We start from the raw sequence: 144,179 nt of genomic DNA, 5'->3' as shown, positions 1-144,179 counted from the left end.
GAGGAGAGAGTATTATTCATTCCAAACTAGAGAGGTATGGAAATGGAACAAATTCACACCATCCAGCTGGGACTAGGCTTCTTCATTTTCTCTCAAAGGTTCACTGATAGCATAAGTAGCATGGAAGGATCCAAGGTACTTCTGATTATATATTTTCCCACCCAACTGTCTCTTCATTTTGGTTGTGCTTATTGAAGAAACATGCCTTCTGTCAAATTGCTCTGAGGTTAGACCAGTACAGATTTCCATTTGGATATAGTGCTGGAGTTCAGTGGGGAAGATAGGTATGTGACAGAACGATTTGTGTCTGCATAAGCCAGTAAGATTCAAATTCCATGTGAGAGTAAGACAGTTGAAAAATGGCAGTTGGACTGTGGAGTGAGGAAGGAACAATTAACAAGCTCAAATGATACTTCCTAAATTAGATTTTTTTCCCCCTTCATTTCCCATGAAGGGAAAGGGTTGAAGAAATAGGCAAAGTTGTTACTGTGTGCTCAGCTAGGGGCTAATTTTGGACTGAGGTATTTTGTTTCTGTTCAGTAACTGCATCAGCCTGCCAGGATTCAATCCATAGAACAAAAAGGGCACCCCCAGGAAAGAAGGACGATTCAAAGGACAAGAATCCGGGAAACTATAACAGTAAACTATCAAGAACAATTAATATATATATTTTTACATGTGCAAAGTGCTAAAGTGCAAGTGTATACAGAATCAATACAAAGTGCATGAGTTACAAGCATTCAGGGGTAGTCTGTCAATAAATAATTAGTCACAACAATTCAATATATAGTCTAAACTGGTGGACAGAGAGTACGCAGAGGTGAAAGAAAAGCGTCCTGCTTGAGCTGGAAATCAGTCCATTAGTCCATAGGTCTGCAGATAGGATAGGACGGGCCCTAAGGCACTGCTAGCCGACGGGCTTCTGTGCAATTTTCCGTTCCCGTTTCGGTGTTTCTTCTTCTAGGGCTAGTTTTAATGGACTGTGATGAAAATTATCATATAAAAATTAAAAATGTATATATTCCAATAAATTGCTTACTATGCCTGATGTAATGTGTAGTCATTTTACTTACACTCTGCAGGCGTCTCTCCTCATACCACACTCAGTTGAAAGCACAATGAAGCCGACAGACACAGCAAATCAAAGACACACCCCACATTTAAAGTAACTTGCCTTGGGTCACCTCATTAACACAATTTAGAGCTGCTAGTTCCAATGGGGGGTCGAGGCTACCATTCTGTAAGTAACAAAGCAAGGTTATATGCTCATAAACAGAGCCACATACAAGAAATATTCACTGAAAATCTGTAGGTCCAAAAAGGATTCTCAAGAGGAGCCAAAACACTGACATCTCAAGAGTAAAAATATTTACTCTTGTCCCAGGAAACAGGAGTAATCTATGGAAAGATTCAAACCACCTGGTGTCAAACTGCCTAGCGTGAAAATCCATTTTGTTTCTAGTTGTAATAATTTTTTAGTCTGATCTAAGTTGGAACATGTCTCCCCCACTTCCAAAACAGACACCCGCAGTTGTGGGTGGTTAGGAAATGCTCAACTAAAGGTGCCTCTCTGATGTTATTTCTAACACGCGAAAGGTGCTCCTGTATACGCACTCGTAATTGTCGGGTCGTGCTCCCTACATAATTAAAGCGGCAGCTGCATTGTATTATGTAAACCACATTGGAAGACTTGCAAGTGGGAAAAGGAGGGGAAGGGCCACTTCTTGATGGTAAAAGAATATCTAATTTATCCATCAGGTGGCATATGGAACAATCTCCACAGGAGGAGTGTCCCACTGGCAAAGACCGCACAGGAGCCTGCTGCTGGTATTCAGATCTCACAAGAATATCTTTTAGGCTCCTAGTGCGTCTGTATCCTATTGTAGGGTGATTTTCACACCCAGCGATACCGCTCACTAGGTGCCAATGCTTCTTGATGATTTTATTGATGGAGCCCGCCATGGGGGTATATTCCAATGCCCATTTGATTCTAGAATCTGTCTGGCGGGTCCTAGGTTGGAGAAGTGTCTCCCGGGGTGCACACTCTGCCCTCCTAATAGCTAGTAATCTCACACCTTCAGGGTATCCCCTGGAGGCAAGGGCTGAGTCCAGAAGCCGGCTATGCTGTCTAAAGTCATCATTATTTGTAGAGTTGCACTTAATTCTTAAAAATTGCCCGACGGGTATATTGCTTTTTAAATGTTTAGGGTGGAATGATTTGAAGTGCAGGTAAGAACATCGATCAGTGGATTTCCTGAATGGATGTACTCCCAAGCTACAGGCTGTGCGTTTGTATATGGTAACGTCTAGGTAGTTGACACACTCCAGACTCCCTTGCCAGGAGAACTGTATGTCTGTATCTATGTTGTTAAGCCAATTGGCAAATTCCTATGCTGGCGTAATTGAGCTCAAAATGACGATGACATCATCAATGAATCTTTTGTAAAAAACAATAGACTCTCTAAAGGGGTTGTCCTCCGCCAAGATGTATAGCTGCTCAATCCGAGACATAAAGAGGTTGGCAATGCTGGGGGCAGCAGCGCACCCCATTGCCACCCCTTTAGTCTGGTAAAAGTATTCATTATTGAATTTGAAATAATTCCGTTCCAAAACTATATCCAGGATGTTTAATAGTAACGGAGTTGAAGGGATCTGTGAACTCCGTTGTAGCAAGGCATTTTCTACTACGGCTCTAGCACCTTCGTGTGGTATCGAAGTGTACAATGACTTAACATCTAATGTCATTAAATATGCTGTACTAGAGGAGGGTTTACTCGCTAATGAAATTGATCAAAAAACTTATAACGCTCTCATAAATAAACAACCCCGTACACCTGTTTTTATATACTGCCTAAAATTCATTAACAGGGTTTTCCCCCGCCCGGTAGACCAATCATTTCTGGCTCGAATTCCGTGCTAGAACCTCTCTGGATTTTCATTGACTTTTTCCTCCAGCCCTTAGTGACCCGTACTGAAGCATACCTTAAAGATACAACGTATTTAATATCTTTGGTAGAAACTTTAGTTATACCTAGTACAGCATATTTAATGACATTAGATGTTAAGTCATTGTACACTTCGATACCACACAAAGGTGCTAGAGCCGTAGTAAATATTTTTACTCTTGAGATGTCAGTGTTTTGGCTCCTCTTGAGAATCCTCCTTGGACCTACAGATTTTCAGTGAATATTTCTTGTATGTGGCTCTGTTTATGAGCATATAACCTTGCTTTGTTACTTACAGAATGGTAGCCTCGACCCCCCCCCATAGGAACTAGCAGCTCTAAATTGTGTTAATGAGGTGACCCAAGGCAAGTTACTTTAAATGTGGGGTGTGTCTTTGATTTGCTGTGTCTGTCGGCTCCATTGTGCTTTCAACTGAGTGTGGTGTGAGGAGAGACGCCTGCGGAGTGTAAGTAAAATGACCACACATTACATCAGACATAGTAAGCAATTTATTGGAAAATATACATTTTTAATTTTTATATGATAATTTTCATCACAGTCCATTAAAACTAGCCCTAGAAGAAGAAACACCGAAACGGGAACGGAAAATTGCGCAGAAGCCCGTCGGCTAGCAGTGCCTTAGGGCCCGTCCTATCCTATCTGTGGACCTATGGACTAATGGACTGATTTCCAGCTCAAGCAGGATGCTTTTCTTCCACCTCTGCGTACTCTCTGTGTATCAGTTGAGACTATATATTGAATTGTTGTGACTAATTATTTATTGACAGACTACCCCTGAATGCTTGTAACTCATGCACTTTGTATTGATTCTGTATACACTTGCACTTTAGCACTTTGCACATGTAAAAATATATATATTAATTGTTCTTGATAGTTTACTGTTATAGTTCCCCGGATTCTTGTCCTTTGAAAGGATTCAATCCATGGCAAGTGTCATAAAAACCAATTTCTAAAAACCTTTTCCTGAAGTTTTGCATGTTTATTATATACTTTGTGTGGCTCTAAATAAACTTCACCTCACAGGGTGATTGTCATGGGGATAATAATACACTTTGTAAACCACTCTGAGTGGGCATTAAGTTGTCCTGAAGGGCGGTATATAAATTGAATGTTATTATTAGTTCAAAAGGATAGACAGATATCAGAAACCAAAGAGAAAGATATAATAGACAAGAAACCAGGAAAAAAAGATGGAGAGCCAGTTTGGTGTAGTGGTTAAAAGCGGTGGGACTCTAATCTGGAGACCCAGGTTTGATTCCCCTCTCCTCCATTTGAAGTATACTGGGTGAACTTGGGTCAGTCACAGCTCTCTCAGAGCTCTTTCAGCCCCATCCACAGCATGGATCACAGTGTGAATCCACAGCGCACATCACAGCATGATTGTTGTGGGGATAATGATGGCATACTTTGTAAACCACTCTGAGTGGGTATTCAGTTGTCCTGAAGGGCAGTATATAAATCAAATGTTATTATAATTATTATCTATCAAAACGTTATCCAAGACATTAACTACTACTAGATGGATATAAAACATTCTATTAAAACACCCAGCTATAACTTCAAATGAAAGCATAAAGAAAACCCTCAGCTGAAAATGCAGATACATATAAATGCAAGTATTCTGCAAGTATTCTGTATTAATGCAAGTATTCTGTAAAGGAGCAGGTGATAACTAGGGGTGTGCAATTCGGTATTCTGATTAGGTTAAAAATACATCACCGTTTTTGACAGCAATTGTGTTTGGTTGATTCTCTGATGTGAAGTGAGTTGTGTTATTTTTGTGTAGTAGACTGCTTTTATGCCCTGTTGTGCCCTCCTACTGTGTAACCTAAAGCAGTTAAAGAAATAAAGTGTTTTTGACAGCGATTGTGTTTTGGGTGATTCTTTAATGTGAAGTGAGTTGTGTTATTTTTGTGTAAGATACTGTTGGCATGCCCTTTGGTGTGCCCCCCTGCTGTGTTACCTAAAGCTGTTCAAGAAATAAAGTGTTTTTGACAGGAATTGTGTTTTTGTGATTCTCTGATGTTAAGTGAGTTGTTATTTTTCTGTGTGGGGGACTGCTGGTGTAAAGTGTCACAATGCTTTGCCTACTTGTACTTTGAAATTGAGAAAATATTTTTTTAAAAAACATATTCAGTGTGTGCTTGTGTTTTATTCTTTGTTGTGCAGTTGGTTCCCATCATAGGGAACAATGGGACTGGCTGGCCAGCCATCTCTGTAGGTGGTGGGGGAATTTGGGGGAGGGTGTCTGTGGTTTAGGTGCTCTTTCACAGGGACAAGCTCACACTCAAGAGTGTGCCCACCATTGTGGCGCCCCTGGGCTGTGCATAATTGCCCTGGGAAAGAGAGTTTAAAAGTTCTCATCACAGGGAACAATGGGGGACGGCTGGCCAGCCTGCTCCTGGGGTAGTGGCCAGTGTGGGAATGTTGGGAAGGGTGTCTTTGGGTCAGTGTGGGGCTGTGGTGGGGGTGGATTTAAAAGGGGGACTGATGCCACATTCCGTGGGTTCCTGCTGTGGGAGATTTTCCCATGACAGGAATCAATAGAAAGTGGCTGGCCACAGGACAGGGGAGGTTAGGTTTTGGGGAGGGTGTGTGTGGTATTTGGCAGTTTGGGTGCAGGTGGACTGTGGCTGTGGCCATTGGCAGCCCCAATCCCATGTGTTTCTACGGTGTGGAAGTCTTCCCCACAGTAGAAAGACAAAGTGGTGTGGCAGGAGAACCACCTTTGGGGGGCATAAAATGCCCCCCCAAAGTCAGATCAGTTTAGGCCTTGGTGGAGGGTGTGAGGACAGGTAGGAGATGGGCCCCTGAAGGTTGGGGGCATTTTGCATGCAAAATGCCACCCCTAGCCAGACAAGCCTCTCTTATTTCCCCCATAGAAAATAATGGAGAAAGGGGAGGCTAAGAGCAGCATCTTTGGGAGGTCATAAAATGGCCCCCCAAAGTGGAATCAGCTTGGGCCTTGGTAGGGGGTGGGAGGACAGGTGGGAGATGGGCCTCTGAAGTTTGGGGGCATTTTTCATGCAAAATGCCACCCCTAGCCAGACAAGCCTCTCTTATTTCCCCCATAGGGAATAGTGGAGTGGAGGTGGATAGGGGCACCTTCTTTGGGAGGCTGTAAAATGGCCCCCCCAAAGTGGAATCTTCCTGAAACTTGGTGGAGGGTGGGAGCAAGTCCCCTGAAAGTTGGTTGCATTTTGCTTGCAAAATGCCACCCCAAGCCACCTAGAAAGATGACTTGTTTTTCCCCATAGAGAACCATGGAGAGTGTAGGAGGATGGGGGCACCTTATTTGGGGAGGCATAACTTGGCCCCCCCAAAGTCTAATCTTTCTGAAACTTGGGGGGTAGTTAGAGTAGAGTTAGAAGAAGGTCTCCACCAAGTTTGGTGTGATTTAGACAGAAAATGCCTCCCCAGACTCCCAGAAAGCCGGGGGAAGGTTTTCTCATTGAAAACAATGGCCGAATCAAGCCGAAACATGAATACCGAATCGGCTTGCTGTTTAGGTATTCCCTTAATACCTAAACGGTTTCCAGTTTCAGTTAAAACTGAACCTCCACTCCACTATTCCCTATGGGGGAAATAAGAGAGGCTTGTCTGGCTAGGGGTGGCATTTTGCATGCAAACTGAATCAGGTTTAACAAAACAGGCAGGCCTTGCACACCCCTAGTGATAACTTGGGAGTAGGCACTGAAGTCCTACTTAGACATGGGCACGAACAGAAAAAAAATGAACATGGTGTTCGTTGTTCATTGCCATCCATGAACAACGAACAATGAACACTGATGAACATGTCCATCGACCTAAGCCTTCCAGATTCCTTTCTTCAACTGTGCAAAGGGAGGGCGGGGTTTCTAGCTCTAAGTCACCAGGCACAGAGAACTTTTCCCAGTTGGCTGGTTTTATTAGTAATGGATGTGTTATTCTCGATGAGAACAATTCTTTAGGTCAATTTGTTGAGATGGACTGATGCCCAGAGAAACCTTCACCCATGCCAATTAAATTTGTCTCCTGGAATATAGCAGGGTGGAAGAATAAAGCCAAAGACCATGACTTCATAGAATATTTTAAAACCTTTGATATTGCCCTTCTCCATGAGACTTGGGCCCAAACTCCTTTATTTCTTGAGGGATTTAGATCCTACTCCCTTCCAGCATCTAGGGCTAGTAGTAGAGCATGCCCTCATGCAGGCTTAACCATCCTTGTCTGGTCTTGATTTAAATTCTACTAATCTCCCAGGCTGCCCTCCTATTGCTCAAGCCATTACAATAAATTGTGGAAGTTCTTCTTTAATAATATTAAATATTTATATTCCACCTTCCTCTGATAGATCTATTTTGTCCTCCTATTGGAGCAGTCTGGCTGCCTATCTTGAACAGCTAGAATAAGAATTCCCCTGTGTAGAAATAATCTTAGCTGGAGATTTTAATGCAAGAGTTGGTAATGATTAGAGATGGGCACGATCACCATTACGATTGAAAAATACCCACGATAATGGCAATTGCACAATCAGGACCCAGCAAATTGGTTCCGCCCATGGCGACTGATCCAGCATTCGGGGGGGGGGGTTGATTGGGGGGGCCATCGGGATCTGGTTGGAGAGCCAGACACTCAGGCGCCAATAATCTATTCCCCTAGCAATGGAGCCAGGGGAATGCCTGAGCTGTAATTGCCCTCCTTCTGTCACCCTGGAAAACCGAATGGAAGACCAGCTTTCCTTGATTAGCAGGCTTTCTTCTAACCACGGAGCAGCAACCCAGGGGAGGGAGGGGGAAGGGGTTGTTCTGAAGCCATGGGCACTCCACATTTTTTGCTGTTTAAAAAAACGGGGCTTTGTAGGAGGAATGGGTGTTTTTCTGTCTGTCACTCTCTGTTTTTAATCTGCTTTTAAAACACTGTATTTTGTGGGAAAACCTCATTCATGTTTCTGTGTGTGTGTTTAAAATATGCTTTTGGAAGACTGGCTGCTTGCTTTTAAAATCGGGTGGGGAAGAATGGATCAGGATTCTGTCCCTGCTTTTTTTAAAAAGTTGGCTGAAACATGTTGACGGGGTGTCTCTCTCTCTCTCTATTTGGAGAGGCAGGGACGGGTTAAAAACTCCCCCCCCCTCTGCTCTAAGTGTATGTGTGTGTGTGAATCAGGGCCAGATCAACACGGGAGCAGGGGGGGTAGTCTGCCCCCAGCACCGCCAAAGAGGGGGCGTCGGGTGCAGTTGCCAGCCCCAGGAGTGCGCCTGGGGAAAGTCGAATGGCACGGGCGGCCTCACAGCCACCCGTGCTGCCTTCTGTCTTTCCCGTAGGACAAGGGCTGGCCAGCTTGCGGGAAAAGCAAAAGGCAGCATGGGTGGCTGGGATGCAGCCCACGCCATTCATCTTTCCCTAGGACAAGGGGCGCGAGGGCAAGCCAGCCACCCCTTGTCCTGGGGAAAGGCAAAAGGCAGCGTGGGTGGTTGGGAGGCCACCCACGCCATTCGTCTTTCCCTAGGACAAGGGCCACGCGGGCAAGCCAGCCGCCCCTTGTCCTGGGGAAAGGCAAAAGGCAGCGCGGGTGGCTGGGAAGCTGCCCGCGCCATTCATCTTTCCTTAGGACAAGGGGTGCGCGAGCAAGCCAGCCTCCCCTTGTCCTGGGGAAAAGGCAAAAGGCAGCACAGGTGGCTGGGAGGCCACCCGCGCCATTCACCTTTCCCCAGGACAAGGGGCGTGCGGGCAAGCCGGCCGCCCCTTGTCTTGCAGGGCAGGTGAACGGTGCGGGCAGCCTCCGAGCCACTCGCGCTGCCACCAGCTCCGCAGCACGCCGGGACAGCCAGCTTGCTGCGTGGGCAAGGGGGGTGACCCAGGAGCGTGCATGCGCAACAGCCTGACTACAGTTGCCCTGGGCACTGGAAACCGTAGATTTGGCCCTAGTGTGAATGTCCCCTCCCTGAGGGGAGGCGGCTCATTGCTGGGTTAAAAACTCCCCCCCCTCTGCTCTAAGTGTGTGTGTGTGTGTGTGTGTGTGTGTGTGTGTGTGTGTGTGTGTGTGTGTGTGTGTGTGTGTGTGTGAACGTCCCTTCCCTCATCACCGTCTCCCCATGCCAGCCGGGCCCGGCATCCGCCGCCACCACCCACCTTCCCACATAGCTGGGAATAGCAGCACGCCCCGCTTTGGCCTCCCCGATCCCCGAACCACGGATCGGAAACGGGAGATGACAGGTGTGCATCGGTGATTTGGGGTCATCGCTGGTGCGGATCCACGAACAGCTTGATTGGCAATTTTTTTGGGATCGTGCCCACCTCTAGTAATGATATTTTGTCTCTTTTTAGTAATTTGGGTCTTGATCAGGATGCCTTGTTGTTTTTATTTACTCCCTCAATGAGATGCTCTAAGGACACATGGTCAAATCCTGCAGGCTTGAAGCTAGCAGAGTTTTGCATCCAATTCTGTAAAATTTGTCTGAATAGTCTGACAAGCTTTGACAATTCATACGAGTATGCATATATTTCTACTAGGGGCTGTAGTGTTATTGATTATATTTTAGTCTCCCCTTCTTTTAGGTCACATGTCTCTGGCTTTAAAGTTGGAGATCAGATTCTTAGTGATCATTTACCCTTGATTTGTGTCTTTGACATTAAAAGGAATTTCCTCATCAGCTTTGACTCAGGATGTGGAATGTCTGTCAAGGATTCCATGATCTCCAGATCTTGGACATAAAATTCTAAAAGTACTGATATCAAACATTAGTTTAGACCTTAAATCTGCATTAATAAATGCTTCTGATCCCTTAGAGGTGACACAAATTTATGGGAACCTATTAAATTTCATTACTGAATCCTTAAAACAGGATTCCAGTAGGGCTATACCAAAGCAAGTAGCGAGTTCTCAGATGGCTGTGTGGTTTGATGGAGAATGCAGGAATATAAAAGCCCATCTACATACTATTTATCATAATTTTCGTGATTCTGCAGCTACCTGCTTGCCAGTGGAGTATCAGATAATTAAAAATCATTTATATCATCTTATAAGGATTAAGAGGCTGACCTTTATTAATAAACAATAGGAACAACTTTTATGCGCCATTACCCTGAAAGATTCCATGCAATTCTAGACCATAATTAATGGTGCTATTCACTCTGAGATCCCTTATTTATCAGCCATTTCCCCCAATACATGGTTTCAGTATTTTTCGGACCTATTTTGTGAGGATCTCCCTAATGGAATGCAACTGGTTTATTCTCTCCTGGATGGTCTCCCAGAGTGGCCTCCTGTCACTCCGGTGGATATAATAACTCTTATAGATCAACTAAAATCAGGTAAAGCTCCTGGTCCAGATGTGATAATCCCAGAGGTGCTGAAAGCTGATCCAGAGTGGTGGGCCCCTCTGCTTGCTTCTCTCTTCACTATGGTAAAAAGACTGGCCAGCTGCCAGCTGCCTGGACCAATGTGATAATTGTTCCCATTTATAAAAAGGGTTGTCATCTTGACCCCTCTAACTTCAGACCAATCAGCCTTCTATCTGTTATTGGGAAACTAAACACTAAATTCTTACAAATTAAGCTCAGCACTTAGATGTCATCTAGCAAAATATTAGGTCCAGAACAGGTGGGGTTTTGTCAGGGGAAGTCAGCTTTGGATAATTGTTTAGTCCTCTCTCATTTGATAAATAAATACATGAATAGGAAAAGATCTAAACTGTACATTTCCTTTCTGGACCTTAAGGGAGCCTTTGATTCTTTCTCTGGGCAAAGCTCGAGGGGATGTCACTAGATAAGAGGTTATTATCTCTCATCAAAAGACTTTATTCATCAACGTCTTGCCAGGTCAGGTGTTCTTCCTTTGGGAGACTCTCACCCAGGATCTTTATTAAGAAGGGAGTTAAGCAGGGGTTCATTTTAGCCCCCCATTTGTTTAATCTTTTTTAAAAATGACCTTGCCCCTTTTTTGTCACTGGTTGATGGTCACAGTCCTAGACTTGGCTCCGTTTCTATCCCTTTGTTATTATATGCGGATGATGCAGTTCTTCTGTCTTCTTCCCATGTTGGATTGAATCGTTTATTGAACAGGTGCCTTGAATACTGTGTGACCAACAGACTGGAGTTGAACTATGAAAAATCTAAGGTATTGGTTCTTCCCAATTCCTGGAAACTGTATAACTGTATTGTCAATGGTAATAGACTTGAACAAGTTAAGCACTTTAAATACTTGGGTGCCTATTTCCAATCTAATGCTGCTTGGACCTTCCACCATAGGATGGCTATTAATGCAGCCAAAGTTAATGCTGCAGCAATATCTCACTTATATTTTTCTGATCGAGGTAACCAATATGTGCCTGCTGCTCTTAAAGCCTTCAATGCTAAAATTAGAGCTCAGTTATTGTACAGGGCCCCGCTCTGAATTAATGCTATTGACAATTCAGTAGAAAGTGTTAACTCTAACTTTCGGTGTAAGATCATGGGGGTTCCTACGTGTGTTCCATATGCTGCCTTATGCTTAGAGTGCGGTCAGAATCTGTTGGCCACCAAGGCATGGCTTCACACTATCAAATATTGGTTGAGACTCCATTTTAATTCTGATCCCCCTAGTTTATTTATTATCTGAATTTGCCAACTCGAGTTGGTCAGCCTGTATTGAATCTAAAATAAGTTCCTTGAACTTATCTGTAGAATCTTTATCTATGCCATCTGAGTCTGAGGCCTTCTCAAAAATAAAATCCAGTCTTTTGGGATTAGAGTTACAAAAAATATAGTTCTGCTAATAGAACTTGTTCTCCCCTAAATTTGGGGATTGTCCCTAATGTAAGTCTCCCAGCAGTATACCTTTACCAACTCTTGGCTTCCAATTTACATAGAGCCTTTTCTCTGGCCATACTTAATGTTCTTCCTTCAGCCATTTTATCTGGTAGATTTCATGGGATTCCTTATTATAGTAGGTGTTGTCCTTGTTTGATGGACTGTGTTGAAACTGTTTCCCATGTTCTTTTCCAGTGCTCTTTTTATCTGGTGCCACGCCAGGATCTTCTACATCCTATATTAGCCCAACTTTCACAGTTTTCTGATGATTTTAAGGTTCAGTTTCTGCTTGACAACTCAGATGGGGAAATAACTGAAATAGTAGCAAAGTTTCTCTACAGTGCCATGGCTATACACCCTGACAAGTAATAGTCTATACTGGTTTTGCTGCACTGTTGCTCTGTTCCTATCTGTAATTTTAATCTCATTCTGTATGGACTCGTTTCTGTATTTAATATTTTATATTTTGTATATGCCAATAAAGGCTTGCTTGCTGCTGCTTGCTGCTGCATTGACGAACATGAACTGTTCATGAACATGTTCATTGTTTGTTGTTTGTGGGGGCCAGCAGGCTCTCCTCCAGCCATGAAGATCCCTACCGCACCACTCCCAGAAACCTTACCTGAGCAGGCAGCAGGAAAGGTACCAGTTATAAATAATAGCTTGGCCCAGAGCCTGGCAGCAGCCCTGGAACTTGAAGAGGTAGATCCCTATCCCACCACACACAAAGAAAATTCAAGCTCCAATGCACTCTCCCTGACTTTGTCTCAAAATGCCAGCAGCAACTGTCTCTCCCTCACTGTCTGCAAAACCAGAGCTGGGAGCCCTCCTCCCCCCTGCTCTTTGCTTCCTTGAAACAAATTTGGAGCTCCACACTTGAAAGGAAGACCTGCCTATCAAGCTAAATTGGGCTTAGATTGTGGTTTCCAGGGCAACAGCAGGAGTTCAGACAGAGTTCAGGCAGTCTCTGCCTCTGATTGCCAAGGGAATTGATTGTGGGTGCCAGATTGTCTGGCTTGACAGCAGCAACGAACAGCAATGAACGTGGCTTGCAACAACCACCTGTTTGTTTAGAATGGGGCCTCGCGAACAGCTTATTGGGCTGTTTGTGCTTTTTTTTAGTTGTATTGCTGTCCGTGTCCATCTCTAGTCCTACTATGTATGGGGGAGGGAAGAAAGGAAAGTTAATGAATTATTCCAGGTAGGCTGATTAGATCAAATCAACCTTCTTGTTGTCCTGCCATCCTTTTATGTACACATTTTTAAAAAGCTGTAAAATGTTTCATTCCAGCCACATGCTAGTCTATCATGCACTTATCCCATGGTAACTACAGCCAATCAGGAAGCAATATTTTCCTGTAGGCAATACATTGCTATTTCTTGTTGCAGCCTCAGGAATTTGGAAATGAAAAAGTCAAAACATAATATTTGCATTTTTAGAAAGGACATTTTATTTCAACTTTTGAAGGAAAAACGAAATAAGGAAACTGAGCAGACATTTTGGTAGTAAATGCAGACTTATTTTGGAATGAGACTTTTTTAAAAAAAAATTGTTCATCCTGTCCTAGCATTGAACTTCAAAACAAATAATGTAAACTATTAAATGTATTTTCTCTAGGTCTATATAATATAATTAACTGGCTCCTTGGTATTTATTATGTTTTTATTTTGGTACTTATTTTTAAACGTTTTTTAAAAATTATTTCTGTGAAATTAAAATAAAGAAAAAAGTATGAAATCTGAGTAACAACATCTTTCTTCGAACATATGTTTTTCACTGATACTCTACAGGGAGTGCTCTTCAGAGAATGTAGGAACATGTGCATGTAGCTATAATTTCAAAGGCAACATTGAAAGTTCCTTTCTGTTTTGCTAAGAAGATAACTACCCAAGAGACTTGGGGATCTAAATTCAAGACTAACTGACTTTATTTTGACTGTAGCTGTATTACCTCAAGACAAGTGTCAAGGCAGAGCCACATATCTTCATTTGCAGGGCATTTCTATCTAACCAAGTAAGAATCAAGTAGCAATAATCAATTTATATTCTTCAGTGAAGGCTCAAAATAACCATTGGGTATACTATGGTATTTGGAGACTGAAGTCCAGTTCAACATCTAAGTACACGGAAGTAAAACCATACATATTTTTGGGCTGACTTTGATTGCACCCACTGAACTGTTGAACCACAGAATGGCAGCATGAGTCAGCTTTTCCAGTGTCCTGTTCTAAAGCATCCTCAACACATTTATGTAAAGCCTTTCAGAAAATCTGATGCCATGCTAAGTGATCATGTAGACAAATGGACTACATTATAATAAGTTTGTTTCTTACTGAATAATTCTATCCTTTGACCTAGATGAATGATATTTATAGTCTATAAAATAAAATCATGCTTGGAAGAGGAAGTTTTGGATTTTGAATGTTATAGTGAGAATGTCACTTATTCAATATGCAGTTCAAAGGATCATATCATTTTTAGAAAGACATGAAGTAATTTTTCACACATGCCACCACACATGACTGTTTTTTCACTGCATCCAGAGTCTATCAAACTTAAGCAAAGGTCAGCCTTCAGACAAATACCCCCCCCCCCACACACACACACAACATCATGATTGGCTTACCTCTTGTGGAAGAGGTATGAAAATCTAAAATGCTAAGATGCATGAAGGTATACAGAAATTATCGGGAACCAAAGGAAATAGGGAATAGTGAGGGAGAAGCTGCAACCAGAAAAAAGATTTCGAGAGCTGACACAACAACCACAAGGTAAAATATGCTTCATACTCAGGGCATAGTGGAGAAATCAAATCCCACAAAGCACTCATATTGAGGAAAACAAACAATGATAAATGGCATTCAAGAAACTCTGTCAAATGTATATTGATAGGCTGATTTCTTTCCAGGCTCTGCTGTGAGCTCAGTCCTCTGTTGGAAGAGACCCCTGTAAAGAAAATAGCTTGACAGGCATATCCATAGGGTAGCTTCTCATTCTTTAACAGCAAACAGGAAGTATAGGAAATAGGCCAAGTGGTGTCTTGGGTGGTTTACACATGTAAATAGGCTTGTGTAGTTTCCTTATTGTTAGTGTGATTTTTCTGGAAGCAGCTGGGAAAGATGCTGGCTTCCAGATAGCTCTAACATGCAGCCTCTTTCAACCCAGATTTAAAGGAATCCTTACTTACAGTTAGAGCCAGTGAACGAGACATGGTTCAATCAGAAGCAAGATACATCTTTATTGGTCCAGATGTATTTGTAGACTAGTGGTAAATTCATTATAGCCGTTGCATCCTTGCTTGAGGGAAAGGGTCCAAACAAAGGGAGGAAGAGGACCATAAACTTTTAACACCTTCACAGGAAGCCTACAATAAACGTCTGTATTGGAGGGGGGACTACAATTCCCATGAGTACCAATTGTTAAAGGGACAGGACATAGTTCTGACTACACAGATACGAGGCTTTCTAAGCTGTGGTTACAGTACACTCCCCGCCTGGGATCCTATGGATTCCACCCCAACATGCAAGCTAGTGGAGTATCCTAACAAGTCTAAGCATATATGTCATGCTACACTATTCTCATAACTAGGCAAATAAAGGCTGAATATAGCATATAGCAACAAAATGGCATGCAAAGCTTGAGCTTCAGTCTTCAAGATCAGTCTTCCGAACAAGCAGGATCACTTCGGTGACTGGTCTGGTGAAAATCTTCGGGCCATCGTGTCTGGCTACATGAACATCAGTCTTGCAGACCAACCCGTCCGCGCTGGGTAGAACTCGATCTATAAGTCCCATGGGCCACGAGTTCCTAGGAGCGTCCTTCTCTTTCAGGAGGACGACATCACCTTCTCGTAGGCTGGGCTCAGACTTCTCCCATTTGCGTCGGCGTTGTAGAGTTGGAAGGTACTCTTGTTTCCATCGCTTCCAAAAGGTGTTAGCGAGGAGTTGAACTTGCCTCCATTGCTGCTTGAACATGTCCTTAGAGATGAAGTCTCCTTGAGGTGCAGGCCAGGTGCCTGTCTTCTGTGTCAGCAAGGTGGCTGGTGTTAAGATGGTAGGGTTCTCAGGATCAGAGGATACTGGAACTAAAGGTCTGGCATTGATGATAGCAGACACCTCTGCCAGGAGGGCAGCCAAGGTCTCATGAGTGAGAGAAGGTTTTGCTGCTAGCATAGAGTCTAATATTCTGCGCGCAATGCCAATCATTTGTTCCCACACTCCTCCCATATGAGAGGCATGGGGAGGATTGAAGATCCATTTACAATTCTGGTCGCTCAGGTAGCTGCTGAGGGTTGGATCCAGATCTGTGCTTCCATTGATTCCCAGCTCCTTGCAAGTGCCAATGAAGTTCGTGCCATGGTCAGACCTCAGTAGCTTGACAGGTCCCCGTATGGCAAGGAATCTTCTTAGGGCATTTATGAAGCTGGAGGCATCCATGGATTCAATTACTTCGTTATGTACCGCTCAGATGCTCAGACATGTGATCAGCACTGCCCATCTCTTGCTGTTGGCTTGTCCTCCACTGGTCTTGCGTGTCACTACATTCCAGGGGCCAAATACATCAAGCCCAACATTAGTGAAAGGGGGCTCAGTGCTGAGTTGATCTGGTGGCAGGTCAGCCATCTTCTGCTGCTGATGGGGACCTTTGAGCTTCCGGCATTGTACACAGGTCTGTAGGACCGCAGCGATGCATCTTTTCGCTCCCACAATCCATAGGCCCGCTGCTCTGTGAAGTGACGTCCTTGATGATGAACCCGCTCATGGTGGTGGGGCACCAACAGGACAGTCATGTGATGTTGAGCTGGAAGGAGGATAGGGTTTGCTACTGTTAAGCTTACATCAGCTGCCTTGAGACGCCCACCTACGCGAAGTAAGCCATCATCATCGAGGTAGGGGTTCAGCTTAAGTAGCGGACTGTTCTTGGGTATAGGCAACCCTTTCTTGGCGTTTTCGAGTTCTTCTATGTAGAACTCATGTTGTAGTCTCTGGAAAATCAGTAGCTCCGCCCTGCGTCGTACTTCTGATGAGGTTGGTTCTGTATTTCGGTGGTGAGCAAAGTGGATGAGGCGTGCCATCCCTAGAACAAGTGGCATCCATTTGGAGAATCATTCGAATCTCTTTGCTTCTAGATGGCGGTCGGTCTCAATTCCCACTTTCATGCAGGTGACTTGAGGCCGAACTTCGTTGTCCTGGTCTGGGTCTAGGAGCTCGTAGTATTCCTCCTCGTGCTGTACTGGATTGACCGAACGCAGGAGGAAGTCAGGTCCTTTCAGCCAGGAGGACTCAGCCAGCTGTGAGGCAGCGATGGACCGTGTTGCACGGTCTGCCGGATTCTGATCCATAGGGACATGTTGCCACTGATTAGGGCATGTGGATCATCAAATACGCTCTACTTGGTTGCTGACATACACATAGAACCGACGACTTTGATTGTGTATGTATCCAAGCACTACTTTGCTGTCTGTGTAAAAGGTAGTGGCATCAAAGGTAAGGTCCATCTCTCTATTATCTCTGCAACCTCCACAGCAAGCACAGCACTACATAGTTCCAGACATGGGATGGTGTGTCCCTGTAGCGGGGCTAACTTAGCTTTCCCCAGGATGAAGCCCACGTGGACTTGGTTCTCCCCACCAACGACCTGCAGATATGCTACGGCTGCAATCGCTTTCGTTGATGCATCTGAGAAGACGTGTAGCTCTCTGAGGGAGGCGGCGGCAGGTAAGGCTGGTACATAGGTGTGTGGGATCTGGACGGCTTGCAGGCGGTTGAGCGAACCTTTCCAGGCCTCCCATTCCTTTCTTTGGTCGGGGGGAAGAGGCTCATCCCAGTCTTTGGTGCCTAAGGAGAGAGTGCATAGGAGGTGTTTTCCTTGGATAGTCACTGGTGCAGCAAACCCCCAGGGATCAAACAAGCTGTTCACTGCTGACAGGACTCCTCGTCGTGTGAACTGTTTCTCTTGGGCTGGTGCTCGGAAGATGAAGGTGTCCCTCTTCAGGTCCCAACTCAGTCCAAGGCTGCGTTGGAGGAGGGGGGTGTCCACAGGACCTAGACCACCCAAGTCTAGGTCCTGTAGTCCTTTGGCATGGTCTTCTGGAGCAAATGCTTCCAACACCTTAGTGCTGTTGGATGCAATTTTGTGCAGCCTAAGATTAGCTGCAGCCAGCATTTGTTGTGTTCTCTTTAGCAGGTCCACAATGTCAGACTGTGGCTTGCTAAAAGTTGCAACTCAGCCTGCCTCTTGCAATAAGACAAAGGTCCTTTGGTTTCAAAAGGCTTTACTGGAGATAAACAACCATTAGAGTACACATTCCAAGATACACAGATCTTAGCTGAACTAGGTAATTGTTATGAATGCCAAGCAAAGGGCGAGGTACAGAATAAGCAGTTCCCTGCAGGCCCCAGCCTCCCCCACAGTTCTCAAAACAAACGGCCCGAGGGTGAGAAAGTGAAAGTTTCTCAAGGGTGTCAGGAAGGCAAAGGTATGTAGACACAACAATCCTCCTCTCTCTGTAAAGCTTTCAGCCGTAGGCTTCCCACCTGCAAAAGAAACACTTAATACACTGACAAGATTAAAATGGAGTCTCTTTGGCTTAAACACAATCAGAACCTGACATTCTGCCCCGTCTAAAATGCTCCCCCCCCCCCGAGGTTTATGAGGATATTGAGTATGGAAGGCTTTCAGTAATTTGGGGGCACGGATATGGATAGATTCTACCCATTCGTTATGTCCAGGTTCAAAGTCCTTCGATCTGATAAGGTAAAACAACTTATTGTGCCGGATCTTGGAATCCAGAATTTCTTCCACTTCATAATGAATCTGGTCATCAATTAGAGTAGGTATTGGTGGATTTGTGGCATGCCATTGATTTGGAGGGGGAACCTTTTTTAATAAGCTAATGTGGAATGTAGGATGGACTTGACGTAAATTTTTTGGTAAGTCAAGTGCTACAGTCACTTTCTTGATTACTTTACGGACAGGAAAAGGTCCCAGAAATTTGAGAGCCAGATTACGGCTTGTTTGAGCGACTCTCAGGTTTTTTGTTGAAAGATAAACAAGATCTCCTGGATGCAATTCCCATTCGGCCACACGATGGTGATCGGCATATTTTTTATAATCCTGTTTGGCTTTTTCGAGATTTGCTTGAATTAGAGCCCACTGCTGTGCAGCATCTCCCCACCATTTTGCTACATCTTTGGGCACTGCTGGAGGGGGGAGAGCTTCAAAAGGAAAAGGTTTAAAGTCATAACCATATACTACTTTGAAGGGTGTTTCCCCTGTAGAGGCATGCACACTGTTGTTATAGGAAAATTCTGCTAAAGGTAAAAGATCAGCCCAGTTATCTTGTTGAAAATTAATATAACAACGGAGGAATTGTTCTAATATTTGATTAGTTTTTTCCGATTGTCCTTCGGTTTGTGGATGGTGGGCGGAGCCAAGTCCTTGTTCCACTCCCATAAGCTGGAGAAGCTCCCGCCAGAAGTTGGCAACGAACTGTCCGCCGCGATCAGAGATCACCTTTGATGGAAAAGAGTGCAATTTTACAATACGCTTCATGAAAATGTCCACCAATGTCTTTGCAGAAGGTATGGTGGTACAAGGGATGAAATGGGCTTGTTTTGAGAATAAATCCACCACGACTAGTATATAGGTGTGGTTCTTTGAGGGAGGGAGGTCAGTGATAAAGTCCATTGAAATGATTTCCCAAGGTCTGCTTGGGGTTTCAAGGGGTTGTAATAGTCCTGGAGGCTTTCCTTTTCTAGTTTTGGCGTTTAGACAAGTTGGGCAGGAAGCAACATACTGAGAAACATCTTTGCGTAAACCTGGCCACCAAAATTGTCTTTGTAACAAATGAAGTGTTTTTAAATAACCATAGTGGCCAGCAGTTGGAGCATCATGACAACGCTGTAACACTTCTTTTCTCAGGCTAGTCAGTACATAGAAACGATCGTTCCATAGCCATTCCCCTTGTTCAGATTGAGATAGTTTTTCTTTGGGTATATCCTCCCCCTCCTTCTCCACTTCGCTTTTCAGTTTTTGTCTCCACCCCTGATCCGCCTGAGTATGCTGTGCCGCACGACTGCGCGTCGTAACCATGCTTCCGAGTTGCATCGGCGAAAATACTGTGTCTATTGTTTCCTCCCGCTTGCTTTTTAGTTGGGGCATGCGCGACAGAGCATCAGCTAAAAAGTTAGTTTTGCCGGGCAAAAACTTTAAGGTGAAATTGAATTTGGAGAAAAATTCGGCCCATCTTAATTGTTTGGCATTTAATCTTCTGGGGCTACGCAGTGCTTCTAAATTTTTGTGGTCTGTCCATACTTCGAAAGGATGACGGGCCCCTTCTAGCCAATGTCTCCAAGAGGAAAGAGCTGCTTTGACTGCAAAGGCTTCCTTTTCCCAGACATTCCAATTTCTCTCTGATTCTGAGAATTTGCGTGAAAGATAGGCACAAGGTTTAAGGCTATTGTCTTCCCCCTTTTGCAGGAGGACTCCACCTATCGCTGTATCGCTGGCGTCTACCTGCACAATAAATGGGCGATTTTCATCGGGGTGTTGCAATACTGGTTCCGACACAAATTGCTGCTTCAAAAGATTAAAAGCAAATTGGCATTCTGGAGTCCACATTAATTTGGATGTGGGTTTCTTGGCTTGTTCCCCTTTATTCTTTGTTTTTAGTAATTCTGTGAGGGGGAGAGTTATCTGGGCAAAGTTTTCTATAAATTGATGTATTGTCGAAGGCTTTCACGGCTGGAGAACGATGGTTGTTGTGGGTTTTCCAGGCTGTATTGCCGTGTTCTTGGCATTGTAGTTCCTGACGTTTCTCCAGCAGCTGTGGCTGGCATCTTCAGAGGTGTAGCACCAAAAGACAGAGATCTTGAGAGATGCCTGAAGATGCCAGCCACAGCTGCTGGAGAAACGTCAGGAACTACAATGCCAAGACCACGGCAATACAGCCTGGATAACCCACAACAACCATTGTTTTCTATAAATTCTCGATAGAAGTTGGCAAACCCCAGGAAGGATTGCAGTTCTTTACGGGTAGTGGAGGGTTGCCATTCCTGTACAGCTTTAATTTTGCCTGGATCCATTTTCAACCCATCTTTGGAGATGCAGTATCTTAAATAACTGAGTTCTGATTTGTAAAATTCACATTTGGATAATTTGATGGGTAGCTTATTGTGCATGAGGGTGGTTAATACTTGTTGTACTAATTTCACATGTTCCTCTTTAATTTCTGAATAAATTAATACATCATCTAGATAAACGACCACCCCTTTATATAGGAAATCATGTAAAACTTCATTGATCATGGACATGAAAACCAAAGGTGCTCCAGACAGGCCAAAGGGCATGACCAAATATTCATACTGACCTAGGGGCGTATTGAACGTGGTTTTCCACTCATCCCCTTGTTTTATACGAATGTGGAAGTAAGCATCTTTTAAGTCCAATTTTGTAAAGATCGTACCTTGGGCCACGACATTGAGCAGATCTCTGATGAGAGGAATTGGGTAAGCGTTCATGGAGGAGACAGCATTGAGTCCTCTAAAATCAGTACACAGTCTTAGTCCTCCATCTTTCTTCTTTACAAAAAGTACTGGGGCTGCATGAGGACTATTAGCAGGTCGGATAAATCCTCTTTCCAAGTTGGTATCAATACATTTGCGTAGTTCCTCCCTTTCTATGGGACTCATTGGATATAATCTGCCTTTGGGCAGAGTGGCTCCTGGAAGGATTTCTACTGCACAATCTGTCCTCCTATGAGGAGATAAAGCGTTTGCTTCTTCTTCAGTGAAGGCTTGTACATATGCCCGGTATTCTTTTGGTATTTGGTTGATTTCTTCTTTGGTTAACAGGGCTTCCTCCATCCGGGTAGGATCGGTACCCCCAATTTTGGTTCCAACGGGGACTTCTGCAGCCGTCTTGCTGAAATGTAATACTCCCGACCGGCCAGTCAATGTCTGGGTTGTGATCCCACAACCATCGGCTACCTAAAATTAGAGGGTATTTGGCGGTAGGGCTGATCACGAAAGATCTCATCTCCCAATGCTGTCCTAATCCAGTGATTACAGGTTTAGTTTCAGTGGTTACTGGGTTCATGTTGGAGCCATCCATTTGTTTGAAGATGACAGGTGTTTCTAGTTCTTTCACTGGAAGTGCTAGTCCATTGACTAGAGTGGGTGCAATAATATCTCTGGAGCATCCGGAATCAATGAGTGCTTGTACACGAATATGTGTTTTTCGCTCTGGGTTGACTAAGGTAACTGGCATGAATAAAATGGACCCTCGTGGTCTTTCCACCATGGGAACGGACTGGTTTTTGATCTGCCGTTTGGGTCCGTTTACGACAGATCCATCTCGTTTCCCGAATTCAGGCTCTCTGGTTCTTCCTCTCCAATTAAAGCGGTTGAGTCTAAGTCCATGACTTCTTCTAATTCTAACCCCTTCTCTGGAGGGTTTCTGCGGGTTGCACCGTGTCCTCTAGTAGTTCGGGGAGCGGGCATTGGGCGGTACGGTGGGGGAAGGTCGGTAGAGGTTGTACGTACTGGCTGGAGCGGAGCTCGTTGCACAGGCCTGAGTGGACATTGCACTGCGTAATGGCCGCTTTGGCCACAATGTAAGCACAGTCCTTGTCGCCATCTAGCTTCCCTTGCTCCTCTAGCCGCATATCCTGCTCCTCTTCCCCCTCGAACAATCACCGATGTTCTTCGGTGCCCCGTTGCTTGCTGTTGTTCTACAAGACGTACTTCCTGCATACGGTTTTCCACCTCACATGCCAATTGTATCCAACCCAATAAGGTTGGGGGATTGTCTTGCATGAGTGCCCGATCCAGCAGTTTAGGATTCATGCCTTGTTTAAACAAAATTATTTTTGTGGATTTTTCACATCTCGGGCATTTGGCCGCTAGTTGCCGGAATTTAGTAACATAGTCTCTGGCTGACAGATTGCCTTGCCTAATTGTTTGCAATTCTGTTCGGGCTCTATCTTCTTCTAATGGGTCCTCATATTGCGCTCGGAGAGCCGCTACCAAGCCTTGCAAGGTATCTAACTCCAGGCCCCCCAATTCACACAAAGTTACATACCATTCTGCCGCTTTTCCTGGCAGTCGGGATCCTAGGTGTTCGATTTGACTAGCTTCATCTTCGAACAAGTTTCCCCAACGGTTGAAAAACTGAAGAGCTTGTACTAAGAAGAATCCTAGTTTTGAAGGATCTCCGTCGAACGTAGCTTCCAACTTTAACCACCCCATTGGTAACTCCTGAGGTCTAGCGACTGGGGCTGGTGCTGGTAACGGGTAGTACTGTAAGAGCACTGGCCTCGGTCTGGGCTGTGCATCCTGTTGCCTCGGGATAGGTTGTGCTGGCGGTTGTTGGGGTCTCGGCTGCGGAGGATGTAATGGACCCGGAGGTACTTGTCGCGGACGGAATGGTTGCAGTGCTGGACCTCTTGGGAGGGGATGACGAGGCTGTTGCTCTCGCGGTGGTGGGAGTCTCGGAGGTTTCTCTTGTGGTTGAGGTTGTAAGGGAGGAGGCTGCTCTTGAGGCCTCTCCTGGTCCCTGTCTCCCGGGGGTCCTGGCGGGTGACGATTATCATCCTGAGGAGGTGGAGGAGGCCCCTGCAGGAGGTCATCTGGCAATATGTCCGGTGGTCCTTGTGGACGGTCGGGCGTCGTCGTCGCTGGTCTTTGTTGATCATCCTCCGGTGCTATTGGTAGTTCTATGATTTGTGGGGGGACCTGACCCTGTGCTGGCGTTATAACTGGGAGATCCCTCTGGATGGGCACCAACTGTTGTTGCATTAACTGCTGTAGGGCTGCTACACCTCGGCTCATTGAAGCTCTAGGATGCTCCCCAGTCCCTTGTTGCGGCCCCTCACCTCTCCTTTCCATAACTAGCACTGATAGCAGATGCACTGCATGGGCCAAGCTCTCCTCCATGGTACCAATCCTATCCTCCAGTCTCTGTATGTGAGTTGGCACCGAGGTATCGACATCCTCATATGGCATTTCCCGGGGCATTTCAGTCGGGAATTGTACTGTATCCACATAATCCTCAGAGGAGGTGGTAGCACGGGACCAAGGTCGAATTTCACCCATTCCGGTGGCCCCGGTTGTCTCACCTTCCTCCGATATTCCAGCAAGGATTCCTTTTGCTAGTCCCGTTACTGCTGAAATTCCTGCATCTACAGCTTGAGTTCGGCCCTGTAGTTGCTGCCAGCTTTGATTAGTTGACTCGCGCTGCCCCATCCACATAGCCACTTCGGCATAATCCCAGCTCATTAAGTCATGACGGGTGGTCTCCCAGTCCTGGGTATTCTCGGTACCCCTAGGATCCCACTCCTCCAGTTGATCGGATTCTTTATTCCACATAAACCATGGTTGGTTACTAGCCTGCACCTCGATCGGCGTTCGGGATTGTTTGGGTAGCTCCCAAATGATGCTAGGTCCTTCTTCCATTGACGAACCGACCGTCTGTCTCATGTCGATGAGCGACCTGGAGAACATCATGCTTGCTCTCCTCTCCCTCGTTTCTCTAGGCCTGGAGCCCCACTGCCTCGGTGTAGGCAGAGATATCAGGGGTTCCACCACCGCCCGCAGTTGAGCTCCCAAGTCCCTCTGGATGTCCTGGGTGCCAGCTCTCTCAGGTACGAGGGGATACACTGTAGCAGGACTAGACTCTGTTCCCCCCGGAATGGGTTGATTTGTTGTAGTAGGTTCCACTCCTTCCGTGCTGGAGACATATGGATCAAACAAAGGGTCCCTGTCGGGCTCGGCCTTGGTATCCGTCTCCCCCAGCCAAGGCATTGGAACAGAGGTGATTCATAACAAAATGTCAGACTGTGGCTTGCTAAAAGTTGCAACTCAGCCTGCCTCTTGCAATAAGACAAAGGTCCTTTGGTTTCAAAAGGCTTTATTGGAGATAAACAACCATTAGAGTACACATTCCAAGATACATGGATCTTAGCTGAACTAGGAAATTGTTACAAATGCCAAGCAAAGGACGAGGTACAGAATAAGCAGTTCCTTGCAGGCCCCAGCCTCCCCCACAGTTCTCAAAACAAACAGCCCAAGGGTGAGAAAGTGAGTTTCTCAAGGGTGTCAGGAAGGCAAATGTATGTAGACACAACAATCCTCCTCTCTCTGTAAAGCTTCCAGCCGTAGGCTTCCCACCTGCAAAAGAAACACTTAATACACTGACAAGATTAAAATGGAGTCTCTTTGGCTTAAACACAATCAGAACCTGACACACAGCTTCTTCTGGAGTGGGTAAGGACTTCAGTCCATCGTCCACATAGAAGTCCCGTTCCACAAATTGCCTTGCATCCAGGCCATACTTCCCTTCTCCTATCGGTACAGTTTGATGCAACCCATAGTTGGCAATTGCTGGGGACGGTCCATTGCCGAACACGTGGACTCGCATGCGATACTCAGTAATCTTCTGGCTATGTAGTTCATCACTGAACCATAAGAAGCATAGGTAGTTGCGGTGATCATCTCTGATGAGGAAGGAATGGAACATCTGCTGGATGTCTGTCATGACGGCTACGGCTTCCTTTCTAAAGCGGATGAATCCACCAAGTAGGCTGTTGGTCAGGTCCAGTCCAGGTAGGAGGGCCTTGTTCTATGAGAATCCTTGAAATTGGGCACTGGAATCGAAGACCACTCTGATGTGGCCGGGCTTTTGGGGGTGGTATACCCCAAAGAATGGCAGGTACCAGCATCCTTCTCCCTCTCGCAGTGGAGGTGCAAGTTCTGCATGCTTATTCTGCAGCATCTTGTCCATAAATTCCACAAAGTGGGCCTTCATCTTAGGCTTCCTTGCCAGGGTTCTGTGCAAGGTGTTGAGTCGAGATAGGGCTTGTTTACAGTTGTTGGGCAATTGCTGCCTAGGTGTGCGGAAAGGAAGTGGAGCAATCCAACTTCCAGAGTCATCTTGCTGAAGTTCCTTTCCCATTAGTTGTAGGAATTGCTTGTCTTCCATAGATGGGGCGAGCATGTTATCATCTTTGGTCGTTCGGAACACTGTAGTTCCAAGGCCATAGTCCTCCTCTGTTAGTGTGAAGTGTTCTGGACATGGCTTCAAGTGTGAGGCTCGTCCGTTATCCATAATGGTTGTGGTGAAGATGCTCATCTGGTTTGGCATCTGTAAGCGATCTACACACACGTTCCCCACTATGACCCATCCTAGGTCATACCTCTGGGCATTTGGGGTGCCAGGAGGTCCAACGATCACCTCATGGCAAACTAGCAGATCGGTAGCATCTATCCCTAGCAGAAGCATCTGGATCCAGGGCAGGAAGGTGATCTGCTATTGATTGTAGGTGAGGATTCCAACTACATCTGGTGTTGGAATCTGGTCGCGATCATCTGGTATGGCATCGCATTCCAACAGTGGAGGTAGAGAGAACTGGATACTGCCATCGAGAGATTCAATTTGGAACCCGGCGGCTCTTCTCCCCACCGTGCGCTGGACCCCAGCACATGTTCTGAGGGTGTATGGCAGTTCATCCCCTGATATGATGAAGAGTTCAAAGAATATTGGGTTGACCAGGGACTGGGTACTGTGGCTATCTAGGATGACGTACATCTTGATGGCCTGTTCAAGTTGGCCATCCGGAAAGACTTTGGCGAGACACATCTGATGGCAGGACCAGTTGTTGCTTCCAGCGCCACACACTTGAGTGCAGTGGGCTGAAACAGGCTTCTCCCCTTGGGAGACAGGGTCGTCAGGCACAACTGGCTGTGTTGGTGTGGCATCCGTGTGCATGGCAGTTGAATGTGTGTCACTGTTGCACTCATGGCATTTTATATGGGTCTTGCAATCAGTTGATGCATGTTCTCAAGATTGGCAACAATGGGAACACATCTTGAGCTCTGAAATCATGAACTTCCTCACTGTCAGTGGCAGCTTTCTGAAAAGTGGGCACCTATTTGCATAGTGTCCATCCTTGTGGAGTGGACAGAAATACGTAGGTCTTGCCGTCGACTTCTGTGCTGATGGCTGCACTGGCAACTTCGATGTTGAAGGTTTACTTACAGTGGCTTCAGCAGGCGCCATGGAGACCCCTGTTTTTAGCACCAAAGCAGTTGTCTTGGCTCTGGAGTCCCGTGGAGGCTTGTGCCTGGTATCCCATGAAGACACAGTCCTGATGTCCTGAGAATGAGTCTTCTCATCACGAGGCTCATTGGGATGCACGTAATATCCGCATTGGGAATCATTACATGTCTCCGCCAGCGAGGCGATGAAACTCACGAGGGTTGAGAAAGGAAGGTATGCTCCATGATGTGTACTTTTGTAGGAGCTCAACGTGTCACCCCACTTATCTTGAAGTGGGCGTGGCAGTTTCTCTGTGATGCTCCTCTGTGTGTAGTACTGATCGAGGCAAGCCAACCCTGGTAGTGCTGGATTCTTCTTAGCAGCCTGCAACTCAGTAAGAAGATTAGCCAAGTCCCAAAGTTTACGTGGTTCGTTGTAGGGTATCCTGGGAAACTTGTTCAGGCGCCTCATGAGTGAGACCTCAAGCTCCGATGAGTCGCCATAACGTTTGTCGAGCCGGTCCCATGCTAGTGGCAAGGCTGTTTCGGGATCCTCGACATTATCTGCATGAATGCGGTCCACCTGGGCTGCAGACTCAGGTCCCAGCCATGCAGCTAGAAGTGTGAGTTCTTCATTTGCCTGTAGTCCCATGTCTTTAGTAGCATTATGGAACTTCGATTTCCAAAGTAAGTAGTCCTCTGGGCGGTCTGAAAACTTCTGCATGCCTCTTTCAGCGAGGTCCCGCTTTGTCCACCAAGGCGCATACACAGGCATAAGGACAGGAGCAGTGGGCTGTGAGGCTGGGCCACCAGGAGCAGATGGCTGCGGCAATGGGGGTGCAGCAATAGCAGTTGGAGCCCGGGGCGAAACACCTGAATCCAGGGTATCCAGAGGCTCCCCAAGCCCGGGTGAGGTCTGGGCTGGCATGGAAGGCACAGGCTGGGTAGGCTCTGCTGGTTTAAACTCTGGAGCTGTGGGGTCAAGCGCTAGTGTGGTGAGGCCTTTTGTGAAGGCTCTTTGTTCTTCTACATAGGTCAATACCCGTAGAGTTGGATCCAGCTCCTCCAGCTGTGGTAGGCTGTGATCTGAATCCAAATCCTGGAGGCCGTCCTCTAGGGCCTTCGCCTTGGCGCATAACTCCGCTGCTTCTGCTTCCTTTTGGAGTGTCCATAGCTGGACATCCCTGTCAGTAGCTTCCTTCCGTAGCTGAGCTTCCCTGATGGCAGCTTCCTTCTGTAGCTGAGCTTCCGTGTTGGCAGCTTCCTTCCGTAGCTGGGCTTCCCTGTTGGCAGCTTCTTTCATCAGTTCTTCTTCCTTCTTGGCAAATTCAGCCCTCTTGGTTGCCGCAGCAGCTTCTGCCTTTGCTTTGGCCACCTCCAAGGCAAGCAAGGAGGTATTAGAACGATGAGAACAGCTACTGCATTTTGAGGCTGATTTACTGTGCTTGGACGATGAAGTTGTGGAGGACGGATGTCTGGACTTGCCTGAAGAACCGGCTTTAGAACGTGGTTCACCACTGGTAGAATCAAGAAGTTTTGCAGTCTCTTCCTTGATGCGCCTATCCAAATTGCACACCACGTCATCAACGAGCTTTTCCTGTGCATCATTCACCTCTTGAAGCTGTCACTGTTCAGCCAATGCTTCATCCGTGTCCAGCTGATCCAAGATGCTATGCATGCGTTCCATATGAGCCTTCCAGTGCACAAACTCGCTAGCCAGAAGTCTTCCCAAATCGTGCAGATCGTCCACATCAGCCGCCTTATCCAGTTTGTCCAAATACTCTTGTATCCATATCCAATGTTTTTCAGACTCCTTGAGCCTTTCTGCTTTCTTGGCAGATAACGAATCTCGCATCTTGCGAGACAGTGTTCTTTTCCATGGTGGACGTTTGGACTCAGCTTCATTGTTGCCATTGGAGGGAGTAGTGGGTGTATTGGTAGGATCAGTGATGTCCTCTTCACCTGCCGGATTTCCCACAGTTGTTTCCATTGCGGCAAAAAAAAATTTTTTTGAAGCTGCAGTACTACTTCAGACCACTAGGGTGGTGCTGTTGTGGTGGCACTGTTGTGGTAGTGCAAGCACATGACTTCTGTATAGCTTGAACAGAATTGTTGGCTGCACTTCCGAGGTTGGCCACCAGGATGCAGTGATGAAGTGGCAGTACTACTTCAGCCCACTAGGATGGCACTGTTGTGATGGCACTGTTGTGGTAGCGCAAGCACGTGACTTCTGTATAGCTTGAACAGAATTGTTGGCTGCACTTCCGAGGTTGGCCACCGGGATGCAGTGATGAAGTGGCAGTACTACTACAGCCTACTAGAATGGCGCTGTTGCAGTGGCACTGTTGTGGTAGCGCAAGCACGTGACTTCTGTATAGCTTGAACAGAATTGTTGGCTGCACTTCTGAGGTTGGCCACCGGGGGCGCAGTGAGTGAGCTTTATGAGAGTTCAGTTGTAGTTGCTCTAAGTGACCACTAGGGGTGTGGGTATGCTCCTTAGCCATGCCTACTCTTCTTATGCTGAATGCCTTACAGGTTCCCCTTGGTAGCTTTTGCAAATCAGGATTCTGTGTTGAAGCGTTGTTTGCGCTCAGCAACTTTTCCCATCTTAGGGCTGGGTTCTGGAGATGCTTTTCAAACGCATGTGCTCTTCAGAGGTCAAATCTCTTTGTGTGCTCAGCATTTGGGGGTTGTGGAGAAAGCGTTCTGGATTACAAGAGCAGGCTGGCATGAAGCATAGCCCTGAGCAATATTGCTGTTTTGCAATTCAAAGGCATGAGGTACATTCAAAGCAGTGTGAGAGAGGTGATCCGTACTGGAGCTCTCCTCCACTTTGAGTTAAGACGCATTCAAATCACAAACAACAGGTTGAAAGGCATGAAACATTTTCTCTGCTTGAGAATAAAGCATGCAGGCGGCTGAAACATTCTTATTTAAGTTGCTAGTCTCCTTCTCCGGCTAGCGAAGGTGAGCTCCCAGGCTGATCAGTCAATTAGCAACTGAAAGGCTCCAGTAGCAGCATTTACAGGAAAAAGGGGAAGCTTTTGCAGCCAGGAGAAGAGGGAGCTGAGACTTTTGTTGTCTTTCCTGTCTTCATGCAGACATGCACACATGTTATTTTTTATCTTTGCAAGAGCAAAACATGCTGTAGTTATGAATTTACTTTTGTGAAGGAGCAAAACAAGCCTTTTAATGAATTTACTATTCTGGAAGCAGCTGGGAAAGATGCTGGCTTCCAGATAGCTCTAACATGCAGCCTCTTTCAACCCAGATTTAAAGGAATCCTTACTTACAGTTAGAGCCAGTGAACGAGACATGGTTCAATCAGAAGCAAGATACATCTTTATTGGTCCAGATTTATTTGTAGACTAGCGGTAAATTCATTATAGCTGTTGCATCCTTGCTTGAGGGAAAGGGACAGCACATCATTCTGACTACACAGATACGAGGCTTTCTAAGCTGTGGTTACAGTACAGTGATTGCTAATACAGCACAGCAGCAACAGAGCTTTCACACTGAAAGTTTCCACACAGTTTCCCTACCCCCAGTTCCCCAGCAGCAGCAATTCCCCTCCCCTGGGCCACTGTGGCTTTTTTAAAATTGGCAATTTCATATTCTTATACTGACATACTGTTATAACAGTAAGTGTAACAGATTCTTTGGATTATCAGCTTCCTTTAAAAAAAGACTCAATCTGGCTCCTTCAGTTGCAGAAATATGCCTTTCCCCTTATATCTCTGCAATGGAATAGGCTAGAAACTTGCTTTTTAAAAATGAAAGCTGGGAATTCACAGGGCCTCTTACATATATCGTTGTAACAAGATATTGATATAACAATATATATCAGCAATTGCTAGGCTTGCACAGGGTTGCTAGCCTCCAGGTGGCAAAGTATCCCTATGAATCAAGGAAGACAAAAGGGCTCCTCCAAGTTGGAAATATTCCAATATCAAAGAAAAAACCTCGAAGGTCCACAAGAGTTGAATTAATATTTTTAAATTTATATATTTTTAAATTTTTATATTTATAAGTTTAGTTTTTCATATATTCCATACAAAGTGCTAAAGTGTCAATATACAATCTCCAATAAACATTACATATAAATATCCAATAAATATCTAAAACATACAATTGTATATAAAGTCAATGAAAATTGCTGCCATGTGGGAAGGAAATTTTTTTTTGAGTTAGAATTTTCTTTAGTTAAACTATAAACTATAAACAATAATATAATAACTATAAACAATAAACATAGAGAATAAGAAAAAACACAACATTCTAAACAGAAGATACACTAACAATACATAAACAAGTGTGTGTGTGTGCGTGTGTGTGTATATATATATATATATATATATATAGTTAAAAAGACCCTAAAATTACACTACAAGTCGAGTTCCAATTGTCTCTGCAACAAATACGTACCATTTCTAGAGTCTCACTTATTCTAAGTTAATCATAAGAGCCCTCTTTTTTCTATTATTCATGTTTCTTAATCCGCATGAATCCAGATGTCATTAAATCCTTGTTATCCTTTTCATGTAAAAAGTCTACAAACAGTTTCCATTCAGTCAAGAAGTTAACTAATGTCCTTTCTCTAATCAAGTAAGTTTTGTCATTGATGCAAACTCCAAAACTTTGGTCCACCATTCCTCCACTGTAGGTAATGTTGAAGTTTTCCAGTTTTGTGCTTAAAGTACTCTTGCTGCTGTAATTAAGTATAAAAACAAAATTCCAAAGCTTTTCTCCAACTTGCTGTCCATTATTCCCAACAGAAAAATCTCTGGTTTCAACTGAATTTTAATCTTCTGAATCAAAGGAAGGAATTTCTGAACTTTCCTACCATATGGCAGCTGTCCCAGTTTTAGCGTGATCTTTCCCAAAACTTCAGAGCAAAGGTGGTTTAAGAAAGATTGGAGAAAAGCTGTGGAACTCCCAAGAGATGCACATATGCACCATGATGCTGTGAAGAAAAAAACTGCTTCCCAACAATATTGAACCCTGGCCAGATAAACCCATGAGGAAATGGTCTTGAAAAGGCAAGTACCCATTTTTTTCAGGAATGAAAAACAAGCCCTATCATCCCAATTTTTCAGCATACGCTGATCCTGTATTTGCTATTGCTATGAGCCTGGGCCTACACAGTGAGGACTAGTGGCTCCAAGGAAGCCTGCACTAGAGTGACTACAGGGTCTACATTTCCCAGGTCCCCTTAGGGCCCTGTGATTGGTCAACAGGGGAATTGGAGGGAAAAACTGAACCAATAGAAAAGTAGGGGGGGTGCCTGAGAAGAAGGGATAGAAGGCCTTGCCCACACTGGGTGGGTGTTCACCCTTAGGGAGCAGAGCTGAGAAGAGGCTGCTGCAGACAGAGGAATCTTTCATCCAGAAGGAGTGAGTCAGCTTGAAGCTAGTCACCAGAAGACAGCCTAAACAGATGTGTTAGGATGTTTTATTTTGTTGTTTGCCTACCTTTACTATTATCTTTATTCTACAAAGTTATGAAAACCAGTTATTACTAAATCTCTTAAATAAAATTGTTTATTATTCTGCCAGAGGTCCTCATGCCTCATTAAGCTACATAGAAAGTAAAATCTACGGGGAAAGAGTGGATAAAAGGGGTCAGTTGAGTGCTCTGGGCCCTTCCAAGGAAACCTGTACCAGACAGGTGGCAGCCTACAAAGAGTTTCCCTGGTCCCTTGCCTGTGACAGCTATAATTCAGACAGCAAAGCAGTATGAAATTGTAGCAGCAGGCCATAGCCATGATGGAACCTGTGAGTTAGGGTTTTTAAGACAAATTCTCTTAATCCCTCCCTACCCAGAGGCTGTTGGATTTAGTTAAGGATGGCTGGACTAGTCAGATGGCCCTTTGTATTGGTGTTTAACTATGTGGTACCTCAGGTCAATATGCTTCGAAAATGTACTGATGTCTTCAGTTTGTGACATACACACATATATGTTTTATCATCTTTATATGTGATGCTGGGTGTAGGTATGTTTAAGCCTACATCTTTAGTTATTTTGAGTAGCCACTGAATTTCTCTGCATCCTAATGCTGCTGAAACATTCAGCTTCTGCAGTGGATCCAGCAGTGATAGTCTATTTCTTACTTGCCAAGCTTATGGCTCCACCACCATAGAAGACTACATTGCCGCTTGTGGACTTCCTATCAGATTTGTCCCCAGTGTGATCTGCATCCAGGTAAAGTGTCAATTTAGGCATGTCATCTGCTGGTAGCCTGAGTTTAAGGCTTGCAGTTTGCTTTAAATACCTTATAAAGTCATTAGGGCTTTCCAGTCATTCTTTGTGGGTTTGATAAACTTTCTGCACAATAGTCCCATGGCTGAACTAATGTCTGGTCATGTCAGGGTTGAAATGTATAAGATCTTACCCAAGATCTCAAGATATCTGTTCTCTTTCCGTAGTTCTTCAGATGCCTCATTTTGTTTGATATAGTTAGGCTCCTTTGGAATGTATTTGGGAGCACTGTCTTCCAGTTCCAGGTCCTTCATTAAATCTCTGAACTTTTGTTCTTTGATGAGAAGGAATCTTCCATAAGCTTCCTTCTGTATTTGAATGCCTAAATAGTTAGTCATGTTTCCAAGCTGATTGTTACTTCCTTGCTCAGATGATCTACAACTTCTTAGCCATCACTTGAGTTCTCATAGGCCAAAATTAGGTCATCAACAAGCTAGAATGTTCCCTCTGGTCTTCAGGTACTGTTTGTACAATTGGTGGAATGTCTCTGCTTTCCCCCTCTGGTTCAAGTGCTGCTTGTTGGGCAGCTTCATCCACCAGGATCACATCAGGATTACTGTATCTAGGACATTAGGAATGGCAGGATATTGGAGCTGCTTCTTGGCTTCGTCTGGAATTGCCCCCTCTGAACCTGTAGGTTCTGCGTTCTCCTCGAAATGAACTGATCTGCTTACTATTACTTCTTTGTACTGAGGATTCAGGATTTTGTAACCCTTGCAGCTGGCATCATAACCTATGAATATGTCGGCTACTGCTTTATCATCTAGCTTGTGCCTATTTTCTTTTGGGACATGTGCATAGGCTCTGTATCCAAAAACTCTTAAGTGCTTAACTGATGGCTTGTAGCCAAACAAAAGTTAGTATGGTGTAACACCTGGGGCTTTAGAGGGTAGCCTATTTTGTGTGTAATTAGCTGCAAGGGCAGCCTCACCCCCAAAGATGTGTGATATGCATAGGTGTAAACTACGGGGGGGGGGGGGGGGCTGAAGGGCTTGAGCCCCCCCAGATTTGGCCAGGGGGGCTGAGACCCCTCCGGGCAGCCAGTGAACAACATGGGGGCTAAGGGGCTAAAGTCCCCTCAGATCTCACATGAGGGTCTCAGTTACAATAGCCAATGAAGCACAGGATTGTCCACCCTTCCTGTTATATCATATTATAATTTCTATGATTCTTTGGGGCTTTGTTCCTGTTTTTTGCTTGTATGTATTAGTGTGTTTATTAAGAATTTATCATTTTTAAAGGTATTGCGGTTTGTATAAACAATTTACAAATAAATGTTATAGAAGAATTAAGAGAGACTGATAGAAGATATTTGATTTTGAAAATCAGGCTCCTGGAAGGCAAGATTTACACACTAGCAACAATATATGCACCAAACAATGCAAGAGAAAGTTTTTATGAAACTGTTTTCCAATCCATTTTCAATTTTCAAGAAGATTATGATCTTTGGAGACATGAATGGGGTAATGGATCTACGAAAAAGTTAGGTGGGGGGGAAAAAAAGAAGGCAAACTTCCCCAAAATGTGCTCTCTCCCCTCCTATCAAGAAACTTTTTTTTAAAGTAACATCTTAAATAGTATATGATGGCTTCAGTGGGTTAAATGTCTAAAAGATTTTTGATCCTACAAAGGGAACACAAAGCTTACAAACTATCAACCAAGCTTGTGTCTCTTTTACATTGTGGGCGACTGAAGCGGTTTACATAAATAAAAGAAAGGACCAGAGAGCATGTGAGATTTTGACAGCCATAAATCCAGAGAGCATTTACCTCAGAAGTCTCTCCCCTCTCTTCCCTTCCCATCTTCTCCAAAATGTGTTTAATTATACAGAAATGTTACAATTGGAAGATGCTTGTAGGATCAAAAATCTGAATATTGGAGACTATACTTTCTTTTCTGACAGACACCAAACACATTCAAGGATTGATATGTGCTGGATATAAAAACATGAGTTATTTATATTGTTTGTTATATTATGTTTACTCTTTTTCTTTTGACATCATTATAATTGTGCTATTGTTTTTATTTTTTTCTGTTCTGCTTATATTTATAAAAATAAATTTTATATAAAAAGAATTTATACACTGCCTCAAAATACCTTTGACTATGACACACTAATTAGCTTAGTCCTTAACCCTGGCTGGCTCCACCCATTTTCAATGTAGCAACAGTCAGACTGCAAGACCTCTGTTGGATATAAGTGCAATATAAGTGCATGGCTACAATTTACATTCAGGGAATGTTAGAAGATTCCACTTCTAATGCTGTCCCATTCCTCAGGTTTCAGAGGGGGAGAAACCAGAGAGTTAGAAAGATAGACAGGTCAGAGCATCTGTTTACTGTTTATTCCTTTACTGCCCTTTGATGTGTAGATTACTACTCAGGAGTAGAGATGGGCACAAACCAAAATATGACCCAAAAAACCCCACGAACCAAGCTGGTTTGGAGTTCACGAACCAGGGTTTGTGGAAGCTCCTTTCCACGGAAATTCCACGAACTGTATGCTGGTTCATTGGGTCATATTTATGGGGGCAGTTTAAATGGCCATTTCCCCAGTTAAGTGGCCATTTAAACTGCCCCTTTAAGGGCCTTGCTGCAGCAGGTCCCCCCCCCCCCCCCGCTGCCTGCCAGCTGATAGTTTAAAGGCACCTGCCTGGGAGGGCCCTTTAAACTGCCCAAACCCCAGCAGCCTTCCTGCCCTTCAAGAGGGTGAAAAGGGCCTTCTTGCCCTTCAAATGGCTGCCGTGGCATTTGAGGGCCATTTGAAGGGCAGGAAGGCCATTTTCAGCCTCCTCTGTTGCTTTGCAGGCCCCCAGAGAGGTGGAAGAGGCTGAAAATGGCCTTCCTGCCCCTCCTGTGAGGAGAGAAAGGATGCAGCACTGCAGGGTAAGTGTGGGGCTGGGCTGGGGGGGTGCTGGGGTTTGGGCAGTTTAAAGGGCACATCCCTTTAAACTATCAGCTGGCAGACTGCGGAGGGGGGATCCCCCTGCCAGCTGATAGTTTAAAGGGACCTGCCGCTTGCAAGGCAAGAAAGGGCCCTTTAAACTGTTAAATGCCCCTTTCCCTGCCACTGTTAAGGCCAAAAAGGGGCATTTAAACCCCACGAACCAGTTCATAACTGGTCCAGTTCCGTGGTTCGTGGTTCATGAAACCCACGAATCATGAACCTGCTGGTTCGTTGTTTTTTGTTCCATGGTTCATGTCTACTCATGAGGACTTCCTCCTCAGAACAGATCTGTAGGTAGGAAGCTCTCTTCACTTTCCTATCAAAGTATGGAGTTTCTATAATAAAGCACTCTGACTTCTTTTTTAAAACTAATTTTTTTCTAAAACTGCTTCCCTTTTAAAACTTATATACTCACACCAGCCAGCACTCTCCAGCCACCCATCATCATGTTTTCTCTGCAGACAATGTTACTCTGTTAAGGACCAGTTTCTATTCCTTTTAACAGGGAAAAAAGTGAGCATCTATTTTACTTTCCGGTAACCTTATCATTACATTGTATTTTGGAAATGGAACACTGGGAAAGGGTAGGCCTTATGTTTCCTTGTTGAAATAGGTTTGTTCGCGGCTTTCTTTTTTTTTGCTGGGTGTGGGAGAACAGTTAGTTTTTTCCATGGTAATGTATGGGGGGGATGCTTCAGCCACTCCTAAACTCCTCTTTCAATTTCTATTCCATGTTTAAATGGAGAGGTGGTATCTATTGCAGAAAAGGACAATTTCTAAAAATGAGTGCTGTCTCTCTGAAGCAATGAGAAGCCCTATCTGCATGAACAAGATTGGAAGAGAGGGGGTGCAGATCAGAGGCCTTTTAAAATTTTCCTTTTGCCCTGTGTCCAGGCTGTGATTTGGTTAATAATGTCTTTTAAGGTGGAGTTTAAGCAGTGTGCTAAGAAAGCAAGGTATATAAAATCCTAGGTAGTATAATTGCGAGTTTTCTTTGGGGTCATGAGTCTGACTAGCACTGTTCTGAATTGCCTCAAAATGTGCTTGTACTCACTTATAGGATCTGAGTTTGAAGTGAGAAGATGGGAGTTTGCTACTACTTTGCACTCCGTACACTGCTCAGAAATCGAGTGCACAGCAACTGTTTTGTATTCTGCCCTGGTTCAGACTTCAACCATGTATTTACCAAATGAAGGCATCAGCAATGCCATAATTTAGTAAATTTCAGTACTAAGTCACCCTTATGAATAAGGCAGAATCAAGACTCCTGTAAATGAACATCCAGGAAAACTTAAAAATGTTCCCTTACAGGCTTTTCTGTGTTGCCTTTCTTAGTGTCAAATTTATGACCATTAGTTTGTCCTATACACATGGTATGTATAATTATAGATCATAAAGTGACTATCCTAAAAGTGAATTTCAAAAACAGGACACAGCAAAAGATCGCTGAGATAGCACTATAACCACTGATCAACTCCCACATTTTCCTAGGTTTGGCCCAGCTCAGGGGCATTGTTAGGGGGGCCCCCATGGGTGCCTGGGTCCCCCTAAATTTGTGCGGAGCCCCTCCCTAAATCTCCCATGGCCCCGCCTCCATAGATGGTGGCAATGGAAGCCCCTCCCTGTGATGTCATTGGCTTCTCCCTTTGATGTCACTGGCATAGCAATACCTCTGGCCCAGCCCCAGCACCCCCCCTGGGAAATTGGAAAGTCTACGCCCCTGGTGATATGTGTGAACTTTTAATCATGAACCTCACTGCATCCAGTAGATAGCAATTCTTCCTTTCAGCTATGCCATTATATTCTGGACATCTGGGGATGATCCTTTGGTGAATGATGCCTTGGTCTCTCAGGAACTGTTGGAGCTCAGTGGACATATATTCACCTCCGTTGTCTGAGTGTAGATCCTCTGGCTTTCTTCCAAATCTGTTGGACACTATCACTATGTATTCTTTGAGCCTGTTAAACACTTGAGAGTTTTCTGTTAAAAGATAGCAAACATTATACCTGCTAAAATCATCTATAAAATTCAGAATGTATCTGTTTCCTCCCACTGATTGATTGATTACATTTATAGCCCATACTCCCCATGAGCAGGCTCGGGGTGGGGGGGAGGTTACAGCAATAGATAAATTACAACAGATAAAATAGTAGAACAATAAAATCACATCTCCACATATCTACCTATATTTCAGTATCCCAGCTGGGGTGCCATTCCCTTTTCCCTTCACACTATACACATGGGGAAAGAGGGCGGAAGTGTGGGTTGGTGAACTTTAACTCCCTAATGCATGGTGGGGCAGATGGACCATATAACCCCCCCCCTTACTAGTAGGAGATCAGCAGGGAGTTTACTTAGAATGGTTCCAAGTGCTGCCCTCAACCATATGCCTGGTGGAACATCTCTGTTTTACATGCCCACCAAAAGGATATAAGGTCTTGGTGGGCCCGAGTGTCTTCCAACAGAGAGTTCTACCAGGTTGGGGCCAGGACAGAAAATGCCCTGGCCCTGGTCAAGGCCAGCCGAGCCTTCCTGGGGCCAGGGACCACTAGTAGGCTGCCAATCTAAGGGCTCTCCGAGGTACATAGAGGGAGAGGCAGTCCCTCAGGTATACTGGTCCCAGTCCATTTAGGGTTTTATAGGTCAAGATCAAAACCTTGAACCTGATCTGGAGCTCCATGGGGAGCCAGTGTAGCTGCTGCAGAGTTGGGGTCATGTGTGCCCAATGAAATTCCTAACAACAATAAGAAGGCTCTCCCAGTTCAGCCTATATAACAAATAGAAAGGAAACCCTTACCAGGAGAATACAAAACTACCAGTTAAACAACTTTTACAAAAAGAGTTATTTATCAAATACTAGCTTGATGCCTGTGCTTCGCTACGGTATTTAACTACTTTAAATCCATTTATAATTCTTATGTGTAAGTAACATTTTTGGTGGAGAGGGGCGGGTTGAGTTGGTTTCGTAGTATAATAGCATAGTACCTGAGCTTCACAAAATTGTTTGAATAACGTGAAGCATGTTGATGCCTAAAACTGATTAAGTGAATTTCGAAATGTAACATTTATTGAAGAGATTTTTTAAAGAAAAAGATTGTAGTACAAGAAATAAAGTGAAAAATATGTACAACCTTATTTTTCTACAGAAGGACCTCTTTGTAGACCTCATTGGTGTTTTTTCCCCACTTTGGAGCCCTCACTTTGAGGAGAAGCTTGTGGACTTGGAAGCCAGACGGGTTGAGCAATTTGAGGAACTCCACAGGGTAGTGGACCGCATCATCCGTTTGCACCACATATCTGTACTCCATTTCTGCCCCTTCGAGGGAGTTAAGTTGTGTTTCATTAATGATGGCAGCCTTGTCTTTTTTGGGGGTCAGAGTGGCACGCTTGCACAACCCGTCCATGGACTTCTTCATGATAGTGACAATATCAGAGTATATAGTGGCTGTTAGGTCTGCTAGGGCCATCACTACTGTGCCCAGGCCCACAGGGAGTGTCACCTTTCCCTTGGACTCAGGACTTACTGGTACTTGCCCACTGCTGCTCAGTGCACTGCAGGAGTACAAGGTGCATATTTCTTTGCCACATCTCTAAGTTACTTCCTCCTTTTAGCATCGGTATATCTTGCACAATGTCTGCCAGGAGGCTTCTTGAAGGCAGTAAGAGATCATGGCTGCAAGAGGTGTGAGGAGGAGTTGTACTGAGGGAGGGGTGGTATGGTGGGCCCTTCATGTGAGAGGTTTGCATTGAAATGACCCCTAGAAAAGTCATGCAGCATCTCCCCATGAACATTTAAAAACTCAGCTGCCATACTGACTTTTATATAAAATCCCTTTTCAAGAGTCTTGTACTGTCTTTCTTCAACTATCTGCAGTTTCCTTGACTTAATTTTTACCTCAGAACACAGCTCCACAGCTGACCCATCAGCCTGCCAGCCACACAGGAAAGCCAGGCCCCACAAGGAGATTGGCAGCCCTTGAGGGGAGGTGTATTTTTAACCTCAGGACATGTTCAGTGACTGGGAGTCATTGAAAGTGTCCTGAGTACTGCATGTGTCCTGTACACTGTTTAGAATGTTGGGATGATGACCAATCAAGGCTGCATATGCAAATGACCTCAGGGCAGAGTAGCTGAGTTGGCAGTTGGCAGGGGGAGGGAGATGAGCAGCCTCCCAGCCACACAGGGAAGCTGTATCCCTATGGGAAAACACATTTTACCCCTTTTTACCCCCTTAGGGGGCAAATTTCTTAAAATCCTTTCTTAATGAGCCTCTACACCATAAAAGGAACGTCATCCCCAAATTTCACACTTCTAGGTCCAGGGGTTTGGGCTGGGCGTTGATGAATCAGTCAGGACACTTGTCTTTATATTATAAAGTAACCAAGTATTAAAGTGCTAAACTCTTAGACCCATTCATATATTCATACATCAAACACCATAGTACAAAAACATCAATCATGAATCACACTGCACCCCCCCCCCAAGTGTCCTTCAGAACAAATCCAAGGGTGTCAGGAGAAATATACAACAGGTAAGTCCTTTCTTGATGTAGAAATTTTTATGCGTATTTCTGTTTCTCTTTTTCTGTTTCCATTTCTCTTTTTCACAGATACTCTAGTGGACGATGACACAACCTTCCAAGCCCAAACTGGGGCCGGCTTTCAAGTCACACAGATTTCGTCCAAAAAGGACTTCTTCAGGGGCATGGATATAGTCCACTGATTCAGTTCCCATATCATTTAGGATTCATTTTAACAACCCGGAAGATGGCACTCATATCTTCAGTCATTTGGAAGGTTGTGTCATCAAAAAAATCAATCACCTCTCATCGTCTCTTCCTCCTGTCCCTTTTGTTATTCTTGAGGGGTCACAAACACAAACATTAAGACCCCCAAATACCCAGTCCGGATCTCCTTTATCCCACCTGAGTGGCACATTATTTCCTTTTGTTAAATTTCCTGAGAATCATTTGACAGGGCATAAGCCCACCCTGGGTCTAGCCCAAGGGCTGAAATTGGCTGTATAAGGGAGATGCTCAAACTCCCCAGGGATCCTCCTACCCCACCGCACCTAGCATTGCTTGGATCTCACTAGGCATTCTGCCCATTGCTGCTGGATCTCTGCTCTCGCCAGGACCGGTGTGTATTGCCCACCAACAATATTCCTGCTTATGCAACCATCTCTATTTTTCTCATCTTTTATTTCCTAGTCTTGTAATGAATGTGTGTGTGAGTCTCATGTACTTTTTACTCAAGGTTATTAAGTAAGGTCTTCAATTCATTGAAATATTAGTCTCCTCTCTTATTGGGCATGTCTCAGGAACTCTGACCCTGGTATATAGAGGTCTTGATCCCTTAATAATAGCCTGCTGCTTATTAATTCTCCATCTTTAAGGCAATTTGGCTAACACAGTGGTGTGGCTCAGCCCAGCAGCCCATTGTGGCATGGGGCTGTCCGGCCCTCTGTGGCATGGGGTGTCCCAGTTCACTGTGATGCAGAGCTGCCTGGCCCACCGACCCACTGCAGTGCAGGGCTGCCTGGCTCACTGTGACATGGGGCTGCCTGGCACAGCAGCCCACTGTGGCGTAGGGCTGCCCTGTCCACCACAGAGCAGGGCTGCCCAGCCCGTTGTGGCATGGTGCTGCCCAACCCGGTGGCCCTCTGCAATGCAGAGTGGCTTGGCCAGGAGCTTGCTGCTAGTTATGTAATAAATAATCTCAGCATATGCAACACATCCCATTGTCACTGGGAAGGAAGACATAGTCATTGGAAGAATGTTAGACTTGGGTTAGGCCCTCTACATATTCCATGGCAGTTTCCCAGCAACAATGTTTTATTATCACAATAGCACTTTTTCCAAATTGCCATAATAGCAGCAATCCATTTTAAATATCTGCAGCTCTGTTCACAGATGGCCCCAAGGTAAACAGGACAATTATATAAAGGAAGGTGTTTACTATGACAACTATGTCTTAGAGAGGACAAGTCTTCTTTAATCTATGATGTTTTCAAGAACTTTTGTCTGATCAGTGGAATACAATTTGATCAACTGTATGGTAAAGGTTTATTTGATATGGGGTTGATAGCATTTAGAGGACTTTTCATAGATTTTCTAGAATTGTTCAAGTTTTCCCTATGTTATTTGTTATATCCACTTATGTTTATATTATTCTTCCAAATCAATTTGACAAATCTATAGAATGATAAATGATGAAATAGAAAGTAGAGATCGTGTGCTGGGAAGTCAGAAGATAAACATAGCTGTTCATCATGATATACACACCAAAACTGAGAGCAGTAGCAGCCGTCAGTGTTTTCTAAATATTTTGTGGCTCATTCAAGTAGCATCCTCGATAATGAACTTCCATTCTGAAGTGGACAGAGATATGACTGAAATATAAGTACTCAGGGCCACCCAAGAGTTTGGGGGCCCTAAATGAACTGTGACTTTGGTGAACGTGTATTCAATATATAGAAAAAATTGAAATTGTGTGGTGTGCAAGTTTGTGGAGAGAGAGAGAGAACAAATTAAGTTATTTTTATTTGGCACTCCTTAAAGCCTGGCACAAATAATTATATACTTACACATAACTCTTTAGAATTTAACATTATTTTATATTCAGATGATCTTTTATTATTGATTTCAGAACCTCAGTCTTCTGTTCCATATTAATGAGCTTGATTAAAAAATGTGGTGATTTGTCTGGTTATTCAGTTAATTGGACAAAATCAGAATTGACGCCACTTGGAGACAATATATCATGGAATGTATTTGCTGATGGACATTTTCAATGATGCCCAGGTATCATTACTTATTTTGAAACATTGATTCCTAGAGATATGGGAAGCACAATCTTGAGGCCCTCCATGCCACGGGTTTTCTCATGGCACCACTAGCCCTTACCCTAAAGACTTTCATGGGAGAGCTACACTGGTGGCCAAGCCTGGTAAGGTGCAATAAAGCCACAACTGGGAATATACACCTTGCCATTCCCCTGACAACCATGCACTATCTTGAGGCTGGGCTTTTAGTTTAATGGGCAGTTTTTAATTCCTACTTGTGAAGGAAAATGGCAAATGGAAAGTACAGTTTTAGAGAAGGAGGTGGGTGTGTTTTCTAATGCACGGCTCTGATGGACTGCACTTTTTAAAAGCCTGGAAGTGCTGTACAAACAGCTAAAGAACTGTCAAGTGTTACTCCTTCACAGAAATAGAAAGCTTTGTGTGACAGGCTACTCCAAGGAATCTGATTGGGTAACATGAGCTGGAAAGAGGAGGGTTTGTTTTCAACTCTAGCTAAGAAGAATCCAGTGTGAAGAGAGTCTGGAGATGGAGTTCTAACAGAAAGCAGTTTAACATTGACAGGAGAACTGGGGAAAAGTTGGCAAGGAAATTTGGGAAGTAGGTGCAGATTCCCATTTGGGCCAAAGAAAAGGGATCTCTTCTAAGGAGACCTTCCCTACCCAGTCAAACAAAGAAGGTAGCTCTGGAGAGTGAAGAGATCCCTAGTCGGGTGTGGTTGGAAACTGCCTTTGGAGACCTTAAGATTTTTTTTAAAAAAACTCAATGAAACCTCTGGTGTTGGAAGAGAAGGGGTTTGGAGTACTAAAAAGTGAGTACCAGCATTATTAAACCCAAGTAAGGTGGAGAATACTAAAAGAAAATGTTCTAGAATGTTTGGGGAAAGCATCTGGGAAGAGCATAAGAACTAAAGTCTGTGCATGTACTGATTTTACCTCAGAGATATCTAAGTTGAATTACCTCAGAAATGTTCACCCCCTAATTTCACCTGACTTTTCCCCTCTAAAATAAATAAAATAGTTATTTTTGAATTTTAAAAATGTCATGGGTGCCATTACTGCTGTTTAAGGGCAAACAAGCTAGAAAGAGGAAGCAGGAACATCTTAACAGCCAAAGAAGATCACAGACCCCCCCCCCCCATTAGCTGGAACCTTGCTTTGAGCATAAAGATGTTGGCTAAATAAGCTACAGGTCTCTGGGGACCTTACTCTCACAATGAGAAATCATACATTTCAGGGAAAACATGCAAACAACAGGCAAAATTTCTGGGAGTGGATGGGAGCCTCACGGCAGCATTCTATGGTTGTTTTCATGAGCATCTTTGCTTAAATGGACTTTGTTGTAAAGTCTAAATTCTTCATTAGACGATGTCCAGTTTGCTGCTGCCCATTAAAACATGGGGAGTTATTAAAAATAAATTACTAGATTTGCAGTGCAATACTAAACATAAGTAAGTTTCATTAAATTCAGTGGGACTTACTCCCTAATGAGTGTGCTTAGCATTGAATTCTTAACATACAAAGGCCTTGATTTCATTTTTAAAACTTTTCTTGGTAGAATCTGAACCTGCACATTGTAATGAGAATAGTTTTTATGTTTGTCCCTTCTACATTTATGAGTGGCAGGTTAGTTAGTGAATAGCTGCTGAAATTGGACAGAGTCTGACTCTTTCATTCACTACAGGCAAGTGTGTTCAATACATTCTTCTCAGCTTTGTGGTATTGATTTCTTCTGGAGGTGCTGACAAGGGCACCATTTTGCTGAGGACAAGCACCACCAGAGAGAAAGAAAGCTTATTCAAAATCACAAAAGTAAAAAAAAAAATAAATGCTTATTTCTGCTCTTCTTTGTTCAAAGTATTGTAACATCCTTTACAGAAAATCATATTAGGATTTTCTGATACCAAAAGTATATTTCCTGAACTTCTTTAACTGTGGGTATTTTTATAAATATATGGAGTTATATTCCAAGTCCTTCTTTTGTAAAGTATATCTCATATTTACAATGTGTATATCTTTACAGAGCTCTGAAAGTGAAAATATTTAGAATTATCCATTCAAAATTAATCACATTTATGCCCCAGTGATTTAAGTGGGAGTGATAGTATTTGCCTCCAGTTGGAATCAAAATCTTAAAAGAATTTAATTTTTGATAGATTGTATGTGAAGATTTCATGTAAAACCTTTTTAATTTGAAGAGCTGGGTACAGTATGGGTCATTAAAGACATAACTCCAAACCATGTTTTATTTTTACTGTGATTAGTTTGTGAAACCTGGCTTCAGTGAATCCTGGTTTTAGCACCATTGCTCTTTCCCCTGCTACCCCACCTGTTACCCAGTTGCTATCACAGTCTACTTCAGAGCATTTAATCAAGAAGAAAGCTTTACCCTTTCACCAAGCTGCTCACTATTAACTGGTGGCCATGGGAAGGTAGGGAATTTCTACTCAGGAAATTCAGGAATCTTGGGGTAATTTCACATTCAGTCTTTGCCCCGTTTTCAGTACCTGTTTTGTTTCCCATGTTTGTCTGCATTTTACATTTCTGAGCTAATCATGTGACGCAGCTCCAGATTTAGCCTGGAACATCCCCAATTCTTCTCGCTGTGGACATGCCCTGATTTTTATTTGAATCAGCTGTAGAATAGAGGTTGGCCTGATTCGGTGTATACACTTTTGTTTCCTCCCCCCTACCCATTCTTCTTGGGTTTTGATTGGTTACAGCTGATTTAAGTGCATCCACCTTCCACATCCCATTCATACTGTTCCTTTATTTTGGTGATTTTAAAGTGGCAGTAACATTTCAGCGTTATTTTGCTATGTGTGCACAGTGATTTCTTTAATATCTAGTATCCCCTCGCTATTTCCGTTTCGTTGCCATCCTTCTTCAGGATCTCTGCTGAGCTAATTTTCTATTTCTTAAACATGGGGGGGGGCAGGTGGGTGCCACGGCACCTGCAAACTCACAAGGTGAAGCACCTCCCTACACACAAACTCAACCAAACACACGCACCAAGTTGTCCTATCTTTAATGCATGCCATACAAGTTGCAGCAGGTTTTTTATCCCCACAAAGTCCATTAGCCAACTACATAACTAGATTAATCCCATAGGTAATTCCAAATTGACATAAAAGCACTTATGTCACAAAAACCAATGTCCTCTTCCAAGCTCCTCCACCTCTTGTTTCCACTCATCCAACAAGAACACAGGAACCTTGTGTTATATGAACTTTACTAGAGAGCTAGTAAGAAGCAGGAACATCTTTGAATGCCAGTGGGAATAGGTTGGATATAAACAGGGAGGGAAGGAAACACTAGGGTAGGGAGTTTTAAGGTACATGCAGATTTTCAGGGCCTCTAGAGATTTTTAAGGTATGTGAAGATTTTCAGGGCCTCTAGAGTAGGTGGTCAACAGCTGCTTAGGATAAGAAGTGTAGCCCCACAATTCTAGCCTCATGGGGACCCCTATTTTCATCCCTCATTTTGGTTCTAAAATGGGCTTAGGCTAGAAAATGGAGCCTCTATCCTACTGAAGTTAAACTAACAGCAGTGGCTCATTATGCAGCAGTGAGCCATGCCAAGGACTAGGTGATGAGTCATTAAACAGCAATGGAATGCAGACTTACTGCTCCCTAGAGCCCACCTCAGGCTGATTAAATCGGAGGACCATTCTCCCCAAGCACCTTGGAGCCACCTCTTTGAATAATTTATCCACTTTAAACTTGAGTGATTCTCCAGAATTAGGTTTCTGATAGCCTTAATGCAGGGCAGGATCTAACAAGTGATCAACCTTATCACAGGTCCATCACCTGCTCGGAGACAGCCATCTGTCCCTCTTGGTTCACTTATCGTTGCTTCACCTTCTGATCTGCACGTTCCAGTTCATGACCATCTGTATCTAAACATAGCCTCCAAATCCACAATCAGTTGTAGCAGTTTCTCCAGCTATTGCCTCTGTGTGGCACAGGTTCCTTGGAGACACAAGGAACCTCTACGCTCTTCTGCTCTCCACAACAGGACTTTAAAGGATTCCTACTACAGGTCAGGTCATATGCTCTCATTTGCCTTCCCTTGTTTTGTTTTCCTTATAGACAAGTAGCTGTTAGGAAAAGGTTTTTTGGTTTTCTTCTTTGCAATCTCTCTCGCGCTCTCATTTCTTGTAGCAGTTGCTTAATTTGTTTTATGTTAACTCAATAAAATCCTTTCCATTTTAAGAAAGCTTATTCCCCCTCATTTTTCTGGTGCTGTGCTGAATCTGGACCTTGGTATACACTGACCAAAGATCCCAAAATAGTATCCCACTATATACATTTTTTTCCCTTGCTGGCAAGGTGATGCCTTTGCTTATCAGGGACCTTCACATCTATAGCAATTTGGATAACAGGAGGGTACTTTGGGACTGGCAGCTGTGAAGGCTATTCATAGACAATGGGTTTACAAAGCATGAAAGTTCTAGATGCTCCTCAAGAGGCACATCCTCTCTTGATTCACAGAACTTGTGCTGAATGAAGCATACAACAAGCACACTTACCAGCAAGACTTCCTCCACTCTCAATAGCGAATACATGAAACTGCTTAAAATGCCCAAATGCCCTTTCTAATGGCATGCAGGACAAACTATTATAGCAGTTGTAGTTCTTTTTGATTGTGGTCCTTGGAGCATGGTAGCAGAGCATGAGTCCCATCCGAACAGAATAGGCTTGGTCTCTAACGACCTGGTTCTTTTCAGTTCTATGCCTGCACACAGCTGGAGGAGCAAGATCCTAAGCCTAGCCTGTTATGTACAGGATATACAAAAGAAAGTAGTGCTGTGCATTCTGTCAGATATCACAGCATACATAGCCATTAATATTCCCTTGGAGTCCACTAACTCGTGGACCACCATTCTGTAGTAGCACATTTTGTTCTAGTAGTCCTTACTAGAGATGAGCATGAACCAAAATATGAACCAAAATTAAGCATGAACCATGCCGGTCCATGGTTTGCGAACCACGGTTCGTCAGATCCCTTTTCTGATGAACCACCACGAACTTTTAGGCTAGTTTGTTTGGTTCATTTTTTGGTTCATCACTGCAGACAGCCTGGTGCCAATCAATCAGTTTCCTAGGCAACAGGGGATGGACTTTCTGCAGACCTTCTGCTGACCCGGAAGTGAACTTCTGCTGATGCAAAAGTGACAATTTTCTGGCCTAGATGTGACATTTTCATGAACCAAATGAACCAGTTTGCAAACCAGGGGCAGGTTCGTGAAAGTTTGTGGTTTGTAAAATTTGACGAACCAAGAACCACATGGTTCATTTTTATTTCAGGTTTGTGCCCATCTCTAGTCCTTACTAGAGGTGTACAATTCGTTATTCTGATTAGGTTAAAAATACCGAATCAGGGCCATTTCGGTTTTTTTCAGTATTACCGAAACTTTTTCTGAATACCAAAATTTTTTGGTAATACTGAAACAGAGATCGCCGAAACGATTCGGCCATTGTTTTCAAAGAGAAAACCTTGTCCCGGCTTTCCGGGAGTCTGGGGGGGCATTTTCTGTTCAATTCACACCAAACTTGGTGGAGACCTTCTCCTAACTCTCCTTTAACTACCCCCCAAGGTTCAGAAAGATTGGACTTTGGAGGGCCAAGTTATGCCCCCCCCCAAATAAGGTGCCCCCATCCGCCTACACTCTCCATGGTTCTCTATGGGGGAAAACAAGTCATCTTTCTAGGTGGCTTGGGGTGGCATTTTGCAAGCAAAATGCAACCAACTTTCAGGGGACTTGCTACCACCTGTTCTCCCATCCTCCACCAAGTTTCAGGCAGATTCCACGTTGGGCGGCCATTTTACGGCCTCCCAAAGAAGGTGCCCCTATCCACCTCCACTCCACTATTCCCTGTGGGGGAAATAAGAGAGGCTTGTCTGGCCCCAAACTTCAGAGGACCTCCTCCTACCTGTCCTCCCTCCCTCCCTCCACCAAGGATCAAGCAGATCTCTTTAAAAGTTCCCATCACAGGGAACAATGGGGACGGCTGGCCAGCCTGCTCCTGGGGTAGTGGCCTGTGTGGGAATGTTGGGGAGGGTGTCTTTGGGTCAGTGTGGGGCTGTGGGGGTGGATTTAAAAGGGGGACTGTTCCTGTGGCCATAGATGCCACATTCCGTGGGTTCCTGCTGTGGGAGATTTTCCCATGACAGGAATCAATAGAAAGTGGCTGGCCACAGGACAGGGGAGGTTAGGTGTGTGTGGGAGGGTGTGTGTGGTATTTGGCAGTTTGGGTGCAGGTGGACTGTGGCTGTGGCCATTGGCAGCCCCAATCCCATGTGTTTCTACGGTGTGGAAGTCTTCCCCACAGTAGAAAGACAAAGTGGGGTGGCAGGAGAACCACCTTTGGGGGGGCATAAAATCCCCCCCCCCAAAGTGGGATCAGCTTGGGCCTTGGTGGAGGGTGTGAGGACAGATAGGAGATGGGCCCCTGAAGGTTGGGGGCATGTTGCATGCAAAATGCCACCCCTAGCCAGACAAGCCTTTCTTATTCCCCCATAGGGTATAGTGGAGTGGAGGTGGATAGGGGCACCTTCTTTGGGAGGCTGTAAAATGGCCCCCCAAAGTGGAATCTGCCTGAACCTTGGTGGAGGGTTGGAAGACATGTGGGAGATGGGCCCCTGACGTTTGGGGGCATTTTGCATGCAAAATGCCACCCCTAGCCAGACAAGCCTTTCTTATTCCCCCATAGGGTATAGTGGAGTGGAGGTGGATAGGGGCACCTTCTTTGGGAGGCTGTAAAATGGCCCCCCAAAGTGGAATCTGCCTGAACCTTGGTGGAGGGTTGGAAGACATGTGGGAGCAGGTTCCCTGAAAGTTGATTGCATTTTGCTTGCAAAATGCCACCCCAAGCCACCTAGAAAGATGACTTGTTTTTCCCCATAGAGAACCATGGAGAGTGTAGGAGGATGGGACACCTTATTTGGGGGGGAATAACTTGGCCCCCCAAAGTCCAATCTTTCTGAATCTTGGGGGATAGTTAGAGGAGAGTTAGCAGAAGGTCTTCACCAAGTTTGGTGTGATTTGGACAGAATATGCCCCCCCCCAGACTCCCAGAAAGCCGGGAGGTTTTCTCATTGAAAACAATGGCCGAATCAAGCCGAAACACGAATTCCGAATTGGCTTGCTGTTTTGGTATTCCCTGAATACCGAAACGGTTTCCTGATTCAGTTAAAACCGAATCAGGTTTAACAAAACAGGCAGGCCTTGCACACCCCTAGTCCTTACCACTGTCGTTTACAAACTGGAGTTCAGCTGAGCACTGGTCAGGTGCCTTATGGAGAAGTGTGTTTGGGGGGAGAGTAAAGTGACATAGCTGAAGCCAGGATTTATTGAAACAAGCCAAGATTCACTTATTGGCTGCAAGCTGAATCCCTGTTTCTGCCATAATTAAAATAAACGATGATTTCATGTTACACCTGAACTTATCACAGAATTAACAAAAATGGAGCAGTAGCTCATTTATATCCCATTAACAAAGATTAATGAGCAGTTTACTCAGGTGTTTGCGCATTTACCCAGGTTGATCAACCTCTATAGGTAGGTGGGGTTCCTACAGAAATCTTTATAGATGCATCAATCTTTACTACCAGGATAGAGGTGTAGAGGTATATATGCCTTCTTCTACCCAGTGTTCTATTTTAGTTTTTCTATTATGTTCATGAAATGTCTTGAGAAATATGCAAATAATTATAGTGAGAGAAAAGCTTCAATAACTTACCAGTATAACACTACTAAAGAAGTATCATGTAAGTGCGTAGCCAGTGCTGGAAAAAACATTATCAGATTAAGCATTTTTCTTGAAAAACTTTTTTCATATTCAGGAAACATAAACATATTACGCCCCCCTCCCCAGTCGGAATAAAGAGGCAGACACAAGGGGTTTTAAAGGGCCACTTTTACTTAAAATACAACTTAACCATCAATATGGCAAAGGTCTAACTAGAGGTACAGGTCAAGCTCTAGTGTCTCCACAAACCTCCATTTTGACCTGTCTGAACAAACCCCACTGTCCCGGGTGCAAGCCATCCATGTGCATGGCTGAGACCTGGCTGGCCAGGCAAATGGTTTCCCCCTTAAAGCTCCAACCACTCTGCCATCAAACCCAAGATAAGGACTTATACAAGGGGTCCCTGCTGGCAGTCTGCCCTCTCAGGTGGTCACCATGAAGTCTGCCAGCCAATCCTGACAGACCCCAATTCCCCACCAATGGGAATGTGCCAGCCTGCTCCCTTTTCCCAACTCTATCCTGCCAGTGACCAACCTATTACAGCTCCACCATAACCAATTACCACAATCCATGCACACAGTGCAAGGGAGGCAAAAAACACCTTTCCTCGTCGGCCAGTTGAGGAAAGGAGAAAAAATTCCTACGTGGCCCTGATAACCAACAACTGGCTAATCCTGCACTGTTACAGGGTGGGTGAGAGGTCCAAGCTGACTGAGTGGCCTGAGGGGTAGAGCCGCCTTATAAGGTGCTCAGCTCCACCCCCAGGCTGAGACCCAGATTCCCAGGAAGGAGAGCAACACCACTTTCTCCTTCCAGGACAGCAAAAGCGGCCTCCAGCCTCAGCAGCCTTTGTCTGCCAGCCGGGAGGACCAAATTAGCCCCATTGCAGCTAGTTCTTGGAATACCCAGCACTTCATGAGGAGCAGGTTTGCATAAGTAGTGCTATCTGTGGAAGATGTGGTACAACTCAGGAGCATTTCTGTTTCCTTGTGTAGCAAATATACATTGACACTCATTAAGTGTGGTAGGTGCACATCAAATTAGCTCACATTCTTTTAAAGAAATGTCCCAGATGCTGGGTTTTCAAAGCGCCTGCAGCTAATTCCTCACATATGCACCCTTGATGGGATGTGCATGCATGTTGCGCTTTGAGTATATATGCCTGTTTTTAAAACTAAATTCACAATTTAATGCGAATAAGAAAACTAATAATAAATAACCAGACTCTATAAACTCCACCCAGTTTAAATGCACAGTTAGAGTGGGATGCAACAACTTTAGAGCCTTTCTAATAACTTCTAACCTCGTACCCCTGAGAGTCTATCTAGGAGGTCATAAAAATACAGTAGAATGAGAAAGCATTACTGCCCTGGAAACAACCTCCGTTGGCAGATGAGGCAGGCCATATATTACCTATATGTTACCTATATGTTAGCCTACAGATACTTGGGCCAAGTTAGAGCCAACTGTATTTCCTTACATGGCCAAAATTTATTTGTAAATTTGATAGACAGCTTGCCCTAATATCATGGGTAGCTCAGCAAAAAGTCTTGCCCTAACTGCCAATGGCTTAGTTGCTCAGCAACTTTCTGGCCCCAGTCGAGCATGTTTTAATATGCTTTAAAACATGTAAATCTATGCTGCATAATGGTTACAGCACAGCAAAGGTGGTGTTTAGCTTCTTCATAAGCCAGCTAAAATGCTGAGTGCAAGATAAATCAGAAGTCCCAAGTTTATCCAAGGACAATCAATCACCCCTGCATATGTTTTAAAAAGTGTGCAAAGTGTTTATATTCTCCAAGCAATGCTTGAAAACAAGAAACAGTTCACTCTAAAACGGGGTTGGTATAACTCTTTACAAAAATTATTTTGCTACTGTAATGCTAGTAAACACTTGAGCATCATCTCCCAGTAATTTCTGTAATCTCTCTTTAATGTGTTGGATTTTATAGCTTGCATGTAGCTTGCTTAGTGTGAATGAGTTCTGTTCCCTCAGTGTTTCAATTGTCTCACAATCAATGGTTCCCTTTGAAGTCATTTTGCTTGTAGGCGGTTTTCATCTGGGAGGGAAAGAGATGAATCAATAAAGTTCTTTTTTGCTCTCCTATTAGTCTCCATCTTTCTCAGCAAGTCACACTGGATCAGTGTTTGAAATGAGAAAAGGGAAAGATGGCTATTATTTCCTTTAGAAGGTTGCCTTAGAATAGAGCAGCTTCCTCAGCACTAAATATATAGCAGGCTTTGCATTGCTCCCCTTTTGGATTTGGTCTGGTGTTCAAGTACTCAGGGGAAAATACTTTCATTATCATTGCAGCCACAAAAGAACATATTGTACAATTAATTGATAGTGTTCTTGGAGGATTCTTTAGCCATTCATGGACTCCTTTTGATTGTCTTTTCTTCCTCCCTTCCATGCAAATAATTTATCTAAAATAGAAAGCTTATATTAGTGTCTCATGGTGGTAATGATTCCATTGCCACTCTTCCAGGTCCCCTGGTGACCAGCAGAGAAAACAATGCAGGAGGGATGTACTACTTTGCTCAGCTGGGCACTTGCATAATAACAATCGTTGGTCAGGATAGCAGATGAGCAAAATGAGCAGCATCTTTGGTCTAAGGTTGGAATAAAGAAACAGAAGAAAGTGGAGGCAAAGATAAAACTAATACAGAAGCTTAGAAAGGGGAGAGGAGTTAAGAGGGAGAAGACAGTAGCCGGGCCTGCCTGTAGGCTCCTCCCTTTCCCAATGCAGTGTAGGCCCAGAGGATAAGTTGTGTTCTGAAAGATCTTAGCAGTGCAGTTTCATGTAGTTACTTCAATCCATCGATGACAATATGTTTAGATTGAAACAACTCTGAGCAGGATTGCATTGGGTCCTAAAAATCACATTCTCCTTTCATAGAACACATCTAGATATAAAATATTCTCTGTTATCTTTTTGAAAAGAAAACAGACACATTAAGCAGCAGACAAGTCTATTCAGCTGTCTCAGTGCCAACTTCTCTTGCCAGCTGTTTCCTCAGTGGTGGATGTTGCTGGCCATGCTCATTAGTTCTGACAAGACATATGTGATGTCATGTTGCTAGCAAGACCTAGCAATGAATTTTCACCTGTGGAAACTATAGCTTGAAGCTCACTGAAAATTACTACTAACAGGAGGAGTCCCATGAGTGGAGAATAACTTTCCTGCCTTTCTTACTTCTCCTGCTGCAACCCCATGTGCCCCTCAGAATGCTGCTCTGGTGGGGGGGGGGGACTGAGGATCCTCAGGAATGGCATGGGGAGCCCAAGGCCTGGAGTGGGAGGGGGAATCAATGCAAATCATCCTCCCCCCCCTTCAGTCAGCAAAAACATTGTGCAGGATCCCTCCTGTAGACCTTTCTCAAATGCTTTTAAAAATCTAAACCTCCAGTCATTAAGTATTTTATTAAGCTCTGTTAAGGTCTGAACGATGGGGCCTGGATTATCTTTATACCCCTATGGTAAACTTTAGTTGAGAAAAAACATAGATTAAAAGTCAGACACCAGTGATATTTGTGAGCCTTGATTTATAAGATGGTTGCCCTGAACTTTTAACTCCTTTACTTATTCTCAAGATTAGTATAATGCAGACAGCAGCTAGCTTCTTGTGAATACAGGTAGATGGTACTTGGCAGCAAGGCTATGGACAGTTCACATCAAAATAGTTATTCTTCAGCCTTGATCTAAAAGAACTGCTTCGGGAATGCTTTAGTCTCTACTCCATCTTTTGTCTGATACTGATACTTCATTTTCTGGCAGCCTTCTTTATGATATGGGTAGCTATACTTGCAGAAAACCTTTTACAGTCTTAAGAGAGCGTAAGTGCTAAATGATGCTGAGTTCTCGTTTATTTGATGCCTCTCCTTTAAGTGGGAGCAAAACTGGGAGCTGAGAAAAGCTTTGCCCCTCCATTTGTGTGGAGTGCAGCTGGGGTTACTAGTGAGAACCACTTATGGAAAGTGAACTTTGGATGGCTGCTTCCAGCTAGGAAAGAACTATGTGTAATTAGTTTGGTTTCAACATAGCCTTCCTCCAGACACATGAGGAGATTCAGCCGCTGTCAGTGCCAGTGTTTATGTTCTGTAACAAAAGTATAAAAATTTCCCAACTGAGCTCACATATAGAACATTTTTATACCAATGAGCACATGACAAGTTCCAACAAATTTCTACACTCTCATAACTTACCTGTCAGTAACTAGAGTTAATGCATTTTGTCTGGTATTAGACATGGGAATTTTCATGTTTTTAGTGTCATTGGTTTTGGTTCATATAGTTGTCGTTGCTATCAATAATTTTTGTCTTTGTGATGCCATTTATTTGCTAAGTACATGTTATACACTGTTTAATTGCAACTGATGCAGACATAACATCAAAAAATGTGTTAATGTGCTGTAAAAGATTTTTATTGGATGGGTCAGTATACAAATCATAATATTCAATATCAATATCCATCACATTATGTTACTCCCACCCATTCCCCCCCTTTTCAGTTGACTTCCAACAGTTTTCCATTCCCTTCATCTACCTTACAGTACATCACTATCTCCTATAGTATTAATTTCTATAATATATAATATGGCATATCCATGTCTACCATATTTAACATAAATCTCTAATATTAATTTCAAAATTATAATATAGAATATTCTATGTTATTCTTAGTTATACATTATCCATATTTTCCATTTCTAACTAATATGAAGTAAAGATCTACCCTCCCCTCTTAACAACCATCCAAAGACCACATTTTGCCTTTCATGTCCCACTTTTTTTCGACATAGTTTCTCAGTTTCTCCCAACTCTTAACATATTCCATAGTATCTTGTTCTTTCAGCTTCCTTGTCAGCTTATCCATTTCCGCCATATTTAATAATTTCAAAATCAAATCTTCCACTGATGGTACCTCTTGAGTCTTCCATAACTGTGCATATGCCATCCTAGCCGCAGTAATCATGTAAAAAACCATTGCTCTGTCCATTCTATCAAATTCATCTAGGTTCATACTTAATAACAACAATTCTGGGTTCTTAATCACATTTTTCTGTAAAATATCTGACATAACTTCTACAATTTCCCCCCAGAATTGTTTAGCTTTTTCACAAGTCCACCACATATGATAAAAAGAACCTTCATGTTTCTTACATTTCCAACACTTATCCGACATTTGACTATTAACATTTGCTAGTTTTTTAGGCATTAAATACCATCTATACATCATTTTATACACATTTTCTCTTATAGTGGTACATGCTGAAATTTTTATAGTATTTTTCCACAGTCTTTCCCAAGTTTCCATCGGTATATCTTTATTACAGTTCATTGCCCATTTCACCATCTGCACTTTAACTATCTCATCTTCTGTAAACCATTTTAACAAAATCTTATATACTTTAGATATCATCTTTTCCCCCTCTTGAAGTAAACATTCTTCTAGCTCCGAGTTTTTAGTTCTAAATCCTACCTTTCTACAATCTGTATCATATAAGTCTTTTATTTGTCTGTATTGAAACCAACCATACTGAAATGGCAATTCTTCATTGGTTTTAAGTATATATTTATCACAATCTACTCTTAGAATTTCTTTATATGTCCTTCACTCCTCTCCATCATATTCCACCTTTGGGTTTACAACTTCTGCAGGAATAATCCACATTGGAGTCTCTTCATCTAAATATCTCTTATATTTTTTCCAAGCCGCAAATAGACTCTGTCTCACAAAATGATGTAAAAACATAGCATCAGCTTTTGTCTTCTCTAGGGGTGTGCAAAGGCAGACTGTTTCGGGATTCTCGTTTCGGGTATACCCGAAACGAGAATCTGTTTCGGCAACAGCTAAATCCAAAACGGCAAGCCATTTCGGGTTTAGCAGTTTGGTATTGTTTTGGGTTGTTTCGGGTTTTTCAATAGGAAAATGCCTAAGTCTTCCCGGATGCCTGGGGGAGGCATTTTCCCACAGAATCAAGCCAAAATTGGAGGGGACCTTCCTCTAACTCCTCTCTAACAACCCTCCAAGTTTCAGACCGATTGGACTTTGGGGGCCATGTTATGTCCCCCCAAACCAGGTCCCCCTATCCTCGCCTAAAAAAGGGAAACGTGAACGTATTTTTAGCTTGCTGCTGCTAATCTTCTTCATTATTTGCTATGGGGAAAAACGAAGAGGCAGGCTTGTCTTGCCAGGAGTGGCATTTTGCATGCAAAATGCCCCCCAACCCTCAGGGGCCCTTCTCCCACCTCTATTCCCACCCCCCACCAAGGATCAGCCAGCTCCCACTTGGGGGGGGGGCATTTCATGGCTTCCCCAAGTAGGTGCTCTCAGCCCCCAAAGTCCACCCCCTACAGCCCCACACAAACCCAATTCCCCCCCAGCTGCCACACACAGACCCAAATCCCCACATTAGCCCCTCAAAGACCCAAATCCACCCCCAGCAGCCCTACACCCATAACCCCAGGAACAGGCTGGCCAGCCCTCCCCTTTTGTTCCCTATGCTGGGAACTTCTAAACTCTCTTTCCCAGGGCAATTCCGCACAGCCCAGGGGTGCCACAATGGTGGGCAAACTTCTGAGTGCCAACTTGTCTCTGGGAAAGAGCACCTGACCTGACACACAGACAACCACCCCCTGACACCCCCACCACCTACAGAGGAGGCTGGCCAGCCTCCCCATTGTTCCCTATGATGGGAACCAACTGCACAACAAAGAATAAAACATGAACAACACAAAATAAAGTTTTTTAAAAAATATTTTCTCCCTTTCAAAGTACAAGTAGGCAAAGCATTATGACACATTACACCAGCAGTCCCCCACACAGAAAAATAAAACAACTCTCACTTAACATCAGAGAATCACAAAAGCACAATTCCTGTCAAAAAACACTTTATTTCTTTAACTGCTTTAGGTTACACAGTAGGAGGGCACAACAGGGCATGATAGCAGTGTACTACACAAAATAATACAACCCACTTCACCGTTTTTGACAGCAATTGTGTTTGGGTGATTCTCTGATGTGAAGTGAGTTGTGTTATTTTTGTGTAGTACACTGCTTTCATGCCCTGTTGTGCCTTCCGACTGTGTAACCTAAAGCAGTTAAAGAAATAAAGTGCTTTTGACAGCAATTTTTGGGGGTGATTCTTTAATGTGAAGTGAGCTGTGTTATTTTTGTGTAAGATACTGCTGCCATGCCCTTTGGTGTGCCCCCCTGCTGTGTAACCTAAAGCTGTTCAAGAAATAAAGTGTTTTTGACAGGTATTGTGCTTTTGTGATTCTCTGATGTTAAGTGAGTTGTGATATTTTTGTGAGGTGGAGTGCTGGAATGCCCTTTGGTGTGCCCCCCCCTGCTGTGTAACCTAAAGCTGTTCAAGAAATAAAGTGTTTTTGACAGGAATTGTGTTTTTGTGATTCTCTGATGTTAAGTGAGTTGTGTTAATTTTTCTGTGTGGGGGACTGCTGGTGTAATGTGTCATAATGCTTTGCCTACTTGTACTTTGAAAGGGAGAAAATAATTTTTTAAAAACTTTATTTTGTGTTGTTCATGTTTTATTCTTTGTTGTGCAGTTGGTTCCCATCATAGGGAACAATGGGGCTGGCTGGCCAGCCTCCTCTGTAGGTGGTGGGGGAATTTGAAGGAGGGTGTCTGTGGTTCAGGTGCTCTTTAACAGGGACAAGCGGGCACTCAGAAGTGTGCCCACCATTGTGGCATCCCTGGGCTGTGCAAAATTACCCAGGGAAAGAGAGTTTAGAAGTTCCCAGCATAGGGAACAAAGGGAGAGGGCTGGCCTTTGCCAGCCTGTTCCTGGGGTTATGGGTGTGGGGCTGCTGGGGGTGGATTTGGATCTGTGAGGGACTAATGTGGGGATTTGGGTCTGTGTGTGGCAGCTGGGGGGGAATTGGGTTTGTGTGGGGCTGTAGGGGGTGGACTTTGGTGGCTGAAAGCACCTACTTGGGGAGGCCATGAAATGCCCCCCCCCAAGTGGGAGCTAGCTGATCCTTGGTGGGGGGTGGGAGTAGAGGTGGGAGAAGGGCCCCTGAGGGTTGGGGGGCATTTTGCATGCAAAATGCCACCCCTGGCAAGACAAGCCTCCCGCAGCTGTAAGTAGTAGAGAAAAGAGCACCTACTTGGGGAGGCCATGAAATGCCCCCCCAAGTGGGAGCAGGCTGTGCCTTGGTGGGGGGTGGGAGGAAAGGTGGGAGAAAGGCCCCTGAGGGTTGGGGGGCATTTTGCATGCAAAATGCCACCCCTGGCAAGACAAGCCTGCCTCTTCATTTTTCCCCATAGCAAATAATGAAGAAGATTAGCAGCAGCAAGCTAAAAATACGTTCACGTTTCCCTTTTTTAGGCGAGGATAGGGGGACCTGGTTTGGGGGGACATAACATGGCCCCCAAAGTCCAATCGGTCTGAAACTTGGAGGGTTGTTAGAGAGGAGTTAGAGGAAGGTCCCCACCAATTCTGGCTTGATTCTGTGGGAAAATGCCTCCCCCAGGCGTCCGGGAAGACGGAGGCATTTTCCTATTGAAAAATCCGAAACAACCCGAAACGTTTCGGAAATCGCTGTTTCGGATTACCCGAAACTTTTCGGGTTTTCTGAAACGTTTTGGGAGAACCCGAAACAACCCGAAACAGGTTGTTTCGGGGGTTTTTTCGGGTATCATATACCCGAATTGCACACCCCTAGTCTTCTCATACCACAGATACGCATGCCAACCAAAAGATTTGTTGTATCCTTCCAAAGTCAATATTTTATGGTTTTTCAATAACATCTATTCTTTCAACCAAACCAAGCATATAGCTTCATGATACAATTGCAAATTCGGTAATTGTAGTCCGCCTCTCTCCTTAGCATCATGTAATACCTTCATCTTGACTCTGGGCTTCTTCCCTGCCCATACAAAGTTCAAAATCTTCCTTTGCCATTTTTCAAATTGCTTATTATCTTTCACAATTGGTATTGTGTGCATTAAAAACATTATCCTCGGAAGTACATCCATCTTGATTACAGCAATACGACCCAACCATGATAAATTCATTTTGTTCCATTTCAACATGTCCATATCTATTTGTCGCCATAGTTTGTCATAGTTGTTTTTAAAAAGATCAATATTTTTCACAGTCAGCTCAATACCTAAATATTTTGTTTTATGGACTACCTCACAGTTCGTTATCTCCATTAAATCTTGTTCTTGTTTAGACATATTTTTACATATTAATTTTGATTTACTCTTATTTACATAAAATCCTGCTAAATCCCCAAATTCTTTTATTTTCGCCATCAATCTTAGCATATTTTGGATTGGTCTTCCACTATAACCATAATATCATCAGCAAAAGCTCTCACTTTATATGAAAAGCCTTTAATTTTCAAGCCTCTTATCATATCATCTTCACGTATCTGCCTCAGTAAAATTTCCAATGCCATCACAAACAACAATGGGGAGAGTGGCCATCCTTGTCTTGTTCCTTTACTTATTTCCAACTTTTTTGTTATATAACAATTTACAATTATGGCTGCGGATTGGTCTTTATATATTGCCTTCACTGCTTGAATAAACATCTTGCCCGTTTGCATCTTTTCCATCGTAGCAAACATAAAGTCCCAATTTAAATTGTCAAAAGCTTTTTCTGCATCCACAAAGAAAAAAATGACTTTTTTTTCCTGGATTCTTATCATAGTACTCTATAGCATTCAGTACTACTCTTAAATTATCTTTTATTTGTCTATCTGGCAAAAAGCCTACTTGTTCCTCGGCTATAAACTCCACCAACCAGGCTTTAAGTCTTTCAGCCAGTATTTTGGCAAAAATCTTATAGTCATTATTAGTCAGAGATATTGGTCTATAATTTTTAACATTCGTTAAATCCTGTGCTTCTTTTGGTATCAGTGTAATATTGGCTTCATTCCATGTTTCCGGTATTTCCTGTCCTTCTAATATTGTGTTCATTACTTTTTGCATCAATTGTACTAATTCATCCGCCAATACTTTGTAAAATTTGGCCGTAATTCCATCTGGTCCTGGCGCCTTTCCCACTTTCGTTGCTTGTATCGTCTCCATAATTTCTGTTACTGTAATTTTAGCATTCAAATTTTTTTTCAATTTCTTAGGCACCTCTGGCAGGTTCATTTTATGAAAAAATTCCTCCATTAGCCTTTTGTCAGTAGGTTTTTTCTGATATAATTTCGCATATTTATAAAATGCTCTCCCAATTTCATTTTGATCAAATAACTCTTTTCCATCTTCTGTGATTTTACTTATTATTTTCTTCTCTCTCTTTTTCTTCAGCTGCCATGCTAAATATTTCCCAGGTTTATTGGCTCCTTCAAAAGATTTTTGTTTCAGTCTTTTCAGTTCCCATTCCACCTCCTTGGCTAAGCAGGAGATCCTCATTTATTCTCCATCTCAGTTTTTTCTTTCTCATTCCAAATCTCCACAACATAGAGTTATGATCTGAACTAATTTTTGGCAAAATATCCATTTCCTTAGTCCACACTGCTAATTCTTTAGCTGCCCAAATCATATCTATTCTTGACAATGATTGGTGACTTGCTGAAAAAAAAGTGTATTGCTTAGTCTTTGGGTTATGCTTTCTCCAAATATCTTCCAAACTTTCTTGTTTTTGAAGTTCAAAAAATGACTTTGGCAATTTTCCTGTCTTGTTCTTACTCATACTTGTTCTTTTGTCTAATTGTAAGTCCACCACACCATTAAAATCCCCTGCCACAATCACTTGACCATATGTCATTTGATCCAACTGAATCATTATTTCGTTAAAAAATTGTTCTTTTGCTCCATTAGGCGCATAAATTCCCAAAATCAATGTTTTCTTCCCATTGCACTCAAATTCCACCGCCAGATATCTACCATCTCTATCACTAACAATCAATTTTGGTTGCAATTCCTCTGTTATGTAAATTACAATTCCTCTTTTCTTTTGCTTTGTTGCCACTACAAATTCTTTTCCCAATTTCTTATTTTGTAAATACTTATTATCTTGATCTCTTATATGGGTTTCTTGTAAACAAATTAAATTACATCTTTGGTAAGCCAATGAAATATTGCCTTGCGTTTTGAGGGTGAATTAAGTCCATTTACATTCCATGATATTAATTTGTACTCCATATTTAAAGCCTGCTTGTTTTAGGTAAGTCCTTTTCCTTCTCCAACAGGAACACTTCCATTGCATGTTTTGATTTAATCACTTGTCTCACAGATTGGAACTCAAAACTCAAACCTTCAGGTATTTCCCATAGATATCTTATATTCATAAATTTCAATTTCTGTGTCAAATCTCTGTATTTCTTTCTCTCTTGCAAAACTCTCCTCAGTAACTCCTTCATAATTCTGACCCTTGTCCCCTCAAGTACCAACGGGGATTCAAAATGCTTTCTAATGATTTCCTCCTTCATTCTCTTTTTAGTTAGCTGGACAATAACATCTCTTGGTAGATTCTTTTGCTCTGCATAGCTTGAATTCACTCTGTAGGCAATATCCAGGTTGGCCACCTCTTCCTTTTCCTTGTTTAAAAATTCTGCTATTATTTCAGTTATTTGTTTCAGAGTTGATCCTGCCATTATCTCTGGAATGCCTCTAAAATGAAGTTGTTTTTCTGTTGCTTTGCAATCCATCACAACCATCCTGTCACTTAATGCTGATGTTTCTGCTTTTATGCCATCCATTCTAAGTTCCACCTCCTGTACCTTCTGCTGTGTTGTTTGTAACTCTTTTTTTATCTCATCAATATTTTTTGCCAACTCTGCCACTTCAGATTTTATAGCCTCTTTAATATACTTCAATAAATTTTGCTGTGACTCCTGTATCTGCTTTTGCGATTCCTGTACCATTTCTTGTGTCTTGTGTATAGTTTCATTTATTTCTTTATTACCCTCTGTGACTTTTTTGTCCAAGCTTTCCATCGCCATCTGCCAATCTCTATCTTTATCTTTTTTTTGCCATCGCTGGACTTGCCTTGGCACCCCACGAATCCGCTCTCTTTCTCAACTCCGTTTTCTCACCTGTCACTTTAAACTCCCATATCAAATCTTAAATTAACAGTCCAATTTTTATATCACTCAAAATGTCGGGCATCTTTTCTCTGTGGTACAGTCTATGGTAAAGTTCACAACCTTCCCTTACTCAAAATGGCTAATTTCCCTTCTTCTTCAAGATGTCGGGCGGGTTTTTTCCTCTATAATATAGTCTATGGTGAAGTCTTTGACCTTTCCCACACTCAAGATGGTGAATTTCCACTTCCTCTTTAGGTCCTCTGTCCCACGCTGTTCTCCTTCTGTTGCTCCCCCAGCACACTTCCTGCCCTTCTAGCTGCGGCTTGCTGCTTTTAGCAAGTACAGAGCTTCTCGCGATCTTTCCTCCACTTCCCACACTCCTTCCCCGCGTCGTTATCTCTCAAACCACAGGTATGCAAAACAAAACGTCTTTTTCACTCTTTTTAACTCTCTTATATTCAAAAAGTCACAATTTCCACTCCCAATCACTTTCTTACTTCCTCCGCTTTAGGTATCTGTCTCTTTGATTCAATATACTTTGGTCTTTGTTTAATTATCAAGTCCGTTAGGGGAGATAGCAATCTCTACTTCTTTTGTTCTTCTTCGGTTGTACTCACTGTTTCTTTTGTTCAATTCTGCTTTAAATCCATTTCTGAAGCTTGGGTACGACGGTCCTGTGCCAATTAAATGACTCCAAAAGCTGCTGCAGAGATAATAGCTGCCCTTCTACGAGGAGACCTCAAGGCAGATAGGGAATCCTTTATTCAGAACCCCCCCCCCTCTGCTGAGATCACTCACTCTTAGGGCCACAAAGCATTCCTACCCGCTTTCTGCCTGAAATCACGGGGCTGCGGGTGGTCAAGGCACCACGCCAGCCAGAAAACAGCACCTTGGATGGTCCAGCTCCCTGGATCACTTCAGACCGCCATAATCCCAAACCGGAAGTCCCAAAAATGTGTTAATGTGTAACTCAATAATTCACTATTGAGCACTCAATAGTTCTCAATAGTTCTTCTTATAAATGGGTCTAGGACAGATTTGATAAGTCTAAACAGATTTGATAAGTCTTAGCCCTTTTATCCAGGCCCCTCCACCCCAGTTCTTCAATAGATCTGTTGGTAAAGTGATTTCCACAATCACATTCACAGTTTCTCAACTCTCCCACAATTTCTCAACTCTTCCACAATAACTCCTGCAACTCTAACCAGTTCTTATTTTCTCTCAGGATGACACCACCAGTATCTTCACGGCTTTCAGGGGTCTCTGTGCACTCCCAGAAGTTTTCAGGAGTCACCAATAGTTCTTTTTTGAGCTTCTTTTCTTGAGCTTTGGGAGTCACCAATAGTTCTTTTTTGAGCCATGTTGATGCCGCTGCCTCTAGTCGGGCTGTGGACCTAGTGTCCTCCATGGCCACACTTGGACTCTCTCAGATTGTTTCAGCCCCCACACATCAAGCAGGCCACACACTGGATTTGATTTTTGGGATAGGGATGGGAGTGGTACTGGAAACAACTGAGTTGGTGCCATGGTCAGACCACGTGGTCCTGAAGGCTTGGCTGGACATCCCACCCACCCCCTGCAAGGGCAGTGAGCTTATTTATGCTTGCCCATGGAGATTTATGGATCCAACAGGTTTCCAGAATGCTCTGTGGGATCCGATGGTCCCTGGAGGTTTGTTGGATGAGCTACTGGAAGACTGGCAAGTCCATCTTTCCGAAGCGATTGATAAAATCGCCCCCGTCACCCTCTCCACCCCCATACCAAACTAGCTCCCTGGTATACAGAAGAGCTACGATAGAAGAAGCAGGAGCTGAGACGGCTAGAACGAGTATGGTGGTGAACTCACAATGAAGAGGCAAGAACATCTTATAGGATGTTTATGAAAGCCTATGAGATGGCAGTGAAGGCTACAAAGAAAGAGTTCTATGCAGCCTCCATTGCATCAGCTAGCTCACACCCAGCAAAATAGTTTAATGTGGTTCGGTCCTTGGTCTCTTTATCAGGAGGGGACCATCAAAATTTAAATTCGGATATAGGCTGTGAGGCTTTTGGGAGCTTTTTTGCTAATAAAATCTTGTCTCTCTGCCATGATCTCCCAGCCACAGTTGATACAGTGTGCGAACTGGATACCCCTTGGCCGCCTTCTGGCATAACATTAGATCAATTCAGCCCACTCTCTGGGGATGAGATTGACAGGATCCTGCAAGCCGTTAGGCTTACCACATGCTCCTTGGAACCATGCCCTTCGTGGCTGGTGAAGGCCAGCATAGATAGAATCATAGAATCATAGAGTTGGAAGGGGCCATAGCCCAGAGCAGGATCAGCCTAAAGCATCTCTGACAAGTATTCATCCAGCCTCTTCTTGAAAACTGCCAGTGAAGGGGAGCTCACCACCTCCCTAGGCAACTGATTCCACTTTTGAACTACTCTAACTGTGAAAAAGTTTTTCCTACTATCCAGTGGGTACCTTTGTGCATGTAGTTTTAGCACATTGCTTCGCGTCCTACCCTCTGCTGCCAACTGGAACAGCTCTTTGCCCTCCTCCAAATGACAGCCTTTCAAATATTTAAAGAGAGCAATCATGTCCCCCCCTCAACCTCCTCTTCTCCAAACTAAACATTCCCAAGGCCCTCAGCCTTTCCTCGTAGGGCTCAGTCTCCAGACCCCTGATCATTCTTGTTGCTCTCCTCTGCACCCTCTCAATTTTGTCCATATCCTTTTTGAAGTGAAGCCACCAGAACTGCACACAATACTCCAGGTGTGGCCTGACCAAGGCAGTATAGAGAGGGGCTATGACCTCCTGCGATTTCGATGCTATGGCCCCTTTGATACAACCCAGGATTGAATTAGCCTTTTTTGCCACCACATCACACTGACTGCTCATATTCAGTTTACAGTCCACTCTTACCCCAAGATCCCTTTCACATATACTACTGCCCAGAAGTGTATCCCCCATTCAGTATTTGTGCTTCTCATTTTTGTGGCCCAGATGTAATACTGTGCACTTGTCTTTGTTGAATTGCATCCTATTCACAGCTGCCCACTTCTCCAGAGTATTCAGGTCTTGTTGAATTTTAATTCTATCTTCTTGGGTGTTTGCTACCCCTCCCAATTTGGTATCATCAGCAAATTTAATGAGCAGCCCTTCCACTCCTTCATCCAGATCATTGATAAAAATATTGAAAAGTACCGGGCCCAAAACCGAGCCCTGTGGCACCCCACTGGACACCTCCCTCCAATCTGATGAAACGCTGTTGACCACCACTCTTTGAGTGCGATCCTCCAACCAGTTCCCTATCCACCGAACTGTCCTATAGTCTACTCCACAGTCTTCCAGTTTGCCCATCAGAATGTCATGGGGGACCTTATCAAAAACTTTACTGAAATCCAGATAAATCATGTCAACAGAGTTCCCTCGATCCATTAAGCTGGTCACTCATTCAAAGAAGGAAACAGGTTGGTCTGGCAAGATCTGTTAGGAACAAAACCATGCTGACTTCCCCAGATCACTGAGTGTTCCTTCAGATGCTTACAGATTGATCCCTTTAAAATCTGTTCTAATATCTTCCCAGCAACAGAAGTCAGACTGACCGGCCTGTAGTTTCCCGGGTCATCCTTCCTCCCTTTCTTAAAGACTGGGATAACATTCGCTCTTCTCCAATGTTGTGGCACATCCCCAGTCCTCCAGGAGGCCTTGAAGATGATGGACAGGGGTTCTGCAAGTTCTCTGGAAAGTTCTTTCAGCACTCTTGGGTGCACCCCATTTGGCCCAGGGGATTTGTATTCATCCAGTGCAGCCAGATGCCTTTCCACTACCTCTCTGTCAATGTCAAATAGCCACTCGGGTATCCTGCCATATTTTCTACTATCTCTAGATGTGCCTGAGTTCTTCAGGGAGAAAACAGAGGCAAAAAAGTCATCAGAGTTACGCCTGTCTGGTTTTTCTCTGTCCTGCATCAGAGTTTCTCCATCTACTCCCAACAGCGGTCCAATTGCCTCTTTTACCTTGCATTTGCTTCTCACATATCTGTAGAAGTTTTTCTTATTGTAGCGAGCCCTCCTGGCCAGACCCAGCTCGTACTGAGCTTTGGCCTCTCTGATGGCTGATCTGCAGTACCTAGTAACCCTCATATACTCCTCTTTAGAGGTCTGTCCTTCTCTCAATTTCCTGAACATTTCCTTTTTCTCCCTTAGCTTATTCTGGAGCTCTCTGTGCATCCACTTCGGTTTCTTGGAGCCCTTACCATGTTTCCATCTTGCTGGGATAGATGGGCTATGGGATGCCCTGGAAGACATTGTCAACATGTCTCTGAACTCCAGGATCTTTCTGGAAGCATTGAAGGAAGCTGTGGTTAGGCATCTCCTGAAAAAAACCATCTTTGGACCCTACTGACCCGGACAGTTACCGCCCAGTTTTGAATCTCCTGTTCCTGGGTAAGGTGATTGAGCAGGTGGTGGTAGAGCAGCTGCAGGTCTTCCTGAATGATTCCTCATCCCTAGATCCTTTCCATCAGATTGTATCTGATGATGGACGGCTGGCCTGGCTCTGCCCCTGATGTCCTGGAATGTGCCTTCGGAGCTGTGACTGGATGGTTGAAGCAGAGTCGGCTGAGACTGAATCCCTTGAAGACGGAGGTCCTGCATGTGGGTCTAGGGTCCATGGGTGCAGGACTCTGGCTCCCTGCTCTCGATGGAGCACCACTTACACCAGTGTCAAGAGTGAGGAGCCTGGGGGTGGTCCTGGATGCTTCCTTGTCTATGGAGGCACAGGTCGCAGCGGTTGTTAGATCCTCTTTCTTCTATCTAAGACAGGCTCGACAACTTGTCCCCTACCTATCAACCCATGACCTTACGACAGTGATCCACACAATGGTCACCTCCAGATTAGACTACTGTAACTCGCTCTATGCAGGGCTTCCCTTGGGCTACATCCAGAAACTGCAGCTGGTTCAGAATGCAGCTGCACAAGTGGTTGCCAGAGCTGCAATCATGGCACATATAACACTCATCCTCCATCAGCTGCACTGGTTACCAGTTGAGTAGCGGGTCTGGTTCAAGGTTCTGGTGTTAACGTACAAAACCCTATGCAGACTGGGCCCAGCATACCTTCGGGACTGCCTCTCCCCATATGTTCCCCGGAGGTCACTTTGATCAGCTAATAAGCAGTTGCTGATGATCCCTGGCCCCAGGAAGGTCCATCTGGCCTCTACCAGAGCCAAGGCCTTTTCAGTCCTGGCTCCGACCTGGTGGAACTTTCTGTCTGAGGAAACTAGGGCCCGGCGGGATTTGTTATCTTTCCGTCAGGCCTGCAAGACGGAGATGTTCCTCCAGGCATTTGGTGGGGGCTAGGCTATCCTCTTGCTGGCCATATCACTGAAGACCGTCCACCATCCATGCAGGACCTCATAAGTGTGGTGCAGGGCATGATGTAAGAGCCAAGCCCTGTGCCTAAAATGCTGTATTTTAATATTTATTCTGCCAATTGAGAAATTTTATTGCCTATTCCACCAATCAAGAAATTTTATTGTATGTGGAATAGTGTTTTAATGTTTATTTATAATATTTTTATTGTTTTTAAACTGTATGTTATAAATTGTATGTTGTTACACCGCCCTGAGCCCATCTGATGGGGAGGGCGGCCTAGAAATGCAATAAATAAATAAATAAATAAATAAATAAATAAATTTTAAAAAATTGGTATGAGGGAAGAATCTGGTGAAAATGAGTCATTGGTTTGCTGCCCACAAGAGAGAGAAAAAAATCAAAATAGAAATATTTGGATTAAATCAGACAGCTTTTGAAATTTGGTCTCATCCCTATGTGATGATCCTTCTCCTAAAGAGAACAGCAACTTGCAACTAGGGAAAGAGTACAATGGAAGTATCTCTATATTTACTACTTTAGAAGCAGTCAGACATATATTTTATAGACCTTTGATGACTTACTTTTGTCATGATTTAAGGCTACTAAGGCTGATCAAATGATGATGAGTCTGCAATATAAGTTGGTGGTAAATAGGGGTATGCCCTGAAAAAAATCCATTTCAGTTTTGGATCCAGGGTTTCCGAAGGAACTATGTACCATTTTTGTTTTTTTCCTAATAGGACATTGCAAGCTTGGATTTAATCCATTTGGTTTTTTTCATTATCATGAGTAGGTAAAGAATCGGAAGGCATGAAAACTTCACTATGAAATGTGTCTGTTTTTATCAAAATGCTTTGGGCTTCCCTTGAAATTCATTTACTTTAGGTGAAACTTTATTAGCAATTCCAGTAAAGAGATGCTTGAAAGTTTATGAGAAATGTTGTTTATCCAAAACCCTAACTTGTGAGAGTCTCCTTGGATGTCATCACAACATGGTATCTTTAGTAGCAGCAACACTACAGTAGGAAATGCAAAACACACCATGCTGCAGCGTCATTACAACAAGGAGAGGTAGTAAATTGAAAAATTATAGAAAATAAACCGGAAGCCTCTCCTGTTTCTAACAGTTGGCTCTAGATACTGAGCCTGCTGATATACTACCTTCGGCATCCCAATGTTTCATTCATCTTTCTTTATAAGGAAACAAAAAAATCTGCCTTGGGTTCAAGGAAAGAAACAAGAGTGTGGCAACTTTATTGTGGAGAAGAGAGTGTATTAGAAATTGTTACAATTTCATGCTTAAACCCATACATGTCTGGATACTGAATTTGGATGCCACCACACCAACTTGTAATCATATACGGGAACTGCACAGGGGACTCTAAATTTATTGAGGAAGTTCCTGGAACACTGCTGCCCTTAAGGGCTGCTGACAGCCAGGAGAAACTATGCCAAACTCTAGAAACACTAGCAGCACAGAATGGGCTTTTTGGATTAGATTTGTCCAGTGATGACTGATGATGAGCAGAAGCTAACTCATAGTCTTCTTGTCATACTGCAGCAGATCAGATCCAAGATGAATGACCCCCCTATGCTAGGCCTACTCATCTTGGACCTAGGTGAGGACACAGGAGGAGGGAGTGGGCAAGCCTACCCTATTGTCATTTTCACCACTGACTGAGTCTTAACCAAACAGCCTCTATCTAAAAGCTGGTTGAGTATGTCAGTATAACCATTTATTTACTGAGTGCATTTCAGAGTTTCCAATGAGGTCTATTTGACTTTAAGGCAGAGAATCCAAAAAGTACCCAGTTACATTAATTAGCAGTATTCCAAATTTAAGAAAAGACTCCCACCTAAATTATTCATACTCCAAGTGTACCACCAGTTAAAATATTTGCTATATTCACCCTTGTATTATGTAGACAATCTGAAAAGCAACAGCATATCACCAAGATTGACAAGAAAAAAGAGGCAAACAGTCAGATTAGACAGAGTACCTTCTGGAATGTAGGCTGGGAGCATCAAAAGTTTAAAACATCTTAGTCTTTCATATCTTAACAAATTTTTGTCTTACAGAAAGTCAACTGGGTTTAGCAGCTTGGTAGCATTTCTCACAGCAGGGGAAATCAGGGGGGAAATCCTTTGAAGCTAATATTCTACTCCTGCTGAGACTATTCCCTATTTCCAGTGGTGAGGTATCTAGCAGACCCAGTAGAGTACTTGCATATGTGTATGGGTTTCATGCCAAAAATACTAGGGAATGGATTGAAGAGATAACAAGATAAATAAGGACATAAGGACATAAGCAAAGCCATGTTGGATCAGGCCAGTGGCCCATCCAGTCCAACATTCTGTCACACACAGTGGCTAGAAATCCAGTGCCATCTAAAGGACTGTCAGTGAGGCCAGGACACCAGAAGCCCTCCCACTGCCTTCCTTCCAGCACCAAGACAACAGAGCACCACCTCCCCACAAAGAGAATACCATCTATCTCCTGTGGCTAATAGCCACTGATGGACCTCTGCTCCATATATTTGTCCAGTCCCCTCTTGAAGCTGGCAATGCTTGTAGCTGCCACCACCTCCTGTGGCAACGAATTCCATGTGTTTATCACCCTTTGTGTAAAGTAGTATTTTCTTCTATCTGTTCTAACCCGACTGCTCAATAATTTCATAGAGTGCCCACGAGTTCTTGTATTGTGAGAAAGGGAGAAAAACACATCTTTCTCTACCTTCTCTAACCCGTGCATTATCTTGTAAACCTCTATCATGTCTCCCCTCAGTCGTCTTTTCTCCAGGCTAAAGAGCCCCAAGCGCCTCAATCTTTCCTCATAGGGAAAGTGTTCCAACCCTTTAATCATTTTAGTTGCCCTTCTCTGTACTTTTTCCAGTGCTATGATATCTTTTTTAAGGTGTGGCGACCAGAACTGTACACAGTACTCCAAATGAGGCCTCACCATCGATTTATACAGAGGCATTATGATACCGGCTGATTTGTTTTCAATCCCTTTCCTAATAACCCCTAGCATAGCATTAGCTTTTTTTATGGCAGTCGCACACTGTGCTGACGTTTTTAGTGAGTTATCTATCATGACTCCAAGATCTCTCTCTTGGTCAGTCTCCGCCAGTTCAGACCCCATCAACTTGTATTTATATTTTGGATTTTTGGTTCCAATGTGCATTACTTTGCACTTGGCTACATTGAACCTCATTTGCCACATGGATGCCCACTCTTCTAGCCTCGACAGATCCCTTTGGAGTGCCTCACAATCCTCTCTGGCTTTCACCACCCTGAACAATTTCGTGTCATCTGCAAATTTAGCCACTTCACTGCTTAATCCCAATTCCAAATCATTAATAAACAAGTTAAAAAGCATTGGACCCAATACTGACCCCTGTGGCACCCCACTGCTCACCACCCTCCACTGTGAGAAGTGCCCGTTTATACTCACTCTCTGTTTCCTATTAATTAGCCAGTTTTCGATCCACAAGAGGACTTGGCCCTTTATCCCATAGCTACTGAGCTTACTTAGGAGCCTTTGATGAGGAACTTTGTCAAAAGCTTTCTGGAAGTCAAGATAAACAATATCTATCGGGTCTCCCTTGTCCACTTGTTTGTTCACTCCCTCAAAGAACTCTAACAGATTGGTGAGACAAGATCTTCCCTTACAGAACCCATGCTGAGTTTTCCTCATCAGCTTTTGGTCATCAATGTGCCCACTAATTTTATTTTTGATAATAGTTTCCACCAACTTACCCGGTATTGACGTCAGGCTGACTGGCCTGTAATTTCCCGGATCTCCCCTGGAACCTTTTTTAAAGATGGGGACAACATTAGCTACCTTCCAGTCCTCAGGAACAGATGCAGAGTTTAATGACAGATCTTGGGGTTCTTGAATGAGTCACACAGCTGTACATGTAAAAGTGGTATATGTGTGGGAGAACCGTAACTAGCCTTCCAAGTATATTTGTGATAATTTACTAACAATAAGACAGGGAAAGAGCAAATATAGAGAGATGATAATGAGTTAGTGCAACAGGAGGTATTACGGGAGACTGAAGGAATTACAGGAATAAGAGAGAATGAGAGCATGTCAGCAGGGATAGGATTCAGGCTTAATGGTGTATAGGAGAGCCTCCCGCTATGAGGAAATTGAGCAATTAGGATAGAGAAGAGAGCTGAATAAAAAAACCTAGAAGCACTGAGAGGTACTGAGAGAGGGTCAGTCACTTGAAGAAACTATGCATATGACTGAGTCACTATATGCTCAAAATTAAAGCAAGAAAATATTATTGTGCTAACTTGCTCATTTCCCCAAACTTTTGAGACCTTCTGATATTCTGCACACACAGTATGAAGTCAGCAGAGGATGTAATATTCAATCTATGTGGGAAAATGTTCTCTGTACTTGTACTCAAGCACTTTCTGTTTGGATCCCAATTGCCTAACAAAGTGCACTCAGTATCCTCAGACCATCAAACCAAATTATTGGGTTGGAGCTAACCAGCTTTTCATCTTCGGTCTTAGGTGTTCGCACAGGCCTGCCGGTCGTAAAAAAATCTTTAGCTCTAAAAGACCAGAAGGGGGCACTCTGCCCCTACTGCACACATGCATGAGTTTCTGGCTGAACGCAGGTAGGGGGCGGAGTACCCCCATTCCCCTTAGTAATTTTTTCACCGCCTTTAGGAGAGATTCTCCTTAGCAATACTGCTCACTTATAGCATTTTTCTTCTGTCCAATCTCGTTGTGACTTAAAATCATTTTTAAGGAAATGTTTACAACATGAAATAAACATGCCTCTTACCATGAAACATGATCGTTGTTTGCTGCATGTGGGTGAAACCCATAATGTTTCAGGAGGCCAACTTTGCCAGAGGTTCACACCTAACCCAGAAGTAAGGGAGCTTCTTGGCTCAAGTGGCATTATGGGAGAAGGCTCTCCCTGGCTCATATATACCAGCAGCAAAGATATCAAAGGCACTGAAGCCACCTGCCTACTCAAACCATGAACTCCGATTCTGAGGGCCAGATCCGGCAGCAATGATATCTGCCTTGATGAACCACTAGCCCATCCGGAACCATCAATTCCAGTCCTGAGGGCCAGATCTGGTAGCAAAGTCATCTCCCGGGATGAAACTGCCAGCCAATTTGCAATATAACTCCAGTTCTGATGGCTGCATCCAATAGCAAAGCTATCTGCTATGTTGGAACAATCAGCCCACTTCGAACCATCTGACCCGATTCTAAGGGCCACATTTCGAATTTAAACAGGAGGCACTGACCATCTAATCACTGTTGGCTCTGACTAAGCCCTGTTGGATGCTCGTCAGATGATGAGCGATTCCCCACCCCACTTTCCCTCTCTCTGGCAGGGAGCATCACTCACCAGATCTGACTCATCTGGAATGCTCTGCCTACTTAAAGCCTGATTTAACCCTTTGCTGTATAGGTAGAGGACACTAATCTGCCTAGATCCCCCCCCCCCACTTCACATCCCATTTCAGGAGAGTTGAGGGGGATCACACACCACTTGATGATCTTAATGTGCCTAATCCACTGTGGAACTGACTTGTTTCTACAGTTTCCTCAGGGGCCTCATAATCATGTGCACCTCAGTCTTCAGCAACCCTAATGCCTGTATATAACTGGCAGGACTTGCAAAACTAGCTGTCCCAGCATCCTCACTGTTGTAGTGATTTCAGTTTATTTCAGCTCCAAGCTGTTTGTCCGCTCCCTCCTCATAGGTCCTAGTACCACCTCCACCCCATCCATGCCTACTTTTTGAGTTCAGATGATGGTGGGAAAATGATCCCACATTGTTTCAACCTCTAACCAAGACCTAGGAATAAAGCCTTGCATACTTTTATCCCATCTCTCCTGCTCTCTCAGCCCTTCCTACCAACAGAAGACCTGTTGTACTTTGCTCACAGCTGGTGCAAAACAACCCTCCTCCATTTTTATCATTTCTCGGAAGGTCAAGAAACACTGCAACCGTAAACAGCATGATTGCCCCCTCATCTTTACCTCCCTTGCACATTGTTCCAGCTTGTTGAGGAGGTTTAAGTTTGTCTTTTTTGTCATGCCCTCTTGTCGCCTTGGACTGACCGAGAGGAAAATAAACTGTATACAGCTGACTGCAACTATATTCGTCTGTGACTTCCATTCTCAAACTCTCAAAGCTCAGGCAACTCCTTTCCTAGGAGGAGCTCCCAAATTATACTCAGGTCTTTTCTCTGATGAACGCAGAGTCCCTCTGTGGGTCCTTCAAAGGAAGGCTATTAACCAGACAAATAACAGAGGACAGCTGAAAGGCGCGTTATGGAATCTTTAGCCAGGTACCAGAGTTTTGCCCGTGGGTATCAGGTGTTGGACCTGGTTACGCTTAACAGCACTCCTTGGGGATAAGAAAGAATGATTGAGAATGTTCCCTTCAGGGGCATGTTGTTGTCTTTTAAGGAGCAAGATATGATTTCTTAAGATAGATACAAGAAAATTACCAGACCACAAAGTCGCTTGCTGTCATTGCTACTGGTCCATTGGGTAATGCCCAAGTCTGCATGCAATGCCCTCAAAAATACTAGCATCATGGTTGTTGTGGATTTTCCGGGCTGTATAGCCGTGGTCTTGGCATTGTAGTTCCTGATGTTTCGCCAGCAGCTGTGGCTGGCATCTTCAGAGGTGTAGCACCAAAAGACAGAGATCTCTCAGTGTCACAGTGTGGAGAAGATGTTGGCAGGTAATTTATATCTACTCAGGAAAGTGGGTTTGGGCTGAGTCATTCTGTAGGAGTTTCCCAGGGTGTGGAATGCTAATGGAGGGAGACGTCACTGTATCCTGAGGAGGTTCTTTTGCATATGGATTGATGCTTGATATGCTAATCTTCTCTTCAGGGCTATTGTGGGATGTAGAGTATTTCGTTAGCCTGGTGTTTTGCAGGGCTGGAAGCCATGCTCTATTCATTCTTAAAGTCTCTTCTTTCCTATTGAAATTGTGTTTATGCTTGTGAATTTCAATGGCTTCCCTGTGCAATCTGACAAAGTAGTTGGAAGTGTTGTCAAGTATTTTAGTGTCCTGGAATAGGATACTGTGTCCTGTTTGAGTTAGGCTATGTTCAGCCACTGCTGATTTTTCAGGATGGCCAAGTCTGCAGTGTCTTTCATGTTCTTTTATTCTTGTCTGGATGCTATGCTTTATGGTCCCAATGTAAACTTGTCCACAGCTGCAGGGTATACGGTATACTCCTGCAGAGGTGAGGGGGTCTCTACTGTCTTTTGCTGAACGTAGCATCTGTTGTATTTTTCTGGTGGGTCTGAATACTGTTTGTAGGCTGTGCTTTTTCATAAGCTTTCCCATCTGATTAGTGATTCCTTTGATATATGGAAAAAACACTTTTCCTGTGGGAGACTGTTTTTCCTTAGTTGTTAGATTTGTCCTTGGTTTACTCGCTCTTCTGATTTCATTTCTGGAGTAGTCATTTGCTTGAAGTGCGTGGTTTAGATGATTAATTTCTTCATTGAGAAAGTGCGGTTCACAGTCTACTAATGTTTTTATTATGCCTCTTTTCTGTTGAGGGTGGTGATTGGAGTTTTTGTGTAAGTACCGATCCGTGTGAGTTGGTTTCCTGTAGACCTTGTGACCTAACTGAAAGTTTGCTTTGCTGATGACCAAGGTATCTAGAAATGGAAGTTTACCCTCGGTTTCTTTCTCCATGGTGAATTGTATGTTCTGGTGGATATTGTTGAGGTGGTTTAAAAACTCCATCAATTCTTCCTCACCATGGCTCCAAATGATAAGGGTATAATCCACGAACTGGAACCAGATTGTAGGTTTGTGGGGTGCTGATTCTAGAGCTGTTTTTTCAAAATGTTCCATGTAGAAGTTTGCTATAACTGGGCTGAGAGGGCTTCCCATGGCCACCCCATCCATCTGTTCATACTAGCACCACTTGGAAGGCATTCCTGCATCCAATCTTAGGGTCAAACACCCCATCTTTCAGCTCAATGTCACACTACCAAGGGAGTAGTGAAACAAGGAACAACTAACGAAAGCTGAGTCTGGCACCCTTCTGTTCTTCTAGACAGATTACACCCCTTTATTTTTCTCTTGAGATTCTGTCACTATTTTTTCTTCAATCCTGCCTATATAGACTGGACTAGGGTAGGTAGGTAAAGGTAGTCCCCTGTACAAGCACCAAGTCGTTACTGACCCATGGGGGGGGGACATCGCATCACAACGTTTTCTTGGCAGACTTTTTGTTATGAGGAGGTTTGCCATTGCCTTCCCCAGTCATCTACACTTTACTCCCAGGAAACTGGGTACTCATTTTACTGACCTCGGAAGGATGGAAGGCTGAGTCAACCTTGAGCTACCTGATCCCAGCTTCTGCCAGGATCAAACTCAGGTTATGAGCAGAGCTTGGGCTGCAGTACTGCAGCTTACCACTCTGCACCATGGGGCTCTATAGAGACCAGACTATTAATATGTTTTCTGAGTGACCACCCTTATTTAGGCTCCTCTAGAGCAGAAGCCTGTTCTCCTGCCTTCAATGAGACTATAGTTCACTGGACAGGGGTGTTACTTAAGCCTCCATACCTGAATAACTTTATTAAGTTCACAGGTTTCACATGCATACCTCATCCAATGTTTGTTTGTTATAAAGAGTTTGCTCTTGTCAGCCTTAAGGAGGCACACTACCCATCTCTATACATCCCAACCACAGGAGAGATCTTTGTTTTATATGTGCTGAATGTTTTCAATAGACGATGCCTTCCGTCATCTTGGCCTCTGCACCTCGTGTGCTTACCGAGTGTATAACAGTAGTAGTAGTCCTATTTCTTCAATCCAGGGTCTTCTACGTGTATCCCTACTGGGAAAAATGGCTAGTAGCGGAATCTGCATTGCTACTCTTACCTCTGGTAGAACTACACACTTCATTGTGGTCTGAATTCGGCTCCTCCGTGTACAGGACCTTATTCCTGATTATCAGAGTCAGGAAGGTTTGATCTCTGACCCATCTCTGTATTACCAAGTGTTACCAATCCATGTTATTGGTTCAGAAACTACTGGGTCTCATAGCAACTATTACCTCTGACCTATTTCTTCACTCAACTGAATATTGGGCCACTGTAAATTGGGCTTTACATCACTGTAACCTGGTGACAACCCATTAACATTCAAAAACTGTTTATCCCAGGATCTGTATTTGGATTGTTGTCACAGTGGGCCAAAACTGAAAATCTAACCCAAGGGTGCCCATTCAGAAGATCCTGCACTGTCATTTCTATAGCCACAAATGCTTCAACATTAGATTGGGGTACACTTCATGGTTTTTTCTTTGTTCAGGGTTTTGGGTATCTATGGTATCTCAAAACAAAATAAGAGAGGAAAAGATTAGAGAATAAAGGGAAAGAAAAAAAATCACTGTACATTGTGATATTCTGACTTAGAGTGTCTGTTCTTTTTTACCTGATTCTGTTGCAGATCTATGGTACATCAGGGTGGTTCACTCTCCCATGGATAACACAGCTCTGTGGAATAGGCTGTAGGAAATAAGGCCCTACTGCAACCATGCATATGATGGAGAAAGAAAGAAACCACAGAGTGGAGGAGCTCAGTGCAACTGTTCATAATCACCATGAATGAGTGAGTAATATCAAGTATGTCCTGTCCATTTCATCTGTGATTTTTCTCCAACGTGGGCTTCCTTGCATCACAAGGACTGAATAATTATGTCCTCTAGCAGGTACCAGATCCCTTCCAAATTCCTTGGACTAGAAGTTTCTTCATAGTTCCACCTGCTTCCCTGATACAAGGATACTTGCAGAATTTTGATTTTCTGTGTATTCTACTCACCTGTTTTTAGCTATGCTGCTTTAGGGACTTGGTCCCAATATTGATGCCTCCGCTTCCTGAAACTACCAGACCCCCTGTGTAGAGGTCAGGTATAGCGCTATGATATAGCACCTTTGAAACTGACCATGTGGCTACTGAACCCACCAGACCCTCTTTCTCCAAGGAGGTGAAACAGGCAATTGAATATCTGCAAAATCGTATTTTTCTGATCTTATGGTCTCAAGTGGGATTCATTCCTAATATTGTTAGAACCTAAAGGACTATTACCTTTCCCCTAACCATTAACAATTAATTTTAATACCAGAACCAATTTGTGTTTTCTATTAAAGTATGAGCTGCAATATCAGACTTTCATGCTGGGATTGACAACATGTTTTCGTTTCCTACCATATTTCTTGTGTTTTCTCAGAAATATCTTCAATACCCTTCCTCTGAGAATCCCTCCAGTTCCTTTGTGGAGCCTCCTGATGTTTCTCTCTCTTAATTAAGATGAACAACCTTTGAACCCATGTTTTCCCGCCCCTTCTCCTCTTATCTCAGAAGATGGCGGTTATGGTTGGCTGGACCTTGGGGGGAATCCATGACTAGAGATATGCATGAACAGCATTATGAACACAAAAAAGCCCAGGAACAGCCTGTTCGGCTGTTTGTGAACAAGCTATTCATGAGGCACCATTCTAAACGAACAGGTAGTCATTGCAAGCCTCATTCATTGCCGTTCGTCAAGCCAGACAATCTGGCACCTGCAATCAATTCCCATGGCAACTCAGGCAGGAATTGTCTGAACTCTGTCTGAACTCCTGCTGTTGCCCTGGAAACCCCAATATAGGCCCAATTTAGCTTGATGGGCAGGTCTTCCTTCTAAGTGTGGACTGGAGCTCCAAATTTGTTGCAAGAGGAAAAGAGCAGGGGGGAGGGGAGCTCCCAGCTCTGGCTTTCAGGGAGAGACAGCTGCTGTTAGAAAGAGAGGGTGAGTGCATTGGAGCTTGAATTTCCTTTGTGTGTGGTGTGATAGGGATCTACCCCTTCAGGTTCCAGGGTCTGCATGCAGCCTTCTCTTGGAGCAGCATCTGACGTGGTATTAATGATATTTGGAATGAAAGTGCCTAACTGTTGCAAATAACATCGGATTATACTTCCATCTTTGAAAAAGATCCAGAAATGGGACCTTCAACCGGTCCTCCCATCAGATGGTTATTTCCACCCGTGCACCATCGGACCTATATTGGATTCATGACGATATGGACTATATTTAAATAACAATTATATTAATAGCAACACAAGGAAGAACAGGTCGTGACTCAGAACATCAGATTTATCATGCATTAGCACTTTATAGGTCCTGAGAGGAAGACTGTATGAAATTATGAATGGACTAAGTAAAAAAAGTACTTTTGTATTTATTCAGTGGCAATGGATATTACTAAATTGTGCTTTTGAATGTTTTGTATGAAATTGATTTGAAGTGGTGTCGTTTCATTAGGTGCTTACAAATTTTTGCTTCTGTTACCTTACTTCGTGACCCTCCTCACTTGGTTGATATATATTGCAATGCTTTGCCAGAGCTGTACAATTCCAAAATAATTTTCTTTCTAAAGAAATAAATATCAACTTAAAAAACAGGTTGCCTCTTCCTTAAGAATCACCTCACTATGTTCAGGAATCTTCTAATTTTGTGTGTGTGTGTTGGTAGAAGGAGAAAATGGCTAACTAGTCAAGATAAATTTCATTTTAAATATCCTGAGTTAAGCTTTTCATGGTGCAATCCGGAGCAGAGTCACACTCTTCTAAAACCATTGATTTTACTATTAGTGTTTTAGTATGGAGGACTACAGCTCTGAATGGAACATGAAAGAAATTGACCAAGACTTCCTTTGCCGTGAAGGTGCACACCATTAAGAATTACAGAACTTTTTAAAAAAGAATGAGAGGAAGGAAAGGATCTTTACAAATTTTCATCTTCAAGAAAGTCAACTGGATTTATTGTCATGGTAGTGATTTTTACAGGATGAGCTAAGATTGTGAATAAGGTTGTAAAGAGGAACAGAAGGATACAGCAGCAAGCAATTGGGAGTTGAAGAAATTGTAGCTCAAACATGCATGCTCCTTTACTTTGTATGCTTCACATAATTGAATAGGTGAGCATTGCATGTAATGTATTGGATCCAGTCAGTTTTTTCATTCAATTATACCCAATTCCCCTCCATACTATAGTCCCCATCCTGCATGGCTTTCCTCAGCATAGCTTTTTTGGTGGCAAAAAAGTACCCTTTTCAACAGCAGAAATACTAGTTGGATCTAACATAGTATGAGCTACCATATATCAAATCAAACCATCATACCATCTACTCTGACTCAGTGTGGCTCTCCATGGTCTCCTTTAACTGAAGACACCATGGATTAAATTTAGAGCCTTCTGTATGCAAATCATTTATTGTGCTACTAGCCATAATTCCATCTTGGATATTTCTGCTGTGATGTTGACTTATATTGAGGCATTAGTTTATTTAGCTCAGCATTGTCGGTGGCTCTCCAGAGCCTTTCCTAATACCAGCCACCTTTACCTGGCGATACCTGAGAATGAACCTGGGGCTCTCTATATGCAAAATATGTGCCCTACCACTGATCTATGACCATTCTTCCAAATGTCTCCCAAAGTGATGAATACACATGTGAGAAATAGCCCAAACATTGCCACAATCTAGAAGCTCCAGTGTTCATGATTACTAATATGCATTTCATTCTTTTGTATTTGGGGAAAATGATATAGCACATGCTTTACCACTGAAAGCTATGGGTGCTTCAGGTATTGCAGAGCTTTGGACTGCATTAGAATGGAATAGTAGCAGCATTCCTTGAGGTTTATTTTTATTGAAATACAGAGATGTATTTGCTCAATTAAAACAAGGATTGACAAATTAACACTTTAGTTAATTTCCTCCATATTTTCCAATTTCTTTGACACATTTCTAATGACCTCACAAATCATAGTAATTAATTTGAGTCCCTTTGGCATTTTAATGAGCTTTTAATGATATGAATAACTAATCATGCTCACTTTATACCTGTTTAATTATTTTAATGGGCTGCAAAAGTAAATATTTCTTATGTACTGAGTGTGAGTAGCACCTGAGCAGGATCTGCTAGTGTAAATAGAAACAGAGGTTTTGACAGGCCCTTTCCTTTAAGCACCTCAATTGCTTATTCCCATGTGCTTGTCTCTTGTTTTGCACACTAAACGAAACTGGTAAGATGCTTAAGGGGAGCACTCTTACAGAGCTTCTTCACTTCGTCTGTGTTTAAGCTAAAAGAAAAGTGGTTGAAGCACATAATGGTGTGTAGAAGAATGGGGCTGGATGGTTATCCTTTGGAGGGCAACATATGGCTCATAAGTAGTGTTGCCATCCCTCAGGTGTGGCTTGGAGATCTCCCAATATTACATCTGAGCTCCATATGACAGAGATCACTTTCCAGTGAAAAAATGGCTGCTTTGGAAGGTGGACTCTATGGCATTATACCCTGCCCTTCTCAGTCTCCACCCTCAAATATCCACGAATTTCCCAACCCAAAGTAGGCAACCCTACTCACAGGCATACTTCTATTACTGCTAAAAGTACTTATCTCAGTTTCCATCCAAAGAGTTTTAGACAATAGATAAAAAAGCCCATTGACATGAGATGTATGAGAGGGTACTAGAAAGTTTGTAGAATTTTCCTCTTGTAGTCCATTTTGGGCTCCTGAGATCTGTACCTCTTTCCTGGGCTGCAAGAAAAAAAAATCTAGAAACTCACAGGTAGTTAACCTTTCTAGTACTAATCTCTCAGAATAAGGTATATGAGGCCTGCACAGTTTATAACTCATGCCAAACATGGACCCCAACTATGCATGGTGGCCCGCTATGGGCTTGATATACCTTCTAGCTGCTTGAGATTACAGAAACAATTGGGCTCTATCAAACCCCGGGACAGTCACAAAAGATGACTGGGTGGTTGCTCTTAGTTTGATTTGGGGAGTAGGGGCTATTGCAATCCAACCTAAAGTAAGCACTGCATTTCAATGCGGGTAATAGCACTAGCTTAACTTAATGAATGTTAATTCACAGTGATGGTCTTTGGCTGAGTTGAATCCTTACAGTGTTTGATTTAATCACTTTTAATATATAAATGATTATTTGGTGCAAGCTGTCTTGGAAACCTATTTGTGTTATACATTTTATAAATAAAAATTCTCTGGCTGAAAAGCATAGAGGAAGCTGACACAAATCCATGATCAAATAAAATGAAATTTAATTAAACACCAGCTCCTGAAAAAGTTTCTGAAGAAATCTGCCTGCTACTATATCAGTTGAATCTCTAGGTAATTGTTCTGGCTTTGCCTTTGATCCCTCTTCTAAATAATGATTAGTGTGGAGATTATAACAATGGTGGACAATGGTTTGGACAAGATATATATATTTGTAGTCTTGTTCAGCTGAATCCAGTACCTGCTGCTGTGATCATTTCATCAGTATGCCAAGGGCAGACATCTGTTGCTCCCTGTCACCAGCATTTTTGACATCTTCTGAACCTTTTTAAAACCTCATGTACTCCCCTGTGGTATTTCTATTTTACTCATGTCAAATGTCATTTCAGTTCTAATGTCTCGCATAAACTTATTCCCAGACATTAGCTCATTTTCATTAGAGTGTTCACTTATTTCTCCACGCTCCTACCAACTGTCTTGTTCACTAACTTGTGCTAACTTATAGTTAGCACAACTGGGGATTGTGATGCAAAGGTTTGTTTTTTAAAAATTTCTATGTACAATCACTCCCCGGCTAGTAGTAGAGGAAAGAGGGGGCTAGGACTCAATGCCCTCTCAATGCCCTCTCCTGTCACTGCTGCTGTGCAATGCCAGGTCTATTAATAACAAGACCATAATCCTTCAGCAATATTTTGTGATGGAAGAGGTAGACCTGGCATGTGTGACTGATGGGGACAGGAAGACCCCGAATCAGCAGCTGCAGGCATCACCCACCTCCCTGCCATCACAGAAAGGAGGGGACAGGGCGGTGCAAGTGGTTGGGAAGGGACTCGTGACAGCTCTTGGGAGGGAGAGGTATGGACCAGGAACTGGAAAGCTCCCAAACAAGAGGTAGTTGGGAGGGGTTAGATTCGTCTCAGAGAGGGAGATGAAGAAACAGGGCGGCAGCAGCTGCTGACATCGGCCAACTTCTGCCTTTGCAGAATGGACATGAGTCGAAGGACCCATTCCCCTCTGCTCAGAGGGCACAGTGTTTGCAATGGATAGGGCCATGGTGCAGCTCAACTACATGTGCAACAGCTTCTGAGCTGTTGCACAAGTGCCCAAAGGAGGTTGCCGCCAGCATCACCCACTTTCCTGCCTTCACAGAAAGGAGGTGTCATGATGATCTGGCTGTGCTAGAAAGGCCTAGCAAGGCCTCAGAAGCCTGTTAGCAGTGGGAGTGGGCCTGGATAAACCTGACCCAAATGTGCCAGCCCTCATTCAAGATACCCGCAGGACTCGACAGGCAACGGTGCGCAGTGAAGGCATGGAGAACCAAGGGGCAAGATGCTTTAGTAGCCTGGGGAACCCCACACACCCCACGATGGATATGGGCAAGCCATGTAGGGCAATTGTATCTGCCAAGATGCGAAGGCCCACTTCCTGAGCCCTCAACCTCACCGTTCTAAGTGGCGCTGTCCCAGACCCCAAGGGGACAACCTCCACAAGTGCAGCCTGCCTGAGCACTCCGCTCCCCTTAGTGTCACGCTCAGGGCAAGGATTCTTGCTTGGAGTGGATTCTGGTGACCCTCCCACTGATCCCCGCTCAGAAGAGCTGGTCATCCCCTTTCTCCCCTCAATGGATGTTTCACTGGGCGAGGACAGAGACCACAGGCTCGGGTGGTGCATCTTCAGGTGCATCTTCAGGGCCATCAATGACAGGTGCTTCGGGTTTTTGCCCCTGCACACCAGGACATCACAGGCATGGCACCGCACCACATGGGGGTCATTAGGAAGGGCCCAAAAGTGCCTCCATATGGAGGCGTTGAAACATGGAATACTAACTGTCCTAGGGGAAGGAGGCTGAGGCTAGAGCCCTAGCCCAGGATACACACAAGCCTGACCACCAGATCAGGGACTGATATTGATAGGAATAATAATCAGTGTTTATTTTATTTATTTATATTTCAATTTATATACCGCCCATCACCAGGGGCTCTGGGCGGTGAAGAGTTAAAATCGATAAAAACAAGAACTAAAATCAATACAAACAATAAAACAAATTAACAAAGTTCAGTGGTGGGGAGAACCCTCCCCCACCCCAAAGGTGGGAGGGCAACATGGCACCGCCCACTGTGAACCCTCAGCCGAGGTGCCCACTGAGTTTGGCCCCAGGGCCTGGCAGCAGCCCTGGAACCAGAGGGAGGGGCTAGAGCCGTAGCCCAGCACTCCAGGATACCTGACAAGATCAGGCACTAATAATAATGTGAGCCCTCAGCCGAGGTGCCCACTGAGCTTGGCCCCAGGGCCTGGCAGCAGCTCTGGAACCTGAGGCTGAGGCTACAGCCCTAGCCCAGCACAACTACAAGCCTGACCAGATCAGGCACTGATACTGATAATAATAATAGTCAGGGTGAGCCCTCAGCCAAGGTGCCCACTGAGCTTGGCCCCAGGGCCTGGCAGCAGCCCTGGAACCTGAGGCTGAGGCTAGAGCCCTAGCCCAGCACACCCATAAGCCTGACCAGATCAGGCACTGATACTGATAATAATAATAGTCAGCGTGAGCCCTCAGCCGAGGTGCCCACTGAGCTGGCAGCAGCCCTGGAACCAGAGGGGATAGCTCCCTATCCCACCCACCACACACAGAAAAAAGCCCAGCTCCAATGCACTCTCCCCCTCTTGCTCCCAAAAGGCTATCAACAGCTCTGTCTCACTCCAGTGCTTGCTGAAAGTGAAAGCCAGAACTTGGAGTGCAGTGTCCTTTTATAAGCAGAGGTCACATGGAGAAATGCAGGAGGTCTGTGGCTGGCAGTCAGAACTGCCTAACAGGGTTTGCAGTGATGAGATTGGAGTTCCCATGGCCAAGAACACACCCTCCCTCCCTCCCTCCCTCCCCCCTGGTGTCTGCTCCCACATTACCAATTGTAACCCATTTTGCAGCTCCACTCTAGGAAGGAAGATCTGCCCATCAAGCTAAGTCGGGCTTTGATTGGGGTGTCCGGGGCAACATAGGGAGTGCAGACAGAATTCAGGCACTCCTTCTCTCCATTGCTGAGGCAATTGATTGAAGGCGCCTGAGTGTCTAGCTTCCCAAACAGCGGCCGAGCACAATGAACAAGGCTTGCGACGACCACCTTTTCAGCTGGAATGGCGCACCATGAACGGCCTATTTGCGAACAGCTGAGCGGCCTATTCATTTTTTTTTCCATTCGTAATGTTATTTGTGCCCATGTCTACTCAGCATCCATGGTTGTGACTAGAGATGGGCACGAACAGCAATACAAACCAAAAAAAAAGCCACGAACAGCCCAATTTGCTGTTCTCGAACAAGCTGTTTGTGAGGCCCCATTTTAAACAAACAGGTGGTCATTACAAGCCTTGTCCGTTGCTGTTCATCAAGCCAGACAGTCTGGCACCTGCAATCAATTCCCTTGGCAACTTAGGCAGGGATTGTCTGAACTCTGTCTGAACTCCTGCTGTTGCCCTGGAAACCCCAATCTAAGTCCAATTTAGCTTGATAGGCAGGTCTTTCTTTCAAGTGTGGAGCTTCACATTTGTTACAAGGGAGCAAAGTCTAGGGGGGAGGGGGGCTCCCAGCTCTAGCTTAGTTTGCAGACAGTGGAGAGGGAGAGACAGTTGCTGTTGGCATTTTGATAGAGAGAGTGCATTGGAGCTTGAATTTTCTTTGTGTGTGGTGGGATAGGGATCTACCCCTTCAGGTTCCAGGGCTGCTGCCAGGCTCTGGGACCAAGCTATCATTTATTATTAGTACCTTTCCTGCTGCCTGCTCAGGTCAGGTTTCTGGGACTGGCGCAGTAGGGATCTTGACTTGGATGATGGCTGGAGGAGAGCCTGCTGGCCCCCACAAACAGCCAACCACGAACATGTTCATGAACAGGGTCATGTTCATGGTTGTTCGTGAGTCCCTGTTCGTGGATGGCAATGAACAACGAACATCATGTTCAGGTTTTTTTCTGTTTGTGCCCATCTTTAGTTGTGAAGAGTAATTGAGATTAGAAAAAAAATTCTGTGGGAACATTCAGCCTAATAGTTCATCTGTTCTGTTAGAAGAGATTAAGTTGATTGTTTGCATATACTTTTTTTTTTTTTTGCAATACATTCATTACTTTGCTGTTGATTTTTGTCAGAGAACATGGGGGTCAGTGCTGTGCAACCATGTTTGCAATTGTGTGAATACATTACTGATAGCTAGAAGCTGTTTGACAGCTCCCTGATTATATGTTGATCAACTCTTTTTGGTGGGGGGTGGGGCTCTTAAAGTTAGTGACATTTTTAATCTTGGGAGCAGCTAACATTAATAACATAGATTGTCTCTGAGGAGCATAAGCAAAGGAAAAAGAACATGTTTGCTTTTGTAAAATATTTCAATGGCTGATTCAATCTTTGGTTTCAAATTACCCAGAAGAATGTTTATAAATCAAATGTTAATGTAATGCTGTGAGGCTAAGACTGCTCTATGATTTTTTAAAAAGTGTGAATACAAACATTTCCAAAAGAGCAAGTAATCCCTTATATCAGATGGTATAATATATATGTTTTTGCAATCACAGTTGGTAAAGCATTTTCTTCAATTATACTATTGATATTTGTAGTTATTTTTGCAAACTTTTGAAGCACAAGCTATAACTACTAAATAGGATTTTATGTGAAAATCTCCACCCCAGCTTTAATGCCCAACAGCAATGTAATTAATGTAAGCCATTAAACAAAAAAATTACGGTCCATCAATTGTGTATACATATTTAGACAAATAATTTCCCACACCTTTAAACTGGAATATGATTACCTGTGCACTACAATCAGTCTGTTTTGTAAAAGATGTTTAACTACTTGCATTCTACATTAAGTAACTGGATTTAGCATTTATTTCTCCTCAAATATTTGATTTGATCCAGCAGTTGTGTGTTTGGAGTTTCAATAGCATTATATGTCTGGAGCTTCAATAACATCGTGTCCCAGTATCTGGGACACAAACTGACACTGCTTGCTGTTATGTACCAAAGAAAACTAACCCAGAATTTAGCTTTTTACTTGAGTATATGGCAAGATTCAGAAATCACTGGATATTACACTATTTTAATAATTCACCAGAAGTTTTGTTCTCTCCCTCCACTGGAATGAAGCATGAGACTCAAAGCTTGAATTACGCTAGGACTATTAATCACTGATCTGCACTAGTGGATAGTAGTTGTGAAGGGGAACATAGCATAGCATAAGAAGGACCTTGCTGGACCACATAAAAGATCCATCTAGTCTAGCATCTCGTTTCAATAGCAGCCAATCACATGCCTCTGGAAAACACAAAATCAGGGCCTGAAAGGAACTGTCCTCCTCCACTGTTCATCACTGGAGAGAAGATGAAAATAGACTGATAAATCCCAGGGTACATTATTGTTCATATTCCTTACTGGATCACTGCCCATCCCTGTCTAAAGAGTAGAGGAAGACTGAATGGCAATCTAAAGCTGAATCACTGAGGTCAGCAGGACTAGGAAATCTCCAAAGCTTTTGACTACAGCACAATCCAACAAAAGGTTGTTGATCACACAGTTCTGCCCTGGTTGCAGAGAAAATCATTGCAGCAACTTTTCTTTGAATAGCAACCTGCAAGAACATACTCTTGTGGCGAAAGTATTTCAGTTGACAGTGCAGGAAGATTTTGGTCTGATCTGTAGCTGAACTATGTGCCTTGATATTTTATGCTCTGAATTTAGGTTAAAGAGCACAACACGAGGAAATCAAAAGCAAGTGAAATATTACAGCAGGGAATTATAGCTAGCAGCTGATTGGTATGGGAGGTCTAACTACACTGGTAGCAAGGGTGCTGAGGGACCAATAAAAATTGGATGGCAGCTTCCCTTAGACAGGTTGCTGCTTAATTCTTAGATCATAAATTAAGAGAACAAGGGAAGTTCAGTTCTAAAAGTCTGTTTCATCTCGTCTGAGCCCTGACAAGGTGATCAGTGTCCTGACTCACTCATAGTGAGTCATCGAAGTTCTGCTTTTAGAGTCACATCCTTGGACTTTAATATGGTTCATTTTTATAGTTCTTCATGTCCACCTTATTTATAACATTGTGGGTTCTGCTTACCTGAGTGAATAGCCTTACATGCTTAAATTAATTTGAAAACCATTGGAATTTTCAGCATTTTTAGTACATCCATATATAGCTTCTTGTAAACTTGTCATTCTTCTCAACCTAAATGTATGTGTGTGCAAGTGTATGTGTGTGTGTGCATTTAGGTTGAGAAGGAATGACAAGTTTAAAAGAAGTAAACACAATTCATCTGAAAGAACTATCCATCCATCCTGCCACCCATGCAGCAGCAACCTTTATTGGCATTACATCCATATTAACAAAAACACTCAACACAACCAGGACTCAGTCTACAAATACACAACTCACCTCATAGATGCAAGATACAAAAATTTAGCTACAGTTTCGATAACTTTTTGATTCTTAGTAGCCAATAGGAAGATAACTTTACATTTGTCAGATTTTCCAATTTGCTCTCAGCAGTGGATCAATGAGTGTGGGACATATATCACAGTAATAAGTACAATACAAAAAAACCCATGTTCCAGGGTTTCTGTGTCTCGCTGAGCACAAGTGCATAACCAGTTAGCATATGGCGTTTTATGGAATCTCCCATAAAGTATCACAGAAGGTAGCACATTAAACTGAGCTAACAAATAGACATGGGCATGAATGGGGAAAAAACCCGAACATGCTGTTCGTTGTTCATTGCTGACGATGAACACGAACAGATGAACAGTAACGAACATGTCCCATTAACGAACATGTTCAGTGTTTGGTGTTCGTGGGGACCAGAATGACCCCCAGTGGACTTAGAGAGCCCATATTCACAGAAAGTGTTCAGCAGGCTCTCCTCTAGCCATCTTCCAAGTTTGGTCAAGATTGCAATACGGATCTTGGAGTTATACATTCCCAAAGCTGACACCCTCAGGAAACACCCCTATCCCACCAAACACACACAAAATCCCAGCTCCAATGCACTCTCCCTGTCTCTCTCCCAAAAGGCTAGCAACAGCTTTCTCCCACTCCACTGCCTGCTGAAACTGAAAGCCAGCCTGGGAGCACAATGTCTTTTATAACCAGAAGTCCCATAGAGCAACACAGGAGGTCTGGGGTTGGCAGTCGGAACTGCCTAACAGGGTTTGCAAGGATGAGATTGGAGTTCCTATAGCTACAGAACACCCCCTCCCATCTCCCTCCCCCCTAGTGTCTGCTCCCATGTAACCAATTGTAACCAATTTCGAGCTCCACACTTGGAAGGAAGACCTGCCCATGAAGCTAAGTTGGGCTTAGATTGGGGTTTCTAGGGTGAAAGAAGGAGTGCAGACAGAGTTCAGGCAGTCCCTGCATCCTTTGCGAAGGGAATTGATTGAAGGCGCCTGACTGTCTGGCTTCACGAATATTGTACGAATGCAACCAACGAGGCTTGCGAGACCACTTGTTTGTCTAGAATAGGGTTTGATGAACAGCTTGTTCGCGAACCGCTGATCAGGCTGTTCGTGGCTTTTTTACGTTCGTAATGCTGTTCCTGCCCATGTCTACTAACGAATAAGCTCTGCGATAATGTGGGGCCATTAAACAAGTGAGATATTCTTCCCTATACCCAAGACTCCTGAGATTTTGAATCTCAATGTCAAGGAGTCTTTGTCTGATCAGTGCATAAGCTGATTTTTCTGTGAGGGAAAATAAATCTTCAATATTAATCCCTATTGAGTTAATTTGTTTTCTATGTTGTTAAGCCACATGGATGACTGAGACTCTATTAGCATGTGAAAGATGAGGCTAACCTAATTATTCATTATTCTTAAAATGTAGATGTAACCAAAATTTGATAGTATTAATCCATGCTTTAATCTCAAGGAGTCTTTGATTGGTTTCAAGGCAGATGGCCACATAAGACACACGCATGGAAAGGCCCAATATTTTCTGTGGGAAGTTGGATTGTACTCTTTCTACTTCCTTGTTGAAAGCCATAATCCATATTGGTACACCATAAAACAGTCCTGCACTAATTTTGTGGTGAATACTCTGATAGCTGCGGGCACAAATTGATTACTTTTGGTTAAAAAGAAGCGAGTGAGCGCACGTATGTTGCAGTTTACAGATTTTATCAATTCCTTCCTATGCAGAACCCAGCTAGCTCTATAATTGAAATAAATTCTTAGGTAACAAAAACTTTTAACTTGCTCTATCCTGTTACCTCTTATATTCAATTTTAAAGGTTTCCATGTTTTTGTGAAAACCATGATTTTTGATTTCTCAAAATTCAAGGTCAGTTTGTTTTGCAATAATCATGAAAGCACGATAATAATCTTTTCAAACCGATTGGGCAGAGAGAAAATAAAACTGCATTGTCTGCATATAAAAGCAGTGGAACAGTGTGTATAAAAGCAGTGGAACAGTGGATCTGGATCCCAGAAAGGGAGCCAGATCACTTATACAGAGATTGAATAATAGTGGGGCTAAAATACATCCTTGTTTCACCCCAATATTTACTGGAATTTTTGGGGTTAGATCTCCTTCATGAGAGCATCTAACCTGACACATAGTGTTTTGTTGTAACTTTTTAGTCAAAAATAACAATCTCTTATCAATCCTAACACTTATAAGTTTCTTCCAAAGTAGTTCTCTTGAAACAGAATCAAAAACACTATTGAGATCTAGAAAGGCCATGAACAGTTTGGAGCCCCTCACTTCCTTATATTTATTCACAAGATGGCTTAGCATTACACAATGATCTAGAGTAGATTTCCCATGACAGAATCCAACTTGTTCTGGTCCCAAAATTTGCTGTTCTGACACCCAAGCACTAAGTTTCTCTTATCAGCAGGTGTCCAAGGCAAAATCTAAATTAATCTACTATTCTCCACATCCAAATGGAAGGTAGATGTGATCTTTCAAAAAGGCGACTGCCTTCCAATTGACTGGACCCAGAGATAACTTTGCCTGAAAAATACTCCAGGTTTAATCTCTGTCTTCTCCTGCTAAAGGTTCCCAGGTAGTTGGGGTTGACTGAGAAGCTAGGAAGCTTCTGTCACTCAGAATAGACAGAGATGCGTCTGTCTCAACATAAGGAAGTTATATATGTTTGCAGCAGGTTCCTTGTAGGTTCTATTTGCACATTTCTATTTCTATATTTATTATTATTATTACCTATGTTGTCATTGACTCCTTTGGTTTGTTTTCAATTTGCCTCTGCTTTTGTTCACTGAGCATTCTCTTGTTTCTTCTGTATCAATTAAACAATTATTTTAGGCATTTCACATGCACACACTATTTATACCATATTTATACATAATTGATGCAAAGGTCAGTAACATGGAAGACAATAAATAGCCATGAGATAGAACAGTAGTTTCTAAGCACCACTATCTGACATTGGCCTTTCGTGTGGTTAAGTGGTTTGGATGCAAAACAGCACACTTATGGTTCAAATCCCACTACTGCCATGAGCTCAGTAAATGGCCTTGCATAAACTACTCCTCTCAGCACCATCTCCTCAATTATATTGTGAGATAATAACAACACTAACTTTGTTCACCACTCTGAGTGGGGTACTAATCTGTTTAGAAGAGCAGTATATGAATGCAGTTGTTGTTGCTGTTGTTGTTGTTGTTGTAAGTATGATTAGAACCTCTGGAACATAGGTCTACTTTTTTCAACCCTGCAAAGTGATTCAAAAGGAAACTATGGTTGATGGTATCAAAATAGCTGACAGGACTAGGAGAAACTTTATCTTATGTAAGGTCATCCACCAGGTCAACTAAGGCATGTTTGGTCCCAAGACTCAGCCAGAAAAAGTGACTGAAATATGTGTAGGAAATATTGGTATAAATCTGAGAAAAGCAGGTATAGAAAAGCCTCCTCCCCATTGATATGGGAAGGAAAAATAGAAGGAAGGTACGGATTATATTTTTTTCCTATCCATTTCAAAATAAAAGATATGGGAAGGCAGATTTTACTTCCTGGGAAGATTTCTATTTCAAATTGTGTATATTCTTTTTACCAGAAAAATGTGTCACACCATCTCTTTCATGAGAATAATATATTGTACATAGCCCAAGGACTGATTCTTATCTTTGGATATCCCATCAGAAGACCACGGTATCTACATCATAGTTGCAACTTGCAAGTAATTTGTAAGCAGCAGGATTCACTATGAGGTAATGTTTCATGCCACCTGTAAGAAACAGTGACTCTCTCCCAACTCTTTCACCTGAGGCTACAAAATCTTGGAATTGTTCAGAGCTACAAAATCTTGGAATTGTTCACAGCAATCTTATTTTGAGATGAACACGACAGAAGAGATAGTCCTACCCAAAGACCTTGATCAGAGTCAGAGATAATAATAATCAAAGAGTTGCAGAACAATAATAAATACTGCTTGCAGTTAATGCCACAATGCAACAGGATTAGTGTTCTGTGCTTTAAATAAGACATAATGTTTGGTAATAAACCTCACTTCTTTGGAACCAGTCCAAGTCCAATTTAATGATCCATGGAAACATCTCCATATTAATAGTCATTCTACTCTAAACTGAAATATTAGGTTAGACTGGACCATTTATCATCACATTTTTTTTATTGTTTGTTTGATGCGAAACCATGCAAGCAAAAAAGGCACATTAGTTTAATTACTCACATGGAATTCCATAATCCCATTTAAATTGTATGACTAACATATTATACCCATGCACTTATTTGCAAGAAGAAACTGGTTGTAACAAAAGGGTATCAGAGATCTTTGTGAATGTTTAATTCCCCCCCCCCCAAATGTAATCATAAGAATACTACAACTATTTTTAATCTTTTGAAACAGTTCCATCCTTTAAGGGTTCTCTCTCTTTTTTTTTTGTAAGTGCAACTGAATTTAAATTAGGAAAACAGTGAAACCAAGAGTTTCACACATGAGTGGAACAGAAATTATGGCAGAGTCAACTCACCCAGTAGCTTACTGGACCAAAAAGCATTGTTGATTCTATCAATTTCCAGAAAATTACTGCTTTGTACCAATTGAAAACATCTCATAACTCACCTGAACATGGAGTGGCACCAATATCCATACACAGTTAATTCAGTGAGTAATTTGGCTGGCGTTATGCAATGTACAACACCATTGTAAGGAGATTAACACCTTCTAAGATCATTGACTTAAATGGAGCTAGAAGAGTATGAGGCACACTTGCTCAAGGGAACCGACTTTATTAAAGCTTTTCAAATGGTCTGCTGCTGTAAAGACTTTTTTTAAACTGTGTAATCTACCTTGAATCTCACTGAGAGATAGGCTATAAATAAGATATTAAATTAAATAAGAGAATAAAATAGTCAACTCTGCCAGAACACAGAATAACAATACAACCCAAACCCAAACACTCACACATGCAAAAGCGTCACACACTGGAGGAGGTGCTTATATAACCATTACAACCCATGCCCTTAATTAAATATATAGTTAGTATTTAGGAAGGCACTGTCTTGCACTTGGAAAGAAAGTTATCCAAAAACTCACAGGTGTTGAAGCTTATGAGGTTGCACTGTGCTCTGGCATGGAAGTACCACTCTAGGCACTCTGCTCTGGATCTACAGTGAAGTGTCTCATGGCCAGTGTGGCACTTTGCCTCCTTTGTGCCACCTCAGCCTGGGCCTTCTACTGGTGCTGTTCCTGCAGAGTGTGAGAGCGTTTTTTGGGGGGGGGGGGACTATGGGCACAAGTTCATGTTCTGCCTGGCAGAGGCTTCATGATTATCTCAGAGGCCAGTGAAAGTGCTCACTTGCAGGTTCTGGCAGGTTGGCCTTTGGTGCTGCTGGAGCGTGGTCAGCAGGTACCTCTGAAGAATCAGGCTGTCCCTGATCCTGTTGATTCTCCCAGTTCCTTGGTCATGGCTCCTCAGGCTCTTCCTATGATTTCTCCAAGTCAGAGTCACTGGGCTGGTCCAAGGGGTCATGACAGGCACATAATCTCTCAACCAAAAAAAGTTTTTGTGTGTATCTTCATGCTCAAGTTCTATTTTCAGAAGATGTCCATTTGGTTTCCAGAATGATCTGCAGGATCCTATGCTCCATGGTGGTTCGTTAGATGAGCTGGTGGAGGACTGGCAATGTTGGCTCTCTGAAGCCATCGACAAAATCGCTCCTCGTCACCTTCTTTGCCCCTGGATAAGACGGGTTCCCTGGTATACAGAGGAGCTTCGAGAAAAGAAGCAGGAGCTAAGACGACTTGAACAAGCGTGGCGGTGATCTCGCGACGAAGAGGCAAGATCATCTTATAGGACGTTGATGAAAGCCTATGAGATGGTGGTGAAGGCTGCGAAGAAGAAGTTTTATACAGCCTCCATCACATCAGCTAGCTCACACTCAGCAAAGTTGTTTAATGTGGTTTGGTCACTAGTCTCCCTCCCAGGGGGAGGCTGCCAAATTCAGAATTTGGACATTAGTGGTGAGGCTTTTGGGAGCTTTTTTACTGATAAAATTTTGTCTCTCCGCCATGACTTGCCAGCCACAGTTGATACAGTGAAGGAACTAGAGATCCCTTGGCCGTCTTTAGGGTCAATATTTGATTAGTTCAGTCCACTCTCTGGGGAGGAGATTGACAGGACCCTGCAATCAGTTAGGCCCACCACATGCCCCCTGGACCCATGCCCATCGTGGCTGGTAAAGGCCAGTGCTGATGGTCTATGGTCCTCGTTGGATGGCTGATGGTCTATGGTCCTCGTTGGGCACTGGGGTTTTTCCCGGGCCACTAAAGGAAGCCATGGTGAGACGTCTCCTGAAGAAGCCATCACTGGACCCCACTGACCCGGTCAATTATCGCCCAGTCTCAAACCTCCAGTTTCTGGGAAAGGTGATTGAACAGGCGGTGGTGGAACAGATACAGGGTTTTCTGAATGATGTCTTGGCCCTAGATCCCTTTCAGTCCAGGTTCCAGCCAGGACATGGGACAGAGACACTGCTGGTCACCCTCACAGATGACCTTTGCAGACATCTGGATCGAAGTGGTTCAGTGCTGCTGATATTATTGGATTTGTCGGCAGCGTTTGACACAGTGGATTACAATCTTCTGACTCACTGCCTCGCCAATATGGGGATATGAGAGACTGCCTTACAGTGGCTTGTCTCTTTTCTCCACAGTCGGGGACAGAGGGTGGCACTTGGGGAGAAATTGTCACCCCATCACCCATTGGTGTGCGGGGTCCCGCAGGGGCAATACTCTCCCCTTTATTGTTTAACATCTATATGTGCCCAGTTGTTGTGTAGTTTTAGGCTTGGGTGTCACTAATATGCAGATGACACCCAGCTGTATCTGATGATGGACAGCTGGCTTAGCTCAGCCCCAGATGTCCTGAAACATGTGTTTGCAGCCGTGGCTGATTGGTTGAAACAGAATTGACTGAAACTGAACCCAACAAAGACAGAGGTCCTGTACTTGAGCCATGGAGGACTGGATTCGGGACTCCGGCTCCTGGCCCTCGATGGGGCACAGCTTGTGCCAGTTCTGATGGTTAAGAGCCTGGGGGTGAACCTAGATGCCACCCTGAAAATGGAGGCACAGGTCACAGCGGTTGTCAGGTCTTCTTTTTTCCACCTGCAGCAGACCAGGCAACTTGTCCCTTACCTGTCTACCTGTGACTTAACTACAGTCATCCAGGCAATGGTCATCTCTAGGCTAGATTACAGTAATTCGCTCTATGTGGGTCTGCCCTTGAGCCTGACCTGAAGATTACGGCTGGTGCAGAATGCAGCGGTGTGCATCATTATGAAAGCACCAAATAGGGTGCATATTACATCAATATTGCGCGAGCTGCATTGGCTGCCAGTGGAGTATCGGATCAGGTTCAAGGTCTTGGTATTGAACTATAAGGCGGACTGTGCGGACTGGGGCTAGTGTACCTGAGGGACTGTCTCTCCCCGTATATTCCCCAGAGGACCCTCCAATCGAGAGGAAAGCAATTGTTATCAGTCCCTGGCTCCAGGGAGGCCTGCCTGGCCTTGACTAGAGCCAGAACTTTCTCAGTCCTGGCTCCCATCTAGTGGAATGCTCTGTCTACTGAGACCAGGGCCCAGCAGGATTTACTATCTTTCTGCCAGGCTTGTAAGACAGAGTTGTTGAGTAAGTTAGGTGGCTAAGTTTCTCCATGCTGCGTTGAAGTTGCGTCAAAGGATATCACGGAAATAAGCTCTAAATGTATTTATATATTTGTAATGCAGTATTCTTTTAACTTTGTTCTTTCTTTTTTGTAAGTGGACTTCAGAATTTCCCTACCCCATAACAACCCTTTTGGTGAATGTGAGGGTATAGTGGAATAAGCCTGATTCCTTCTCTTTTTTCCCTTCTTCTTAAAAGCAGCCTACTAAGTCTACATTTTTTTCTTTCATTCAAAACTATTGCTTCCCTTTTCCTATGAAGAACATTTATTGCAGGCCAGCACCAAAGGGTAGAGGGGAGCTGGGGGGGGGGGCAAGGTGACAAAATACACAAGACAACTGTGATAGAGTTAAAAGAGGCCACAACTTTATTGATTTACAGCTCACAGAGCATTGGCGCTGCATAGGGCACAGATCTGAGCATCAGCTGACCTGCCTGCCAGCCGATGATCCCCCCACGCCCCCTCAGACCCTTGCTGGGGGGGACCATGGGATGACAGTTAGTGGGATACCATGTCGCTGGCTAAAAAGTTGTGTTTTCAGCCCAGTATGTAGCAGGATCTGGAATCTGCATCACAGACCCAAAGGGACAGGGTCTTCAAGTGCCCCCCGGACAGATTCTGGGAGAGACAAAGCACCTGGAATAGATGGAATACCAATATTTCTATTTCAAGTTACAAAAGTTTCGGTAGGACCCAAAACAATGGGTTTAAATTACATGCACAAAGGTACTGGCTGGATATTAGGAAGAACTTTTTCACGGTCAGAGTAGTTCAGAAGTTGAATCAGCTGCCTAGGGAAGTGGTGAGCTTCCCTTCATTGACAGTTTTCAAGAAGAGGCTGGATGAATATTTGTCAGAGATACCTTAGGCTGATCCTGGGCAGGGGGTTGGACTAGATGGTCTGTATGGCCCCTTCCAACTGTATGATTCTATGATTCTATGACTTTTTAATTATGTATGTGCTGGATAGCATTTAGTGCTGTTGTAGCCAACATTGATTAAGTATTATCAGTGTGCAAAGTATATATTTTGGATATGTATTTATTGCCATATTTATTATATATTTATTGTCTAATGTTTGGAATAGTCTGTTGTATATTTGCACAAATATTTACTTATGCACTCAATCATTTTAATATACTTATTGAATTTAGAATTGTTTGCACTAGAAATTTGATTCCATTTACTCTCCTGGTTGCAGTTAGTCTGCCCCACTCTGCTAGGTTATACCAGGAGGACCTCTTTGGGTATTGTCCCAAACTGGCAATCGGCATTACCCTGGGCACTTGAGAAGGGGCCACAAGACGTAGCCCCAATGCACTCCTCTTATAGTGTGCTAGCAGACAGCCCGTGACGGCTGGCCAAATCAGAATGGAAATGAATCAAATGAAGCCTGCAGGTAGGTGGTATCTAGGAAAAGAGATATGCTAGGAGAGATGGAGAAATGCTAGGCAGCCCGATCTGGACACCAGGGGTCCCCAAATTGCCCATGGACAATCACAAACCTCTTGCTTCCCATCCAGTCAGACCCTGGCCAGGCTGACACCCAGCAGGCCAGAAACCCTGTGCCACATATCACTGCCACAAGGTCCATGCCTGGGGACAAGCCACAGGCCCTGCCCCAAGGAGGAACCAGTACCAAGTGACAGCCTTGATGTTGGGATCCAAGTCCCATTTCCCCAGGAAGACCAGCTTATGCTCAGCTGTGGCTGTGGATGTCAGCCAACTAAGGCCAGAAACTAAAAGCCATGGCTGAGAGGACCTCTAGGGTACAGAAAGCAACCAAACCATGAACCCCCTTGAACATGTGAGTGGTCACAAATTCCTATGGTGAACTGGAAACAGGTCCAGACCTTGAATCTGTCCAGGGGGCACTTGAAGACCCTGTTCCTTTGGGTCTGTGATGCAGATTCCAGATCCTGCTACATACTGGGCTGAAAACACAACTTGTTAGCCAGTGACAAAAATGAACCTGTGCACAGGGTGCATAACCCACTCATGTATGAGGATTGACGGATTCGGTTTTGTTTTCTCAGCCATGTCGGACGCTCCTCTCGCTGGCTCGAGAGGAAGCGGCCGAGCACCCTGTCCGGGCGGCTGATCTGCGAAGATTAGCCCCCAAAACTCCCAGTGAGGGAGGCTGGGTCCGGGACGCTGCGGGAAGAGCCCCCCGGAATCAATGCGGGGGGTTAATTGCCCGTTTGTCCCTACGGAGGCCGGCGGACGTGCGCGGCGCCTCGAGTGCTGCCGGGCCATGAGAAACGGCAAAGAGCAGAACTAGGCGAGAGCCTACAAGCAAGCGAATTCCTTCTGTTATTACAAGCGCACGTGAAGGAGAGGTGAGATCTGAAGCTAAGAAGGCTCACTCTTCCCCTTTGCTGAGTTCCAAAATTTGGTTGGCGCCCCCCCCCCCCAAAATGGCAACAAAAAAACAAAGTCCTGCCCTTGGCAAGTCAGTTTCGGCTGCCTTAAAGGGAGAATCGCTGGAGGAAATAATACGGAGGGCAGTTGGTGAAGCTATAAAACCCTTTGTTGACAAGCTGAATGAAACAGATCAAAGGGTGGGCTTAATTGAGAGCGAAGTGAAAACCATCAAGGAAGCAGCGGGGGGGGGCAGAGAAGTCTGCTCGGGAAAGTGCGTCACTCGTGAAGGCTACGAATAAAGAGCTTAAACTGGTGGAGAATCAGTTGATCGGGCTACAAGTGGAACGAACACAGACAATTTTGCGCCTCCAGAATGTGAAAGAGGAGGAAAACGAGGATTTATGGGGTCTTGTCTCGGAACTATTGGCGACACCCGCGAGGGCAACTAAAGAAGAAGTAAAAAGCGCCATTTTGGAAGCCCGTCGGGCTACCTCAAAATATGCAATGAAGCGTCAGTTGCCGCGCGAGATCATCATCAATTTTTCATCTAAGAGGATCCGGGACACTATCCTATACAATTCATACAATGCGGATTTGGACTTCTTGGGCAACAAAATTAAGATATTGAAAGACGTCCCATTTCTAGTTCGGAAAAGACGTTTTAAGTATAAAAAGTTCGCAGCTCTTCTGAGAGAACGGGGAATAAAGTACAAATGGTTATTCCCGGAAGGAATCTGGTTCAGCCATAAAGATCAAGCCTTTAAGATATTATCAGAAGATCAACTAAGGGATTTTGAGGACAGGAACCCAGAATTCCAGTGCACCAAACAAGACGAAAAGGAGAAGTCTGAGGGGGAGGGGGAAGAAACGAGCACTGCGGCTGCAGTTGCGCAGAGAGAATTGCGTCCGGGACCCAGGAGGGGAAGAAAAATTTAACTTGAAATTAAATTGTAACTTGCATTTAGTAAGGTCAACCACTCCATCAATATAATATAAAGCTTTAACTTTTGAATAATGGCAGTATGAAGGAAAAACAGAAATGTAGTGTTTAGTGTTTGTAGGGCACCTTCCCCTTTTTTCCACCCCTCCCTCCCTTTTTTTTTCCTCTCTTTTTTCCCATCCCTTGTGTTATTGTAGTCTTTTGTAGTTACTGTTTTGTAGGGTATGTATGTATGTAGTAGTTGTATGTTAGATATTGAAAAATAAAATTTTTTTTAAAAAAAATGTATGAGGATTGACAATTGAGGATGCAACAATTCATCAGATGTACCCCATTCCTTAGGGAAATTGGGATCCCAAGCAGCTCTTCTTTTATATCAAGATTCAGCATGCAAAGGCAATGAAACAGAAATTTACCAAGTGACTGACTCCAGCCATTGCTACCTTATTAGAATGTTCTGATACCAGTTATATATCACTGATAGGAGTCAAACTTCTCCAAACTCAACAAAAGGCATGTCGCTGTAGCAACATCACCATTCAAAGATTAAATAAATCTGTGTGTGCCACCACTGAATATTTTATACTCCCTAGAGAAAACTTGGAGTTGGGATAAGAGAAAACTGGGAACTATATATTTTGTTCCCCAGTGATGACATTTGCTTGCATTGTGTTGAAACTAACAAATATTGCAGCTTTTACTGGATGTCTGAGTCACACAGAGACCGCTCATTAACCCCTCTCTGCATCCCTTCCTCTGAAAGTACTTTGAGAGGAAACAATATGGAGGTATAACCTCCCCACACTTGGTGTGGACTCACACTTTTTTAATGGCTTATGCACAAAAACAACAGACTTTCAGGCCTTTACAATAAGCTTGCAGAGACTGCAGAATAGCCTTATTTCAGAACTATCAAACTACATGCTGGTATTACAATCCTATGCATGTTCTTCTGGGAATATGTCCTCTGAACTCATGAGTATTTACTTTGGAATTAACACAAAACAACTCACTAACAAAGCTCCACTCTTCTACCTGCTGAATGCGCACCAATGTGAGATGCAGAGCCCTGAAATGCTTTATGCTTAAATCCCTAAAAGGCTATAGAGCACACTACTCTTTTCCACCCAAAGGCAAGGAATGCTACATCTGACTGCAAGGAAGAATCTGATCTCCAAGCCATGTTTGTAAAGATTTCACCCACTTCTGAAATACTTAATGTCACTGAATGCTGCTTTTGAAAATGCAGTCACTTGACCAAGCCCTACTTATAGATGAAACCAATGCTAGTCAACTTTAACACACCTCAGAATGCATGCCTTGTGAATGCTCTGTCATTCCTTCACAGGAGCTCACCATATAGTTCCAATCCGCTTTGGAAAACTTTTGCTATGCAATTAACCTGCCAGCCCCTAAAAATCCAGCAGTACATACTGAGGTTAACTGGAGAAAGTCCACTGAGGTTAACTGGAAAAAGACCACCCAGCACTGAAAGTGTTTGACATACTCAGTGTATTATACTGCAAAGTAAGCAAAGAAAGAGACCGTGTCATTGTAAAATCCACAGGGAATTGCAGTAAAAGTGTGTTGGAGAAGCTATACTCCCTTCTCATGTGTGAGAATGTGGCAGTGGGTGTAATAAGAAGTGATATGACTGCCTCACATAATGCCTCTAGGGCATGGGATGTGTCAAGCATAAAGACTGGCTAAGTTGGTAGCTCTGCAAATGATTCCCACATACAGCAGTATACAACCATCATTTGTACACAGCCACCAGCAACTCTTTGGCAGGCTGTTTAGGCCCTTAACAATAGTCTGCTAAATTCACCATGTGAAGTTTCCTCTATAACCCCTTCTCCATCAACTGTCAGCTAATACAAGATCCATCATTTGATGACAGCTGATCATGTGTGAATGGTAGGTGAGAAGGTAACTCTGCCAATCAAATACCCAAGAAAACTTTTACTTCATGGTAGCCACTATGGTCTAATGGATGAAGTATTGGCTAAGGAGAACAAGGAATGAACCAATGATCCTAGGCCAGCTCCACCTCTCAGCCTAATCCACCTCACTTGGTTATACCTATACATGCACACCCACAACATGCATTACTGCTACATCATGTACTCCATTAAACATTCCCCCTCCCCAAACAGCCAGCTCATTCATATAGCTGAGTAATTATCAACCATGGAGGCAAAGAACGCAACACATGATGTTGCTGTATACCAACCACTGGTTTGCCAAGTCCACTAAAGTCTACTCTCTCCCAGACAGAGGTCTTCCCCATCATCCTGTAAGTGGAGCTAGTGGGGACTGCCCTTTGGACCTTCTGCCTGAAAAGCAGATGCTCTTCTACTAATCCAGGTTGCAAAAGTGCACACACTCAGAAGCATGGTTGCCAGACTCAAGTTAGAAAATTCCTGGAGGTTTTGGAGGTGGAACCTGGAGAGGGCAGGGTTTGGAGGGGGGAGGGTATACCATCAGCAGGGTATAGTGCCATAGAACCCACCTTCCAAAGCAGCCATTTTCTCCAGCAGAACTGATCTCTGTGGCCTGGAGATCAGTTGTAATTCCAAGACATCTCCAGCCACCACCTGGAGTCTGGCAACCCTAGGCCCTCCAGGTTGAAAGGATTCCATACCCAGCAATAGGAGCCATTGGATTCAGTAGAACTTAACCCCAAACAAGGAGGCACAGGACTGGAACCTTTATTTCCCAGCCCCACACAAGTGGAGGGGAGGGAAGATGGGAAGAGGGCTGGGGCAGTCAACCCCCCCCCCCTCAGAGAGCCACTTATCTCAGGAACACACTTGGTTTGGGAGGGGAGAAGGTGTGCCTCACTCACTTTACTCACTATTCATGTGTCTGATAAGGAAGGAGACACTGAGCACACGATTGAAGGCAGGGCCGGATCTACGTATTTTTTGAGTGGGGGCAAAAGTAAAAAAAAAAGGGGTGCCCCCTTATATTTTTCTTTTTTTATACATATATGATCAATGTTTTTAATATATATATATATAATAAACAACTCTTTTAAACAACAGAATAAATTGTTGACTTCCATGAATTGTTAATAATAACACTTTTACATTATCTTATTCATCATTAGCTAAGCATTCCTCCTAGAATTCCTTTTGTTGTAGGGAGCTAAGGGAGTTCATATGCAGACATGCATGTTAGATATCAGGAAGACAGACTTTAAGGAACTCAGAGGCATGATGAGATTCATTCCATTGTAAAAAAAAAAATACTGGAAGGGTGAGGTGCAAGTGAAGGGTGGGCTCCCCTAAAACAAGAGCTATTGCAAGCTCAAGCTGTTAATATTCCAGTAAGACAAATGTGGCAGCTCGTGCTCTGTGTGCATGTTTGCGCAAAGGCAGCAGCTGCCTCACTGCTGCTTGCTCTTGGCATGCACACACAGTCAAGGAAGAGGGGAAGGGCGACTCTCCCCCTGCCACTCCCCTAAATACAGCCCTGGTTGAAGGGCGTGATGATGTGCAGATGCTGTGGATGTGGAGTCTCCACGGAGGCTCCCACAGGTGTGCAGCCCCTCCGCCAGCCAACCCACCCTTCATGATACCAGCACCGAGGTCAGATAAGACCTCTTCTCTCCTGAAGAAGCTGGAGTTGCTCTTCCTGCTGACAGCTCGGCAGCCTCCTCCTGGGGATTTTCCCGCTCACGCCTGAGAAGGGAAGAGACAGCGGCAGTGTGAGCAAGCACCAGAAGCTCCCTGAGACAGCAAGGGAGCCAAAGGGCTCCAACAAGTGGGAGAAAGGAGACAGCAGTGGCAGCACAGGCAGGAAGAAGGAAAGGCACTCAGGAGGCTGCCTGCCACACCTGCATCAGGCAAACTCTCCTCCGTCTACATCCTGGAGCAGGGGCCAGACAAAGTGGCAGCCGGGCATGACCTTTCGATCACAGCAATCACTGCCTGCCCGCTCCTTCATGAAGCCTGGAAGAGGAGCGAGCAAGATGTACGCTGGCCATGAGCCAAGTGCCAAGGGGCAGGGCCTGCCTCTCCTTACAAGGGCCAGCAGCAGACCTGAGAGGAAACTGTGGCTCATGCGTCTGCAGCCATCTCCTCTGCCCATCACTGCCCAGGCCAGCCTGCTCTAATTGGCTGGCCTCGGCATTTGAATCTGGGTGGTGCGAGTTGCCCTGCCAAGGGCACAGGGAGCCTCCCGCTGCCCTTCAACATGGTGGCTGCCTTGCACCCTGCTCCCTCCAGTGCGGCCTGCAGTTGAGTCCCCCATTTAAGTCTGGGGGCCAGCATCAACCATTGATTTTAAAACATCTTATTCCAAATGATTTTATATAATTTGGGACAGAGACAGAGCAAACTATTTTCACACAATCTGTAACCATCTCCCTATCCTAGATATACGCTCGTACCTGCTTTGGACAGATGTCAAGGGCCCATAGTGGAAGCAAGACACTAATCCAGATTCTCACACTGCTTTGCTTGCTCTCCATAAGAACTGAACACTGCTGGGGGGGGGGGATCTAGGGATGTATTTGCTGTTTGTCTAGAAATAAGCTTGCTATGACTGCAGAAGGGGGGACAAAACCCCTCCAGCTGGGCCTTTTATCTGTGCAGGGCCTGGTACCTGTGCTGGTGACTCTGCTAGCCGATTCATGCTTGTAAGTGAGAAGTCGTTTCAGGTTGGGGGGCTGTCTGTAGGCAAGGAGAGCTCTTCCACCCAGGGCTTCTGAGAGAGAGGTATCATTTTCCAGGATGGGTTGTAGATCACTGATGATACGTTGGATGGGTTTGAGCTGGGAACTATAGGTGACAACCAGTTGTGTTCTGTTGTTAGTTCCTTTAGGTTTGTCCTGGAGCAGGCTGTTTCTGGGTACTAGTCTGGCCCTAGTGATTTTGCTCCAATGCTCTTGATCGGGACTCCCACTTAAGAGATTTACAACAAGCATTTTTGGGACTACAGTACCCACCCAATGAAGTGAGGAAACAAATCGACTGGCCCAGGTACCAGGCCCTGCAACAGACCCAGATGCCAGCTCTGCCCTTATATCTACCCAGGAAATACAATTACAGGACCCAATGGCATCAACTACACTGTCTCTGTCTCTTACAACTGTTCATCCTCCAATGTGATATATGCCCTTATGTGCCAACAATGTCCATCTGCTCTGTACATTGGACAAACCAGCCAACCTCTGCGCAAAAGAATAAATGGACACAAATCTGACATTAAAAATGGCAACATCCAGAAACCAGTGGGAGAACATTTCAATCTACCAGGACATTCTATCAAGGACTTAAAGGTCACTGTAGTTCAACAGAAACCTTTCAAAAACAAAATCCAGCGGGAAGCTGCTGAATTGGAATTCATATGTAAATTTGACTCAGTCAAGCTGGGATTGAATAGAGACTATGAATGGTTATCTCATTATCAGAAGTAACTGACTTCCTTAACAGAAGCAATCTGATCTCCATATCAGAAGCTACTGTTTGCATCTACTCCACCTACTTTGCATCTACTTAGAAGCAAACTGATCTCCATATCAGAAGCTACTGTTTGCATCTACTCCACCCTCCCCTCTCCACCTATATATCTGACCAGTTTCTTCTTGCCCTCCATGCATCTGATGAAGAGAACTGTGATTCTCGAAAGCTTATGCTACAATAAAGTTGGTTAGTCTTAAAGGTGCTACTGGACTTAAGGAATGTTACATGTATTCCCAGAAAGCAGAACATTTCTGTATTTTCTATGTCAAAGTAGGACTCTGTATCCTAATTTTTCAACATGACACAGGCCACATTTTACAGAATAGTGTGACTCAACAAATTGCAAATGGTATCTAAGCTGACTAGTAGTAAACACTTTTTTGCAATAACACTAGTTATTACACCATGATGGTTATTAAAAGGCAGAAAATCCTACCTGATTAAACAGTGTGCCCAGAGTTAGCTCCATAGCCTGCCCTGGATGCCAAGGGCCAGGACCAGCCTCCCCTCTCCCCTGAAGGCCCCTCTCAGCACACAGCTGGGTTGAATGGAGCCAGGGGCCACAGAGTGGTGCCAGGAGAGGCTGCAGGTGGTTGCAGCTTGGCAGCCAGGGCAGGTTAGCAAGGAGAGGCAGTGTAGTTGAGAGGACCCAGCTGCAGCCCCAGGCACTGTCACATTGCCAGAAACCCACAGCCATGGTGGAGATGCCGCCAGGATGCCCAGCAGCATGAGCAGCCACCCATGCTGGCCCAAAATAACCATAGCATACACCCAGACAGCAGCAGCCGCAGCAGCCAAAGACAGAGCCCAGAGCCTACTCACAGGTGCTGGGCCAAAGCCTGGTGGCAGCAGACCAACTACAACAGCTACCAACACAGGGTGGACCCCACCTGGCCTAAATTAACATCCAGGCAGGACAAGAGGGCCTGCCCAGATGGGAGCACTCAGTGGAAAGCCAGGGCAGGGCTGGGGCAAGGCCACATAGCAGCCCTCAGCCCAGGTTTTGGACCTCACCTTGGGGAAGAACCTGGGAGCAGGGCAGGGCCTCCATTAGGGGGAGGGAGCATAAAGAGGACACAAAGAGGACACTCCAATCAGGGGACAAACAGCTGTTGGTGGTCCCTGGCCCCAACAAGGCCCACCTAGCCTTGACTAGAGCCAGGGCCTTTTCGGTCCTGGCTCCCACCTGGTGGAATGCTCTGTCTGCTGACATCAGGGCCTGGTGGGACTATCCTTCCGCTGGGCCTGCAAGACAGAGTTGTTCCACCAGGCATATGGCTGAGGCTGGGCCTCCGCTGGCCTGAAAAAAGGGGTATATAAAATCTTAACCCTCCCTGTGAAGGCTGTCCACCATCCTGTTTTAAATGTGTATTAATAGAAATACACTGCTATTTTAATGATGTTTTAATGTAGATTATTTTTATTGTATTTTAATATGTTGTTATCCACTCTGAGTCTGCCTGCAGAGAGGGCAGAATAGAAATTTGAAATAAACGAATAAACAAATGAATAAAGAGGGCTCAGAACCCCCACCAAGGAGGAGAGTGGAGAATTACTCTGCTTGTCAAGAGTAGCCTCTCAGGAGGGAAGGAGTTCCTCGTGGGTGATCCAATCCTGGTCCCTTTCCCACTATTTCTGAGGCCAGCAAAAGTGGGGAGCTCTCAACCCAGTGAGGGCTCTAGGTAGCACAACTGGCAGACAGCCAGGAAGATGGATGGCCCCAGGACCCAGGCAGTCATGGCGATGCCACAGTGGAAGACCAAGCAGCGGCTCACACCCTCAACAACCCTCACATAGTGTTTTTTTTGGTGCTTTAAACACACCTGTGGCTATCTGATCACTATACATTTTTTTATTATCACTCTATGCAGGTTTCTATCAGGCAGGGCAGTTTAGGACCATTCAAATTTCTCCTTAGGAATTAGACCCAAGACGCTGCTATAGCAAAGAAATCTTGAGAATTTCAAAGGAAAGCAGTTTCAAAAGATTAAGAAACTTTACTTGTCTAAGTCCTACAGTTTAATTATGGATTTATATTTTTCATAGACTTTGGCTGTAAATTATTTTAAAATGTTAATGCAGACAACCAAGAGCCAGCAGAAGGACTGGGCAAACAAAGAGATTAATCAGGAGTTTTTCAGAATGAAAAATTTCTTCTTGTAATTGATGTGAAATATCATGCAGTGGCAGAATGAAATCCCCAAATGTTCTCAAATGTACTGTCAAATAACAAAAGTCCAGATGGAAGAAGGCTTGAAATGCTTCATACATTAAGGCTGACAAATCATTCATGGTTTAGTAATGTACCAAATTACCATAGCATAAAATGGTGCCTTATAAATGTAGCCCCCAAGTATAAACCCACAGTAATAAACATGGCCACAATTTTCTTGGGTACACCTAAATTCTAATACTGTCATCACACATTTTTTTCCTGAAGTGTAAGGCAATTTATTTTTTTATGCTTCATTTCTCACCTCTATAATTTACTTTTCCTCATGTAAAGCTTCTGCTATGCATAGATCACAGTATTTCCCACTGAGACGAAAAATGGAGACCTAACATTGGATCATTACCCCGTCCATTCCTATTTTCTAATCAGTCTGGAGCAGTGAAATGGAATGGTGTGGTTATACAGGAATTTCCCCTTGTATCACAAACATAAGCAAATGACTTCTGTTCACCACTCCAACAGTGCAATCCCTAACAGAGTTACCCACTTCTAAGTCCATTGAAGTCAAGAAGAGTGTTAACTCTGCTTAGCTTTTTACTTTTAGTTGGCTTTCTATGGCTCCAGAATGTGTCCCAAATTTCCTATTTTGCTTATATAATATGACACCGTGTGAGTCTCAAAACGTTCTAGTTCAGTATTAACACAAAATAGAACAGAAAGTTGCTATGACAACATCCTGATCTAAACCTTTGGTGAGCCTAGACGTGCAGATGAAATTGTGGCCCAACAGGAGCAACCCCATTAATTCGGCATAGGGGGAAACTGCACAAGAGCAGTTACACTGAGTGAAGTAACACTGCACTGTCCCTGCTCTATGTTATGCATACTCCATAGGCATATTCTAGAATTTTCTAGGTTAAAGCTTGAATTATGATACCTGGACTTGGCAAATATTCTCAAGACTTAATTGTACAATCTTAATTTCCTGTCACAAGCATGTTCATTGATATCTTGACCACATCGCCACACAATTTATTTATTTATTTCACTTATCCAGAGTCCTGTTTGAGGTGGCTTACAGTTAAAATAAGAAATGTTCATCATTTTGAACTGGGTCCAGAAAGAGATGGAAAACTGGTATAAAGCTGGTCCCTGTAACCAACCCCTGACAGTAGCATGGCCTTCAGGTTTTGGATCAATGGAAGTATCTGGACCATTTGCAAATTCAGCCCAATAGAGTGTATTACAGTGATTTAATTTGGGTGTGATCAGAACATGGATCACCACAGTTAGATCACACTTTTTTGAGAAGCAGCTGTAGCTGGATTATCAGATAAAATGATAAAAGGTGCTTCATGCCACAATGAGACCTGAATCTCCAAAAATAGGCCAGGATCCAGCAGCATCTCTAAGCTGCAAGCCTGCTTCTTCAGGAGAGTTCAACCCCCTCCAGGGCAGGATGACAGTCTTACTGGGTGTGGTAGACAAAGGAAATACACAGCAATCTTTCTAGGAACTAGAAATTTCCTTTTGAAGTGTTTTACTAAGATCACTTGACATACTACCCAAGGTTATTGTAGTTATTGTAACTTGTCCTATATGCACTTGAAGGCTTTCACAAGATTGCTGAGTAATTTTTGTCTCTTGAACTGCAATAATATTTGAAGTGAAAATGTTTCCTCTGGCTAAAGAAAAAGAATCACTATGTATTTCCCCTTCAATAGAGGTATAGCTTAACTGGTAATGACAGACCATGGTTTAATGTTAGGTGAACAAGCGTGAGGAACTCTTGGTCTCACATATTTCCGTATCCTTATTTTTTTCATGGTTGATAAAAATTTTGATAATTTTTGTTTTGTTTTGTGGACATTGGTCATTATGTCAGAACCACAAACCATGATTTGTTCTCTTTCCTCCAAATTACGATTCCAAATCAGAATAAACTGTCCGTTGGAATTCTATTTTAGAAGAAAGAGAACAAGCCAGACTAATTATAATCTATGGGTTATTGCAAGAATGGAAGTATTTAACAATCAAACTGGGCATAAAGGAGAGAGGTGAAAGCACCCACGTCTAAGAATCACCCTGGATTGTTTAGGCAGTGACACAAACCATAATTTCTCATTATGAATTGTGTTCTGCTGAAGATGATAACAACAAAAAACCAATAACATACCAATAACATTACCAATAGAGGTAATTTGTCAAAGTGGAGGTAAGAAAGAAAGAAGATGGAAATTGAATGACACACTATTGCTATAAGAGGATGTACTGCAAAAATGTAAGAAAGAATTGACTGACTACTTCAGAATAAATACCACAACAGATGTTAATCTAATAACAATCTGAGAAGTGAGTAAAGCCTACATGAGAGGAACCTTGTTAGCAATAGTGTCCAAAAAGAAAAAAAGAAAACCTGGAAGTAATGGATAATCTAACTCAAAAACTGAAGAAACTGGAAGAGGAACACAAAATAACTAGGGATACAAATGGAAAGAAAGAACCGATTGGATTTATTGGAGGTTTCAAATGGTTCCAATTCATATAGCTCAAAAGACTTTAAAGAAGTGGCAGAAAGTAATAAACAACTTCATATGGAAAAGGAAGAAACCAAGGATAAGATTTAAAATATTACAGGATGACAAAAACGAGATGGACTAGAAGTACTGAATATCAAACTGTATCACCAAGTGGTGACATTGGTTTGGCTAACAGATAGGATTATAAATCCGAGTAGAAGACACATCAAATTGGAGATAATGGATGCTAAAGAGGGTATCCATAATTATTTATGGCTTAAGAAATCACTGAAATCCATTCAAAAGCAGGATTAGATCCATATTAAGAGATGGGATTCTCAAAACATGGGTTCAATGCAGAAATAGACAGAGCCCACCAATCTCGCCACTGATGTCACCAATAAATGCTCACTGTGATGCAGCCACTAGAAATAGAATTGATCAGCTCAGCTACAAATCTATGATAGACAAGCAAGGAAATGTGAAAACATGGCAAGAAATCCAAGCTCAAGGGGAAAATATTCCATGGTTGATGTGTCACCAAATAGGTGATACATCAAGGTTCAAAGAACAAACTGTTAAAGAAGTCAGCAGCTTAAGAGACAAAACAGAATTTGAATTATTAATAAGTGGTGACCTGAAGCATCTATTAAGGAAAATTTATAAAAATTTACTTCAACACCACACAGAAATGGAGCAATTTAAAATTTGTTTGTTAAAATAGATGAAAAACTTTGGAGAAATTATTCCTATGAAGCAATGGGAAGATCTATGGACTAAAGATATTAAATTTATAGATTGTCAGCTGTTAAGAGAGAACTCGTATAAAATCTTTAGATGGTATACTATCCCCAAAGACACTGAAAGAATTAGTAAAGACTATAGTGGACATTGGTTGTTGTGGGTTTTCCGGGCTGTATTGCCGTGGTCTTGGCATTGTAGTTCCTGACGTTTCGCCAGCAGCTGTGGCTGGCATCTTCAGAGGTGTAGCACCAAAAGACAGAGATCTCTCAGTGTCACACTGTGACACTGAGAGATCTCTGTCTTTTGGTGCTACACCTCTGAAGATGCCAGCCACAGCTGCTGGCGAAACGTCAGGAACTACAATGCCAAGACCACGGCAATACAGCCTGGAAAACCCACAACAACCATCGTTCTCCGGCCATGAAAGCCTTCGACAATATATAGTGGACATTGTTGGAAATGTCAATGTATGGATTCAACATTTTATCATATGTGGTGGGCATGTAAGAAAGCATGAAGATACTGGATAAAAATACATGAAAAGATGCAGAAGATTCTCAAGCTTAGCTAAATCCAAAAAATATGCTACTGAACATCTTAACAAATAATGTAACAAAAGAACAGGGAGACCTTTTCCCAGTACATAGTGACAGCTGCAAGAATACTATATGCAGTGAAATGGAAAACAGAATTATGCCCTGACATGCCAGAGTGGATAGATAAGATTTATAAATATGCATCAATGGCAAAATTAACTTCTTATGTGCTCAAGAGACCAATAGCGGAGTTCTGTAAAAAATGGAAAGATTTATTTGATTATTTAGGTTAAAACTAAGATAAGGTAATATGATACCAAGATAAAACCAAGAAGAAATGATTGATTAAAAATTATTTATTTTAAGGTTTGGGTATAAGCAACTAAGAAGAGGGAATGAGAGCTATTATATAATTTACTTGTTATATACTCTGAGTCTAATCTAAATTCAAACGTAGTGCTTGTATAAGTTCTTAGACGCTTTCTATTGTTATATCTTTTCTTTTTAAATAAAATCTTTTTTTAAAAAAAATTAAAAACAATCAAACTGGACATAAAGGAGAGACGTGAAAGCATCTGAGTCTAAGAATCTCCCTGGGTTGTTTAGGCAGTGACAAACCATAATTTCTCATTATGAATTGTATCCTGCAGAAGATGATAACAACAAAAACAACAAAACCACCCCCCTTTAGGACAACTTAATGTCCACTCAGAGCAGTTGACAAAGTGTGAGTTGGATAACTGATAGAGCTCTGAGAGAGCTCTGACTGACCAAAGGTCACCCAGTTGACTTCAAGTGGAGGAGTGGGGAATCAAACCTGGTTCCAGATCAGAGTCCTGCTGCTCTTAACCACTGCACCAAACTGGCTCCATTTTGCTAATGTGTGTGCTTTTCTTTAGCCAGACAAAATTGCTTCCACTAGTGGAACAGATCTACAGGATCCAGAGCAACAGGAAAAATATCAGAATATTTTCTGTAGGATTTCAAAATTACCCAGCTAATTTTCAGATTTTCAACTTGATTTTCATACTCCATTGTTTCAAGCTCATTCTCCCAGTGTAAATCCTTGGAATTCTCTCCTGTTGAATGTTTGACAGTTAGTAAAAGAGTGAGAACATACCTTTTTCACTATGCCCTCCGCTATTAGTTTACAAAAGTTGTTTTTGTGCAGAAACGTTGTTTATTTTGATGCTTTTATTTCTCCATTTTTGCTGCTCTGTGTGATGTATTCTATGCATGTGGAGCAGAAAAATCAGTGCAGAAAAATAGCAGGGAATGGTGCCCGGGGTGGGGGTGGGGGAACCTTCCTCCGCTTGTGGCAGTGTTTCAAGCCTGTTTGGTCTCCTTTATTTTTAACAGCCACTCCCCACAGCAGCTAGGTGGCTGAGGGGAACACTTTGGGTCCAGATGGAACACAGCTCCAACTCTTTAAAAACCTTCACATCTAGTTTGTCCCTTAGTAGAGATGGGCACGAACAGAAAAAATAAACAAACATGATGTCTGTTGTTTGTTGCCATCCACAAACAATTATGAGCATGACCTGTTCACAAACATGTTCATGGTTGGCTATCCATGAGGGCCAGCAGGCACTGCTCCAGCCATCATTCAAGTTTGGTCAAAACTCCTACTGCACCACTCCTAGAAACCTGACCTGAGCAGGCACCAGGAAAGGTACTAATAATAAATAATAGCTTGGCCCAGAGCCTGGCAGCAGCCCTGGAACCTGAAGGGGTAGATCCCTATCCTACCACACACAAAGAAAATTCAAGCTCCAGTGTACTCTCTCTGTCTCTCTATCAAAATGCCAACAGCAGCTATCTCTCTCCCTCTCCACTGTCTGCAAAGACTAGCCAGAGCTGGGAGCTCTTTGCTTTCTTGTAACAAATTTGGAGCTCCACACTTGAAAGGAAGACCTGCCTATCAAGCTAAATTGGGTTTAGATTGAGGTTTCCAGGGCAACAGCAGGAGTTCAGACAGAGTTCAGACAATCCCTGCCTGAATTGCCAAGGGAATTGATTGCAGGTGGCAGACTGCAATGAACATCAACAAACGAGGCTTGCAATGACCACCTGTTTTTTTTAGAATGGGGCCTCACAAACACCTTGTTCGAGAACAGCAGATTGGGCTGTCCATGGCTTTTTTGGGGTTCATATTGCTGTCCGTGCCCCTTTCTATCCCTTAGTACTATACTTCATCAACAACACCTCACTAGTTCTCATTCACAATGAGACAGCATAATATGCAATGCTCTCTAAAGTTACTGTTCTACTTCCTAGGTTTCCTCTGTAGATACTCAATTTTCCATGCATGTTTTGTTTGGCCCTATGAATGGAGACACCCAACTTCAAATCTCCTCTCTGCTGAGCTACAAAGGTATCTGGATTACTTTGGACCCTCTCACCATCTGACTTGTAATCTTCCTCTCAGAGTTGCTTGGGGGACAGAATGGAGAGGGAAAGAAACATATTTGCCCCCTGAGCTCTCTGCAGAAAGGGAAAAATCAGAGTGTGATTTTTCAGTAGAAGATCACACAAAAGCAAAAGGAAAAAGGAAATCCTCTGCTATTCAGGATGTACCATTCCAGGTGGTCAGATATTTATCCCACCCCCCGGTCGAAATAACAGGCAGACAAGTGCTTGGGTAAAAACTTTGTGCCACTTTATTAATTACAACATAAACTGGGACATGGCAAGGGATCCACCTAGCAGTACAGTCAAGCCTTGGGGTCACACCAGACCTCCGCCTTGACCTGCCTGGGCAAACCCGTACTGCTCTGGGGGTGAGCCCTCCCAAGGATGGCTGATACCCAGTGGCCAGACAAATGGTTCCCCTTTAAATCTCCAACCCCCCACTGCATTAGAGCCTGGGGGGCGGACTTGTACAGGGTCCCACTAGGCAGTCTGTCCTTGCAGCTGGCTGCCGTGAAGCCTACCAGCCACTCCTGACAGACCCCCATTCCCCACCAATGGGTATGCACCAAGGGGGGTCACCGTCCCACTCAATTCCCATCCTATCCTGCCACTGCCAGGGCCATAGATCCAGAGGAGTTAGCCTTGTTAGTCTGTAGTAGCAAAATCAAAAAGAGTCCAGTAGCACCTTTAAGACTAACCAATTTTATTATAGCATAAGCTTTCGAGAATCAAGTTCTCTTCATCAGAATGCTAATGGCATTCTGCCTTCTTGTGATTTATGACCCCTCCCTTTTCTCTCTCTTTCCCCCTCCTCTTCTGTATCTGCCCAGTTTTGATCAGGCATCTGACGAAGAGAACTTGATTCTCGAAAGCTTATGCTATAATAAAATTGGTTAGTCTTAAAGGTGCTACTGGACTCTTTTTGATACTGCCAGGGCCGTGCCTCTGCTCAGGCCCTGGCACCCTACAGCTGGCTTATGGCCAACCTGTGCCCTTGCTGAAAGTCCTCCAGAAATATGCTGTTGCCAGCCAATCAGCCCTTATCATGGGGTGTAGCAAATACATTCCTAAAATCCCAGTCATGGCTTTCTTCAGGGCTCTGTTGGCCTTCCACCTAGCCCTCTCAATTGCCTGTGGGTCTAAGGCTTCTCACCACATCTGGCATGGAAGCATTGTCGACCAAATAAGGAGGATGCCAGGTCAGCGCTTGCTTATCAGCTGTAAGTCAGCCTGCACCTGAGAAGACAGGGCCCTGCCCTTCACCAAGCCAAAGTCATTGCCACTGGGGTGAATAACCAAGATATGTGGTGGAGGGCTAGACCTCCCCTCAAAAAGCAGTGGCAGCAACCTGGGCCATCTCAGGTCCCAACGGTCCTGCCATTCAACCGTGGTCCACTTACTAAGACCAAGCTGGGACCCGATTGGAGTCCTCTTGGCTTGGTGGGCTGCCCAGAAGACCATGCTGTGCCTGCAGATGAGGATCCGCAGCTTCTCACAGTGAAACACAGCACCTACAAAGAAAACAATCAATATGGGTTCACAAATCATCCAAAGGGTGAACATATTAATGGTATGCAGAGGACTGCTAATGTCTGACCTTCTGGATCGTCGGCCCTGGAAAGCTCATGGCAGCAGCTGTGGAGGCAGCCTGAATCCAAAAAGAGTGGGTGCTAAATCAGACCCCGGCTAAACCTAAGCCTGCCAACGCCTTACCTGTGACTGCCCAAAATTGATACTTCGTCAGTGGGGCACCATTTCTGTGGCGGAATAGCAGCCCTTCCCCTTCACCCCACCTGTTAACATAACTCCTGAGTGCTTTCACAGGACATCAGCCCAGTTCAGCACATGAGCCCAGCTGAAGGTCTTCACCCCTTCCCCTCTGGTCAGTTTTGGACCTACGCACAATGAAGGTTACATTCTCCCCTGTAAACTTGAGATCTCGAGCCTGTAAGACGTGACCTGACCACCTGAAGCAGAGCTGGCCATCAACTCACTGACCTGCAATGCACCAAAAAAGACAGTGAGAGCTGCTGCATGAAAAAGGGATGCCTCAAAGTCAGAACTGCAAACTTTTTCCCACATGGAACTGAGGCCACAAAGAACAGCAGGGGAAATGGGTTGCCTGGCATCCCTCTTCACACACGCTTCACGGGACCAACCCTCGAGAATCTTTCTGAGGCAAAAGTCACCTGTGACCTCGGACACCCCCCAAGCTTTACCTGCAAAGGCTAGTGCTGCTAGCTGTCCTCTGATTGACTTCACTGTGAGACCCTTACCTTTTTGTTCCACACAGAACTGCATCAAGTGTGTAACAGGAATGGGCCATACCTGTTGCAGCCCCACAGTCAACCTAAAGTCTGCAAACTGGCGGACAGCCTGGTCATAGAACCTCTTAGTGCTGGGGGCAATTGTTAATCTGATTGCCCTTTGCGCCTCTACCATCCAAGGCTCCAAAGATCCTGAGGAATTGGGACCAACCAAATGTTGGCCTCTGGGGCAAGCTGGCAGAACTGTTCCATCTAAAAGTGAGACAGAACATCTGCTACGCAATTATTAATGCCCGGAATGTGTTTCACCATGAACAAAATGTTCATCCACAAGCAATGGAGCATAAACACCCTAACCAGCTTCTTGACTCAGGGGGATCTAGAGGTAAGGGAGTTAAGAGCATGCATCACTACTTGGTTGTTGCACCAAAAGTGGACCATGTAGTTTGAAAGTTCTTCCCCCACAAACAAACCATGACCAGAATGGGAAAGAGCTCCAAAAAAGTGAGGTCAGTCATGAGGCCCCCTTCCACCCACCGAGCTGGCCATTGCTCAGCACAGCAGTGCCCCCTAAAATAGACCCCAAAACCCTTGGACCCAGAGGTGTCCGACGTCACCTGTAGATCCACCTCCAATAGGAGGTCCTCCCTCCAAAAAGTAACTCCGTTGTACGAAGAGTTTTTCTCTTCCTATATCTCCAAATCAGCTCTCAGGCCACTTGTTCTGCCAGCTGAGAGGGCCATATTTTCTGCCACATTTTTACCATGGATTATTCCTATTTATGGAATCACATGAAAGAAAAGTACTGTTAGAACTAAAATTACATGGACACACTTTGAAGCAATTTCTGTGATCATTCTATCATAAAATCAAAGCAATCTCAGGCAATCCATATATACTGCTATTCACATGGTACTTTCCCCATCCAATCACGAGCACTCATGCCTGAAGTGGAGAAACTGTAGTGTTGAAAATGAAATCAGTTAATGTTCATATAGTTTTACTTCATTGTTCCCCTATAAAATGTCCCATGTTCCCAATTGGCAAGTGTGCTGTATACATAAAACAAATTAATACAATTACCGTTTATATAAAACCCTAACATTTAATTTATTCTGATCAAGCAATTGGCATTTCTCAGTGCTATATCCTAAAATGGAGCATTACACCCTTTCTTTTATAGATCTGTCTAATACTACAGTGGTACAATGAAGGACAACATTATATCAGAGGTATTTCCATATTGGGAAATGTGAACCCTATGTATTTATCTTATCTGCACTGGAAGGTACAGTGATTAAGAGGAGGTGATGCTCATAAACAACACTGCTATTCAGATATGAAAAATGAGAGAAAAAATGTAAAGCGTACAACCTAGGGAAAATATCAGTAGCACAGCTTACTACATGATTCAGGAACCTGTAACATATCAGTCTCAGGGTTTCTTAGCTGTATTACATGATATTTTTATTATGCGGGATCTTTTGATGTAACAGACATTTCATATCAAATGTCTATCAGATTAAATGAAGTTTGAGTTCCCCTCTGCAGAGATGTTTTAAAACCTTGCCTAGAGCCACTATGCAGAGGCAGGCAATGGCAAACCACCTCTGTTAGTTCTTTGCCTTGAAGATCGAGCAGGAATTGCCACAAGTTGGCTGTGTCTTGATGGCATTTTCCTCCACCACCTATCATGATTGAAATAATTTAAGCATTTCAGCTTTCCAGTGTAAGTCCTACATTTGTCCTTATATTATCTTCACAACATCATTGCGGCTCCCTAATGACCGTTCCCCCCACACCCTATTTGAAATTAGATTGCCTGAGAGAAGTAAATATGGTTATTTCTATACCAACCTTATTCTTCCTTCTACTGGTTTGGGAAGTGATCCAACATGAACTCCCTGGTTGAAACACTATAGCAATGATGTGGGAAATAATCACGAGGAATGACAACCACAACTGTAAAGTAATATAGCAGGATCATGTAATTCGGCTGCAAGTGATGAATCTGTAGGATAGTGTACATTTGAATATACCGGAGCTGAAGTTAAATCTGGAATTAGCTGTTTTGGGTTGCTTTGGAGATATCTGAAATGAGAACACTCCCAAAATTCTAGAAGTAACAACAATTTATCTCCTGGAATTTCAAGAGTGTTTTGCTTTCAGGGGTGGAGAAGAAGAGAGAGGAAGCTGGCCCATTAAATAGCTTAGTCAGCATCTCTGTCCCTTTGAATTTTAAAGGGACTAGAAGCCAGGCCTAAAAACTAATGCTAACCAATGATTGATAGTTGGATAGATGGGAGGACAGTTACACGGTCATAGGAAATAATTAGGCCATAATTTCCTACGTGTAGACCTGGCCTCTCTACGGCCCATAGGAAATAATGGCTGCATCATTTCCAATGTCAAGATAGATTTGGCCTCTATCTACCAACTAGCCGTTGTTGCTTAACTGCTGATAGCTGGGAAAGAGGGCATACCTGGCCAGCATCAGAAAATAGTGGGTTGTCTGGCAGACAGGGTCTTTTACTTCAGTATGGTTTTGCTGCCCAGCCTGATAGGCAAGTGGGATTCTGCACTCCCACAAGACTTGGCTGTTCAGCGAACCTTCCAGGAAGTGCAAGAGCCTGCCAATCTGGTAGGGCAGCAAAGTCTTGCAGTGATGAAGGAGCCTAACAACCAGCCCTGATGACCACTCACCACTTTCTTATTCCAGCCTTCCCCTAATGCCCCCCTTGCCTGACTATTAGCTGTTAGCTGATGAACCCAGTCTCTTGATTCTCTATGAGTAGACCTGGCCTCTCTTCAGCCCCTTAGGAAGTAATGGCCCTACTATTTCCAAAGGTTGGTAGAACTAGTCTCCGCCCAACTGACTATTTTCTGTTAATTAGCAGCAGTTACTAGGCAGGTCTTCTAGTCTCTTTAAAAGTTAAAGGGATGGAAGGTGCTAATTAACAGCTCTTTGGTAGTGCCAGCTTCCTCTCTTTACCTCTCTGCTTCTGCTGCCTAAGAGGGTCGTTATGGGGAGAATTGAAAAATGGTCCCTAAAATGGTAATGGTGGTCCAGAAAATTTGGAATAATGAAAAGCATGCTCGGACAGGTTGGGGTGGTAGGAGAGGATGATAAAATACTTTTAGTAGGAAAACCCCTCTCTGCTCAGTGCTTCTATCTGAACGATGGTAGTGTGAATTGATTGTGAGATTAAATGAGGACTACTGTCCACAACACACCTCCCCATCACACCACCAAGCACAGCTGGGAAAGAGGCCAAAGAAATATTTAATTATTGGCTTGCCAGCACTTGGCACTCTTTACAGAGAGCCACCTCTGTAGTAAATTGTGATAGTGTTCCTGAAAACCCCTCTCTCCTCCCTTGGTAAAATCCAGTTATATCCTTTTCTACCCTTAATATCAAGGAGGAGAACAGAGATTGATGACAAGAAGAGCAAGGTTTATTTTACAGTGCGGGGGAAGTAAACTGTGGATGTTTTGATCCAGCTTAACACAAATGTAAACTAACAGAGATACAAAAAACATGGAGATACCATTTATTTGTCAACTAAATATATTGGGTCAGAGTGGAACGAACACTGGTAACTGCCAGACTGCCTTGGACTCTAACAGTGTTACTTTCTTCCACAGGTTTCTCAACCTTTTAAATAATAAGAGAGACTTTTTAAACCATAGACATCTGCCTGCCCCATGGTTTCCAAGTATCTTGAAAAACTATAAACCAGTGCATGCCACACTAGGTCACCACATAAACAGCCCACTTCCATCTGAAGTGACTGGAGCAGAGCAAGATCCTAAGAAATCTCTAAACCCTCTCTGACTCAGGGCACAACTAGAAGATAACCCTGGGATGCCATAGCCATTTTATAGCAGGAATTCTCCTGCTTTAAAAATGCTATGGGGCCCTGTTCCTGCTTGGGTTTATGGTGTGGGGGGTCTGTCTTCCCCCATGCCCTCACTCAGAAATTCAATGGCTCTTTCCCCCCTCTGCTTCTCACACTCCTTTTGCCCTCTGAAGCTTCCAAGGTCCCTAATTGGCCATCGCTAGATTTCTCTCTAAACAAACAGGCTACAAAGGGCACTGGCAGATATGAAAAGGGGATGGACTTTGCTCTGTCTATCATACATGCCCTCCCCAAAATCCAGATACAAAATTAATTCATTTTTTAAGTGCTCACCCCTAGAATCATATATCTCTTTCCACCTGGTTAGAGAAGACTTTAAGTTGCCAGTGCAACCCATTTTAGGGAGCAGTGGTTCTGATATTATTAGATTCCTGCTGAAGCACATGGAGAGCTGTTTACATAAGAGGCTTATTCCCACATCACTGTTATTGTGTAAGTTCTATCTAATTTGATATCACAGATACTCATTAAAACATCACTTGGGTTGCCATAGAGGAGCAAGGGCAAACAAGGAGGCAAATGGCACTGAGCAAAATAGCCTAGAGAACAAAAGGGAATACAACATAAAAAATATTCAAATAATAATTTGGATAGTTTGACCACATTGTCCCCCCCCCATCAAGTTAGAACCAACGTATGGCAATCCTGTAGGGTTTAAAGGAAGAGAGGTACAGAGATAATTTGCCATTACCTACCTATGCACAGCAATTCTAGACTTCCTTTGTGGTTTCTCATCCAAGTACTAACAAGGGCTGATCCTGCTTAACTTCCAAGATCTTACAAGACTAGGCTACCTTAGGCTATCCAGGACAGGATAATTTGACCACCTAGAATGCAGTAATTCCAAAATGAATACATACTGAAATATTCAGCAAAAGCCTCATACCCACTGTTCCTTATGTGAAAAGTTATGATTCCCCTTTTATTAGGTATCTAAAAAGAGCACGAATATTAAATAGTTGTTTCATACCAAATGCCTCTAGGAGTCCCATCTGCATAGAGAGTTTTTTAATACCTTCTCTGCAATGATTAAAAGAATGTTCATGTCTTTGTTCTTCTCTTCCCAGCTGTGAAGGAAGTAGGAATCTTAACATAACAAAAGTCTCTAACATTGATTATGTTGTCTCCATCAACTTCTGAAAAATACTCTGAGCAATTGTTTTTCTTTTCTTTACTTATTTGTGACCCAAACTTGTCATCTGTTGTACAGGCAAATCTGACACCCATTCATCTTCAAGAATATATCATCCCTCTCAATTTAGTCCCAAACTTGAAGTATGGAAAAATTATCCAAGATAATGATGTGGCAGGGTGGTGCTCTGACATTATTTGAGTGCATGACATCCATGGGTGACTCCAGTTTCATTCCTAGCTGCATGTTACCTGTCTAGATTTATATAGTTCTTTGTCATGTGATTTCCTCCACATTTTCCTGAGGCTATAGAATGTAAGAATTGTGGGAGTCAGCAACTGAAGCCCCTGAGCCAAATCTGGCACATTGTGGAGTGCTGCCTGTCAATTTACTTACATATCTATTTACTTCCTCACTGAAACTCAGATTGGATTATAAAATTTAACAATGCATTAGAAACAGTATAGGACATAATGAACACTGTAATAAGACTGAATTTATAAAGTTAGAAACCAATGCAATAACAATTCTATAAGTTGTAAGATATGCACAACTAGGTTACAGAAATTTGAAAACAATGCAATAAAAACAAAAAATGCAGACAAAAAAAAAAACTCAGTCCAGTATTGCTGAAGCGATTTGGCAATACTGAAGCGAAGCTTACTGAAGTTCACTGGCAAACTTTGGAAACTGGGGCAATAGCATTTCTTGCTTTCAGCAAGAAACCGCTTCCCACCTGTTTCCAACAGGAAACACAATTGGGGGCTTTTGGACCAAATTGTACCAAAATTTCTGAGGACTTACTCCTAACTGTCCTCTAATAACCCCCACAAGTTTCATGAATATTGAACTCTGAGGGGCATTTTATGCCCTCCTCCAAAGAAAATGCACCCAGCCACTTTCAATCTTCATTATTATCTATGGAGAAAACTATGGGGGTACCCATGGGGCTGGGGATGGCATTTTGTAAAAGAAATCTGCAACATTTTCAGGGAATATGATCCAGACTGTTCTCTAAAGACTGCCCAAGTTTCATGACGATTGGGCCCCAGGGGCCCCAAAAGGCACCCCAAAAGGTGCCCTCAACCATCTCCAATCTCTCTTTTTTTAAAAAAATAATTTTTATTGGGTGAGTTAACATACAAATTAATTAATATACATTCTATTGCCCCACCTATTCCGTTTCCCCCACCCACTCCCTCCCCCTTTTTCTTGTTAGACTTCCAACAGCTTTCCAACCCATTATCTAATTGTATCTATTATTCTATCCAATATATTGTCTAAAGAAAAAGAATATTAGTTCTCACTATTAACTTATTTTAACTTTCCAAAAATTATTTCCATCGGTAAAGACAATCTACCTCCCCCTTTAATAATTGTCCAATGGCCACACTTTCCCCCTTATGTCCCATTTCTTTTCCAAAGAACTTTTAAATTTCCCCCAGTCCATAACAAATTCTTCTGAATCTTGTTCTCTCGTTTTCCTTGTCAATTTGTCCATCTCTGCCATGTACAGTAATTTCTGTATCCAATCTTCTATTGTCGGTATCTCTTGTGTCTTCCATAACTGTGCATATAACATCCTTGGTGCCGTTGTCATATAAAACATTAACATTCTATCTTGAGTCGCAAAATCTTCTAACCCTATACATAGCAATAACAACTCTGGGTTTTTACTCACTTTTTTCTGTAATATATCTGACATAACATCAACAATATTCCCCCAAAATTGGTTAGCTTTTTCACAAGACCACCACATATGATAAAATGACCCTTCATGTTTTTTACATTTCCAACATTTATCTGACATTATTCCCAAAGGCTAATTTCTTTAGTATTAAATACCATCTATACATAATTTTATAAACATTCTCCCTTATATTAGTACATGTTGATATCTTTAATGTATTTCTCCACAAATGTTCCCATGCTTCCATTGCAATATCTTTGTTACAATTTATTGCCCACTTTACCATTTGCACTTTTACTACTTCATCTTCCGTAAACCATTTTAACAGAATCTTATATATCTTAGATGTCATTTTTTTCCCTTCTTGTAGTAAACATTCTTCCAATTCTGAATTTTTTAATCTGAATCCTATTTTTCTACGATCTGAATCATACAAATTTTTAATTTGTCTATACTGAAACCACCCATAATGAAATGGTAATTCTTCGTTTGCTTTAATTGTAACTGTTTTTTGTTCCATTCTCAAAATTTCTTTGTATGTCATCCACTCCTCGCCGTTATATTCCGTTTTAGGATTCACAACTTACGCCAGTACAATCCACAATGGGGTTTCTTCATCTAAATATCTCTTATATTTTTGCCAAACTGTAAATAAACTCCATCACACATAATGATGTAAAAACATAGCATCTGCTTTGACCTTATCGTACCATAGATATGCATGCCATCCAAATATTTTATTGTGTCCTTCCAAGGCTAGTAACTTATGATTCTTTAATAACAACCTATCTTTCAACCACACTAAACAAATTGCTTCATGGTAAAGTCGCAGATTAGGTAGTTGTAGTCCTCCTCGTTCCTTGGCATCATACAGCACTTTCATTTTCACTCTAGGTTTCTTTCCTGCCCACACAAAATTTAATACCTTTCTTTGCCATTTTTCAAATTGCTTTTTGTCTTTTACTATTGGTATTGTTTGTAGTAAAAACATCATCCTTGGAAGTACATTCATTTTAATCACTGCAATGTGGCCTAACCATGACAAATTTAGATTATTCTGTTTCATCGTATCCCTATCTATTTGTTGCCACAGTTTATCATAGTTATTCTTAAATAAGTCAATGTTCTTAGCAGTGAGGTCAATCCCTAAAGTATCTCACTTTATGTACCACCTCACAATTTGTTTTCTCCATTAGTTCTTGCTGTACTTGCTTGGTCATATTTTTACATAACAACTTAGATTTACTTCTGTTGATATAGAACCCGGCAAGGTCACCAAATTCTTTTATTTTGTTTAACAGCTTTGGCATATTTTGAATTGGATCTTCAATTATAACCATCACATCGTCAGCAAATGCTCTTACTTTACATGAAAAACCTTTAATTTTCATTTCAACCATCTCCAATCTTCATTATTCCCTGCAGGGAAAACTATCAGAGCATCTAGAGTGACCTTTTAGTCCTTGATGGAACATCCTGATAGATTGAAGTGTTCTCCTACTGGTTTCTGGATATTGCCATTTTTTATGTCAGATTTGTGTCCATTTATTCTTTTGCACAGAGGTTGGCTGGTTCGTCCTATGTACAGAGCAGAGGGGCATTGTTGGCACATGACGACATATATCACATTGGAGGATGAGCAACTGTAAAAGCCAGAGATTGTGTAGTTGATGCCATTGGGTCCTGTAATTGTAGTTTCTGGATAGATATGTGGGCAGAGTTGGCATCTGGGTCTGTTGCAGGGTCTGGTTCCTATGTTGGTGACTCTGTTAGCACATGGGGTGGGCACATGGGGGGTGGTGCCAGCGAGCAGCCAGACCCCCCTGCCCCTGAGGGGAAGTGGCTTGCCTCTGCCTCCCTGTGCCTGCCAGGCCCGGCAGCCGCCCCAGTACACACATTCCTGCCATCGCAGGGAATACCAGCGTGCTCTTCTTTGGCCTGGCGGGTGGGCACATGAGGGGTGCTGCCAGCGAGCAGCCAGACCCCCCGCTCCTGAGGGGAGGTGGCTCACCGCTGCCTCCCCATGTCCACCAGGCCCAGTGGCTGCCCCCAGTACACACCTTCTGGCCCTCACTGGGAATACCAGCACGCACCTTTTTGGCCTGGCGGGCGGGCAGATGGGGGTGCTGCCGGACAGCGTCCAGATCCCCCGCACCCTGAGGGGAGGCAGCTCATCACCACCTCCCCATGCCCTCCAGGCCCAGTGGCCACCATCAACACCCACCTTCTGTACACTGGGCCAACGTCAACCGCTGACTCTAATTGTATCGAGTGGGAGTTTCCTAGGGGCCTTGGATTGGAGAGGGTATAAGTCCAAGATCCATTTTTTAATCTTGTCCAAACTTGGGTGATGGCTGTAGGAGAGCCTGCAAAAGACTCCCAGGGAATATGGGCTTTGTAAGTGCCACGGGGGCTGTTCCGCGCCCAACGAACCGCAAACAGCGAACCGGTTCAGCAATGGGAAAAGTTCATTGTGGTTCGCGATCTCGGGATCGTCGTCGGCACCGAACCATGAACTGCTGGTTCATTAAATTTTTTTGGTTCACGCCCATGTCTGCTTGAGACTACTGAGGTATGGATCCATGTGGTTGTATCAGCCTAGTTAAGAAAAGGAGCTAAATGAAGATGGCAGAAAGCATTTTTAGTGCTGAATTAACTTGCTTCTCCATCAGTAATGCTGAGTCCACTACAACTCCTTGACTCTTTAAGTCAGCAATGATCAACTGAACATCAACAAATGAGGGAAGCACAATACACTCCCTCAGCCTTCCCAACCAGTGTCACTTCTGTTTTTGTCTGTTGCCAACCCAGAAGCAAAAGATGAGTTTGATGATGAAAGTGGAAACTGATAAGATAACTTTTGGCCATGCCCCTCTCCTTTCATTTTCTGTCTCAGGCTTGATTTAAATGTTAGGCTAGTGAACAAAAACTGACCTGTATAATTTTGTACGTGCTCTAAACTGCACTGCTAAGCAAGAATGCCTTTGTGTGTGCTACATTAGCAATGCCCATCCAGGTTATAGAGCTTGCTATAATTGCATGCAAAGCATCTGAGAACCTAGTTTAAATGAGACATTAGGTGTGGTCAAAGATCAAAGATGTGAGATCTTCTTACATTCCTGCATCATAATTTAATCAAGCCTCAAAATGGCAGTCTTCACATAGTATTTACTGACACAGTAAAACTTGGCATTTATTTACATATCTGCAGAATCTATTTATAGAGTCCTCAATGTGTCCCACCCCAATGATAGTGTGGAAAACTCAACAAGCACCTAAGTTTGTATTGTCATTCTATTTTTTCATCTCCTAACTTTGGTCAAAGTATGGCTACTTTGCCATACAGTGAGCCAAAAAGATGAAGATGTTATAAAAAAAATCTCAAGGAACACATTTGTCACTCTGGGAGGACAGGATAACACCTGTAATGGCTGGTGTGGTGAAAACGGAGGTAAAAAAGAATGCAGTTAGTAGGCCAGCTTGCTATTTTGATGAAAACCTATTATATTTTATCACAACTACATTAGCAGAAGATTTCAAAATCTGATACATATGATTCGTAAGTATTTTATTTTGCAGTGAATATAAGAAGCGAAATCAAAAGGCTATTTGGTCAAAAGGTTGTCTGCTTTCCAGAACTCAGCTATAACTCTTGGGTTTACTAGTGTGACCCTGACGATATAGATTACATTTCTTACCAGTTATAGGTTTAATAAGAAGGGAGTCAATAAAATAACTCTATAGAGTTCATCCATCCATCTCTGTCTTGTATTTCACACAGGAATCATAATAGGAGCAATTGCAAATCAAATAAAGAAGTGTTAAAAAAGTGGCATAAACTAAATACTACACTTTGTATACTAACTATTACCAAATAGTTTTTGGAAGTGGTTGAAATTAACTATAGGAAAGAATGAGATTAATGATGCTTTGCGCCATACTTTGAATGATGGAACTGTAATCCACAGGTCACATAATAATTGTCAAGTGCCTATGCTAATTCATGGTATGCTGTCATAGAAGGAAAGTGGAACTGCCCATTTAAATGATTTCCCCAGTTTGCTTGTTTGATTGCTGCTGTGTTGCGGGAATCAGACACTGAATCAGCACATGAGACCCCTACCACAAATGATCTACTAGGTGGTGGCAGCAGTATAAAACTAAGCATTTATGTAACACAGTTCAGCTGTTCATAGAATTTAATTATCTCTAAGGAACCTTACAACTTTATCCATATCAAAATAGAAATTCCAAGCAAGCCATCAGGATACACAAGCAAAATGGAAAGTAGATTTTATGTCAAGGACAACATCACAGCTTAAGTTGTATCCATGGTATGCACTTCTCTTTCAAATGTGTGTGTGTGTGTGTGTGTGTGTGTGTGTGTGTGAGAAAGAGAGAGAGAGAGAGAGACTTCCTGGAGTGTTTTGTGTCTGGGTACATCAGGAGTGAGGAGAGAGAGAAAGGGAGCTGGCCATGGTGAACAGCCATTTCTGGTCCCTTTAAATTTTAATGCACTGTCGTGTTCTATGGAAAGATGTGGCTTCTGGAGCCCAGGACTACTTGCAATTATTTCCAATGGGGAGTAGACCTAGACACTGTTTCAGCCCTTCCTTTTCTTTTTAAACTTTAAAAAGACATGGAGAGGGATGGAACTTGACTTCCAGAAATCAACTCCTTCCCCTAGGCAATGATGGCCTGTAGATCTGATCTCTGGAAATTATTACCATTTTTTTTTAAAAGCATGGTAGGAATGTGCACTTGAAAAAATACCCAGAATTTTGCAGAGTTGATTTTGGGAAGGGAATCCATGGCAATATTCCTGATTATTTGAGTCTTCAATGCCATTTTGGAATTTAGATTTTGTGGTTTCTCCCCCACTCACAGAATACCAAACAATTTCAGGTCCATCATTTCCTATGAGGGTGCTTTTTCTGGGAGACTGGAGGTTCTGTTTTTCAAGCAAACACTAAAATGGCAAGAAACTTATTCATGCCTATACACAAAATATCTCCCCCCACCCCTAGATTTCAAGTGGACTGGATCAAGTGTTCCAAGTCTATAGGGCCCCCAGCCATCCTACTTGTCTTCATAGTTTCCTGTGGAAGGGATCTGTGTTTTCTTCAGTGCAAAGAAGCCAATAGCTAAACACACACACACAAAAACCCATTGGCCCAAAGCCTCCAAATGCAAGCAGAACCAATAAGCCCAACAGAACAAATGTCAAACTAGAGAATCCAAGTCAAACCAGCCTGTTATGGAAAACCATTTTTTTAAAAAAAGCCAGAAAAAAAGGTTCCCTCTTCCTCCCAACTACAAAGAACACAGAAAAAAATTGAAATAGTATTTTAAAACAAAGCCCACTATTGGGAAACCAGTCTTGAAGATACTCAGGCAGCAGAAATCCAAGGCACAGAACAGAGCAGCAGCAGCAGGAAGCAGCAGCGATACAAAAAACTCTCTGAAAAGGAGTCAAGCTGCTTTTATCCTTTTTGCCCATGATCAGAGAGCCATGGAGGGCTGAGAGAAAATCTGATACCATTGCCTGGAAGAGCTGCCTCCCTCTCCCTTCCTTCCTGTTGCATAAAAACAGGACTTGGAGCCTTAAAATGCTGGTCTCAAAATGTTCCCAAATATTTATGGAACTTTTCAAGATTCAGTTGCCAGTATTGCTCTGGATATTTAAATGTATCTGGAAAATACTGGTGTTACTTGGATATATATTTGGATCAGAAATATCTAAATGCACATCTCTATTGCACACATCTAATATAAATCCCCTCTCTTCTATAGTGGATCTCAAGCCAAACACACTTGAAAGATGAGCCTCTCTCCATATAAGACCACTCATATATTAAGATCCAATCACGAGCGACTGCTTTTGTGTTTTTTCTGTCATCAGACCAGAACTATGACTGCTAGGAACAGAATATTTTTAGTAATTGCATCTACTTGATGGAAACTTCCCATAGAAGAGAGGAATGCAACCTCTCCACTTAATTTTTAGGCAGCATGCAAACTTCTTCTTTTAAAGCAAGCTTTTAATCTACCACCTTCCAAGGAAAAAAACCTTACTACACTACTTTAGAATAGGGTTCAAAGTGTCCCCATATTACAGTAAAAAATAGTGGAAACATGATAACTCTCCCAATCATGGCATTATCTACTAAGAAAAAAAATCAAGCCTCAAGAATAGCTTTCTTTAGCAATACAGGACCAAGAAGGATAAAATTCAGCATAGGGTCAAAAATACACCTCATTGAAATTATCAAAATCCCACAGAAACATAAATGGACCCCACCATTTCTGAAGGTGTGAATCTGCTTGACAACTACAAGAAAAAGCTATTTGAACTAGGTGGTTTGCTGCAGCCACTGGGACTGTAGGAATGGAGTGTTTTGACCTTGCTGTAATCACTTCCGAAATAAAAAGGCTGAACTTGGTTTTCAGAGATGGACTGTAGCCTATTACTATGAACCACCAAAGTTAAATATGGAGGGGAGGTAGGAGTGTAGAAAAGGTGACAAACCACAGGTCAAGGAGGTAAGCAGCCTCTTCCCTCCCAATCCCTGGTCCTTACTGCATCTCCAGGCATGGGTGGGGTTACATCTCTGCAGGTGGAAGAGGAACTAGCTGTTGCAACCCCTTGAGTTCTCAAGAGGGTTCAAGTGGAGTGACAAGAGCAAAAACTAAATACTGGAGGTGAAAGCCTAATCTCCCAGGGAAACAGCAGACACCAGCAGTCCCTCTTAACTAGCCCTCAGCAAAGAGACCAAGGAATCAAGTCTCCAGCCCTACTGGGTGTTAAACAAGAAGTCAGCTCCACAAAGTTGGACATCTGAGATAGAGTTCTACAAAACAATTATTTGGTAGCTGTAGCCATATAGGCCAAGGAATCAGCTTAGATTGAAGACCTCAAACCCAAATAACATTTCAAAAATATAATTAATAAATACTGTACAGGCTTTGGTTCCATAGTACAGGTATTACCTGGCCAAGTCAAGTTAAGTTAAGTTATCCTTTATTGGCATATATCAACAATTCAAGTTATTAAAATACAGATACAATAAAAGGAAAAAACAATCATCTTAATTATGTGATAAGCTTTGACACCACTTCAAAGTAGCCGCCATCTCGGTTACTTTTGGAAAAGAATCATTCAACAATCTATAAACTTTGAGCAAATCAGGGAATACTGTCATATTGGCTAGAACAGGTTTTAAATATGTGATGTACATCAACTAGGGGTGTGCACTTCAGGTATCCAATTCGGGTAAAATACCCAAATTGGGCCTGATTCGGAAAGGTTCGGTATTTCCAAATTGGGGCCAGCATGCTGTCCCAGATTCAGAAATCCCAAATCAAAGCTTCCGGAAGCATTCATAAACCCAAAGTGGGAAACCCAAATATTTTTCAGGTGCATACCCCTAATATCAACATACAGATGCCAATGCAGAAGATCATGTGTAATTGACTCAACACAATTTTGTTTACATAAGCAATATCTGGTTGAATAGGGTGTCCTGTTAAATCTGCCATACAAAATGGCAGAAAGCATAGTGTTAACCTGGTCTAGTCAAATCACAGAGTCCAACAAAAATTCAAAGGTCCAAAAGCTCCATCTGGCGAGTAAGTGGCTACTATCCACTAACTATATACAGTGCCAAATGCACACACACGCCTGGGATACAATGAAGACCCTTGCTTTATGCCCAACTGCCTGCAGTATGGTCTGACCCTGCTTGACCAATCAGAAATGTTACTAGGATATGTGGCTACATCTCTCTGCAGCTGGGATTTGTTCACAATCAGAACAACTTGCCCCTTTCCAGTGTTCTTAGCACTAATTGGATGGAATGCAACAGAGAGCCTCCCACCCTGGTCTATAGCCCTGAAGCCCTCTGATCCTTTGATCTCACTCACACCTGCATGTCATCTTCTCTCTCTTAGAACTGCTACCTCGAAGCTCAGCTAATTTCCACAGATTTCTCTTCCTGTGGCCTAACTAGGCCCCAAAGCTGAACCAAAGATTTAGAAAAGCCAAGAAATGGACTAGACACAGCCAGTTTCTTGACACTGGCAGTCTTCAGGACCAAAATATCGATACCCTTGAGAAAGTTTTGTATGAAATGTGTGGGTTAAATAACCGGTCCCCTGTTGGGCAAGGGGTGCATGGACGGCATCAGTGCCCTCCAGACAAGTGTCCTACCTGTAAAGAGAAGATAAGCATATTGGTTACCATTAGGGCTGCTAGACCTCCGGTGGGGGTGGGGGCAGGGGATCCCCGCCCCTACCCTCCCACCCCCGCCCCCACCTACCTGGCCAATGGGGGGGCATGCACCTTCCATGTGTGCCCCCCTGCAATGCTGCGCGCCCCTGCACACAGCAGCCCCAGGATCAGGCCTGTTTTAGCCTGGATTGGGGCCCCTGTGGAGCGCAGGAGCATTCCTGTGCTCCACAGGGGCCCACAACGGGCCCGATCCGCACCCAAATGGGGGCTGTGTGATGACATCACTCCCAGAAGTGATGTCATCACGCTTGCAGGAGCGCGCGCTTTGTGTGCACGCTTTGCGCGCTCGCACACAAGCTCCTCCAAGGTAAGAGCCAGGTTCCAGTCTCCCGCTAGGAGATTGAGGGGACCTGGCAACCCTAGTTACCATAGATTTACTCTTTGAATATAAGTCTTTCACTCACCTGGACGTGTGGGACAGAAACCTCCAGGGTCATCCACAATGCACTGAAAAGAAAAAAGAACAAGCTAAACAACTATTAGTGATCCGATGAACTCTTATTTACTTTTGGATGGCCAAGGCTTTCAATATAGATTTTCAGATTTGTTGGAATAGTATTTATGGAATGAACTGACTTTTGTATGAATTATATGTATGATATATTTATATCACTATTCATTATTCATCACATTGCACTTTATTCACTTATATTTATAGTCAAATAGAAACAATAGAAAAAACAATTATATTTTAATAAATATTGTCAAGGAATTTTTCATCTTCTTTTATCCAGTGTGGATTTTCCACTCTTGGGTTTGTGCTCTTGGTACTGGGACGACCTTTTTTGGGTATTGCATGCATGGATGTTTTTACAGCAGGTCATGAGAACTATTATTTTTATCCCCCCTCAGTCATTTAAATGATGTATTGATTCCTGATTGCACAGTCACTCCCCCCCCCAAGTGAATTTTGAGTAATTTGTGTTCAAAAATTTCAAAGACCTCACCATGACCCTGGGGGATACATCCCTTCAAAGGTAATCAAGAAGGTTTTGTTTGCTGATGGTACAGATGCAATAGTTACTGCAAATGGCAACATGTAAGTAACAAATGTTGATTATTTGCCACAGAATGGTATGTCCATGACTCTGTAGCATCATTACTGTGTAAGTGCAAAGCTGAAGAACCTGACTTCTAATGTGAACTTTGAGCAAAAACATTGAGGCGGTTTAGTGAAGGGCTCAGTTCATGTGCAAATGAGCAGTTCAAACACAGAAAGTTCAAATGTCAACCATGTTATTTGAGAAGGATACTGAATCCCTTTATGGCACCTGTATCACTGCCTCCACATATATCTTTTCCTCAGGCAACCAGTTATTCCAATTGTACTCCATCTTTGGCCTTTCAAACTGGACAAGTTCTGTAGGCTTGACTTCATCCTTACATTTAATGTACAGGTTCTTTAAACAGTGATGAACATGAATAAATGCATTGCTCTGCCAAGTTTTTTCCTTGGTTGCCAGCAGCAAATGGTCTCAGTAACCATTTTTATTTATTTGGGTCCAGGAACATTTTATAATAACATTATAACATAATAACATTCGATTTATATACCGCCCTTCAGGACAACTTAATGCCCACTCAGAGCGGTTTACAAAGTGTTATTATTATTATTACCCCACAACAATCACCCTGTGAGGTGGGTGGGGCTAAGAGAGCTCAAGAGAACTGTGACTCGCCCAAGGTCACCCAGCTGGCTTTGTGGAGGAGTGGGGAATCAAACCCGGCTCTCCAGATTAGAGTCCCGTGCTCTTAACCACTACACCAAACTGGCTCTTTTCCACAATGCCTTCTACCTTTGTTCTACCATAATGAGTCTTTGCTATAGATGCTTCTTCAAAAGTACTGTATGATTGTTCCAGTCCCTTGTCAATGTTTATGTAGCTAGGCTGATGCATTATTTTGTGGTTAATGCTGACGACCTCCTTGGCTGCAACAATAGGAATGACTAGTATGTGATGCTTTACCCCCCCAAAAAAAGTCAGATCAGTGTTTTGTCATTATTTGAAAATACTCACTTTTGTGTTTTAAATACTTCATTCATATAATCATATATTCACAGCAAGTGTTCTCATATGTACTTATTTAGGGATGTATAAATGTGCTTTTTTGTTTATTTTTGGATTCGTATATTTTTCATTTGAGGCTTTTCTTTCTACCCATTTTTTATTACTGGAGTTCCTAGAGTTCCCCCCACCCTTCAATTCCATTTTTACATCATTTTTACATTCTTTATACATTATGTACCATTTAAACAGTTTATTTGCTGCTGAGTGTCATTGATGCAAAACAGAATTATTATCACTAAAACTGATGCCTATCAGATTTTATTCTATAAAAAAGATGACTGAAGTTTCATCCTGAGTCAGGAACTAAATGTCAGAAACTGGGACTTTCAAACTGAAACAAAGAATTTGTTATATGTTATTGTTATATGTTCCTAGATTTATTTTCTCTTTTGCTGTGTTAATATCTATCACCTGTGTTATCCTACTATATAAAAGGTAAACCATATTCTTGATAACTCACCTCCTACCCTGGTGTGCCTCCAGAGGGCGCTGCTGTGGAGGGAAGCCCAGATGAGGCAGCCCGTCTCTTCAGAGAGCACGCTGCAGCAGGAAGCCCAGGCTGGGATCAGGCATGGAGCAGGCAGCAATGGCTGCCCCCCACCTTCACCCAGCTGGGATCAGGAGCAAAGCAGGTGGCAATACCTGCCCCCCCCCACCTTCACCCAGATGGGATCAGGAGCAGAGTAGTTGGCAATGTCTGCCCTCCACCATCACCCAGCTGGGATCAGGAACAGAACAGGTGGCATTGTTCATCTCTCCTTCACCCCGCTGGGACCAGGAGCAGAGCAGGTGGCAATGCCTACCCGCCAGAATCTGACATGGAGCAGGCAGCAATGCCCCCCCCCCCTTCACCCAGCCACAATCAGGAGTGGAGCATGTGGCAATGCCCACCCCCTGCCTTCACCAGACCAGGATCAGTCACGGAGGACGAGACAATGCCTGCCTACCTGCCCTCCCTTTTCTAGAGCCTGTTGTATTTTTATCCACAACAAGCTTTGTTACTAGTTCATTATAAAGTAATCATCATGCAACTGTTCTTTCTGAAATGATGTAACGTACCTAGAGGCAGGGACAGAAGTTGATTCTTGACCTTCATCTCTTCTGTGTTAGATCTGTATGTTATGGAATATGATTGAATCCATTAATTTCAAACCTCTTTATTCTTCCTTTCAGGTTCTCAGTGCAGTGGTATTTGAGGACCTTGGATATGGCAGGTGTCTGGCCTTGTATCTTACATGGGCTGCTCAGTTTGTTTCATTACCTGCTGTCTTTTTTATGGAGGTCAAGAGGCATTGGGAAGCCTGTGGTGATACTTCTCCATATGCTACAACAGCCAAGCACTTCCATGGAGTGTTGAGGAGGCAAAGCTTCAGACCGGCATTCTTTCCCCTGGCAAGGGCAGCTCTGATTAAAGTAAGTACCAAGCCTAGAAAATTTCCCTTGATTCTTCTTGCTACTTGTAGCTTCTGTCATGTCTTAAATCACAAGCAATGAATCAGTTACAAAGTATCAAATGTGTTCTATTGGAGTACCAACACTCTCAAGTGTATCAAGAAATAACATTCAGCAATGAACACAAAAACAGTTAATTGACCAGTGTACAAAGAATCAAAATAAGTACAATGGTTAAAGAATTCCAAGGAAGAAATTGGGTCCAAAAACGGTAAGTCCAACAGAGTAAATATTCCTTTTCAAATAAACTTCCTTTCTTCCAGGTAGAAAAGGGAACCAAAGGGCTGCTGAATAGCTGCCTGTAGTGCCCTGCTGAATAGCTGCCTGCTGCGCCCGACAGTCAGGGCCGGCTGAATACTGCTGTTTCCTGATGTTCACGTCATCAGGGGCGAAATTCACCAGTCAAAAGTAAATTCTTACAGACTGCACATGAAGTCAAACAGTCAAAAATAAGTTTCAGCAAGTATCATATGGTACCATTGTACTTATTTTGATTCTTTGTACACTGGTCAATTAACTGTTTTGTGTTCACTGTTGAATGTTATTTCTTGATATACTTGAGAGTGTTGGTACTCCAATAGAACACATTTGATACTTTGTAACTGATTCATTGCTTATGCCTACTTTTGTGCTTGCACCTTCCTTATTTACTGTTGATTAGTAGGTTCCTCTCTTTTGCTAAGATGTCTTAAATCACAGCAGTGAAAGGGGTGGCTCCTATCAAATTGACAGTAGCAATCTAGCCTGGCCATATCTATTTCGATTGGGCCAAGAGGGATGTAGAGCTGATAGGCAGACCCTGAAGGTCTATCCTTACCTCATACCAATGTTTAGCTTTATGTGAAAGGCCATATTTCAAATCCATATTCTAATGTGAGTATGAGTCCCTTATACCTGCTTATATCACCCATTCTTTCAACATAAATTTGAGAGTAATAAACCCATACACAGTGCACAGGGTTGTAACAGTGTACATGCTTCTGAGATTTTGAATATCTCATAACTTTGTAAGAGGGCAAATCCTTTAAAGTGGTACCAAACACTTTGCTCATTCTACAGGGTAAGATGTTTTCCCCAAGGCCTCATGTAGTTAATGGCTATGTAGCTGAATGTGTCACAGCATAGCCAGCACAAAGTGAAGGGAAGTGTTCTGACCTTAAGGGCCATGAGACCAATTTGTCTCAGCCCACCTTAATCCAGATGTGGCAGGAAGTATCATTGGTAGGGTAGCTATTAGGGTCAGTCAATCAGAGAGGAGGCAGCAACAACCATGTACCTCTGGGGTGCGTTGCTTGGTGCCGAGTACCATAGCAGCTTAAAATCTGAGCCCCACTCCTCACTTCCTCAAATCTACAAATAAATCAGACTGTCTGCTGAAATCAAATACCAAACAGATGTGGGGGATCTCAGGGCTTGCAGCAGCTGCTGCTGGGCGGGGTGCTGGGCAGTCTGCTCCTGATGTCAAAGGGGGGGGGCAGGGATTCTGCAGGACCCTGCTCTGTGGAAGGAGGGGCAGTATACATCACCCAGACTCCCTCTCAATCCACTCGCTGGCCTGCTCAACTGGTGCCACTCATCCTCTTTGGTCTCTGCCATCTTTTCCTCCTTCATCCACTCTCCTCCTAGCCTTTGCTCTTGCACTGCTCTGCTTCCACTCCACATCATCACTCCTTACTCACACCCAACCACCCCAGAGCTTTTCCCAGCCAGCTTTTATAGGGCCTTCTCTCAGCACCCCGCCCTCCTTGCAGGTCCTGCCTGCTAGGCCACACCCCTCCTTGGCCTCCCAGCATTGGCCTGGGCTGTCTCAAGCTGCTGCAGCTGGGGTAGCTGGCTGGGCTGCCTGGATCAGCAACAGCTGTGTTATGTTGGCTGGCTGCCAGGCCTCTCTGGCTGAGCTGATTACTGAAGGTAGGCCCAGCTGTGGCCCCTTGGCTGGCTGCCCAGCTCTTCCCACAGAATGCCTTCAGCAGCTCCACCTGAGGGGCTTGGTTGTGAGCATCTCCTGAGCCAGGCTGCTGTCTTCAAGCTGAGGTGGAGGCTGGGGCATGGCCCTGAGCTGCTGTGGCTGCTTCTCCTCCCTGCCAGGTAAGAGCTCTGTTTGGGATGCTTCTGGGCCCCTATTCCCCCTGTCTTGGCCCTTTTCTTCTGGCCTGCTTAGCTCCCTCTTCTCCCCCTGGAGGGTAGGACTAGCTGGTCTCTCCCTGCTCCCTCCAGCCTTCTGAGGCTTTGGCCTTTTGCCCCTTCCCCCTGGAGTAGGCAGGTCCTGGACCTGGTTGCTGGCTGGGGCAGCAGGGCCGCTGCCTCCTGGTTGCCTCCCACTGTTCCCTCCTGGCAAGTCTGGGGGCTGGGACTCAGACCCCGGACAGGGGAAGCCTACAAAACTTCAAGATCGAATAACATACCCTCCGGTAGAAGAATATTCTCAAGAAGAAATCCAAAAAGACAACCACAAAGCTACAGGTGGCAATACACACATAATGGCTACCAAACATAATGAAGCAGGCCCGATGGTGACAGAATCCACAAAAACAGAGATTATTACAGCAATAGGAACCATGGAATCCAGAATTCTGGAAACTATGAGATCTCTGATTGAACCACTGAGAGCTCAATTAGATCAAATGCAACTTTCCTTTCAGGAGACAAACTGGAAAGCAGAGCACACCTTCACTCTTGGGCAAACTTTACAGAGGAAGATATCAAGGCCCTACATCATGACAAAGAGGAACTGAATTTGAGGGTGCTTCAGCTCAGAAATTAAATGTAAAGGCAAGAGGATTTCCAGAACAAATGGAAGAAAACAAAGATCTGGCAAAGATAATAGATGCATGGCTCAGGACCAGTGTTCCCGCTAATGTGAGCACGTGAACAATCGCTCACAGATTCTGACTCCTCTGCTCACAGCTTCTCAGATGTAGCTCACAGATAATAACTCTCAGGCGGCCCCGCCCTCCTACTCAGCCAGCATCAGCAGGTGGGCCCTATAGGGATGGAGCAGGGATGGAGCCTCATCCCACTTCTCTCCTCCCTTCCTGGCTGTGGCTGGTTTGGCCCCCAGGGTGGTGCCAGAGAGCGCCTCCAGCCACTGCTGGCTCTCTAGCTGGGGAACAATGCAGAGCTGAGTGATCAGGTCTGGCCTGACCTGTGCAGCCTGAAATCGCTAGGATCCCCTCAGCCCCAGAGAGTGGAGGAGAGGAGGTAGCGCCTCAGCCACCACCATGGTGAAGGCGTCATTTAACTTGGCCTTGGCACAGAAGGAGGCTGAAGAAGTAAGCACTGACACACAAAAGCTCATCTTGAAATAAACGTGCTAGTCTTGAAGGTGCCATTGCATGTCTGCTTTATTTTCCAGCAACAGACTAAAAAACTATCCCTTTGTAATCAGCGTGGACATATCCATTTTCATACAGAAGTATACTCTGATTTTTGTGGCCCTTTCACCTAATGGTTTTTATTGTTAAATTGTTTTGATTGTAATATTTTTTAAAAAGGAGGTGCACACAAAACTTTAATGAAAGTTGTTGTTTCAGCTCACAAAGTAGATTTTTAGCTCACAACACTGCAAAGCTTAGAGAGAACACTGCTCAGGACTCAAATACGCACTGGGAAAAATGGAGATGAGATGATGCTTAGAGCCTATAAGATCGGTTCTTATATGAATCTTTGAAGAACGGAACTGAGGGACATTATAATTCAACTGAGAGAAATTAATCTGAAGCAATAAATACTGGCAGAAGCCTGAAAATGGGGGCACTTATCATATAGAGGGCACGAAATAGAAATCTACCCAGATTTACCTCAAGAAGCAGTACAGCACCGAAGAGATTTAAAGCCTATCACTACATAACTCCATGAAGCTAATCAACACTAGAGATGGGTGTGGACAGCAATACAAACAACAAAAAAGCTACGAACAGCCCAATCTGCTGTTCACGAACAAGCTGTTTGTGAGGCCCCATTCTAAATGAACAGGTGGTCATTGGAAGCCTCGTTTGTTGCTGTTCGCTACTGTTCGTCAAGCCAGTCTGGCACCTGCAATCAATTCCCTTGGCAATTCAGGCAGGAATTGTCTGAACTCTGTCTGAACTCCTGCTGTTGCCCTGAAAACCCCAATCTAAGCCCAATTTAGCTTGATAGGCAGGTCTTCCTTCCAAGTGTGGGGCTCCAAATTTGTTACAAGGGAGCAAAGAGCAGGGGGGAGGGGACTCCCAGCTCTGGCTTAATTTGCAGACAGTGGAGAGGGAGAGACAGTTGCTGTTGACATTTTGATAGAGAGAATGCATTGGAGCTTGAATTTTCTTTGTGTGTGGTGGGATAGGGATCTATCCCTTCAAGTTCCAGGGCTGCTGCCAGGCTCTGGGCCAAGCTATTATTTATTATTGGTACCTTTCCTGCTGCCTGCTCAGGTCAGGTTTCTGGGAGTGGTGCGGTAGGGAGCTACCCCTTCAAGTTCCAGGGCTGCTGCCAGACTCTGGGGCCAAGCTATTATTTATTATTGGTACGTTTCCTGGTGCCTGCTCAGGTCAAGTTTCTGGAAGTGGTGCAGTAGGGATCTTGACTTGGATGATAGCTGGACGAGAGCCTGCTGGCCACCACGAACAGTAAACCACAAACATGTTTGTGAACAGGGCCATGTTTGTGGTTGTTTGTGAGTCCCTGTTCGTGGATGGCAACGAACAACGAACATCATGTTCATTTTTTTCCTGTTCATGCCCATCTCTAATCAACACTACAAATGGGCCAAGATCCAAGTGCTACATAAAGGACAGGTATTTTGGACAACAGACATAGAGTCCAGACTACACATGCTACAACAGCTTGGCATTCCACCTCCATCAGAAATAGAACACAAAGGAAGCAAGAGGAAAATAGACAGAACCCTTTCATTAAAAAAAAGTGGCAAAATAACAGTCAGAACCACCACTCCACACTCAGCTTAACCAGGAAGAAAATCAAATCCGTGGTAAATTCAACTGATAAGTCAGAGGTGACAAAAATCAAAGTAAAGAAATGAAAATACTATTGCAGAATTTGTCTTAACAGAACATCCACATGGGGTGGGGGGGGGAATCAGGCTGTTGTCAAGAGCCTTCAGCTCTCACTTAGTAGAGATCCACCTTTTAAAAAGTGGGGAATATGGGTGTACAACCGACCCATTCTCTTTCTGAGAACTCATCTTAGGGAAAGTGGTTGAATCTTAAAATTCATACCATACTAGTGATATAAATTTATTTGCTATTGGTGTTAATATGAAAATAGGGAAGAGTTAATGGTATAAAAGTTGATTGTTAAGTATTATAAAAGTTAATTACGTGGGGATCAGGGGGAAGAGGGAGGTGTTCCTTTTATAAGTTAATGAAATTATTACAAATCATTGATATAAACCTTGTATAAACCAGAAATTAATAGATAGTGTAGTAGTTGGTATTTAGAGTATAACTAGAAAGTGGGTGTAAGGAGGAAGGTGGGATAGGAGCTGTGTTATAGGATGCAATGAAGTCGGTGATGCGAAGGTGGCTTATAGCGAAATCCTCACATCTTCTGAAACAAGAGCAAACAACAAGATTAGACAATACAAAACGGCCCTCCCAGCTTGCAGCAAATGCTGCTAATGCCGGGGGCCACACTTTGCCTCCCTGGAAGGTGGAAGAAGCAGTGCTTTCCTGGCCATCTGGGACCTTGCTGGGGAGGCGGGGCCAGCAGCCTGTGAAGGCGGCTCTGCCTGCCCTGGACACAGTGCCTCCAAGTGCTCTGCCCACCCTCCTCACCCTGTATTGGTGCAGGATTAGCCGAATGCTGTTATCAGAGCCAGGTAGGAATTTCCCCCCTCTATTTTTCCAAAATTGTCTCCAGGAAGGAGGTTTTTCGCCTACCTTGCACCTTACAGTGGTTGGGGTAACTGGTATAGGGTGGTGCCTGTTAGAGTTGTCATGGGCAGGATAGAGTTTGGGGAAAGGGAGCAGTCCAGTGAGCACCCTTGGTGCTTCTCCATTGGTGGGGAAGAGGGGTTTGCCAGGAGCAGCTGATACTGCTTGTGATGGCTGCCAGCATGTGGGCAGACTGCAGGGGGGGGAACCCCCACGGGCAGGTTCTTCCCTCACTGCTGTATTGCTGAGGCAGCCTTGAAAGGGGGAATCCAATTGCCTGGCCGGATAGATGGCTCACACCCGGGGCTTCAGGGTTCGCCCAAACAGGTTAAGGTGGAGGTCCAGGTGTGACCTCGTGGCTTGACTTGTACCACTAGTCAGTCCTTGCCGCAGTTAGTGTTGTCAAGGTTGATGTTAATTTAATAAAATGATCCAAGCTTGGTGTCTGTCTCTTCATTCCAAGTGGGGCGGCAAAACATTTCTAATCTAGAAAAACAACAAACAAATGACACAGAAAGTGATATAAACAATTATTAATGGAACATAGGAAATTAGAATTGCTAGATATGACTCAAATTCAGAAAAAACATACCATACCTTAAGCAAAAAGACCGAGGTCCCCAAAACAGATGAAAATGTTAGCTAAAAGAGTGCACCAGGAGAAGGCGGCTAAATTGATTACAGCCATAAAAGACCCAACAAGGAATATGCATTATAGTACAGAATTTTTTTTACAGATATTTCTAAACTTCTACAAAAACTTGTATAGATCCAAAGAGATTCCAACTACTAACATTGAAAATTACTTTCTGAAATATCCCATAACAAAGATACTATCAGAGGAACATAAAGCCATAATGGAAAACCCCATCTCAACACAGGAGGTTAGATAGACCATCAAAAAACCTGAAATCTAACCAAAGCCCCAGGACCAAATGGTTTTCCATCTGAATACTATAAAAATACTCCACACTATTAGCCCAACTACTAGAAGAGGCCTGCAACTACATACTAAATGCAGAAGTCATGCCACCTTCGTGGGCTCAGGCTGCAGTAATGGTACTGCCAAACTCAGGTAACAATACTACAGAAGCAGAATCATACAGACCAATCTCACTCAATATGGATTTTAAAATTTTCATGTCCATTCTAGCTCAGAGATTAGCTTCATTTATTACACAATACATAGATCAAGACTAAGCTGGTTTTATGCCTGGACAGGACATTACAGACAATACATATGAGATTCTCAACATACTAAACCACTGTACTCAGACTAAACAGCTCTTCTGTCCCTAGATATCCAGAAGGCCTTTGATTCAATTGAAATTTCATATCTTTATCATCATCATCATCATCATTATTCAAAACACAATGAACAATAAGCAGAGGAGGTCACATGTTATTATTGATTGGCCTTGCTAAACTGATACAAGTTTCCACCGGAGACCTAAGTATCAACCAGATATCGGCAGAATATGTATGCTGTTCCAAGAAGTGCCATCTTTTGCAGTTCTGTAGGTGTTATGTCAGAAAGCTCCAGTTTTTCTATATGAATTGCAAAGTTTTTCGAGATGGTTTCAAGTGCTCCAATGACAATGGGGACTACTGTTGCATTCTTCTTCCATAGTTTGGTGGTTTCTATTGCTAGATCTCTATATTTAATCATTTTGTTCCTGTTTTTTTTCTTTGACTCTAGCATCCCCAGGAATTGCAATATCAATTATCCACACTTTTCGATTTTCCACAACTGTTAGAGGAATGCAAATCCAAGAGAAAGAGTAAAAACTCTGTGTTTGCAGATGACATGTTATTGTTTATATCACACCCATCTTCTACAATTAGACACATACAACAGGCCCTGAAGGAAACAGAAAAAAAATCAGGCCTACAAGTGAACCTAGAAAAATCATCACTGATGCCAATTAATTTAGAAGGAGACTAGATTTCGGAAATAAAGAGTACAACAGTCTATAGATGGGCCATGACTCCTATGCATTTCTATCTGGGCATAGAAATACCAAAAAAAACTTAGTGATATTCAAAGTTTAATGATGATAAATTTATAAAAGATATACAACACCTGTTAAACATGGCATAAGACAAATCCGACATGGTTAGATAGGCTGCACATGATTAAAATGTTCATGCTTCCAAAACTTATTTTCCTATCAGAACATCTACCTCCAAAAAGAAGAAATGTATCAAATGAACTGCTTTGTGCTGCTTGTATTTTTTAAAATATACTGTATTTGTTGTGTTACTGTGGATTGTAATTTTAATGTATATTAATGTGATCCGCCCTGAGCCTGCCAGTGCGGGGAGGGTGGAATATAAATTTAAACAAATAAAATAAAAATAAATTTATACCCAGCTGGTACCCAATCTTAGAATACCTAATGAAACAACAAGAAATCCCCCAAAGCCTGTGGTAAATTGGAAGTATATAATTTCTCTGTATCACCTCAAAATATGACTATTATCGAAGTCTTCACTAGAGATGGGCACGATCCAAAAAAATTAACGATCCAGCTGATTGTGGATTGGCGCTGGTGATGATCCCGAATTAATGATCCACACCGATCATCTCCCGTTCCCGAACCGTGGATCGTGGATGCCAAAGTGGGGCAAGCTGGTATTCCCAGCTATGTGGGAAGGTGGGTTGTTGCGGCAGCCGACTCTCTCAGTCTCTCTCTCTCGCTCTCTCTCCAAAGGCTAGCAAGTAGCAAGCAAGAGCTCTGTCCCACTCCACTGCTCGCAGAAAGTGAAACCCAGCCTGGGAGACCACAGCTAATTATATGCATGGGTCCCATTCAGCAACACAGGAGGTCTGTGTTTGGCCGTCAGAGCTGCCTATCAGGGTTTGCAGGGATGAGATTGGAGTGTCCATGGCTACAGAACACACCCTTCCCCCTCCCTCCCCTGGGTGTCTTCTCCCAATTTGTGACTGCTTTGCTGCTCCGTGGTTGGAAGGAAGCCCTGCTGATCAAGGAAAGCTGGGCTTCCATTCGGGTTTCCAGGGCGACAGAAGGAGGGCAAACAGAGCTCAGGGATTCCCCTGGCTCCATTGCCAGGGGAATAGATTGCTGGCGCCTGAGTGTCTGGAGCCCCAAACCGAGCCCGATCGCCCCAATCCAGGCCTCTCCCTACTGCTGGATCGTTGGCCGTGGACTATCACGATCTGCCAGGTCATGATCGCGCGATCATCATTATCGTGGGGTTTTTTCCGTTTGTAATGCGGATCGTGCCCATCTCTAGTCTTCACTAATAGTTATACACATCAACTTCCATATGGTCATATACAACAACTCATAATAGGATGCATATTCAATACATTAAGATATAATCATTGCTATATAATCGAACATGAATTGTAAATATATGTTATTTATGATTGTATGATGTATAATAATTTAGAAAACGTATACTGAATGTAACAATTGTTTATAGATATCTACCCTTGTAAAAGTTATTTGTATTGTTGAAATTTTAAAAACAATAAACAGAATATGGAAAAGGAACAGAAAACCTTTGAGAATAGGCAGAGTGTTTTCTACTGAGCACAAAGAAATAACCACCAATTTGCCTTCATTTGCATTTGTTAATAATGGCTCCTTGAGGGTGATATCAGGTCGGTTAGAGCACTTGCAAGCATTCCTTTGGGAAGTGAAGTGTATTTTGGACTGAAAATATCAATTTCTTAGATGTGCCTCCAGTGAAAAGAGACAAATAAAATGTTAAGTTGAATCAATTTGTAATTAATGTCTACTTCTGTGGATGACTCTCCAGGGTATCCCAAATACATTTGTGATATAACGGTAGGTTTCTAAACTGTAAAAAACCTTAAAGGATAGTCTTTCTTTCATAAAACTGGGACTTTATATTGCTGTGCTAGATTCATAATTTACTAACATAATTTACTTCTGATTTTTGATAAACAAGCCATAATAGGTAGAGATGTGCATTGATTTAAATTTTTCTGCTTTCCACAAACATAATTGATTATACTCCTACCAGTGCTGCAAAAGTGAATTGATCATCAAAATATAAAATATTTTTTATCTGCAAATCTGTGAGCTTCCAAATATCTGGTGGCATTTTAAAAGCTAGTCAGCTTGAATGGTTCTTGAACTCCACAC

Source organism: Eublepharis macularius, chromosome 7, assembly GCF_028583425.1.
Source record: "Eublepharis macularius isolate TG4126 chromosome 7, MPM_Emac_v1.0, whole genome shotgun sequence".
Classification (NCBI taxonomy): Eukaryota; Metazoa; Chordata; class Lepidosauria; order Squamata; family Eublepharidae; genus Eublepharis; species Eublepharis macularius.
Note: the sequence above shows the minus strand (reverse complement) of the source record.